This window comes from Sturnira hondurensis, unplaced genomic scaffold, assembly GCF_014824575.4.
Source record: "Sturnira hondurensis isolate 20B ecotype Veracruz unplaced genomic scaffold, ASM1482457v3 Scaffold0019216, whole genome shotgun sequence".
NCBI lineage: Eukaryota > Metazoa > Chordata > Mammalia > Chiroptera > Phyllostomidae > Sturnira > Sturnira hondurensis.
In genome coordinates, this window is record NW_028091847.1 from 1,889,832 (window position 1) to 2,020,449 (window position 130,618).

The 130,618-nt window shown below is 48.4% G+C and overlaps 7 protein-coding genes and 2 non-coding genes across 26 annotated transcripts in view; 2 read left to right on the plus strand and 7 right to left on the minus strand.

The window, feature by feature from the left end:
• Positions 1-53,260: 53,260 nt before the first annotated feature.
• CHRD (chordin) lies at positions 53,261-62,240 on the minus strand. 5 transcript variants are annotated; one of them, XM_037027613.1, is made up of 23 exons: positions 61,993-62,240; positions 61,645-61,748; positions 61,040-61,169; positions 60,755-60,883; positions 60,563-60,662; positions 60,348-60,438; positions 59,832-59,973; positions 59,578-59,718; positions 59,421-59,503; positions 59,197-59,344; positions 58,933-59,039; positions 58,689-58,808; positions 57,740-57,896; positions 57,183-57,403; positions 56,607-56,720; positions 56,007-56,279; positions 55,835-55,928; positions 55,665-55,721; positions 55,286-55,389; positions 54,721-54,823; positions 54,166-54,248; positions 53,907-54,006; positions 53,261-53,559 (listed from the first exon to the last, which is right to left on the minus strand). In XM_037027613.1, the coding sequence occupies exons 1-23, from the start codon at positions 62,144-62,146 to the stop codon at positions 53,504-53,506; spliced, it is 2,811 nt and encodes a 936-aa protein (XP_036883508.1). In that variant the 5' UTR covers positions 62,147-62,240; the 3' UTR covers positions 53,261-53,503. The 5 variants fall into 5 exon arrangements, 3 of the variants coding, with proteins under 3 accessions (XP_036883508.1, XP_036883506.1, XP_036883507.1); XM_037027611.1 differs by having other exon boundaries at positions 54,166-54,320; XM_037027612.1 differs by having other exon boundaries at positions 53,261-53,556; positions 54,166-54,320; positions 61,993-62,239.
• A 1,990-nt stretch (positions 62,241-64,230) lies between these two features.
• THPO (thrombopoietin) lies at positions 64,231-70,506 on the plus strand. Of its 3 annotated transcripts, none has more exons than XM_037027623.1 (6): positions 64,231-64,356; positions 65,956-66,124; positions 66,343-66,470; positions 66,884-66,970; positions 68,600-68,767; positions 68,987-69,709. In XM_037027623.1, the coding sequence occupies exons 2-6, from the start codon at positions 66,112-66,114 to the stop codon at positions 69,650-69,652; spliced, it is 1,062 nt and encodes a 353-aa protein (XP_036883518.1). In that variant the 5' UTR covers positions 64,231-64,356; positions 65,956-66,111; the 3' UTR covers positions 69,653-69,709. The 3 variants fall into 3 exon arrangements, with proteins under 3 accessions (XP_036883518.1, XP_036883517.1, XP_036883519.1); XM_037027622.1 differs by lacking the exon at positions 64,231-64,356 and having other exon boundaries at positions 66,020-66,124; positions 68,987-69,067; positions 69,184-70,505; XM_037027624.1 differs by lacking the exon at positions 64,231-64,356 and having other exon boundaries at positions 66,020-66,124; positions 69,004-70,506.
• A 2,334-nt stretch (positions 70,507-72,840) lies between these two features.
• POLR2H (RNA polymerase II, I and III subunit H) lies at positions 72,841-76,748 on the minus strand. Its single transcript, XM_037071033.1, has 5 exons — positions 76,510-76,748; positions 75,301-75,384; positions 75,127-75,220; positions 74,315-74,398; positions 72,841-73,205 (listed from the first exon to the last, which is right to left on the minus strand). Exons 1-5 carry the CDS (start codon positions 76,580-76,582, stop codon positions 73,088-73,090), a joined length of 453 nt encoding a protein of 150 aa, XP_036926928.1. The 5' UTR covers positions 76,583-76,748; the 3' UTR covers positions 72,841-73,087.
• A 366-nt stretch (positions 76,749-77,114) lies between these two features.
• On the plus strand, positions 77,115-92,434 carry CLCN2 (chloride voltage-gated channel 2). 3 transcript variants are annotated; one of them, XM_037071028.1, is made up of 24 exons: positions 77,115-78,755; positions 80,953-81,109; positions 81,255-81,386; positions 81,723-81,851; positions 81,944-82,077; positions 82,184-82,261; positions 82,344-82,422; positions 82,550-82,675; positions 82,773-82,857; positions 82,947-83,048; positions 83,836-83,920; positions 84,061-84,216; positions 84,594-84,663; positions 84,922-85,032; positions 85,258-85,471; positions 85,781-85,914; positions 86,164-86,336; positions 86,461-86,566; positions 86,779-86,852; positions 87,083-87,142; positions 87,280-87,318; positions 87,487-87,591; positions 91,760-91,846; positions 91,980-92,434. In XM_037071028.1, exons 1-24 carry the CDS (start codon positions 78,681-78,683, stop codon positions 92,172-92,174), a joined length of 2,706 nt encoding a protein of 901 aa, XP_036926923.1. In that variant the 5' UTR covers positions 77,115-78,680; the 3' UTR covers positions 92,175-92,434. The 3 variants fall into 3 exon arrangements, 2 of the variants coding, with proteins under 2 accessions (XP_036926923.1, XP_036926924.1); XM_037071029.1 differs by having other exon boundaries at positions 87,473-87,591; positions 91,980-92,071; XR_005070157.1 differs by lacking the exons at positions 87,487-87,591; positions 91,760-91,846; positions 91,980-92,434 and having other exon boundaries at positions 86,757-86,852; positions 87,280-87,311.
• A 96-nt stretch (positions 92,435-92,530) lies between these two features.
• Positions 92,531-101,846, minus strand: FAM131A (family with sequence similarity 131 member A). Of its 3 annotated transcripts, XM_037071030.1 has the most exons (9): positions 101,208-101,846; positions 100,427-100,713; positions 99,990-100,050; positions 99,642-99,734; positions 98,826-98,968; positions 96,329-96,422; positions 95,897-96,079; positions 95,602-95,718; positions 92,531-94,257 (listed from the first exon to the last, which is right to left on the minus strand). In XM_037071030.1, the coding sequence occupies exons 4-9, from the start codon at positions 99,727-99,729 to the stop codon at positions 93,785-93,787; spliced, it is 1,098 nt and encodes a 365-aa protein (XP_036926925.1). In that variant the 5' UTR covers positions 99,730-99,734; positions 99,990-100,050; positions 100,427-100,713; positions 101,208-101,846; the 3' UTR covers positions 92,531-93,784. The 3 variants fall into 3 exon arrangements, with proteins under 3 accessions (XP_036926925.1, XP_036926926.1, XP_036926927.1); XM_037071031.1 differs by lacking the exons at positions 98,826-98,968; positions 99,642-99,734; positions 99,990-100,050; positions 100,427-100,713; XM_037071032.1 differs by lacking the exons at positions 98,826-98,968; positions 99,642-99,734; positions 99,990-100,050; positions 100,427-100,713; positions 101,208-101,846 and adding an exon at positions 98,375-98,811.
• Positions 101,847-101,942: 96 nt separating this feature from the next.
• Positions 101,943-121,551, minus strand: EIF4G1 (eukaryotic translation initiation factor 4 gamma 1). 8 transcript variants are annotated; one of them, XM_037071025.1, is made up of 34 exons: positions 121,423-121,551; positions 120,541-120,597; positions 120,226-120,318; positions 119,842-119,928; positions 119,333-119,353; positions 118,629-118,739; positions 118,239-118,338; positions 117,118-117,230; positions 116,235-116,327; positions 115,964-116,030; positions 114,856-115,680; positions 114,473-114,561; positions 114,198-114,384; positions 113,973-114,106; positions 113,691-113,849; positions 113,351-113,533; positions 112,958-113,155; positions 112,607-112,753; positions 112,167-112,403; positions 111,883-111,987; positions 111,607-111,766; positions 111,291-111,391; positions 110,589-110,691; positions 110,246-110,348; positions 109,832-110,064; positions 109,578-109,696; positions 109,285-109,457; positions 108,855-108,980; positions 108,626-108,707; positions 106,537-106,635; positions 106,317-106,451; positions 106,117-106,198; positions 105,831-105,971; positions 101,943-102,555 (listed from the first exon to the last, which is right to left on the minus strand). In XM_037071025.1, exons 3-34 carry the CDS (start codon positions 120,283-120,285, stop codon positions 102,374-102,376), a joined length of 4,755 nt encoding a protein of 1,584 aa, XP_036926920.1. In that variant the 5' UTR covers positions 120,286-120,318; positions 120,541-120,597; positions 121,423-121,551; the 3' UTR covers positions 101,943-102,373. The 8 variants fall into 8 exon arrangements, with proteins under 8 accessions (XP_036926920.1, XP_036926919.1, XP_036926916.1 ...); XM_037071024.1 differs by having other exon boundaries at positions 118,239-118,305; positions 118,563-118,739; XM_037071021.1 differs by having other exon boundaries at positions 113,351-113,530; positions 118,563-118,739.
• Positions 111,482-111,557, minus strand: LOC118974300 (small nucleolar RNA SNORD66). The gene has a single exon (XR_005063863.1). It is a non-coding gene; the product is annotated as a small nucleolar RNA SNORD66 (small nucleolar RNA).
• LOC118974301 (small nucleolar RNA SNORD66) lies at positions 112,034-112,114 on the minus strand. The gene has a single exon (XR_005063864.1). It is a non-coding gene; the product is annotated as a small nucleolar RNA SNORD66 (small nucleolar RNA).
• A 3,770-nt stretch (positions 121,552-125,321) lies between the features above and the next one.
• The window catches only part of PSMD2 (proteasome 26S subunit ubiquitin receptor, non-ATPase 2), an 11,443-nt gene continuing 6,146 nt past the window's right edge, over positions 125,322-130,618 (minus strand). Inside the window, exons 13-21 of the mRNA XM_037027538.1 lie at positions 130,189-130,351; positions 129,958-130,059; positions 129,632-129,777; positions 129,319-129,402; positions 127,136-127,304; positions 126,950-127,044; positions 126,631-126,757; positions 125,810-125,928; positions 125,322-125,663 (exon numbers count right to left, since the gene is read on the minus strand). Coding sequence (XP_036883433.1) covers positions 125,481-125,663; positions 125,810-125,928; positions 126,631-126,757; positions 126,950-127,044; positions 127,136-127,304; positions 129,319-129,402; positions 129,632-129,777; positions 129,958-130,059; positions 130,189-130,351 — 1,188 coding nt within the window. The 3' untranslated portion in view covers positions 125,322-125,480. The remainder of the gene's footprint in view (positions 125,664-125,809; positions 125,929-126,630; positions 126,758-126,949; positions 127,045-127,135; positions 127,305-129,318; positions 129,403-129,631; positions 129,778-129,957; positions 130,060-130,188; positions 130,352-130,618) is intronic.

Genomic DNA, 130,618 nt, shown 5'->3' on the forward strand with positions numbered 1-130,618 from the left:
GAATGGAAGGGCAGATAAAGTGCTTCTCAGATAAGGTCAAGTTCAAGGAGTTCATCATCACCAAGCCCTTATTATATGAAATGTTAGAGGGACTTATCTAAGAAAAAGAAGAAACAAAATACAAACAGTGAAAGGACAGCAAACTCACAGTTATTTACAACCACATCTAAAACAAAAGCAAACTAAGGGGACAGCTAGATCAGGAGTGGAACTATAGAAATGGAGATCACATGGAGGTTAGCAACAGGGGAGTGGGAGGAGGAGAAGGGGGGAGAAGGTGCAGAGAATAAGTAGCATAGATGGTAGGTAGAAAATAGACAGGGAGAAGGACAAGAATAGTGTGGGAAATATAGAATCTAAAGAACTTGTGACACATGGACATGAACTAAAGGCAAGGAATGGGACGAGTAGGTGTTCAGGGTGGAGGAGAATGAAGGGGGGAAATGGGACAACTGTAATGGCATAATCAATAAAATATATTTAAAAACAGCATCAGTGAATAATATACAATTCTGTTTTACCAGATCTGTCAAAATATACAGAAATACCTCAAAAACAACTACAACAAATAAAAATATTAATATATTTGCATTCATTTTACAGGGAAAGAACATCAGTTAAATGGGCTTTTAAAAATTTTTTACTAAACTATAAAATTCTGTATATTGTCTACTTTTTAACTTTTCTCAAAATTTTAAACTATTCCGCAAATTTTACAGCAAATGAACTGGTAATTCAACATAGCATCAGATTATTGGGCTAATTACAAATTCTTCCTTGTCCAGGGAAGAGGCTTTAGTGATGTGTAAATTGTACCATACACAGACTTTACAAAAAAAATAAACAAACAATGGCATATTTCACAAATCTAGAATGACTATTCCAGAATTTATATGGAACCACAAAATACCTCAAATAGCGTAACAATGTTGAGAAAGAACAAACACTACCTGATATCAAACAATACTACAAGACCATAGTAATCAAAACATCATGGTATTGGCATAAGAATAGGCATGTAGACCAGTGGAACAGAACAGACAGCCCAGAAATTAACCCATGCCTTTATGGTCAATTAATATTTGACAAAGGGCTCAAAAATACATAATGGGGTAAAGACAGTCTCTTCAATAAATGGTGGTGGGAAAATTGTACAAATACATTTAGAAAATGAAACTAGACCACCTTCTTACACCATATACAAGAATAAACTCAAAATGGATAAAACACTTATATCTAAGACTCAAAACATAAAACTCCTGAAAGAAAACACAGGCAGTAAAATCTCACAGACATATCTCTTAGCAATATTTTTTCTGATTTATCTCCTCAGGCAAGGGAAATGAAGGAAAAAATAAACAAATAGGACTACATCAAACTGAAGATTTTGCACAGCAAAGGAGACCACCAACAAAATGAAAAGGGAACTCACTGAATGGGACTACATATTTGCCAATGAATATCTGGTAAAGGGATAATTTCCAAAATATATAAAGAGCTTACACAATTCAACACCAAGAAGATAAACCAATTAAAAATGGACAAGAACCTAGACACTTCTCTGAAGAGAACATACAGACAACCAATAAACATATGAAAAAATCCTTAACATCACTAATCATCAGAGAGATGCAAATTAAAGCCATAATGAGAAACCACCTCACACTCTCAGAATGACTATCATCAATAAATTAACAAATAAATGTTGGTGAAGATGTTGGTGAAGAAGAGGACATTAGTGCACTGTGGGTGGGAATGCAGACTGATGCAGCTACTGGGGAAACAGTATGGAGTTTCCTCAGAAAAATTAAAATGGGACTACCTTTTGACCTAGCGGTTCTACTTTTGGGAATATATCCAAAGAAATCCGAAACACTGTGTCAAATGTCCATTGCAGCATTATTTGTCACAATAGCCAAGATCAGGAAACAGCCCAGGTGCCCATCAGTAGATGAGTGGATAAAAAATTTGTGGTACATTTGCACAAGGTTATATATACTACTTGGCCATAAAAAGGAAGGAACTCTTACCTTTTGCAATGGCTTGGATAGCCCTGGTGCCAGGCAGGCCAGTGGCCTTTGACCTAAAGCCATCCCTGAGAAACAAAAACTCATAAATATACCCTCTGACTGCTGGTGCCTGGGTTTCTCCTGTTTATTACTCACCCAGGGGCCTGCAAATCATACTCTCAGAGGACACGTGCAGAATCCTAGAGCCCCTAAGCAGAGGCACAAAGCAGTTCTGACAGCCAAGTTGGGCATCAGTTCATCAGACCACAATCACTTATGAAGCACTCAGAGGGGTATGTCATTGCAGACTGTGGGTGGAATTCTCTGAGAAGCAGAGGCTGACACACAGCTGGGAGCACATAGGTTCACTGGCCAGTAATTCCATGAAAGGAAGGGGAGGGAAATGGAATGGAGAAGGACAGCTGTCATTATGTAGACACAACAGTTTCTGCTCGACTTGCAAGAGCTCTGGGACAAAGATGCCCAAGATTTGGTTTCCCATTAAGGGAGTCCCTCATTGGGCAGGAACACAGGCCCTACATATACACCATTGTCAAACTCAATCATTGTCTGGGGCCACTCCCGGAAGACCATGACCTCAGCTCAAAAGTGGAAGCTGACTTTGAATGGGGAAGGGGGAGGAGTTTGGCGTGGAGGGAATGGATAACCAAGTTTTTCCAGCTCCATTACACACTGATATATAGTAAGAAAAGCCTCCATTTCTCATTATTCTTAAAAAACAGGTTGCCTATTCTTGACCTGACCCAAAATTGGGGTTAAAGCTTTTAAAACTAAGTCAATATATAAACACAAAATTCAAGAAGATGAACTCCTCAGGGGTGGGCGGTGGTAGATAAAGGAGAGGGCTGAATAAAATGTGGTGGGACCACAGAGGTAGATGTAGCTTATTGGTGATGTTTTAGTTCTTAAAATTAGTGGTGGGTTCATAAGTATTTCAACAAGTAAATAAAATTAAAAACCAGTCATGGCCCAATGAGAGTGTCATGAACCAAAGTCATCACAAACCAGTCTGCAAGCTCGAGATTCCATTAAAACTGCAGGTGGGAGTAGGTGCAGAGTTGGGTCTCATGGGTGGGAGAGGTTGCATGCACTGTGCCTGAGACTGACCTGCTGAACTTGACAGGCAGAGAGACAGAGACTGTAATAGTAGCCGTCATCTGTCATTGTATGACTGTAAGGAATGCAGGTGCCTTCATTTTACTCTGTTCTTTTTTGTATTGTTTTTATTTTCTAGGTTAATTGTAGAAGGGCAGGTAACTCGTTTTTTTAAAAATTGGCTCTACCTACATCCTGCAGGGACAGGGGGACCAAGGCTCCTAGCAGAGGCCCAAGCCTTGGAAGAGAAGGAGTCTGAGTGGAGTTTCCAGCAGTCGGGCAGCTGAAGAATGATGGAATACGGTGGGAACACAGAGGTCGATGTTTGTCTTGTTTTTTTCAAGAAAGTCTCCTTCTGAAATTAATGTCTGGTGTGATTGATTCTGGGGAAAATAAAGAATGGGCCTGGATCTGGGTTGTTGGAGGCGGAAAGGAAAGAGTCACTGTGGAATGTGGGGTGCAAATGCTCTTCTTGAGGTTGAAGTTGCAGGGACTTGGAGCTGAGAGTGAAACTGAAATTTTCAGCCCCCTGGAGTTCACAGAAGTTTTCAGAAAGTCTTCAGACTTCTCTCAGAATGAGGAGAGAAGGTGCAAATAAACAAGGATGTGATCTGACACATTTTACAGATGAAATGAAATACGGCAAGATCTGTACATTATATGCATCCTTTGGTGCCATTGGGGAGCCACTGCTTCTTCCAGCATGAAGCTGCTCTGTGAGATGAATCAACCAACATTCAGAGGCCTGGAGAGGCAGAGAGAAGGGAGGAGATGCCTGTCACATAGAAGGGGGATCCCAAAGGATCCCAAAGGATCCCAAACTGAAATCCACAGTGGTGGAGCTGCTGGGATCCTACAGTGGATTATGTGATCAGAAATGCTGTTATCAGCCATCAAAAAGCTTCAAGAAGCATGGAGAGGTTTTCCACTGTGGGAGACAAGTCACGCTGTGGTTCGAAGATATCAGTGAACATCACCTAAAAAAGTAGTGCTCCTGGGCATAGAAAACAGTCCTTGGGGGCTGAAGGGCAAGTGGTTAAGTTAGAAAACGTTAACAAGGGAAAGAACGGGGAGTAGGAAGAGCCTGGCAGACTCATCCTGGAGTGACAGACTCCAAATGTTGGAGGGCGAAGATGCCTCATTCTTCAACAGCTAGAACTGGACCAGCCCCAGCTTGTCTTTCCTGGGGCGAGGCCCAGCCTGGAGGTCTAGTTCAGGCAGACTTTCAGGAACCCTGTTGGAGAGCACATCTCTGCACCTACGGACCAAAGACAAGAAGGTAAGAGAGCAGGAGAACAGATGGAGAGCACGAGCTTCCAGCTGGCCTTCTGGGAGGTGAATTTTCACAGGTTAGTCCTGTGTACTGTACCTTTGATGGCCCTGAGGACAGTGTGTGGCTTTCTCTGCACTTGAGTGCCCTCACCCAGTCCAGCAGGAATCTGACCACACAGATGTATGACTAACACAAACAGATTTCTCATGTGTCTTTGAGAGGTAAAAGAATGCTACCTTCGTTATAATAGGACTTCACTCTGAAACATTAAAATCGAGTTGTTATTCCATTGCCATTTCTGTGGAGGAAAAATAAATATTTATTCATTGTTTATGATTATAGAAGTAATATAATTCATTGGAAAATAGCTGAACACTCTAAAATGTATAAAGAAGGAAATTAATATCACTCATAAGCTGACCACTCACACCTACTGAGCTCAGACTTTTTCAGTGCCAGGTCTGCTCTGGGCTGTGGAGATGAACAGAACTGGCAGAGTCCTTGTTCTTGTGCTGCTTGCATGCTAGTGGTGCAGCAGACAAGAGACAAGTTAACAAGCACAAGATATGTCAGGTCATCACACTTAGCACAAAGAGGAATAAACAGGGCAAGGGAGACAGGGAGGCAGATGGGAAGAGCTTCTTTCTGCCCAGAAAGAAGCCCAGTGAATTTAGGGCCTTTAACCTTCCAATCTACCCAAGAGAAAAGGAAGCACCCACCCATACAGAGACTTGTACACAAATGTTTATGATAAATTTATTTATGAAAGTTAGAAACTGGAAATAACTCAAATGTGTCCATCAAGAGATGACAAGATAAACAAATTGTGATATATCCATATCCTGGAGTTCTATTCTGCAGTGAAAAGAAGTGAACACCATTACTTCTGTAATCACGAAAAAATGAATAAATATTCATTTTTCCTCTGGGGAAATGGCAATGAAATGTTGATACACACACATAACAGCATGCACAAAATTCAAAATAATAATGTTGAGTGAAATAAAATAGAAAAAAAGTACGTGCTGTATGAGTTCATATATGTAAAATTTTAGAAAATTCAAGACTCTGTGCAGTTCTAGAAAGCAAATCCATGATTGTCTAGGCACAGAGGGCAAGGGACAGAATATCTACAAAGTGACATAAGGAAATTTTGGGGACTAATGGGAACAAACACGCATTATCTTGATTATGACGCTATTGCAAGTGCCAAAATGTACCAAATCACTCACTTCAAAAAAAGTATATTAAATACCAATTATTATATCTTCTAATACAGGTATAAATAAGTACCTCAATAAAACTGTTTAGAAAAAAGAACTCCAAATGTCCACTATACATCTGCCCCTTTTCCTCTTGAGACCTCGTGTTCAGGGCCTTGTTTTATTTCCCTTTGTCTGCCCTCTCTGTCTCTCCTTCAGTTTCATAATCTGTGTAAATTAGGCAGGACTCTTCTCTCTGAACTGGGCAGTAATGTCATTCTTCCATAGCAATGAAATGAAAATATCAGGACTCAACTAATCAGAATCCAATTACAGAGCTAATACACCCCGTATTTCCTTTTATAGTGCCAAACACTACCCAGATGTTAACCCCACTGATTTGACTCTATACTGAACGTCCAGTTTCTTTGCTAGTCTGGGCAGTTGTGGATCTCAGAGCCGAGCTTGCTCTCCTGGTCACGGACTAAACAGAGAGGAGTCTTTCCTAGAGAGCATGGCCTCTGAGCAGCAGCCATATACCTGTCCCAAGGGCAGAAACTGGTATTACACATTTTTATTAGTTTCCCCAGGGCAAAAATCATGAAATCTAATTGTACATTTCTTGCATCATTCAATGACAAGGTGGGAAAATNAAATAAGTACCTCAATAAAACTGTTTAGAAAAAAGAACTCCAAATGTCCACTATACATCTGCCCCTTTTCCTCTTGAGACCTCGTGTTCAGGGCCTTGTTTTATTTCCCTTTGTCTGCCCTCTCTGTCTCTCCTTCAGTTTCATAATCTGTGTAAATTAGGCAGGACTCTTCTCTCTGAACTGGGCAGTAATGTCATTCTTCCATAGCAATGAAATGAAAATATCAGGACTCAACTAATCAGAATCCAGTTACAGAGCTAATACACCCCGTATTTCCTTTTATAGTGCCAAGCACTACCCAGATGTTAACCCCACTGATTTGACTCTATACTGAACGTCCAGTTTCTTTGCTAGTCTGGGCAGTTGTGGATCTCAGAGCCGAGCTTGCTCTCCTGGTCACAGACTAAACAGAGAGGAGTCTTTCCTAGAGAGCATGGCCTCTGAGCAGCAGCCATATACCTGTCCCAAGGGCAGAAACTGGTATTACACATTTTTATTAGTTTCCCCAGGGCAAAAATCATGAAATCTAATTGTACATTTCTTGCATCATTCAATGACAAGGTGGGAAAATGTCTCCTGTTCATAAAAAGAAAAATAAAAAACGAACAAAAAATGGTTTCAAAACAAAGATGGATTTATAACAGAATTACAAGTATTTACAACATACCTCTTGCAGCATACGTTATAAGTAGAAACAATAATCAAATATGCTAATTCCATCTGCTTCCTGCAAAGGGGAAAAATTCCTTACATGCAGATATCAGGAAGCCTCTAGTCAAGGGAGGGGATTTTTCTCCCCAGGGTCTATCAGAACCCCCTCCTGGCTGTGGTTTTGTTTTGTTTTGTTTTGTTTTGTTTTGTTTGCCTTCTTCAAGCCTCACTTCTTCCACTGTTGTGATGGAAAGCTGCTCACTGCCTGCCTCAGCTTTCTTCTCATCACCCTGACCTTAACTCATCTCCATTTGGCCTTGGCCCTACCCCCTCCAGTAAGGCAGCTCTCAGAGGCCACCAACAACCTCAGTGCTGCTTTCATAACCTGTTTCAGGGATGAACCTATCACCTCCCACACTCTTCACTCTTCCTCTCTCCTCTGCCCTTCTCCAAGTCTCCTGCTGCTGCTCCAACCACTTTTTCCACTGGTTCCTCATTTTTATCTCAACCTCTTAAGTGCAGGTAATTTCCTAAACCCTGTCCTTGGCTGGTTTTTCTGCTCTCTGTGCATAGGCTCTCCCTGAATATCTTTTACTATCCCCCATGCTTCAAGTTTCATTTCTTCAAGCTCTCTCTCTTTAAGCTTGAGATTCACAGACGGTAACTATAAATTAGATACATCTCTAACAAATAAAAGATATTTTTTAAATTTGCAACTCAAAATGATGAAGGGGTCCCTTGGTGGATCAGAAGCAATGTAGAAATTCTAAAGATGAAATGCTAATGAAATAATGGTGGGACTGGACTAGAGAAACAAAAAACAGTCCAAAATATGAATGGGAGCACACAATGTCTAGAAGAAGTACCTGGGACCTTAGGGACTAAGGAAACTCAAAGGAGAACCTCTGAGAGGAGCAGAATTTTGAATAAATCAGTACTATCGCATAAACTCGGTCATGTGATAACTGGAATAAGTTAAGTAGGATGCTCCTCACAAGCAACACAGTGGTTGGGGACTTGGCTCAGTCCCATGCTAAACTCAGACAAAGCAGTGTACCATGCATACCGGAAACTGGAGCTCCCACACCCACAAGACCAGCCTCTGCTATACTCTATTTCAACTACCCACTCCCACTCCACTCCTTCCCCAAGCAAATAGCACAAACAGGATCTAGGAGTCTAATGAGGCAAACCTCTCAACTACAACAATAAACACTGTCAACAATTGCAAACTTTTGAGTAAGGTCAACACCATAAAAGAAGTAGAGCAGACAATATAAAATAACTTACATGAGCAAAGTATAATCACAACAAGACATAAGCATAATCCAAGCCCTCAGAGGAATAAGTGAGGGCGTGACATTCAAGAAACAAGAATAGGCAACCTGTGATGAAAAGTACCAATGAGAACTCTTGAAAGTTAAAAAGAGCAATAATAGAAATAAGAAATTAAGGAGGTGGGTTATAACAAAATAATTATAGTTTATAAGAATTACCAAGTTGGAAAATTGAGCTGAGAGATTCTTTTGAAATGCAGTACAAGAGAAGGAAAATATGAATTAATGTTTTTAAGAAATGTGGAAAATGATTCCAAGATGGTAAGGAAGACTCCAACCTTACCTCCTCCCATGGACACACCAAAAATACATCTAGATAGAGAGAATTTCTCCTGAAGAACAACTGATGTCTGAGTGAACAGTTCTACACAACAAATGAGAGGAGGACCACGCACAGAAGGATAGGAGAGATGGAGAGATGATAACTGAGGAAACCCTACCCTGACAGGTGACCTCCAATAGGGAGGGACAATATTGGCCTTAAGTGACACTTTAGACCAGATGGAATTAATAGATATTTACAGAACATTTTCATCAAAAAGCTGCAGAAAACACATTCTTGTCAAGTACACAAGGAACATTCTCCAGGGTAGATCACATATTAGGCCATAAAATGAGTCTCAATAAATTCAGGAAGATTAAATCATATCAAGTATCTTTTTCAATCAGACCATATGAAAGTGGAAGCCAATTATACAAAGAAAACTGGAAAAAAACACAAGCATGGGGAGACTAAATAACATACTATTAAACAACCAATGGGTCAAAGAAAAAATCAAAGAGAAAAACAAAAACTTTCTTGAGACAAATAAAAATGAAAACAACTCTCCAGTATTTATGGGATGCAGCAAAACAGTCTAAAAAGGAAGTTCTTAGCAATACAGGACTATCTCAAGGAACAAGAAAAATCCCAAATAAACAATCTAGAAAAAGAATAAACAAAACCCACAGTTAGTAGAAGGAAGGAAATAATAATGATCAGAGGAGAAATAAACTAAATGGAGACCAAAAAACAATAGAAGAGATCAATAAAACTAAGAACTGGTTTTTTGAAATTATAAACAAAATTGGTAAACCTTCAGCCAGACTCATAAAGAAAAAAGAGGAGCTCAAATAAATAAAATTAGAAAGGAAAGAGGAGAAATTGCAACTGACACCACAAAAATACAAAGGATCATAAAAAAATACTATGAACAATTAATTATATGGCAATAATTTGAACAGCCTGAAAGAAATAGATAAATTTCTAACATACAACCTCCCAAGACTGAACCAGGAAGAAACAGAAAATCTGAACAGACTGATTACTGAAATTTAATCAGTAATCAGAAAACTCCCAACAAACAAAAAGTCCGGGACCAGATGGCTTCACAGGCAAATTCTACCAAACACTTAAAGAAGAATTAATAGCTATTCTTCTCAAAAGTATTCAAAAATTCAAGAGGACAAAATGCTTCCAGATTTATTGTATGAAGCCAGCATCATCCTGATATCAAAACCAGACAAAGACACTACAAAATAATTACAGGCCAGTATTCCTGATGAATGTAGATGCAAAAATTCTCAACAAAATATTAGCAGATCAATTTCAACAATACAGCAAAATGATTGTACACCATAATCAAGTGGGATTTATTCCAGGGATACAAGTATGATTCAATATCAGCAAATTAATTAATGATACACCACATTTACAAAAACAAGGATAAAAACCATATAATCATCTCAATAGATGCAGAAAAAGCACTTGACAAAATTCAACTTTTATTTATGATAAAAACTTTTAACAAAGTGGGTGTAAGGAGAACATACCTCAATATAATAAAGGCTATATATGACAAACCTATAGCTAACATCAGATTCAACAGTGAGAAATTGAAAGCTTTCCCGCTAAGATCAAGAACAAGACAAGGATGCCCACTCTCACCCTTTTTATTTATCATAGTATTTGAAGTCCTAGTTACAGCAATAAGATAAGAAAAAGAAATAAAAGATCCAAATTGGTAAGGAAGAAGCAAAACTGTCACTATTTGCAGATGACACACTGTATGTAAAAAACCCTAAAGATTCTACCCAAAACTATTAAAACTAATAAATAAATCCAGTAAGGCTGCAGAATACAAAATCAATATTCAACTATCTGTTGCATTTCTACACATTAATAATGATTTGTCAGTAAAAGAAATTGAGAAAACAAATATATTTACAATAACATCAAAAATAAAATCCTAAGAATAAACTTAACCAGGAGATTAAGGATCTGTACTCTGAACACTGTAAGACACTGCTGAAAGAAATTAAATATTACACAAATAAATGGAAGTATATGGAAGGACTAATACTGTTAAAATGTCCATACTACTTGAAGCAATATACAGATATAATACGATCCTTATCAAGATACTAATGGCATTTTTCACAGAACTAGACTAAAAATCCTAAAATGTATATAGAATTACAAAAGACCCCAAATTGCCAAAGCAATCTTAAGAAAGAAAAACAAAATTGGAGGGATTGTTGTTATCCCTGATCTAAAAGTATAATACGGGCCCTGGCTGGTGTAGCTCAGTGGATTGAGTGCAGGCCTGTGAACCAGATGATCGCGGCTCAATTTCCAGTCAGGGCACATACCTGGGTTGCAGGCCAGTTCCCAGCGAGAGATGCATGAGAGGCAACCATACACTGATGTTTCTCTCCTTCTCTCCTTCCCTTCCCCTCTAAAGATAAATAAATTAAATCTTTTTAAAAACTAGTAAATTTTTTTAATAAATAAAAGTATACTACAAAGCTGTAGTTATCAAACCAGTATGGTAATGGCACAGAAACAGGTACATAAATTAATGTAACAGAATAGAGAGTCCACAAATAAAACAACACTTACATGGTTTTATTGTAAAGGAGGCAAGGAGGCAAGCATATACAGCAGGCAAGCACATACAACAGGGAGTCTCTTCCGTAAATGGTGTTGGGAAAACTGGATAGATACATGCAAAAATAAATATGCACCATACACAAAAAATAAACTCAAACACTTAAATTTAAGACCTGAAACCAGGAAACTTCTAAAGGAAGATATAGGTAGTAAACTCTTTGACACCAATTTCAGCAACAAAAGCAAGAATAAACAAATGGGACTACATCAAACTAAAAAGCTTTTGCACAACAAAGGAAACCATCAACAAAATGAAAATACAACTTGCTAACTGGCAGAAGATATTTGTAAGTAACCTATTTAATAAGATGTTAATATCCAAATATATATTAAAAACACATACAACTCAGCATAATAAATCTGTTTAGAGCCTGGCTGGTGTAGCTCAGTGGATTGAGTGCGGGCCTGTGAACCACATGATCGTGGTTCAATTCCCAGTCAGGGCACATGCCTGGTTTGCAGGCCAGTCCCCTGCTGGGTTGCAGGCCAGTCCCCAGCAGGGGACTCATGAGAGGCAACCATACATTAATATTGCTCTCTTTCCCTTCCCCTCTAAAGATAAGTAAATAAAATATTTAAGAAAATAAATAAATCTGTTTAAAAATGAAGAGGACTTGAACAGAGGTTTTCCAAAGAAGGCTTACAGATGGCCAACAGACATATGAAAAGATGCTCAACATCACTAATCATCAGGGAAATGCAAATTAAAAACCACAATGAGATATGACCTCACACCTGTCAGAAAGGCTATAACCAGTAAATCAACAAGTAACAAGTGTTGGCAAGGATGTGAGGAAAAGGAACCCTCATGCACTGTTGATGGGAGTGTAAGTAGTACAGCCACTATGGAAACCAGTACTGAGTCTCCTCAAACAAAAATTGTAAATAGAACTACCATACAACCCAGCAATTCTATTTCTGGGCATTTATCTGAAGAAAATGAAAACACTAATTTGAAAAGCTATATGCACCCTGTGTTTATTGCAGCATTGGTTACAATAGCTAAAATACAAAAGTAATCTAAGTGTCCATTGATGGATAAAGGTGTAACGTGTGTATACAATGAAATATTATTCAGCCACTTAAAAGAATAAAATCTTACCATTTGCAACAATATGGATGGACCTAGAGGGTCTATTATGTTATACACCTGAAACTAATATAATGTTATATGTCAATCATTTAGCACTTAAAACAAAAAAGGATTCAAAGTGACAATTCACAGAAAAGGAATGTCAAATGACCAATAGATTATGAAAGGATGGTCAAATGCACTAGAAATAAGGGTCATACAACTAACTAAAAATTGTTATGAGGTACAATTTCTCACCCATCAGACTGGAAAAATAAAAAGTCTGAGCCCTGCCCAGTGTGGCCAGCTGGTAGGAGTATACCAAATGGTTGCAGGTTTGATTCCTGTCGAGGCCAATGTCTAGATGGCAGGTTTGGTCCCCTTTTGGGGCACAGACGAGGCAAATGAGCAATGTTTTTCTCTCACACTGATGTTTCTCTCCCTCCCTTCCCCCTCTCTAAAAATCAACAAGCATGTCCTTGGGTAAGGGGTTTTTTAATAAAAAAATCTGAAAATATTAAGTCTTGGTGTGGTTGAGGGAAAATGGAGACAGCCATATGCTGCTTGTTGGAATATAAAATGAAGGGCAGTTTCACAGAATCTAGAAAAATCAGAAATGTGCACATCTTATCACCCTACAATTCTACTTCTGGATGTACACTTGGAAAAAATCTTCATCCGTGTATATAGGGCACACATTATTACACGGCTTCAAGATGGTAAAAATTTAGAACTACTACACAAGTAAATAAAGTATTACATAAAACTGTGGTATAGTCAGTAATACAATGAAATATTCTACAGTGGTCCAGAGAAATTAACTGGCCCTTTCTCCATAAATGCAGAGAGAAATAAAACTTATACCATTGAGTGAAATGGCAAGTTGCAGAACACTAGGCACAGTATGTAATTACCTAAGTAAGACAAAACACCACATGCAAAAGCATCATATATGTTATATAATACACATTATTGGACTGGAGAGGTGTACTCCAGTTCATGGCAGTGGTTGCTGCCCTAAGGAAAAAGGAGAGGAAGGGCGATTGAGGTCAGAAAGACCATGCGCTTTATTTGTAATTTTACTTCTTTAAAAATCTTACTTAAAGCACATCTGGTGAAACATTATAAATTGTCACTACTAATTTGTGGAAATACAGTATTATATTATTTTCTGTTCTATTTTGTAGATTTAGCATTTCTTTTAAAATTTTCTCTCTTTTATTTTCTTCTTCTGGAACACCTATTAGAGGGAAATCAGGACTTTAGAATTTATTTTCCACATTGCTAGGTCTTGCTCTTTTTTTAGCTTAACTAACTTATTTTTCATTACGTATTGTTGACATACAATATTACATTAGTTGCAGGTCTACAACATAGTGATTGTACATTTGTATACCTTACAATGTGAGTACCACGTAGGTCTGGTAAACAACCTGTTATCCTACAAAGCTATTATGATACTATTGACTATATTCCCTGTGGTGCAGATTACACCATGTAACTTATTTATTTAATAACTGGGGGTTTGTATTCCCCTTCACTCTTTTCCACCCTTCCCCCATTCTCTTCCTTCCGGTAACCATCAGTTTGTTCTCTGTAACTGAGAGTCTGTTTATCTTTGGTTTTTGTTGTGTGTTTGCTCTGTTCTTTTAGATTCCACATGTAAGTTGTCATATGGTATTTGTCTTCCTGTCTGACTTATTTCACTTTGTTACTGGAAGTTTATACCTTTTGACCCCCTTCATCCATTTCACCCACCCACCCCCGAATTCTTTCTCAGTTGCATTTGTAGTGTCTCTTTTCATACAAAAGTTTTTAATTTTTTGTGTCATCAAGTTTATCAACCTGATGAGAGGTATATTTTTTAAAGAATGAATGAGTATTTCTCAAACCTGAAACACTTGAGGCCTCAGAATTGAGAAGATACACTGAGTGCTCAGCAGGAGGAATATAATAAATGCCCATTTACACGGTGTGGTGAAACTTCAGAATATGTTTGAGGGATTTAGGTGTTTGGGGTGTGGCCTTGCTGTTCTTGCTAGCTTTTGCAATGAGACCTGAAGAGAGTGGGGGTGCTCTCTGGGTACTGGGAGAAATTGGCAAGGAACTGAGGGGGTCTTGAGCATTCACTGGTCTCAGACTCTCAGCTGCGGCGGCTTCACAAATCACCAGCGACCTTGAAACCTTCCTGCAAACAGAATTCTGGAGACTCATTAGGAAACATAGATAGAAGAAGTTTGTTGTTACTGTTATTTGGTTTTGTTTAAAACAATATCTAACAGTTTAGAGTTCACAAAGCATTATTTATATATTAGGATGAGCCATCCAAAATTGCCATTTTTGTAGAGTAAAAAATGATTGAATGTTTATTGGCTATGTCTTAGGGTTCAATCTAAAACAAGATTTCAGCTCATTCTGTGAAATACAACTTATCATCATCAACTTCTTTCACAGATGAGCAACCAGGGTGGCAGGGAGCATGAGTCTGCCAATGGGGGCCTTATGACGGCACAATGGCAGAGGGTGGTTTGCCTGTTCCATCTCCCAGCCCGGCTCGTGGGGCAGCACTGCCCCCATCTGAGAAATGGGAAAAACACTTCTTGCTCTTCTCTTCCCCAGGAAGACTGTGCCTGACATGGAAGTCATCTGTCGTCTAGGGAGATTAGGCTCAAGATAATCAGTGCCAAGAAATGGCTTTTGCCAAGGGAACTTGGCCTGGACATTGGAACAGACGACATGCTTCAAGCATAACATATGAGTTGGAGAAAAGTATGTCAGGGCAAGAGCAGAAAGTAAACCAAAGAGGATCAGGTGAGTGAGGGAGAAATTTCTGTGCGTGTCCCAGCTGCTAACCATTATTCTCAGAGCCCTAAGTAACCGATGTGCTATTTCCTTGCACCAACAGTATTCCAGGAAGGAAACCTCCCCAGCCTGGGTGACAACTCCAGCAGGCCTGAGAGTTTTCTGCTCATTCTTAGAATAGTGTCTGTGGTCACTTTGGTTGCAAACGCAGTCTCAATCCAGAAATTCGAATGCTAATGCAAGGTATTCATCAAAAGTCTGAACTTTTTACCATAAATCCTGTTCTCTTTCCCCAACCTGGGCCTGCCCAGCTGGAAGCCCACAGTGGGGACAGTGTAGAGGGGCTGGCTTCTCTCATTTTCCACTCAACCTCCCCAGCCAGTTACCATGGCTACGACTACTGCTGCTCTGTGGGAGCAGTCGGGGGAAGGGGCAGCAACAGCTGTAAGTTGACTTTAGGCTTTCTTGCCAGGCAGATGTTAAATTCTACCTCTTTCTCGCCAAGCACTTTAATGCCCTCTTCACGAGTTCCACTCTCAGCTTCCTTCTCCCAAAATTCTCTCTAACCCGTGGATGGATCTCAAGTCCAATATCATTTTGGGTGGTTCACCTGAGACCCCTTCCTCAGCCTCTGGGCATCCAGCTCTCCAGCCTTTAGCTAGTGGGGAGCCCCCACATGGAGTCCTTGCAGGATCTGCTCTCTACTGGGAAGCCCACATCTGTCCAGAGGAAATTTGCATGTTTCCCTACTAACCCCAAATCTCAAAGTATAGGCTGGTCACAGCGTGGGTGGGCAGCAGCCCAACTAAAGCAGCTCGTGGGCCCTCCTCTTACTTTCCAAATTTCCCCAGTGGGACCAGAGCCCAGGCCTTCACATCCCAGCTACAGGGGTTACACATGATGCTCTCCGAGTGGCCCGATCTCCCACTCATCCTCAGTAGGTTTGAGGTTAGGGTGCAGGAATTCACTTGTCCCCAAGATGGGACTCATGGTACAGGTTTCTTTAAGAAAATGTGCCCTCACAAAATCCTCCTGTTTTCTCTGTTTTTATTTTTACAAAGTCTCAAAGTGGGCAAAGAGTTTTAAAGAGTCCTGGGACAGATTTAGGCATTTCATCAGAATATCTCCACAAGGTGACTTTGCATCTCAATTTGAATTTGCACATCTATGATATTTACTGATGTCTGGAGGAAATTTCAGTTTTAAAGCCCTGTTATATTTATATGCATTGACTCTTTATGTTCATAAGTACAGATAACTATTTTCCATTTTAAAGATGAGGAAAACTTATTTCTGAGGGCCCAAAGAGATAAGGCCAAGGTCATGCAGCCAGTCAGTGATGGAGCTGGGATTATAACCATGTCTGTCCATTGTCATCTGGAAGGTGCCTGCTCCCTGGCCCTGAGCCCAAGGAAAGAATTTAGAGACACAGAGGGAATTGCCTCCTTCATTTAGGGCCCGGGCTCTAAGTCACCGCAAGAGGCTATGGGCTACTATGGGGCTGAAGTAGATAAGCTCCTGTAGCTTGGTCCTGCCCACACTCTCACAGGATATATTCTGGAACCTATTTCCAGAGAGAGGACTGGTAGGACTTAGGTTGTGGGAGAGACCAATAATTCTACTGATCTGGCAATGACCCCATCTCAATGAGACTTTCAACTGGCAGGCAGATGCCAGGAAGGCTGACTCACCTCGTCTAACATCCAAGCCAAACACTGAGGAAAGGGCTCAGCTCAGCCAAGACTGTAACTGCAGGAGAATGGGGAGTCTGTGTTGGGATCCCAGCCATGCCTTTGCCCCAGTGTTTTCTCAGTGTGTTTGAGCCTCTTTTTCTCCGTGAATTTTGTGTGCTTGGGAACAAGGCATGCCTCAGCTTCAACAGACGGTCAAGAGCCACCACAGAAAGGTGTTGAGAGAGGAGAGACTTCAGGTCCTTATAGGAGGGAGGCAATAAGACACTGGCCAGCTCCCAAGATGGACTTAGTCTGGTCTCCAGTGAAGTCCAATCTGGTGGGTCTTTCCAACACAGGGAGCTAGTTAATAAGCCATGGCCCATCTACAATGGAGTGGCCACTAAAGAACATGGCATAGCATACTCAATTTTACAGAAAGATTATTAAGTGAAGAATGTGTAGAGCAACATCCTGTTTTTATCAAAGTAGTGCTCTAGCTTGAACAAATGCTTCTAGAGGACAGGCATAAAAGGAGCCATCTAACTGCCACACTCCCTTGATCACTGTGGGTCCTGGACTCACACCCTGTACATAAGTTCCTATTTACCCTCAGGCTTGCTAACCCAAAGGTAGAGTCAGGATAGGGTCCAACCCCTTCCATTTCCTCAGGTCAGAAGACCTCACCTCCACCTCTCCTAAATCCTCTCTCAGGGATCTGTTGGCTGGTCTTCTACACCCTTCAAATACAAAAGGAGTCATTATACCTCCTGACATTAGCCCCAGACAACTGGGCCCACTCACCAGGCACCCATCTGATGACACTCCCTTTGGTGACTGCAGGAAGCATTGCCCACCCCACCTCCAGTTCATTGCCAAGGCCAGGATGTGTTAGGGTACTTCTTCAGTGAAGAAGAGAAATGCACATGCACACACACACATGCTGTTGTTTAATCTAGGACAATCTACCTCAAAACAAAAACACAAATGCACATGTAAATATCATTATTTACAAATTATACAAGTACATGCAATTGGCTCACAACAAGTATATTGCTCTGCCACTAGGATTGAGCTAAATTCATGCTTAGGTCTGAAACATTTTTCCAAGGAAACAATGGGCAGAAATGCACCCCCCGCCGCCCCACTGCGAAAGTGGTCTTTCAGTACACTGTGCAAGACACCCAGGTCGCAGCGCCTCAGACATCTGTGCTCCAGAAGAGGCTCTTGCAGAACTCATAACTAAAGACATGGAGGGAGATTTCTCAGGGCAAAAACAGAGGTCAAACAACTATCTCCTCTATGCTGCTTGTAGCTCAAAAATTACAGGGTTTGGGCTCTGTTAGGTTTGTTTATTTTGACTCTTACTCTCTCCCTTAGGTGGACGGACTTCCCCATTACACATCTATGCCTATATAGGTATGCTTAGAGCAAATTCTGGAAATAAATACAACAAAATGTTCAAAGTAGTTATGGCAATGACTTGCAATTAAAATATTCTAATTTTTTATTCTTACCTGTGTTTTCTACAATAACTGTATTCCTTTTCTACTTTGCCAAAGAAATCAAATCCATTAAGCTGAACTGCCTGAATTCCTGTTGCCTTCTCTTCCCCCTTCCCCCAGGTCCTCACCCATCTCTGCAACCACATCCATCCTTCCCTCCTGCCCTCCAAAATTAGAGGCTGAGGCAAACTCTCCTTGCATAGCCTTATCACCTCTCCCTGTGTTCTTACTATAATCCTAGTGTGTAAAACTGATCCATGCACACATTACAGAGTTGTTGTCAGCAGTCATACTCCTGATAGAGCACAATAAATGACGATGATTATGTTTTGTCTCTCAGTACCTCAGTTTCCTCATCTGTAAACAGGGTGGTTATAGTACCTGCCTCATAGGATTGCTGTAAGGGTTAAATGAGTTAATTTTATGTTAAGGACTTAGAAGAACGCCTGGTATACAGTAGGTACTCTGTATTTACTAGTACTAGTATTACTAGTACTAATTCATGTTGCTTGTATTAGTATTAGGGCTTTCCCTCATTTCTGACAAAACTTTCATTTATCAATTATCTCCCTCTCTCTTCTGTATTTTAAACCTCTCTCTCTTCAGACTCCTTCTTTTAGTTTACTCATTGTCAACTGTCTTCAACCCTAAAACCACTCTTGATTTTACTGACCTATCTTTCTCCCCTTCAACTCCAGATATCTGAAAGAAGTGGGTTTCAAGATTCACTCTTCCACCTTTATTCACATTCACCTCTTCATCTCTCATGATATCATGCAATCTGCTGTCCCTTTCACACCTCCAGTGACATTCCTCCAGCAAAGACCACTAATGACCTCCTTTTGCCAAATTCTAACGACACTATCTAGTTCCTACCTTTCTGGAACTTTCTTCCTTACCTGACCCCGTTCTCTCCTGAAACATTTTCCCTCGCCTCTCCTGCTTTCCTTCTCCTCTGGACTTGTCACTGCCTCCCTGTCTGGGTTCTTTCTCACCGCTCAACCCTTAAGCAGTGATGCTCCCCAGCGTCTGTGTGCAGCCGCCTGCCCTCCTCATTCTGTCCTCTCTTCCTGGGGAAGCTTACGCACTGCCAGGCTACTTATCCTCATTCTCTTATAACAACCAAATCTACACCTCTGGCTCCGGCCTCTCTTGAGCTTTAGACCTATATACTCTAGTACAATCTGGGTATTTACACCTGGAGGTCTCACAGCCCGGTATAAACTTAAACTCACTCTCTCCTTAAATCCATGTGTCTGTCAGGGTTCCCTACCTAAACAGGCAAAATGTCAGGTGGTGGCTCCACCATCACCATCCCCTGAGAGTCTCAGGAAACATCTTAGACTTCTCCCTCTAGTCATGTCTCAAGTCCAGCGGAGTTCATTTCCCTAGATTTTCTCAATTCCACCCACTTCTCTCCATAAGAGGCCGTGTCAGATACAGGGAGTAAAAGCATCGTCTCAATCTCTCTATCCATCCTCCTCCAAATCTTCCTCCTTTTTCATTCCCCTCTTGTTCCATTTACTCATTCATTCCTTAAGTCAGACTGTCAGTCACTAAACACAGGTCGAACATCTACAATATGCTAGGCCCTAGCACTACAGAAAGGAAAAAGACGTGCCCCTGAGGGAGCTTGGAATTTGGGGGAAAGGCCGCCCAGAAGCCCAGTGTCATGAAATAGACACACACAGGGAGCTCAGGAGTCCTGCTGTCTGAACTGACAACTATGGACATCTGGGTTATGATTTTTACTATAATGTTTCAGGCAGACAAAGAAGACGCTAACAAATCTTACACCTAAACATTTAACACCCAGCTTTATGGAATTCTGATATTTATCTTCCCCCTGTATACTTTAAAATATATACATATATATAATATTCATGTTTTCAATCTTCATGTAAAGTATAATCACACTCTTTGTGTCGTTTTACAAAGTCATTTTTTCTCAACATTATGTTTCCGAGATATACCCATGTTTATATGTGGAGTACTTTCCCTGCTCTCTAAGATCCCATTTACTTATTCATTCTCCTGTTGATGGATATGTAGATAATTTCCAGTTCTTCCAATACAAGCAACACTATAATACATTTTATACGTGTCCTATATGTGTCTCCTTGTGCACATGTGAGAAATTCTGCAGAAGTCCATTACAGAGTCAAAGGTCATGCGCACCTGACATTTATTAAACATTGCCAAATTGCTCTTCAAAGTAATTGTACCAATTTATTCTCCCACCAGCAGCCTCCAAGAGTTTCTGTTTATCTACTTTACAGCCTCGTAAATATTCAGCAGTATCCCTTTTTCATTATTGCCAACACAATAGGTGTGAAGTGGTATCTTGCATAGTTTAAATTTTTATTTCCTTGATTATTAGTGAAGTTGTCCATCCAGTTTTCCTTTTAAGCAGCAAATACCTTCCCCTAGCCTGAGTCTTGTCTTCAAATTTATTTAAGATGTCCTTTTTGAACAGCTGTTCTGTAAATGTCATTCATCCCTTTTATGATTGATTTTGTGTCCTGTTTAAGAAATCATTACCTGCCCAAAGATTATAAAGATTTCTCCATATTTCTTCTAAAAGTTTTAAAAATTAGCGTTTTTGTTATTTATTTTAAAGTATGGAACTAAGAACCAAACTTGACATTTTTCCAAGTGGATAACAAATTTTCCAAGTATCACTTATTTTTAAAAGTGATTTCTTTCCCCTGCTGATTTGAAATGCCAACAGTTGTATAGCTTTCCCATATGTGCGTGGGTCTCTTCCTGGGCTCTCTGTTCTGTGCCATCACCCCACTCTCTAATTATCATTCCTTTATAATATCACTAAGACTTGTTATCTTGTAAGTTGTCTTCCTTCCAGCCCACCTCCTTGTGTTTTTTTTTTCTAAAATTATCTTTCATTTGAATTTTAAGATCAGTTTGTCAAGTTCCATAAAAAAATTCATTGGGATTTTTTATTGGAAATTTAATTGAATTTCTAGATTATTTGGGAGAAATTGGCATACATAAGATATTGAGTCTTCTGATTCATGAACATGTCTATTTATTTTCACATCTTCTTTTGTATTCTTCCCACAATGTTTTGCAATTTTCTTCAGAAAATTCTATTTTCTTAAGCCCGGTGTTGAAGGACAAATACCATATGATCTCACCTTTAACAGGAAGCTAAACAACAAAACAAACAAGCAAGCAAAATATAACCAAAGACACTGAAATAGAGAACAGGCTGACAGTGACAAGAGGGGAGAGGGGAGGGAATTTCAGGGGAAATAAGGGAGGGATTTAGAGGAACCTATATAAAGGATACATGGACAACAACTGAGAAGGGTGGAAATGGGAGGGAGGGGGGAGCATGGGGGGTGGGATGGGATGGGAGTAATAGACAGAAAACTGTACTTGAAAAATAATTAAATAAAAATATTGGAAAAACTGTACTTGAACAACAATTAAAATAAAAATAAATAAAATATATTAAAAAAAGAAAATTCTATTTTCTGTTAGATTAACCACTGGGCACCTCATACTTTACTGTGTCATTATGAATGAGATCTTTGTTTTTACTATTACTTTTTTTTAATCTTTTTTTTAAGATTTTATTTATTTATCTTTAGAGGGGAAGGAAAGGAGAGAGGGAGAGAAATATCAATATATGGTTGCCTCTTGTGCGTCCCCTGCTGGGAACTGGCCTGCAACCCAGGCATGTGCCCTGACTGGGAATCAAACCGCGATCATGTGGTTCACAGGCCCGCGCTCAATCCACTAAGCTATACCAGCCAGGGCTGTTTTTACTATTACTTGATGGCCATAATTGATGAGTAGGAAGAGTAATAATTTTTCTTTGTTGACCTTGTGTCTAGCAATATTGCAAAATTAATTTAATACTTCAGTAGTTTATCTGTACATTAGTTTGAATTATCTATGTAGACAATTACAGTCTGCAAAAGAAAATGTGTTTCTTCCTTTCCAATTTTTATAGCTCTTCTTTTCTTCTTTGAGTTGTTGCACAGGCTAGGTTCTCCAACGTGGAAAAGAAGTGATGATAGCATGCATCTTGTCTTACTTCAGAATGTAAAAGAAATGCTTTGGAAAAGAAGTGATGATAGCATGCATCTTGTCTTACTTCAGAATGTAAAAGAAATGCTTCAAAAATTGTGCCAGGAGAGTATGCTTGCTGTTGATTATTGCTGTTGATTATTGATTATTTCCTTCTATTTCCAATTTCATAAGTTTTATCATGACTGGATGTAAAACTTTATCAAGCATTTTCTCTGCATCTGTTAAGCTGATCATATATTTTCTCCTTTAACTATTTTAAGATGGTTAAATCATATTAATAAATTTTCCTAGGTTAAATATTTTCACGTTCTGGAATAAACTCTAAATATACACTGCTTAATTCATTTTGCAAGTGGAGGTAATATGGCCAAGGGATCTAAATTCATTTTGCTAGTATTTTATTAGTAACTTTTGCATCTAAGTTCTTAAATGAGGGTACCAGTTCTCCACGATAATAATAACAATTATCCCAAACTAGCTGATTAAAACTACAATAAACATTTATTAGCTCTTGGTTTCTATGGGTCAAGAATATGGGAGCTACTTAGCTGAATGGTTCTGTCTTGGGGCTTCTCCTGAGGTTTCAATCAAGACGTTGGCCAGCGCTACAGTCGTCTGAAGGCTTGACTATGACTGGAGGACCCACTTCTGAGATGACTCACTCTTGTGACTGATGAGGGAGTGTTGGCAAAAGTCTCGGTTCCTCGTCACATGGATCTCTCGATAGGAATGCTGGAGTGTCTCATCACATGGCAGCTGATTTCCTTCAGAGTGAGCTACCCAAGAGTAAGGCAGAGAAGGTGTAATGTCTTTTATGAACAAGCACCCAGAGTCATGCCCTGTCACTTCTACAGTATCCCACTGCACACACTAACGAGCTGTGACTTGTGGTGGGAGAGTACTACACAAGGATGTGAAGAGCAGATGAAGGTCATTGAGGGCCATCTTAGAGGCGGGCTACCAGTGAGAATCGGTTTATAATTTTCTTTTCCTGAACCTACCTGGTTGGGTTAACATCAAGAATACACTAGCCTCGAAAATTAATTTCCTCATTTCAATTCTCTGAGGCAGTTCTCTGAAGGTTCTTTAAAACCTTCCTGCAAAACTCATGTCTCTTGAAGGGGAAAATGTTTGGTTAATTATACAATTAGTATTAATTAATTCAAACATTCTATTTCTTCTTCAGTCAAGTAGATTACTCAGATTTTTTTAGAAAATCCATTTCTTATTTTCAATTTCATTGATGTGAAGTTGTTCTATTGTCCTCTATTTTTTTTAATTTCTACTCCATTTCTTTTTTTTTAAGTTTTTTTTTTATTTAAGATTTTATTTATTTATATTTTAGAGGGGAAAGGAAGGAGAGAGGGAGAGAAATATCAATGTATGGTTGCATCTTGTGCTAGTTCCCCTTCTGGGAACTAGCCTGCAACCCAGGCACGTGCCCTGACTCAGAGTTGAACCCCAATCCTTTGGTTCGAAGGCCTGCGCTCAATCCACTGAGCTACACCAGCAAGGGCTCTACTCCATTTCTACTTTTGCCTATTTTTTGTTTCTAATATTGTTTGTGACTTTTTCTTTGATAAGTCTTGCTACAAGCTTGCCTATTTTGTTAGTTTTCTCTTTCAATAAATCGTCATTATTTTTATTATTCTCCTTCCCCTTACTTTCTTTAGGTTGATTCTGTTATACTTTTTTAACTCCTTGTATTGAGTCCCTAATTAATCTTAAATTTGCCTTGTTTGCAATAAATGCCTTAAAATTATAATTATTTTTCCTTCATACTATAAGTTTTGTTGTACAATATTTTGTTTGTCATTTAGTTCTAAATATTTGGTAATTTTCATTGTGATATTTTTTTAATTTGCTTTGTTAGGAATGATTTTTTACAGTTCATATGTACGATTCACATGCTTTTACCCATTCTGATCATCTCCGCATTTAATCGGTCAACTTTATTTATATAAATAGTTATTACTTAAATATTCTAATGTATTGATATCATTTTGTTTGTTTAATAACCTTTTCTCTTTTTCCCTTTCAAAATATCTTCTCTGTTTTCTTCTGGATTGATAAAGTATTTTTAAGTATATTTTATTGATTGTGCTATTACAGTTGTCCCATTCTTTTTTCTCCCCTTTATCCCCCTCTGCCTGGCACCCCCATTCCCCCCAGCATTTCCTCCCCTTAGTTTATGTCCATGGGTCATATGTATCAGTCTTTGACTTCTCCACTTCCTATACTATTCTTAATATCCCCTGTCTATTTTGTACCTACAATTTATGCTTCTTATTCCCTGTACCTTTTTCCCCTTTCTCCCCTTCCCCCTCCCCACTGATAAGCCTCCATGTGACCTTCATTTCTGTGATTCTGTTCCTGTTCTCCTTGTTTGCTTGTTAGTTTTTGTCTTTTAGATTCAGTTGTTGATAGTTGTGAGTTTGTTGTCATTTTACTGTTCATAGTTTTGATTTTCTTTTTCTTAAATAAGTCCCTTTAACATTTCATACAATAAGGGCTTGGTGATGATGAACTCCTTTAGCTTTACCTTGTCTGGGAAGCACTTTATCTACCCTTCCATTCTAAGTGATAGCTTTGCTGGATAGAGGAATCTTGGATGTAGGTCCTTGCCTTTCATGATTTTGAATACTTCTTTCCAGCCCCTTCTTGCCTGTAAGGTTTCTTTTGAGAAATAGCTGGTAGTCTTATGAGAACTCCGTTATAGGTAACACTCTCCTTTTCTCTTGCTGCTTTTAAGATTCTCACCTTATCTTTAATCTTTGGCAATTTAATTGTGATGTGTCTTGGTGTGTGTCTCCTTGGGTCCAACTTGTCTGGGACTCTCTGAGCGTCCTGTACATCCTGGAAGTCTGTTTCCTTCACCAGATTGGTGAAATCTATTTCCTTCACCAGATTGTTCCATTTTCTCCTTCATTACTTTTTCAAATAAGTTCTCAATTTCTTGCTCTTCCTTTTCTCCTTCTGGACCCCCTCTGATTTAGATGTTGGAACATTTAAATTTGTCCCAAAGTTTCCTAAGCTTCTCCTCGTTTTTTTTTTTAAATTCTTGTTTTTCATTCTGTTCCAATTGAATGTTTATTTCTTTCTTCTGTTCCAAATTGTTGATCTGAGTCCCAATTTCCTTCCCTTCACTCTTGGTTCCCCGTCTATTTTTCTTTATTTCACTTTGTATAGTCTCCATTTCTTCCTTTATTTTGCTGCCATACTTAATCATTTCTCTGAGCATCCTGATTACCAGTGTTTTGAACTCTGCATCTGATAGTTTGTCTATCTCCTTGTTGCTTAGGTCTTTTTCTGGAGTTTTGATCTGTTCTTTTATTTGGGCCATATTTGTTTGTCTTGGTGAACCTGTTACATCATAAGAGGCAAGCCTTAGGTATTCACCAGGGTGGGAAAAACCACTTCGCCACATTGTAGCACTGTATGTAGGAGAAGGTCGGAGAGGCCACAGTGCTGCTTTGATAGGCTCTTGGCTGCTTCCAAGAGACCTGAAGTTTCTCCCATTGCCATTACCCCAACAGGTTTTTACAGCCAGAGGTTCTGAGGCTTTCTTTTCCCCACATTGGAACCCTGGGTTGCACAGTCTATCTTGCTGCCAGTTCTTCCTCCCAATTTATCTGCATGCAAATGCGGGACTGCCAGGTCTGCCAGCCACTGCCTCACCTGCCCTGGCCGCCAGTTGCCACCTCTCCACATGTCCTCTCTTCCTTGGCTGCCCATCTCTGCCCCTCCTACCAGTCTGGATGAATGTTTCTTCTTAAACTCCTTTGTTGTCAGACTTCCATACAGTTCAATTTTCTGGGAGTTCTGGTTGTTTTTTGTTTTTAAATTGGTTGTCCCTTTTCTTTAGTTGTGTGAGGAGGTGACACATATCTACCTATGCCTCCATCTTGTACTGAACCAATAAACCTTTTATATTCTCTTATTTTTATTCTGCTGGTTTTGAAGCTATACATTGTATTTTAATTCTTCATTGTATTTTAATTCTTCACCTTATCCTTAATTCTTCACTTTTATATCTAATCCTAATTTATTCTAACAACTCTAAAGTTGTTCCATTTTCTTCTTCGTATACATCAAGGACATCATCACACTTTACTGATCATTAAACAAATCCTCAATCTTTTGTCATCTAGAGTAATGCTATCCTGTAGGAAAAAAATAATAATCCATGTGTGTAACTTTATATTTTGATTTTTTTAATTTTTTAAGGATTTAAGGAAGTCTAAAATTTTTCCAGGAGAGAAAAAAGTCCAAGATAAAGAATCTAGAATCAAAATAACAATGGCTTTCTGAACAGTAACACCAGGAGCTAAAAGATAATGGAACAGTGTCTCCGAATTCTGAGAGAAAATTGTTTTTGACCCAGAATTACACACATAGCCTAGTCATCATTCAAGTATGATGGTAAAGTGGACATTTTCAGAGAGGAAAGCTCTTGAAAAATGTGCCCAGGTCTTATGCCACCTTGCTCAAGGAGCCACCAGAGAATATACTCTATCAAAGTGAAGGAGTAAACCAAGAAAGAGGAAGACATGAGATCCAGTTGGTAAGCAAAGGGAATCCCCAGGCTGATCAGAGGGCAGATGTCCCAGGAATACAGCTATATGGCAGGCCTAGAGTGTGGCCAGCCTGGACAGAAACAAGAGGACAGGGGGTTTCCCCCCCAAAAGATGAAACTGGTAAATTTGCTGACATGTTCAGACAAATTGAGAGGAGATGAGTTACTTACAAGAATAGGAATCTAAACGACCATTGTCACCAAGGAAAACAAAAACTTATACTAGAAAGGAAATGTAATTGTATTACAAACAGTAGTGATGTGGTATTACTAATGTGAGCACTGAATAATTTAAAAGTATAACATATGAACCTCTAAAGGGAAGGAGTGGAGAATCTGAGAGGGAGGAAAATAGAATCATCTTCCAAAATAGAAAATCAATGCATAATATCTAAAATGGAAGAAATAAGAAAAATATAAACAAAGTATAAACAAACATGGAGGCAAATAACAAAAACAACAAAATACTAGCTACAGGGAGATGAAAATGTTTGCCTTTAAGGGTTCAGAACTAGGGTGGGGTCAGATGGAACGGGGAGCTGCAATTTTTCATTGTGTTATATTAATTATTGTTGTATAATGAATCACCCCAAACTAATCAGATTAAAATAACAATAAACATTGTTTTAATCTCACATAGTTTCTGTGGGTCAGAAATTCAGTTTAACTAAGAGGTTCTGGCTCTGAACCTCTCCTGAGATTGCTGTCACATTCCTGCCAGGGCTGTGATCACCTGAAGGCCTGGCTGAGGCCCGAGGACCCTCTTCCAAGATGGCCCATTGACATACATGGCAGCTAATGCTGGTTGCTAGCATGAGGCCTAAGTTCCTTGCCAAACGGACCCCTCCTTGGGGCTGCTTCAGTTTCCTCACCATGGGGTAGTTGCCTTCCCCCAGAGCAAGTACATCCAGAGAAAACCAGGTGGAAGCTGCCATGCTTCTCGTCATCTAACCTCAGACACCACACGCCATTGCATCCTGCAGACCCTGCTGGTTACACAGGGCAGCCCCCACGTTCAGTGGGAGGGTATGAGGCGGTGTCATCGCCAGGAGACAAGGGTCATCGGAGGCCCTCCATAGAGTCTTAGAGAGTTAAGTGACTTTTTAAAATATGTATCTGTATATCTTTAATAAAATGATAGTTTTTTAAGAGATTTTATTTACTTACTTTTAGAGGAAGAAGGAAAGTGAGGGAGAGAAAAATCAGCATGAGAGGGAAATGTCCATTGGTTGCCTCTTGCCCATGCCCTGACCGGAAATTAAACCACTGACCTTGTGCTTTGTGGGATGATGCCCAACCCACTGAGCCACACTGGTCAAGGCAAAACTGATAGTTTTTTTAAATTTTTGTTTCTAGTCAATGATCCTATAGGTTTATCAACATAACTTTATTAATTTCTGGGCTTAACATTATTTATTGTACATTTTCCTTTCTTTCTTGGTTCATTTTTCTTCTCCAAGCACATTGTATAATAATTCTTTCTATGGGAGTCTTTATTTTATCTGTATGGAAATATCCTTTTTTACCTTTAATTTCAACTCTTAGTTAACTGGATCTAAAAGTCCAATTGGCACTTTGAAAATCCTGCTCCATCAACTCTGGCCTCGGTTTTTGTTGAGACCACAAGTTCTTTAGTAGAAACCAGTCTTTTTCTCAGGCCTATTATCAGGTCTTTTTCTCTTTGCCTTTGATGTTCTGCAATCTCCCCAACACAATTTTTCTGCTATTATTTCCTCACATATCACTTTACTGTGATTCCATTCAGTTTTCTTCTCCCCATACACTTATTGAACAACATTGTCCCTTATTTATGCCATCCTTCCTGTCTCGTAAGTGCTTTTATATTTTTAATCTTTGTGTCTGTTTACTGTGTTAGTGTTAATTTCTAAGTAATACCTTCTAACTCACTAATTCTCTCTTGTAACTAGTCTACAGTTTATTCTGCCTACTGTGTTTTTTTAATGACCAAAGTTTTAATTTTCAGGATTTCTAATTGATTCTTTTTATATCTACTTGTTCTCATTTAATTTCTATCTACTCCTATTCATTTCTTGTTAATTTTCAATAAATATTAAAATCTAATTTACTTTTTTAGGCATACTAAACATTACTTTTAATTCTTTATAAGACTTTGATAAAATTAATTTAATCAATCTGGAATGAATTCATATTTCAAGTGTTCAATCTGTTGACTGTTTCTATTACCATCGTGTATTTTTTCATTTATTTTGGTCTACAATCTCATAGTGAGTTGAGGAACTTTTGCATTTTGTTTTCACATCTATTTTTCACTCCGTCTCTAAGTGTCCTGAACTGGGGCCACAGGCCCAGCGGACAGCCAGGTGTCACCACAGCGCTCCAGTGCACCTGCTCTGCCGTGGTACGAGGACATCACAGATCCGGGCACGCAGCCGGGGGGCAGCTGGGCCTGCTCGTAGTCAAGAGTCTGTCTTCATCTTCCCACATTTCAAGCCCCATGTTGTATATGGACAGCTAGCTTTTTGTTTCTTGCCTCTCTTCATAACAGAGGGACCCTCACCCAACCCAGGCTTTGAAGAACCAGGTTGCTGTTTCCCGTCTCACACGGAGCACTGTAGCGCGTCACCAGGAGCTATGCCTCTGGCAGCTCCTGCTGCTTCTGGGTCCCGAGGCCACCCTGCCTTCAACCCTACCTTTCTGAGCTGCTTCTGGTGCACAGAGATTTCCGTCTTGGGTTGGGGTGGAACTATGCTCTTTTGTTTATAATTTTAAAATTTTTATTTGCTATTGCTACATGTTTGGAAGAGAGGAAGAAGGCCACAGCATGAACTCACTATGCCATCTTGGTTGGAAACTGAGAATTAAGTTGTGTGGTTTCCATACCTATAGAGAAATCCCATGCCTTCTTTTATTAAACGTAAAAGAAAATATTTCATTTTACAGAAATTCTGTAGGCTTTTTTAAACACATGGGCTTTGTTCTGTACTATTTGAGGGCCGGTGGTTCTGATGGAACATGTTTCTTTCTCAGAATAAAAGAGGCAAGGGTCCATGGGTTCCTCAGTCACTCATACACACGCGCGCGCGCACACACACACACACACACACACAGTTGTTATTTGAAAGGGAAGACCACAGGATGCAAAGGCCTTGTGCATTGAAGGTGGACCTCCCCCTAGTGGCCACAAGAGGAAGCTGCGGTGCACACAGCCAAGGAAATACCTACAGGAGGTAAGGTTTTCCACACCCACCTAGTCCTGGCGGACCTCCCACCAGTGGAGAAGGCACAAAGAGCCCAAAAGCCTCTCACACTCACAGGCCCCAGGTGGAATTCTCTCTACTGTCTCCCCTGCGGTTCCAGAATGTGGCCCACCCTAGGTGGGCCTGTTCTGTGAAGACTGCCAATTCCTGTCTTGCCCTCGAAGCATCGGAACCTTGACTCTAGGGGACACTGATCCAGAGGGCTCTTTGAGTGGTTCCTTAACTCAGCTGTCCAGACCGCCCCATGAAAGCTACAAAGAGCACTGTGGGAAGTCGGTCTGCAGAACCCAGAACACGGCTTTGGGGGTTAGACAGACCTGGTCTGCCTCCCACCTGTCACTCATTAGCTGTGTGTCTCTGGGCAAGTTACTTAACCTCATTGGAAGAATAGAACCAGATAATCAGGTAACTCCCTGTCTCCCCTATATGTGACCCCTGTTTTGACAGTGCCTAGGTTCTTATAGCCCCTTCCTATCCCATTCCTGAGACCTGAAGTCTCCATTCAGCCTCCTCTGGGCCTTGGGTAGCAAGGACCAGGGAATTGTTTTAGGAGAAGCCAAACCCAGGTAGAGTCCACGCTGCAGAGGCCCCACATGAAGGCCAAAGTCCTCCTGCCTGAAGCTGTCTCTGAATATCTCAAACTCACAGACATACCTCTGACTGCCAGGGCCTGGGTGGCTCCTGTTTAACTAATTCCCACCTGTGGCCTGCAGACAGTACTCTCAGAGGACACATGCAGGATTCTGGAGCCCAAGCCAGAGGCATGATTCAAGCACAGCCAAGCTGGGCACTCAGTTGGTCAGTCAGTCAGTATTAGGTGCCTGGGTTCTAAGGGAAAGGAGGTGAACCCTGCCCTGGACGCACTTGGAGCAGGGTGGAGAGACTGACAGGAAGACCCTCAGGGCATGACTCAAGTAACTGTTTTAAACAGAGTTGCTGTTACAGCACAGGGTCAGTCTGGGATAACCAGGAACAGCTTCCCAGGAGAGGGACCTCTGGCTGCACACTTGAATGTGGGTAAGAATTGGCCGAGGACAGATTTCATCAATTTGTTAACACATTTGTGTTCAATACCCACTGCCCTCTCCAGTTTCTAGTCTACACACTAAGGATTCAATAGTGATAAAGAGAAGGCAAGCCCTAGCATTTGGGCCTGACATCCACAGCCAAGCTGCGGCATTCTCCTGTGGAATATAAACAATTTCACAGAACATCAACATCAGACAAGGCCACTCTGTGACCATGATGGATCTAGACCAAAGCAAGCCCAACCCTGTAAGTTCTTTCTGACACCCCCATACTGAGAAGCCCACACTTCCCACTATGGGCGTTCTCCTTCACAGCAACAAGCAATGAACCCAACTCACTACCCTGCAGAGGGCACCCCAGCAGTCCTTAGGTGGAGGGCATTGGTGGTGGCAACGAAGAAGTAGGATTGGAGCGGAGACAATGAAATGAGAAGCAAGACCGTGGGGAAGAACATTGCAGGCAGAGAGAACAGCCAGTACAAAGGCTCGGAGGTGAGACTATGAATGGCATGTTTGAAATCTAGTTTCCAGGCAGAGGGAACAGATTGCACAAAATTTCATGTCCAAGAAAATAAGCCATTGCCTGGCAAGTATGAATAGTTCCCTGTGGTTGAACTAGGAAGTTGATGTGTTTTATTTGGGGGGAGAGGAACAAATAACAGGTAAGTCACAATGAAGAACCCTCATTGTCTTTTTTGAGAGATTCTTAGCAAAATCACCCTGGGTCCTAACGCTCTGTTGGAGCCACTTAGGATGGCATTTTTCTATTAGTTGGTAATGGAGTAAATAGACCATTCATTTCCTTCTTGAGCAAGGTCTCCCAAATGCAACTTCACTTTTCAGAACAGCTCCTTCGCATTATCATTAAGGGAAAAGAGCAAATCGATGCCGATCCCCCTTTGAGTGATCCTGCGAGCTCAGCCTGTGGATGCGTCTCCCTCATCCATCTGGGGAAAAGCCTGTCCCTTTAGTGCTGGTCTAACAGGACCTCCCAGGCCAAACGTTTGCGTGACCCAATGTGATTTTGCAACGAGGGCGACTGAACGAGTTTTATCCCCAGCTGTAATTTACACGCCAGAAAGAAGACAAGAAAAGAACCTGCCTCCTCACTGCTGGCAAAACAAACCAGAAGTTCCAGCAGCAGCTCAGGCACGGCCGCAGGTGTGAACACACACACATCCCTCCATTGCACCCCAACCCCAACCAGCTCAGGGCTCAGGGCTTCTCAGCAATTAAAGTTTCCCAGAGAAAGGGGGACAAAAGTGTTGCAGGTGAGGGCCCAGCACTTTTTCAGCACTTGGATTGAATAGAGAACAAAAGTGAGCTTTTGACTCTTTCTGTCTCTAGGTATGCTGATGTCCTGAGATTCCTGTCTCATTAAAATGAATAGAATCCAGTGCAATCTGGTCCATGAAAGTGGTAAACTCTGATGAAGGACAAAGCTTTAAAAATGCCAGGCCCAGATTTCTGGTTTTTTACCTTTCTGCCAATGGGGAACCATGGTAGTATTTTGAACAGAAGGGAGATGCAATGAGATTCAAACATTAGGAAGATCTCTCTGGGGGTTCCACAGTGGAAGATTCATCCCCTCTGCTTCCTGAAATCTTTTTTTTTCAGGATTAAAAATCTATGAAGAAAAAGAGAATAAGAGAGGTGTCAGTAGCAACATTTTGGAAGCTGGAAAGCAACTAGACAAATAGTTACCAATGTGGCAAACTGAGAAAGCTCGATCCTGAGCTGCAGAACAAGTTTTTAAAAATCCGATTAAAACCCTGAATTGCCACATGGTGCAGGAATTGTTGGCATTAGGTCCTTCTGAATGTGTGACCTGGGGAGGGATGCTGGTGAAGGAGCCAAAAGCAGGAGGATTGAGGATCCCACCCAGCCCATTCCACCCTCATCCCAACTGACACTGGAGGTGCATTTGTTCTGAACCCCATGGCAGGCAGGGTGAGGCCAGGGCCCCCACACAAAAAATGGGTTGTAGGCTGAATGCTGAGATGTGCCCCCCCACAGCCTCCTTCTCCTCCTCTACCTACTCCCCAAACTGGCAGTCGGGTTCCTAGCACCCAGGCCCCTGGAAGGCCATCTCCACAAATCTGACCAGCCCAAGAAGAAGTCCCTGAAGATTCTAATAGCCACACTCCTACAGAGCAGCCCCACCCAGCCCAGCCCATCCTGCCTCTATGCTTAAGGCAAATTGGCTAGACCTGGCAACCCGTGGCCTGTGCAGATGGAGGGGTGGAGAAGGGTCATGGAGAGAAAGAGAACATACAGTGCCCTAGCTTCTGTTCACCTGGTCCCAAAGCAGGTGACTTCCCCCATGCCTTCTCACCAATCTCCTCCTCCTGACTGGTGACCTTTTCCTCCCCACTCCAGGTCTCTCACGTCATTGCATATCTCTCATGCCTGTGTGCACCAGGTGCATAAGCCCAGGCAGGCACACAGGCACAGGATGCAGCCCTCAGGTCCCAGGGGAGGGCAGAGTGGGTGGAGCTGCCCACAGAGGTGAGGGGTAGGTTCCTGTGGTCTCTCAATCACTGCCCAAGGTATGCAGGCTCTTATGGAGCCCCTGTCAATAAAAATAATTTGATTTTATAACATATTATCAAAATTCAGCCCAGAGCCTTGAATTTGTCCTGTGTCCTGAGTGACTCAAAGCCATATGACCCCACATGAGCTATACTGACCCCACATACGACCCCACATGAACTATACGTGAGCTATACCTGCACCATCTCATTCTGTCCAGTCCAGGAACCACCTCTTCATGTTGTGTATGGTCAAAGTTGTTCCCGGCTAGCTTCGTGAATCTCACTGTGAGGAAAGAGTAGCAAGGCTGTTCCTGCTCCCAGCGCCGTGGCTCTTCAGAACCTGTTTATGAGAAAACAACATAGACCTCCATGCCTCTGCAGTTCCCTAACCCTGTTTACTCAGCGCCAGTTCCATCAGTACTCATGCCCCAGCCATCATCCATAGCACAGCCCTGAGTGCTGGCTTCCTGTGATGCTCTCAAAGGCTTCGATGGCGCTGTCTTGTTAATGATCCCAAATGCAAGTCTTCTTAGAGTATGCCAAAAATACGTGCAATTATTTATTTCCAGATCATGTGAAATTTACCCTTGAGAACTTTATAGCATAAACACAGACCACACATCTCCCCACCATAACCCCTCTAGGGCTCTTCAGGCCATAGTCGCTGAATTTCTAGAATGTGATCTCTTTCCCTGTTGACCACACTCTTGCCTTCCACAGACCACAGGGAGGAAAGGTGAGGGGACCCACGGCCAAAGTGAAAAAGGGCCGCATGAATGTCGTGCTCACCAGAACCATCACAGCAAGGAAGACATCCATGGGAAAAACCCCTTGTTACTGAGCTGGTGTTGAAAGACCTTGGAAGAGATGGGTGATACCCAGAAGGCTTCCTGGGGTGACCATCCTAGCACCATTGGTAATATGGGGAGGGTGAACAGGAAGCCCTTGTTGCCAACCCCACCACCCTTGGGTGCTGTCTGCTCAAGGCAGCACCACGGCTGGATTCCCGTCACACAGTCAAGCCCAAGAGTTGGCAGTTGACCATCATTAGCCCAGAGCCTTGAATTTGTCCTGTATCCTGAGTGACTCAGTTATGTGGTCCCACAAGAAAACACTGTGCTGGCTAGAGGGGCAATCCACTTACCAGTTTGCCCTCCTGGAAGTGGGGACCATGCAGGGACCCCAGGATGACACCTTTAGCATGAGTTCCAGAGCCCCTCAAGGTGTCTGGGTCACCTGCACTGGGGACAGAAGGCCAGAGATACCAGAGGAGAGTAAGGGCCCAGGGCCCATGTGGGTCCTGGTCCTGGCCCAGGGACTCTGCTAGGAGGGCAGCTCTGAACTGTCATACTGGGACTTCAAAATTTTGCAGCACATGCTCCTGGAGACAATGATCCACACAGGCCCGAGGCAGGCTCCAGGTCCCTAGTCCAGCTAGTGCTGCCAGTCCAGCCCCGACACCCAAGGGAGCGGGGAGAGTAGAACATTTTGAGGAAGGTACCCAAAAGAGCTTGGTCATCTGAGGCCCAGCCTAGAACGGAGACCTGCTTGCCCACCTCTAAGGACAGTATTAACCCAAGGAGACAGTTTACCTCCAAGCTGTTCTCTCAGCCCTGAGCTTTGGGAGTCCTGGGTTCTTCTGGTGCAGATATGTATAATATTCAAGGTCCTCTTGCCCAGGCTTCCTGGCCTGTCTGTCCAACCTCATCCTCCCATCTCCTATTTCTTTTTTTTTTAGATTTTATTTATTTATCTTAGAGGTGATGAGAAGGAGAGAGAGAGAGGGAGAGAGAGAAACATCAATGTATGGTTGCCTCTCGTGAGTCCCCAGCTGGGAACTGGCCTGCAACCCAGGCATGTGCTCTGACTGGGAATCGAACCAAGATCGTGTGGTTCGCAGGCCCGCGCTCAATCCACTGAGCTACACCGGCCAGGGCTTCCTATTTCTTCTCTAACCCCACTGAATCTATACTTTCCCCTTGTGATTTCTCACCCCAGGGTGCTGAGGCCTTTCCTCCACTTGCAATGTCTAAAGCTTAGGGATCCTCTGAGTTTCAGCTCAAATGCCACCTCCTCTGTGAGATCTTCTCTATTGCCCCAGCTGGGAGTGTGTCTGTCCCCATATCTCTGTGAGCCTCACAGAGCCTCACCTGTTGTCCTCATCACTCCCTGCTCAGTGTCATGGGGACTTTATGCACATGTCAAGTCTTTCTAACTAGGTGATAAGCACCCAGAAGGTCAGGTCTCTATGGGGGAGAGTCGTGGTTAGAGTGGATGGTGAAAGTTGGAGCCCAGGAAAGGAACAAAAGGGCCCAGAGAAAGAGATAGGAGGAGGAGACCTATAGTGAAAGGCCAGTCCTAGCATCCATAGGACAAAAGAAACTAAGTTATCAGTGGCACCAGGACCCTGCTGCCCACACAAAAATGTACCCATCGCACAAGGACACTTCAGCTCCTAGGAAACACCTTGAGTGTGCCTGCCTTGCTCATAGTGGTCCTCTCTGTCTAGGAATTCCTCTGCACACCTACCTACTCACACCCCACAAAGGGGGTTCCCAGCAGTCACATTTTCCTTTGTGACTCGATTCTCTGGACAGATTCTCTCTCCAGGGATTTGGGGTTCAAACACAGCCAGGGAGTCTCTGAGCATGGCTAGGACTGTCTCTATAAGCCCCAGGCTGTGGGTACCCAACCCTGCCCTTAGAAAAGTAGCAAAGACCTGTATCCGAAAAAGGCAACTGAGAAGATGAGCCAAGATCAGTGGTATTGGCCAGGTCTCGTTTAGAAACAAATGATGGATACGCAGATCAAAGCAGATGGAGCAAAAAGAGACAGCTCTGGCTCACCAACTGCTGAGCAAAATACTACTGTGCTTCAGAGCCAGCTGTGTCCATGAGGCAGAGCTTTGTCCCCCTCTCCACAGCATGACTCTACTTGGATCCAGACCTTCCTGTCATAGGTATAAAGGCCTTTTGAAGTGCCAGGGAAATGAGAATTCTTCCCCTCAAGTTCATGACTCTGCCCATGAAGACTAGCTGACACTGCTTGGACCACATGCCAGCCTCAAGCCAAAAACATGCTGATGGATACCGACCACGGGCATGCCTGCCTATATCTAGGGCTGGAGGTAGGCTGGGGGAGGTGTCCCCAAAGGCACTAGGAGAAGCAGTCAGGCTGAGCAAGCATGGTAAGCACCCCAGCATCCACTGACCTCAGTCCTGGTCTAAACAGAGAGCAATGGCTGGCCCCTCGCAGCCTCGCAAGGACAAGCACCAGTGTTCTGAGGATCCCTTCCATGCTCCAGGTACGGTTTTTTCTTTCTGGTTAATCTTATTGGAGATGGTGTCTGTTATACGTGACTAGAAGAGCAAGGCAACTGCAATTGTGTGTATCTACAACAGCCCAGGCAAAAGGCTAGATGGTTATACAAGAGTCCTTTCTTTTAATTTTTTACTGTATTTTTTCCATTACCATTTAGCCTCCTTATACTGCCCTCCCCACTTACAGCCAAAAATCTTAATCATAGTTACTTCTGAATATTGAGATTATAAGTGATTTTGGTTTTCTTCTTTATATGCTTTTTGAAGTTTTTTCAGATTACATCTTATTTATTTATAATACAAGCACTAAATATTTAATATGGCAAGAATTATAAAGAAAACAAGAGATGAGCAAAAATTCTTTCAGCAAGAATCCAAATACTTGCGGATCATGACTAATTGACGTTTGGCTTCTAATCTTACACACACACACACACACACACACACACACACACACATTGTGGACTGCAGAGGGGAGTGACACCACCCTGTAGGTACCTTTGTGCCAGCTAAGCTGTCACAAAGCATTGGGAAACATTAAAAGAAGTGTTTTGCACCCCATTTCAGGAAAATAACCTGAACTGTAATCATATTTGAGATTCACATGTGTACAGAGAACCATAGGCATGTCTGGGTGGGTGGTACAGAGACCCACAACATAAGCAGCAACTAGAGCCCCAGGAAAGAAATCACCATGAGGTAGGAAGTGGGCGGGACTCAACACCACAGTGGAAAGGTCAGGGGCAGCAGTGAGATCTAGGTGCCTGGGACTGCTCCTGGTCACTCCAAACTGAACTCTGCCTGGAATGCAAAGATATGAGGTTAAGTGGGAAGGGGGAGGGAGACCTATATCATGGGCAACATACTCAGCTATGTTACTTTGGAAAATTACTTCTGTATACTTTTTTTTCCTTATCTGCAAAATGAGAATGGGAAGATCATAATAATAACCACCTCATGATTGTTTGAAGGACCACACGTATGCTAACTCATCATAGTGCTTTCAGTTCATGGTAAATATTCAGTAAACAGTCGTGCTGGTGATGATGAAGGAGAATCAAGCAAGCCTCATCCCAGAAGGCGCAGAGTAAAACCGGGGCAAGGGTGGTGGGGGGAAGAAGCACCATTAGGAACTCAAGCATGGGCACACACATACACTTCCTCCCTTAAAAAATAAACTGAAACAGGAGGACTGTGAGCCCCAGAAATTTGGGAATAGGTGACAAGACACTTTTAGGTACAGGCGAAAGAGTGAGCATTGTCCCAAGACCAAGGACAACGGGTGAGGGTGTGTCCTCATCTCTGCATGGGCAGCCAGCCCCAGGGGAGAGGCGCAGGAGGAGCCAGAGGCTGGTGTTTGGAGATGACTGGCAAACAGCAGGGACGGAGCCCATGGCAGGGAGTGGGAAGACAGTGGGCAACAGAGCAGGGAGATGGTGAAAGAGCTTTAGGACCTGCTCTAACTTAAATGAGACACCCCACACACACCCTATTCCTGTTTCCATTCTCATCTTTGACCCCAGGACACCTGGAGAAATACAATAAAGGGAAAGTCTATGGCTCTATGTTTTGGAAGGTGATGGCAATTGACCCAGCACACTCTGGAGACAAACTAGTAACCTTACCCAGAACCCACAAGTGTGTGGGGTTTCAGAGACTGCTATGGGGCAGCCCTGAGCCCTCTGCCACTGCCCCAGAGCAATCTTCTCATGGGCATAGATGACATTATTGTCATCGCTCTTGACTACAGTATACCAGAGTTGCCGCTCTGAGGGACACCTCTGCACTGACAAAGAGCTAGTTGTATCTCCTGTCCTCGTCTCTAAGGCTTGCCTTTGTTCTCATCTCTCACCTGCATCAGCATCCCATGGGGAGCTCGATCAACTGTTGCTGTCAAGCTCCCACCCCCAGAGACTCTGGTTTAGGAACCAAGCATAGTTGTAAATGCTCCCAGGTCAAACCTCTACATAACCTATGCTTCTTCTACATAATCTGTACCTTGCAAACCTCTTAAAGTCCTGCAATGAAACAGATACAACTTGCTTGAGAAGCCTTCCTCAAGGGGACCCAGATCCTGCACACTGAGTCTGGAAATTCTTGGACAGCCTGTCCCCTCCCTTAAAACTGAAATGATCCCTTGAATTCATGTTCTGTGAATCAGATCTTCACTTGAGCCCTTGCTCAACTGCTTATTAATAGTATGTCATTGTACGCCTTGCCTAATCTCCTAAGTGTCAGTTTCCTCATTATAAAGTTGGAGTAATGGTACCTGCACCAGGGCATTGTGAGTGCAATTAAGAATTCATTGGTCCTGGTCATGTGGCTCAGTTGGTTGGAGGGTTATACTGTATGCCAAAAGGTTGCACAGTTATTAACGAAGCTTCCATAAACATTCATGTGCAGGGTTTTGTGAAAACATAGTTTCCTCTTCACTAAGTAAATATCTAGGCATGGAATTGCTCAATTGTAAGGTATATATGTGTTTAACTTAATGAGGCCAAACTGTTTTCCAAAGCAACTGTACCATTTTTTCATTCCCGTCAGCAGTGAATGAGTGTTCTCGTTGCTCCACATCCTCACCAGCATTTGTCTAAAATATCTTTTTCATTCTTTTCTCTCTTCGTCCACAGACTGTCATCACTCCCTGGGCATCGTCTATACAAAGCCCAGAGATGAGCATAGGGTTCTCTTTTCTCACCCTTTATTTTTCCCTTCTGATCAGAAAGTGGATCTCCCCCAGCCCCATCTGGTGAGCTACAAAAGCTCTGAGGAGCCAGAAGCTTTGTCTCAGAGCCCTGGGCCAGATCAGGTCCTGAGGGGTGCTTGGGTGGGAGAGGGGACACACTCTCCAGAAAACCTGAAGAAGGAGCCCTACATCCCCTGACCGTTACTTCCTGACCCTACTCCTTCTCCGTGAATTGCAGCTCCAAGAACTCTAATCCTAGAGAGCCCAGATACCTGGGTGGTTCATTCTCAGAGTAGATTTGTGTTTAAGTACAATTTGTGCCTCTTGATATGACCCAATGGGAAGTGCAGAGCACTCCTAGGAAATATTCCTGTGGACACTCAAACCAGAATCCAATGAAGACTCTATACTTACCTTTCAGTTAACAGTAGTATAGGGCATGCAGGAACAAAGTATACGGCACTACAAGAAGGCAATAAATAAATCTAGGATGTGGATCATTCTGTAAAGACAAATAATCTAGTTTTGCCAACAAATCACTAGCATGAAATGAAGGGCAGGGTAAACATCACTATAGCAGGATGAAAAGATTTAAGAAACATAATAAGAACAAAAGATGCAAATCCAAAGGCACTTTAGGAGGAATTCCAAAGTTAAACATAGAATTGCCATACGAGCCAGCCATTCCACTTCTGGGTGTACACCCAGAGAACTGAAAGCAGGGACTGGGATACTTGTGCACCAGTATTCATAGCAGCATTGTTCAAAACAGCCAAAAGTGGAAACAACCCAAACATTCATCAACAGGTGAAGGGATAAACAAAATGGGAAATATACATACAATGGACTATTATTCAGTCTTAAAAACATATGAAATTCTGATACATGCAACTACATGTATAAACCTTGAAAATATTATGAGAAGTTAAAAAAGTCCAATGCAGAAGGCAAATATTTTATGATTTCACTTCTACAAGGTGCCTAAAATAGGCAAATTCAAAGAGACTGAAAGTATAATAAAAGTTTCCAGGGGCTGAGGGGGAATGAAGAGTTATTTACTTTTTAGTGAGTTCAAAGTTTCTGTTTGGGATGATGTACTTTCCCTGTAGTACAGGGAAAGATGGCTAGAGACACAGGCAACCTCTTAAAAGGCCAATGCACAAAATTTGTTTGCAGCCGCTTACCCTGGGCTCCAGCAGAGGGAAGGAAGAGTAGACTAGAACCATGTGAGGAGAATCTGGAGTTGGTGGCTCTGGGGACAGAGTTGAAGGGTCAGCCACTAGGATCCCTGTGCTCAGTCATTCCCCATACTGCAAAAGCCAACTTTCTTAAGCAGAGCATTCCCTCATTGTGGCATCAGCCTTGGGGGGCAGTAGCCCCACCCACAGGAATCCATCTTGCCACACCCTGTTGAGTTTAAGCCCTACTGAGGAGTACAGCCAAAGGCTCTTTCAGTGACTAAGCCTAACAGGAAGCCTGAAGGCAGAGCCAGATCCCTGGGTGCTTTGAGACTTTAGCTGACCCTCCCCTGTGCCCAGTGCAAATAAAAGCCAGACTTGGTGCACAGCTTGGTCCTTTCAGCATGCACCCAAGCCCAGCAGAGAAAGCCACACGTTGTTGATTGCTTATAGGTCCAAAAAGGTGGCCCAGGGCCAGACACAGGCAGCATCAGACATAGGACTGCACCAGAGTCTTTGCTGATTTACCTAACACATAGAAACAAATACAAAGAAGCAGCCAGAGGGGGGAGCAAAGAAACACACCTCAAACAAAAGAACAAGAGCATTTTCCAGAAGAGTTCAATGAAATAGAGGCAACCAATTAATCACATGTAGAGTTCAAAATAATGATTATAAGGATGCCCATCAGTATGGTAAAAGACATAGAAACCATAAAAAAGATGAATCATAAATAAATAATGCAATATCTGAAATAAATAATGTACTGAAGGAATAAATATTAGGTTAGATGAAGCAGAGGATCAAATCAGTGATTTGGAAACAAAGGTAGGAAAAAAACCCCAATCAGAACAGCAAAAAGAAAAAAAAATTTAAGTGAAGATAGTTTAGGGGACATTTGGGGCAACGTGAAGCATACCAATATCTACATCATAGGTACACCAGAAGGAGAAGAGAGAGCACAGGGTTTCAAGAACCTATTTGAAAAAATAATGACTCAAAATTTCCCTAACCTGATGAAAGAAATGTTCCCCTTAAGATCAGAAACAAGAGAGGGATGTCTGCTTTCACCACTCTTACTCAACATAGTACTGGAAGTCCTAGCCACATCAATCAGATAGAAAAAAGAAATAAAAGGCATACAGCCCTGGCTGGTGTGGTTCAGTGGATTGAGTGCCACCCCGCAGACCAGAAGGTTTCCAGTTCAACCCCTAGTCAGGGCCCTTGCCTGGGTTTCCGGCCAGGTCCCCAGTTGAGGGCATGAGACAGACAACCAATCTCTGTTTCTCTCAGACATCATGTTTCTCTACCTCTCTTTCTCCTTCTTTTCTCCTCTATCCCAAAAATAAATAAATAAAATCTTTTTTTTAAGTTTAAGAAAGAAATAAAAGGCATCTAAATTAGAAAGGAAAAAATAAAACTGTTGTTATTTGCAGACGACATGATACTGTATATAGAGAATCCTAAAGATTCCACCAAAAACTACCAAAACTGATAAGTGAATTCAGTAAAGTAGCAGGATACAAAATTAATATCCAGAAATCAGTTACATTTTTATACATCAATAATAAACTTATCAGACAAGGGAAATCAGGGAAACAATCCCATTCACAATCACTTAAAAAAATAAAATAACTAGGAATAAATTTAACCAAGAATGTAAAATATCTGTACTCAGATAACTGTAAGACACTGAAGAAGATACAAATAAGTGGAAGTATATACTGTGTTCATGAATAGGAAGAATTAACACCATTAAAATCTCCATACTACCCAAAGTAATCTATAGATTCAACACAATTCCTATCAAGATACCAAGATGTATTTCACAAAAGAACAAATATTCCAAAAATGTATATGGAACCACAAAAGACACCAAATAGCAACAGCAATCTTGAGAAAGAAGAACAAAGTTGAAGGAATCATGCTACCTGATATCAAACAATACTATAAGTCCATAGTTATCAAAACAGCATGGTACCATCACAAAAATGGACATATAGATCAATGGAACAGAATAGAAAGACCAGAAATAAACCCACACCTTTATAGTCAATAATACTTGACAGAGGAGATAAAAACATACACTGTGCTAAAGATAGTTTATTCAATAAGTGGTATTGTGAAAACTGGACACGCACATGCAGAAAAATGAAACTAAAACACTTTCTTATGCCACATACAAGAATAAATTCAAAATGAAGTAAATACTTAAATGTTACACTTGGAACCATAAAAATCCTAGAAGAAAACATAGGCAATAAAATCTCAGACACTGCTTGTGGCAATAGTTTTTATGATATATCTCCTCAAGCACAAGAAACAAAATTAAAAAATAAACAGATGAAATTACATCAAACTAAAAATTTGTTGCACAGCAAAGGAAACTCAACAAAATCAAAAAGCAGCTCACTGAATGGGAGAACACATTCACTAATACATCTGGTAAAGGGTTAATATCCAAAATTTATAAAGAACTTCTAAAATTCAATACCAAAAAAGCAAGTGATCCAAATAAAAAATAGGGAAAGGACCTGAATAGACACTTCTCCAAAAAGGACAGGCAGATGGCCAATAAACATATGAAAATATGTTCAACATCTCTAACCACCAGAGAAATGAAAATTAAAATCACAATGAGATATCACCTCACACCTGTCAGAATGGTCATCATCAATAAATCAACAAACAACAAGTGCTGGCGAGGATGTGGAGAAAGGGGAACCTTTCTGCACTGTTGGTGGGAATTCAGACTGGTGCAGCCTCTGTGGAAAGCAGCACAGAGTTGCCTCAAAAAATTAAAAATTGAATTGCCATATGACCTAGCAATTCCACTTTCAGGAATGTATCCAAAGAAACCCGAAACACTAATTCAAAAGAATAAGGTCTGTCCAGAAAGTATTCATCCATGTAGTAAAAACAAAGACATTTATTGAAGAAGACACAAGAAACAATAAACACTGTATGCAGAATAATGATGTCTCAGTCCCCTTCAAAGTAGGCATCTTAGGACATCACACAGTTCCAGTTGCCATCAGCTGCCTTGTCATACTTTCCTGAATCTCATCAAGGGTCTCAAATCTCTTTCCTTTCAAAAGTGATTTTAGTTTTGGGAAAAGCCACAAGTTTCAGGGCACCAAATCTGGGCTATAAGGAGGCTGAGTCACCTAGGTGATATGTTTCACAAAAAAATTCTGCACAAGACATGATGTATGAGTGGGCGTGTTGTAGTGATGCAGCTGCCAATCACCAGTTGCCCATAGCTGCAGCCCTCTGAATCATCTGAATAGCTTCCACAGAGAAACGTTCAAGTTTAATGCAAAATGTGATGCAGATTCATTTTTCTGCTTCATCAGTCATTTTTAATGCAATGACCATACAGTACCCATGCTTACTCAACAGGCATCTAACACCCCCACTAACTAGTACAGTGAAGTTGTCATTGTTCACACATGCTCATTGTAGTCCACTCTCCTTGGCTGCCAGGTTATATCAATGCTGCATTATATTAACAACAGTTGGACTTTTTCCAGAGAGACATATGCACCCCTATATTCATTGCAGCATTATTTATAATTGCCAAGATTTGGAAGCAGCCCAAATGTCCATTAGTAAATGAGTGGACAAAATAGCTGTGGTACATTTATACCATGGAACACTACTCTGCTGTAAAAAGGAAGAAAATTTTACCCTTTGTGACAGCATAGATGGACCTGGAGAACATTATGCTAAGTGAAATAAGCCAGCCAGATAAAGATAATTCCATATGATTTAATTCATATGTGGAATCTAATGAATAAACTGAACTAACAAACCAAATAGAGACAGACTCATAGAGAGCAAGCTGACAACTCTGGGGAGGGGGACGGGAGTTGGAGAATGGAGGGATTAAGTTGGAAAGAAGAACTCATGGGCACAGACAACAGTGCGGTGTTTGAAGATGGAAATTGTTGGTGTTGGAAGTGGGTAAAAAGAGGTTAAATGGTAATGGGAAAAATACAATAAAAATTAACTATTTAAAAAAGAAAGAAAGAGCCCTGGCTGGTGTGGCTCAGTGGATTGAGCTCAGGCCTGCGAACCAAAGGGTCGCCAGTTTGATTCCTAGTCAGAGCACATGCCTGGGTTGCAGGCCAGGTCCCCAGTGGGGTCTGTGTGAGAGGCAACCACACATTGATGTTTCTCTCCCTCTCTTTCTCCTTCCCTTCTCCTCTCTCTAAAAATAAATGAATAAATAAAATATTTTTTAAAAAAGAAATTTTTAAAAAAACAAAACCATATGATTTCACTCATATGTGAAATATAAAACAGAAAAGAAACAAATGAACAAACAAAACAAAACAAATTCATAGATAAAAAGATTGGTGGTTACCAGAGGGGAAGACGACGTGGGAGAGAGTAAACTGGGAAAAAGCAATCAAATGTTCAGTGACCGACGGAAACTGGACTTTAGGTAGTGAGCATACTACCCTGAATACAGATACATTATAATGTTGTACACCTGAAACTTACATAATGTTATTAACCAATGTTTTCTCATTAAAAAAAGAAAAAGAAGTCTCAGGTCCTAGATTCCAACCACTATACTAAACTGCTGCTAATTGAAGACGTGCCATGCTTCTGGGAAGTTTTCACAAGTAAACTGAGGCAAGGAGGTCAAGTGATCAAAAGGGTCTCTGGCAGAGCAGTCTTTTCTTGCTCCTCAGGTCCATCACCACCATCATCCCCAACAACTGCCTCTTTCTTCTCACAAAATGTTATCTACTGAGCCCAAATCCACTCAGCTGAGTCTTTCTGGCAACCAAAATGAACGCACACGTTGCAAACTATTAAGGTAACCACAGCTATGTGGAGAGAACTCATCCAAGCTTTGGAGCAGCTTTTGCTTGATCTCAGGGGGAGCAGCCCCTCCTCCCCTGGCGGCACATCTGTGGCTCCCTCTAACTGCCACTTTCCAGCTCCTTCACGGCTCCTCGCTGCTTCGGACTATGGTTCATCTATGAGTTAGGTGCCCAAACTCACTCCTTTATCCCAGGCGCTGTCGCCAAGTATCTGCCCTGCTCTGGTCCCACTGGACCGAGGGCCAAGTTTGTCCCCTACCGGAACTCAGGCTGCAGGGTCGCAGCTTGTCCCTCAGCCTCTGCGTCTGGCTTCACCCAGATGTGGAAAAGGAGTCTCTTAAAACCCCAATAATCTCTGGCAAAAACTCATGAGATATGTGGTAGGGTTAAGCAAAGAAAAGAGAGATATAAAACTATAAACACAGGTTAAACTCAACCAAACACACAGAAGGGAGAAAATATCTCAAAACACTTTGTATCCTCTACAAAAAAAAAAAAATCTAGGTTTTTTTTTTCCTTTAACCGAATTTTCTACTTCATATAAACAGTACTTCTATAATTTAAAAAGATAGTTCAATAGAAATAACCATCTAAAATGGTCACATAAATCATAGTATATTAATGTTTAGAAAAAGATTAGGGGGAAAAATCAAAGGTAAACGAGGATAATTTCTGAGGTAGTGTTTTAATTTTACTAGGCAACTAACATTAAATTTCTCTGCTTTCTCCTGTTCTGTTTGCCAAAACTTTTTCAATGAAATATTACATTTTTTATCACACAAAAATAAAACCCTACTTCTTTCACCTTTGTCAAGAAGTTCCCTCACTCATCTATCTCTGGAGGACGAGAGGGAAAATTAACTACTCGTGAAGGTCTTCCCTCCAAAGGTCAGTTCCAGTGATATCTCCGTTGGAATCTAAGTGATACCTCCGTTGAAACCTGTAAGAAAAAAATTTCCTTCATAATGACGTCAGCCTTTCTTTTTTAAAAAAGACTCTAAAAGTCAGGAAAAACATAGTTGATGTGAATCATATGTCTGAGTGGCCGAGTGCCCACTGCTGGGAGAGCGCACAGATGTGCGGGACAGAAATTCCGTCTCGCGCAGCAACTCTTCCGCGCGGAGCACTGGAAGGTAGTCGGCCCAGGCACGGTCAGCGTCCCTGCCTGCAAGGCTGTCTGCGACTCCCCGTTGCCCACCTCCTCACTCTTCAGTCCCTCCTGCGCTACGTTTTTTTCTGACTCTCCTTTGTCGAAAAGGAACAGAATCTGACAATAATCATTTGCATTTGTTGACCGACAGGTTGTATTTTAACAGATGACCTAATATCTTAACCTGTTGTTTGCATTTTAAAGCTCCCATCTTCCAGCTGTGGAAGGAAAAAAAACTCTTCTAAAGGAATGTCAGGCATCAGCCAGCAGGTGCAGTTATGTTTGTGTCAAGGGAAGAGGGGCATGAGTCCGGACTTAGATGTCAGGGGCCCTGGGGGGAGCGGGGTCAGAAGGGGATGTGGGGGGGCCACTCCCCAGGTGGGCTCGTGGCTCCGCTGGGAAGACACCTGGGGCTCGTGTGCTTCCCGCAGCAGGAGCTGCTGGAAAAGGGGTGAGAGTGAGAAGAATAAGGCATCTATTGCCCTCCCTCATCCGAAGTCTGCCTTTCCAGGATGAGTTCACCAGGTACCTGCCCGATCACCTTTCCGAGCCCCACTTCTTTCAGGTGGACCCCTTTCCTGAGCGTCTTCAGAAGCCTGTTTGTGTTTTCTGCGTGGTACTTCTTTAGGAGGCCTTCAGTGAGATTTTCAAACTGCAGCCCCACTAGCCAACCTCCGCTGCCCACGTGAGGGCCAGACAACCTCCAGGCCCACCTGCCCAACACCCATCAGCTAAGGAGCTGGAAACCCACTGGTGGACTCTAATCAATGTGATGAAAATCAAATCATCAAACACCAATCCACCAACTTCTCTGAGTTGGTGAGTTTTTTCAAAATTGTTGGTGTTTTGCCTCCTCTGCCAATTTAAATGCAAGGGTCCAATTTCCCTTAATTGCAATCTCCTGCTTTCCTTATTTGTGCAGACTTACATGTGCTCCAGCTGTAAATGTTATCATACAAATACACTCAGCTGGGTCAAGGACAGACGTCACAGCCCCTTCACAAGTGCAGAGAGAGGTGCTGCAGGGGCAGGCCCCAGGGTGGGGGCGGGCCTGGGGTTGGGCAAACTAAAACCTAGAAAAATACTCAGTGAGTTATTAATAGCCCTTATGCATGGGGTTGGAATTCTATCTTTCTAACAGGTGAATTTTCCTTTCTCTCTCACACATTTGTATATTACTAAAATTATTCACAATGATTTAGGACTTTTTTAAAATTCTTACCTGCAACCTAGGAATGTGCCCTGACTAGGGACTGAACCTCAAACCTTTTGGCTATAGGACAACTTTCCAACCAACTGACTCACAGGACCAGGGCTGATTTACTTTTGTAATGACCGAAAATAACCCTGGCAGCCCCCTTTGTCCATGAAAACATACATTTAAGCCAAACAATGTAAAGGGTGGCTTTGCTCTCAGAACCCTGTAATCATAGTCACAAAAAAATTCCTCCCCTTTTGTCATCTTTAACAATATATTTCCAGTATCCCATACGTATTCTGTTTTTCCTTCAAATATCATCCGTGACTACCCTAAAACCTGATGAGTGAAAATATGTCTTTTCCCAGTGTACCTGCTGAACTCACTCCTTGTCCCAGTCCTATTACTTTATGAGACCTCCCCCCACCCCGTCATTTTCATTGTGTTAGAAGTGTCACACTTTCGTGTTTCTGTTTCCCATTGTTCTCATAAAGGCTAAGGGTGAGATGCAATAAAACTTCCAGCTGACATGAAAGTTGAGTTGGGGTGCCTAGACTCCCCACTCCCAAAAAGGACCACGATCCCCATTTTTCCTAGAGGCACATCCACAAGTCTGAGGCAAGATTTGAAAATCACCATTCTTAAGTCATTGTTGTAGATTATTCAAATACTTACACAGACACTTCTCTGCTTGACTTGGCCCCAAGGGAGGTGGCAGCTGCCAGCTGCCAACAGTGCCACTATGTCATAGCCCACGGTAGCTGTCCCTCACCAGACACCTAAATTTGGATGTGGCAAATAAAAGATGTCAAAGGGGCCCTGGCTGGTGTAACTCAGGGGACTGAGCTCTGGCCTGTGACCTGAAAGGTCGCCAGTTTGATTCCCAGTCTGGATACATGCTTGGGTTGTGGGTCCCAGTTAGGGACATGCAAGAGGCAACTGATCCATAAATCTCTCACACATTGCTGTATCTCTCCCTCTCTTTCTCCCTTGTTTTCCCTCTCTCTGAAAGTAAATAAACCTTTAAAAAAAAAAGTGCCCTGGCTGGTGTAGCTCAGTGGATTGAGCACAGACCTGTGAAGCAAAGGGTCGCCAGTTCAATTTCCAGTCAGAACATATGCCTGAGTTGCAGGCCAGGTCCCCAGTAGGGGACACATGAGAGGCAACCACACATTGATGTTTCTCTCCCACTCTTTCTCCTTCCTGTCCCCTCTCTCTAAAAATGAATAAATAAAATATTTTTTAAAAAGATGGCAAAGGGGTGTTACCAGAAAATGCACAAAAGGTATTCACAAGTGAAAGCACAAAGTGGAGGACCATATGTGAAGGAGTTTTCCATTTCACTGACTTCTGGTCAAGATGGAGGAGTAGGTAAACACACTTCACCTCCTTGCACAACCACAGAAAAAAATTACAACTAGACCTCAAAACAAATAATACCCAGAACCATCAGAAAATCAAACTGTATGGAAGTCTGAGAACCAAAGATTTGAAGTCTGACAACCAAGGATTTAAAGAAGCCACATTCATCCAGATGGGTAGATAGGGAGGAGACGCAGAGATGAGCGGTAAGTGTGTCTCTGTGTCACCACAGAGACACACCACCTGTGGTGCAATGTGGCGCAGAAAGGTGTGGTGGCAAAACAGGCTGTCACACATTCACATGTGGTGGATAAAAACCAGAGGGGATACCTTAGGAACCAGCTCTCCCAGCCCCAGGCCAGACCACAAAGCCCAGGTTTCCAGCTCCAAGAAGATGAATCCCCATAACTTCTGTCTGTAAAAACCAGTGGGGGCTGGGGCAGTGGAAGAAACTGACGGATTTTCAGGAGATCCTGCTTAAAGGGCCTGCTCAGACTTAAAACATACCCAGGCCTGCCCACTCTGGGATTCAGCACCAGGGCAATAGCCGGAAGGGTGTCAGGAGCATGGGGTGAGTACAGGGCGAAACTCCAGAAGGCAGGCAGCAGCGCTGTCCCCTCTTGGAGCCATCCCCCCACACAGGGCCACAGAGAAGCAGTGCAGCAGGTTGCTCCACCCTGGCAATTACTTCAGGCTCCATCCCACACAATTTATAGGTGCCTTTTCTTCAATAGGACATGCTACTAATTCACAGAATTAGCAGCTCTGCCTAATTCACAGAAACAAACACAGGGAGGTTGCAAGATTAAGGAGACAAAGAAATAGGGCCCAAATGAAAGAACAGAACAAAATCCCCCAAAAGAACTAAACAAAATGGAGATAACCAACCTATCAGATGCAGAGTTCAAAATACTGGTGATCGGGATGTTCAAAACACTCATTGAGTAAGGCAACAAAACAAAAAGACCCAGGAAGAAGTGACAGTTACACTAAGTGAAATAAAAAAAAAAAATCTACAGGGAACCAACAGTGGAGGGGATGAAGCTGGGATTCAAATCAATGATATGGAACATAAGGAAGAAATAAGCATTCAACCAGAATAGCGAGAAGAGAAAAGAATTAAAAAAAAAAAAAAACAAGGATAGTCTAAGGTGCATCTGGGCCATCTCCAAACATACCAACATCCAAATCATTGGAATGCCAGAAGGAGAAAAGGAAGAGCAAGAAATTGAAAAAGAACTTATTTGAAAAAAACAATGAAAGAAAACTTCCCTAATTTGGTGAAGGAAATAGACATACCAGACCAGGAAGCACACAGAGTCTCAAACAAGTTGGATTCAAAGAGGACCTACCAACACACGTCATGATTAAAATGCCAAAGATAAAAGATAACGAGAGAATGTTAAAAGCAGCAAGAGAAAAGCAGAGTAACCTATGAAGGAATGCCCATAAGACTGTCAGCTGATTTCTCAAAAGAAACCTTACAGGCAAGAAGGGACTGGCAAGAAGTATTCAAAATATTGAAAAGCAAGGGCCTACAACCAAGATTACTCTATCCAGCAAAGCTATCATTTAGAATGGAAAGGCAGATAAAGTGCTTCCCAGACAAAGTAGAGCTAAAGGAGTTCATCATCACCAAGCCATTATTACATGAAATGTTAAAGGGACTTATTTAAGAAAAAGAAGATCAAAACTATGAACATTAAAATGGCAACAAATTTGCAACTATCAACAATTGAATCTAAAAAAAACAAACTAAGCAAACAAACAGAATTGGAACAGAATCATAGATATGGAGATCATTTGGAGGGTTATCAGCTGAGAGGGGGAAGGGAGAGAACAGGGGAAAAGATATAGGGATTAAGCAGCATAATTGGTTCTTAATACAAATTAAGAAGCAAAATAGACAAGGGAATGTTAAGAATAGCATAGGAAATGGAGAAGCCAAAGATCTTGTATGCATGACCCATGGGACATGAACTAAGAGAGGGATTGCTGGAGGGAATGGGGGTACCGGGCAGAGGAGGGCAAAGTTGGTGCTAAACATCTAAAGCAGCCAAGAATTGTTAGCTTTTAAAATAGCTGCTTCGCCCTGGCTGGTGTCACTCAGTGGATTGAGTGCCGGCCTGTGAACCAAAGAGTTGCCAGTTTGATTTCCAGTCAGGGCACATACCTGGGTTGCAGGCCAGGTTCCCAGTCGGGGATATGTAAGAGGCAATCACACACTGATGTTTCTCTTTTCTCTTTCTCCCTCCCTTCCCCTCTTTAAAAATAAATAAATAAAATTGCCCTGGCTGGTGTAGCTCAGTGGATTGGGCCTGCGAACCACACGATCGCGGTTCGATTCCCAGTCAGGGCACATGCCTGGGTTGCAGGCCAGTTCCCAGCAGGGGACTCACAAGAGGCAACCATACATTGATATTTCTCTCCTTCCCTTCCTCTCTAAAGATAAATAAATAAAATATTTTAAAAAAATAAAAAATAAATAAAAGTAAATAAAATCTTTAAAAAAAGAAAAAGATATACTTATAAAACTATACAAAAAACAGTATAAAAAAGGAAAGTAACAGTACAATGAAATTGCAAGGTTTTTCTAAAAAGTAAATATATATATATGATAAAAATAATAAAATATATGTCATCAAAAAAATCTAAGGCTCTGAATTTCCCTCCCAACCCCTCTTTCCACCAAACTCCCTCACCAGGGAGGACAGTACTGTCAGCTCATCTGTTTCTGGGCCAAGCCCTCCATCGCAGCACACCTGAATCTGTACTTGGTTCCCAGGCCGATCCTGCTGCTTTTTCTCCCCTCTCTGAGCTTCTCAATACCCCTACTGACAGCCAGAACTCTGGGCCAAGTCCAGTCACTCCCATCCTCACCACCTCCTCACCCCCAGCCTGGCCTCTGCACTCCCCAGGGGCAGTCAGCAGAAGATCAAACCAAGTAAAATTGAAACCCATTGCCGCTCTCCCCACAGCTGTCTCCCTGCCTCCTTTCAAACCAGCTCCAGGAATCCTACAGGCACTGAGCTGTGTGATTCACGGGCTCTGATTGGATCCTGTGAGGGAGATATCACAGAAGGGAAACAGGGACTCAGGGAGGTTAAATCACTCAGCTGATGCTCTTGTTTCCCATGAACCTGTGAGGGCTGTGGGAAAGTCCAGTTGCTGGTGGCAGGAAAGGGGAGAAGGGGACAAGGGGTCTTATTCTGCACATCACTTAGTCCCAAGGTGAGCTCGGCCAAGAACTGGACTAGAGCTGATTTCAATCCACTCTGATCCAGATTTTCCCCAGAACTTGTCCAGAACACAATTAGTTTCCAGGAAAGAAGAATAACAGGAAGTGTTTGCTTCATTTTAGATGAAGAAAATAGAGACTGGTTACACTTTTCTCTCTCTGGAGCAACTTCAAACATGGGGTTAGCTAAAATGCCAACCATGGGTATGCCAGTAGAAACTAAACTTGCATCTAAATCCTGCTTCAGGTTGCCTGCGTTTGAGGCTTTAGTTCCTCTCAGAGACAGTCCCAAGCTTCTCTGCAGATCCAGGCATGCCAGCCAGTTGCCATGCTGTCCTGCTTCCTCTCCAGGCCTCTTCCCACTCGCCAAGGGTCAGCACAAAGCCTCTGGAGCCGGAGTTCATCTCTCTTCCCTCCTACTCTCAAACCCTTCTCCACTGGGGCCCACTCAAGTCCCTGGCCACAAAGAAACAAACCTTAGCCGAAAGACTGGGAAAAATGTTTTAATAAATACAAAAATCTTCAATAATGACTCTGCTCAGCTCAGGGGCAGCAGGAGTGGAGTGGGGGGACCCTTGGTGCTGAGTGAGGATAAATTAAAAATCCCAACAAGCCAGTGACATTATGTACAGAAGGAAAGGGGTTGGGCTCCCAAGGCAGAAGCCAGAGGGTGACACGGCAGGAATTGAAGTGGACATGGCCTTCGCCTGCCCTGGTTGCCCCCCCCCTTGTGGAGTTGTGGTTCCCAGAGGTAGTGGGGAAGGGAGAAGAGGCAGAAAAGAGGAGCCAAAGGCACTGAGTTTCCTGCAGGAAAACGTAGGGTCCTCAGCATTCCTTCCCCCATCCTCTTGGTCGAGCTGCCTTCCAGCTGCTCCTTAGGAGTCCTCAGCTTCTTTCTCCAACTCTGGAACTGTCCTGTTCTCTGCAGCTGCTGGAGACAGAGGGGAGTTGGAGGAGGAGGAAGGAAGAGGGAAGTGACACGGAGAACCCAGCCGAGTATCTCTGTTCTGGTCCCAGAAAGTTCAGTGTTTTCTAAGCAAGTCAGTATACACCAGCAGTATAACCTTAGTCTAGTAGCCTAATTCCTCTGGTTTCAGAAATCTCACTTGTAAAGAAGAGACTACCAATAACAAGTCCACAAGGTTACTGTGAGGACAGAAAAGAATGGCAGTTGTGAGGCAGAGGCCACTGTTCCTGGCACACACAGCAGGCGCTCCCTTCCCTCCTCAGCACCCCACAGTCAGCCCATGGCTGCTGCCCCCTGAGCCCCTCACTTACACTGTTGGGGTGTGCAGCGGGAGCAGCAGTGACTCTCCTTCCCTGGGCCGCAGGACAATGGCAGCGAACAGTTATCCCGCTCACAGTGCGGCACCCCTCCCTGGTGCAGGACAGAGCAGATCCTAAGGGGCCCCAGAAGCATGGGCGGCACAGTAGCCTTCAGCCTCTTCAGGGAAGCCTGCCCTCCCCGGGAAGGTCCCTCTACTCCAGGTTAGGCCTCCAATGCCCACCTCTCACGGGCCCCCAACTCCCTGCTTACCCCACATCTACAGGTGATGCAGTGCATCTCCCCAAAGGGGGGCACTAAGGGGTGCCAGCTCTGGCTCTCTGGAAACCACCGCCCTGAAAAACGGCAGCCCCGGGGCCCATCGGCCTGCATGGGGTCCCCCAATTGGGGGTAGGCCCCAGCCACCACTGTTGGAAGAAAGACAGGGAGGGAAGGAGGAAGAAGTAAGCAGATATGTGCTCTGCAAGGGCCACCCAATTTTTATTTTTGAATCTCCAGCACCTAGAAGTTTCTGGTACTTAGTAGATGATAAATTTGGACAGATGGATGGGTGGATGGGCAGATGAGTGGGCAGATGCACAGACGGATGCATGGGGCAGGAACTGGAATCCGTCATAGCCCATTAATACATGCACATCTTTCCACTTGTTTTTGGAAGCCTGGCTCTAGACTGGGCACAGAGTAGTGCCCAATAAATGCTGCATTGGCTTAGAGGTCCCTTCCATCCACCCTCACTGTGTGTCCCCTAACCCAGGACAAGGCAGTGATGCACCTGTTTGCCCAAGAGGCCTCAGTGCCCCGCCTCACCTGGACACTGTTTGCAGCAGTCAGTGGGGTTGACGCGGACAGGGTGGGCACAGGCCAGTCGGGGACACTGCACCTTCTCACAGTGCACTTCTCCAGTGTCCCCCTATAGGGATCCATTGTGTGAGGGGTGTCAGGAAGGAGGGGGCACACAGAAGCCTCCTGCTTCCTCCCTCTCCTTCTGCATACCTCAAATAATATATCCAGGGCCTCTCACTCGGAGGCCCTGGGATGGTGCTTTAGATGCCTGAACTAAAAGCTCATTAGAGCCCCGCAAGGTAGGTGCTATCACATCTGCTCATAGGAAAGGAAGGTGTGGCTCAGGAAGGAACAGGAAGGGCCTGGGGTTACATGGAGCTAGTCAGCTGGCAGAGCCAGAATTCACACCAGGTCAGCCCCTGCCCTTCTCCTCCAGGAAGCCAACTCCCAAAGCCAAAGGACTTTTCTCATATTATTTCGATCTTTGAGCCCTCCTCACCTAAGCTGGGCTTTCCTCTCCTGGCAGCCCCCTCCCCATCTCTGCAGACCCAGCTGGGTTATTCTACTAGAGAAGATTAAGCAGCCATACCTTGCAGGTGCAGACAGCACACTTAATTAAGCCAAAAGGGGGCACCACAGGATGCCACCGGGTACCCGCTGCCCGCCAGCTCCGGTCACCATCAAAATAGCAGCCTGGTAGGAGACAGTGCCCAGCTCCCATCAGTACTGAGCTCATTGGCTGAATCCAAAACCAAAACTTGAGTCTCAAGTCAACTCCACACCCTCTAACCCCAGAGCCTATTCATGGGCTAGTAACTCTAATGAAGCCTACTAGGTGTCTCTGGAACCTGTGTCCCTCAACCTCCAACCCCACCCATATATCCCTCACCCTCTGGTCCCCCTCCTGGTCTCACTCAACAGCTCCTCTTCATTCTCCCCTCCCCCCATCTCATACACTGCCAGCTCACCCTCTCCAGGGTCCCTGCTTCTTGGCAGCCCTGTCAGGTCTCTGACATCTTCTTTCTCTGTGGAACCAAAGAAACAGTGAAGGCAGAAGGCAATCCCCTCTTCCCTCCCTAGAAGCCTCACCCCCCATGGGAGGACCCTTCATGACCCTGCCCCTCTGCATAGCACTCACCAGGGCACACTGGGCAGCACTGGCCCGGCACCCGCACCGAGCTCAGGCAACTGAGTGGCGGGCACACCACAGGGTCACAAATCACAGTACCTTTCTGCAGGGAGACATGGGAGGTTAACTGGAACCCTTGCCCCAGAATCCAGGCCCCATTGAGCCCTTCTGAGCCTCCTACCTGGCAGGTGCAGACTGAGCAGAGCGGGTCATAGTTAGGTGCCCAGCGAGACCCATGGGGGCGCTGCTGCCCCTCAAAGGAGCAGGTGTTGGGTTCTGGAGCTTTCCAGGGGCCACTGGGTTTGACAGACGCAGGGGTGTCAGGGCTGAACACAGTAGGCAATGGGGGCAGTGCAGGTACCACTGCATGAGAAAGCCCAGGCTTCCGAGCCTCCTGGAACCCAGCCTCAGACAGGCGCAGACCGCCTGCCTCACATTGGTTGGCGATGTGCACCTAGGAGGAGAGGTGGACTGCTGGTGGAGATGCCCGGGTTTCCCCTTGCATCTCCACAAGCAGGAGCCAGCCCACCAGGCAGAGACATGTCACCCCCTGAGTGCCCCTGTGCCCCCCAGGAGGATGCTGTTAGCCACAACAATCATTCTGGCTGCCAGGGACAGGGTTGTGTGCTGCTAGCCTTACGTATGTACCTCGGATAGCTTTATCCTCCCAAGCAGCAAAGAAGTGTGACACACTTCCACCCCAAGGGCTTAGAGACAGCAAGTGACACAGAGACACACAGCCTAGCTAACCCATCCCCACAGGCCCACACTGCCTGTCTACCTGCCCTTGAAGCTCCCCTTGGGGGTTCCCCTTGGTGGCGATCAGCAGGGAAGCAGTGCCCTGCGCCAGATGCCGCAGCAGCTCAGGCTCCAGGTCCTTCACCACGCCCTGGGTCTGTGAGTAAACAGGATAAGGGATGGAAACAAGGAACTCTGGGGCTGAGCCTTCCATTCCCAATTTGCCAATGAGGAAACTGAGATCCAGAGAGGTTAAATGAAGTCCCAGGGTAGCAAAGCCCATTAGCAGTGGTAGGGAGCTCAGAAGCCCAGTGCCTCTGACAGCAAGTCCATGGCAACCCACTCCACTGCAGGGAAGTTGGCCATCCCTTCTACTCCTCTGGAGGCCCAGGATATTATACACCATCCAAGGGGTCCCAACAGAGGAGAACGCAGGAAAGAGAATGAATAACAATCAAAGACTGGGGCAGAGTCACAGCCAGGGCTGTCTGACTCCTGAGCACATGCCAGCTCTGCCACACCCAGCAGCCTGCTCTCTGCACACATACACAGACCCACACAGCCCTTTATGCTAAAAAGAAAACATTTTTCTGGCTTCCTCTCACCAGCAGGTCCTTACCTCTGGGCCATAGAATCCCTTCAGCAGCCGCCGGGGCCCTGGCATTCCAGGGGGACCAAGGAGGTAGGCAGTAACAGTGCCCTGTTCTGAGCCACCAAGCCCAGCCAGCAGCACTTCATAATGCAGGTGACAGTGGGTATCCAGGGAGAGCCAGGCATGCCCTGCTGCACGACTCTGCACAGGGGGCAACACCAGGGCGCCTGCCAGGGGCACGGGCAGTGCTGGATCCAGACAGAGGAGACGTGACAGATGAGAAAGTGGCCTAGAGCAGCCACTCAATCCCAGCATTGCCCATGACTCCCAGCATAGGCTTCAGGAGCTGGCAGACATTGTCTAGAGCTGGAGGAGCAGCATGTTTTAGGCCTCTGCACCATGGCAACAGGGAGGGTCTTCTGGTAGGGCCACCCTTTACATCCCACCTATACATCTCCAGGTGCAAACCTAGAGCTCAGGCAAAGAAAGACACCCCAGGCTCTGGCCCTCTGGCACCATCCCTCACATGCTTGAGTCACTGATTAGAGGACAGCAAAAGGCAGGCAGACTCCTGGGGCACTCACTGGTACAACGGGCTCTGTGCCCATTGTAGGGCAGGGCAGCCACATGCCCTCGCAACTCTCCATCTGGGAAGTCCTTGGTGGCCACGTTCAGGAACAGCTCGTTCTGCAGCAGCATATGAGCCCCTCGGGCACCCAGCCTCAGGCATACACCCACGGCCTAGGGGACAGTGCAAGGTGAGCCCTAGCTACAGCCTGCCAAATCCCAGATGAACGCCTCCTCAGCTTTCACACAAGGCCAAGATTCCAAAGCCTTTCCATATTTTGTGCTCCCACTACACCGCACACCAGTAATAAGTGAACAAGAACTTTGCAGTCCTGGCTGGTATGGTTCAGTGGATTGAGCGCCAGCCTATGAACCAAAAGGTCACAGGCACATAGCAGGTCAGGGCACATACATGGCCAGATCCCCAGTTGGGGGCATGTCTAATGTTTCTCTCTTTCTTCCCCCCTTTAAATCAAATTTTAAAAAAAAGAACCTTGCGGGCCCAGGTTCAAGTCCTTCCTCCACCACTTTCTACCTATGTAACAACGCCGAGGAGTTAACCTCTCTCATCCTTCACTTCATCAACTCTAAAATGAGTACTATGAGGACCAAAAATAATGTAAGTAAGGCGACCAGTATAGAAGGTGGCACACAGACAGGCTCAGTAAGTGGCAGCCATTGCTGTCACAATGGTATGATCTTCTGCACTGGTCTCCCTGTCTAACTCCTCTCAACTGACATGAGCTTGCTGAGGACAGGAGCCATATCTGATTCCTTTGTACTCTATCTAGGTGCTGGCCTGAGTCTCACTAAAAATGTGTCCAGTGAATCAGTGCATCAATGAGAGAGCCTGGAAGTGAGTGCATGATGCTATACATCTCTGCTCACCCATCCCAGCTTCCCACAACCCCCGCACTGATAGCCAGTACATGGGTCCTGTGGTCCAGCTCTGTCCACAGCACTCACCATGTGTTCTCCTGGCTGGAGTCCAGCCATGTGGCACAGGACGGTGCGCTGGTCTCTCCGCTGAGGCTTGGTCTCCAGTGTCATGGCCACCACCTCACTGCCTGTACTTACCACTTGCACCTGGTGGGCAAGGTTGAGAAGGGCAAACTGGAGTGACAGAGAAAGCCTGGAACCTGAACCACCGCAGGCTAAAGATCCACCCCACCCTACTGCTCTCCCACCTCCTACAGCCCCTGACTCTTACCTGGTACATTAGGGAGCCATTTCCTAGCAGTGTAAGTCTGGCTGAGCCAGCCGCACCCGTCTGAACTGGGTTCAGGGCATCCGCCCCGCAAAGGACACTTTGCAGGACTGCAGAGGGCAAGACAAGTGGAGGCAGGCTGGCCCCATGGCCATTCATACCCCCAGCCCCCAGGATTCCCCCCATAACCACCCCGGCCATGCTCTGGCACTTATCTGTGCCTCTCAGTGTTGTGTGCCCAGGATGCCAGGCTCTACCCTGCCTCACCATCACAGCTCCGCCTGGTAGCAATGTGTCCACTGATACGCGGCCCTGGCCCACCTGCCCTCTCCAGGACTATCTGCAGTTCCCCTAGCACCAGCCAGTCCATCTCCTGGGCTGTCAGGTTAGGCAGCACCTCAGCAAAACCTGTTTCCTAGGGACAGAGCAGGGTATGGTAGGCACAGCAAGAGCCCATAGCAGGTAGCAGCAGAAGCCAGACCTTTACTCACCTGGGCTGAGGCATTGGCCTGGAGCTCTCGTAATAGCTGTCCCTGGTGTAGAATCTGGAGCCGCAAGGGAACCTGGGCTGGTCCTGTAATGATGGTACATGTGGACACCTCTGAGAGCTAGGGGCCTCCTCACATACCCTCCTCATAGCCCACTTACCCCTGCTCCTGGATTCCAGCAGCCCCCGGAAGAGCAGCAAAAAATGCAAGGAATCCTCTGTGTCACTGAGTGTGAGTAGGGTGATGCCCCCTATGCCCTGCTGTGGGTTCCCTTCCAGGGTCAGGATGGCACTGAAGGTCTCTGGGGGAGAAAGGACCATGAGAGCCCATCAGAAAGTCCCCTGCTTACCCCACTGCACTCCTGGAGATAGAGAAGACAGAACTGTACTCCCAGCAGCTGTTTGCCCCCTTCACCTGCAGCCAGGGCCCGGTGCCGGATGAGAGGCCCCCAAACCTCCCCTGAAGGATGAGCGGGTGTTACAAGTCCCACATAGAGCTGTTCTGCCCGAAGGAGCCGCAGAGACAACCGAGGCACTGCTCGCCACACCCCACAGACCTGGAGCAGAGAGACAAGACAACCCTACTCAGGCAATATATAGGACAGGCCTGCTAAGAGGCCCTGCTCTAGTGAAGAAGGAATGTGGAAAGGAGCCCCCAGACCCTCCTAGGAAGTTTAATAAAGAATCCTGGATCCAGATGCTAGTGTCGGAGTCCTGGCTCCACCGAGTACTAGCTGTGTGACCTTAAGCAAATCACAGTCGGTTACTGGGCCTCAATTCCCTCAATTCCCTCATCTGTAAAATGGGCATATGACGTCAGTGTCTTCCTCCTACTGGACTTCGGTGAGGACTAAAGCAGGCGATGTGGACAGAGCACACTCTCAGCACAGTACCCAAACTGGATAAACACTCATAAATGACGTCATCTCACCAGGCCATCTTGGTTAGGGACCGCAGGGTGTTCAAACAGGACGCCACCAGTGGAGTTTGAGAAGCGAATTCGGGTTGGGCGACGGTCGAGCCTGGGAATGAGGGTGAGGGTGAGCGCCGACTGGGAGCCTGGGCCAGAAGCCGCCCCTCCAGGCTCTCCCTAATCTTCCGCCCCAGCGCCCAGCCCAGCCCTCCTCCCTCCTTCCCCTTTCTCACCGCTGGTAGGAGATGGAGAAGCGCAGGCTAGAGCGCAGCAGTATCACTCGGGCCCGCGCCACGGCCTGCGACCTCGGCCCTGTCAGCAGCGCCACAAAGTCTGCGAGGGGAGGAAGATGTTCCTAGTATCGTCACCCGCTGTGGCAGCCAGGCCAAAACCACGACCCCAGTCCCAGCCCGGTCGCTGCCTACCCGTGTAGCTATCTCCCCTCGCCCGGCCCTCAGCTCCCTGCTCCCAGCGGTCGCTGTAGCTGCGGTGCTCTGGGTCACGCGGGTACTCGGAGGCCAGGCCCGAGGGCTGCGTCTCGGGAACGCTGCGCTCTGTGTCAGTGGCGGGGGACAACGGTTTCAGCTGGACACTGGGAGGGCCGATTGGCCTCTCCACCCGCTGTATCTGCTCCTTCTGCCCCATACGCGGGGCTCAGGACCAAGTACCACTGTCCAGCCGCCCTCCCCTCAACGCGCAGCAGGCCTTACCCCCGGGGCAGGTCTGGCAGCAGTGTCCCGGCAGCAGGCGCGGCTCTCTGCAGGACAGGGCTGGGCACTCGGGTTTAACGCTCTTGCAGCTGATCTTGCCCGGTCCCTTCGAGTGGGAACCCCACTGAGGCTGCTCTCGGAAAAGACGGGAAAACTGAGTACAAGCCGCCAATCCGTAAGACCCAACGAGCGGGAGTGTTGGGGAGGGTGGGAGAGCCGGAGACCAAGGCAAGGTGGTCCCACGGAAGCAGACCACTCTGCTACTTACAAGCTGCGAGACCCCAGACGAGTTACCTAAGCTCTCTGGGCCTCGGGGACCCTATCTGAAAAATGGGGATAATAACAGTATCTATCTAGGAGGGTTGTACCAGGAATTACTACTAAGTGAGAGAGAGATGAAATAGAGCTGGCAAGGAGCGCGACACATAGTGAGTGATCAGTAACAGTCAATACCTGAGACTTGAAGGGGGAGCTTCCTTCCCGAGTCCTCCGCCAAGAAAATACCGTAAGTATCTGCAGGCTCTCGTCTTTCTCAGCAGCTAGAGTCCGGTCCGACGTCCCAGGACCCCAGAGCTCCCCCACCCTCCCGGGCCGCGGTCACTCACCGTCTCGCAGGCGCACAGCATGCAGTTCATCACCCCGAAGGGCTCCCCCAGGTCTGGGTGCCACGTCTCGTTGAAGGCATAGACCTTCTTGCCGAAGATGCAGCCTGCGGGGACGGACTTGGCTGGCAGCTGCTGTCCCGCTCCGCTCCTGCCGTGTGCCCGCCCTGGGCGCAGCCGGCGGCCCCGGGTTCCTGGGCACCGCGGGCACCGCGAGCCCCGCGACCCCCGCGCACCCCTAGGCCGCCCGCAGCGCCAAACCACCTGTGCCGGCGCCCGCGCCCGTCTGGGAGGGCAAGGACTTGCCCCAAGCCGACTTTCCTCTGGCATCTCCCCGGGGCTCCCACCTACCTGTCGCTCCCGGAACGGGCAGCGGCTCCTCCTCGGGACGAATGGGCAGCGCGGGGGGCTCCGGGCTGGTGCCGCGGGCCGGCCGGGGGCCGGGGCCGAGCAGCAGCAGCCCGAGGAGCAGCAGCGGGGCCAGCGAGGACAGGAGGCTCCGCATGACGCGAACGGGACAGCTGGGGAGGCGGGAGGGAGGAGGGAGCCGGGGAAGGAGGAGGGAGCTGGGGAAGGAGGAGGGAGGCGGAGGAGGGCCGGGCCGGGGGGCGGTGCGGCAGGAGGGGGCCGGGACCAGGGCCCGGGCAGAGCGAGGGGCTCGTCGGACGGCCGAGGAGTGGGCGTGGGGCCAGCGGGAGGAGCAGCCGGGAGGAGCCCGGGCGGGCGGGCGCTGACCGGGGGCGTACGAGGCTCTAGTGCCCTGGGCGCCGGCTCTGGCCGGCTTTATGCCCCGCGCTCCGCACCCCGGCCGGGGGCCTCCTCCTCAGCAAACCGGGAGGCGGCAGCGGTGGCTCGGCGAGGGGCCGGGCTGAGCCCCGGGGGTCCGGCCCAGCAGCCGCGGCCCGGATCGCGAGTGGGGGAGGGGAAGGAGGGGCTGGGACCGGGCAGGGAAGGAGGGAGGGGCTGGAGTGGAAGGGGGAGCGGAGGGGGTAGGGGGAGAGGAAGGACCAGGGGGCGCGAAGAGGGGAGGAGAGGCAGGTCTGGAGCACCCACCCCATCGGCCCCCACGTCGCGGTGGCTGGTCTAGGCAGAAGGTGCGTGTCCGGCTCCGGATGAGAGCCCCAGGCCAGGGAGTGGCAAAGGCTAGGCCTGAGGCCTGGGCCAGCCACCAACCTGGCTAGGATTCGGTTCCTGCGGGAAGGATGAAGATTTTTCTTTGAGGATGACACCGGGGAGCGGGGGCCAGTCAACTGATTTGCCCCTGACTCTGAGCTCAGAGCAGCTCTCAAACCCCACATCAGCCACTTCCACTGCCTAGCACGCATCCCCACCTCTCCTGTGAGGTCTATCCTCATTTTACTGTTCCCCAGACAGAGACGATGTCCTTTCCGGCTGGCGACAGTGTTTCCCTCCCAACTGTGTAACCTGTCCTCAAACCCAACCAGCCATCGTCATCCCCAGCCTGATACGCTTTCTCTGTGTCTTCCTTCACCCGGGGACCCTCACCGCTCCACAGGACCTCAGCCTCCTCTCTCCCGGTTTCCCGGTCATGACTGCCACTCTCTCCGCTCCCACCCCAAACAGCATCCCAACTATCCCAGCACCCTCTTTCCTAATCTTGGGAGGCGTCTCATCTGGCTGAAATGGAGAATTCCAGGATCTAGGCCGTACTCCTTAGTGGACAGCCCCGTCCTGGGGAAGAGGAGGAGAGCCTGATGAAGACCTAGCAGGGCAGGTTGGGGGCGGGAGTGGGGGAGGTGGAAACAATGTCAAGCCAGGAGGCCCTGAGGACAGAGGTTGTGGGGAGCCTGGGACTGAGGGAAAAGCAAAAGAACTAGAGCCAGGGCCAAAGGAAGAGGGAACCAAGCTGGCAGGGGGTATTTTAGGGGGAGGAAGGGGGAGGTTCAGCAGCTGTCTATCCTAAGAAGCATCACATGAGCCTTCCTCCTGTCACATGTGGAAGGTAGAAGATGGAAGAGGGAGAAAGACGGGCAAACAAAGGGGGACACAGGCAGAGAGATAAGTGGGCTTAGCTATCTGAGCCGATGGGCCCCAGCAGAGGAGCCCCTGAGCCCAACACACACGCCCACACAGAACGGTCCTTTCACACTGTCCAAACCTTTCCCGGTAACAGTGACCCCTGACAGAGTCATTCTCTAATACAAGCAATACCCATGCTCCCACTCAGAAAGGGGTTATAAGGCATGACTCCCTAGGGTTTATAGGAGAGAAAAGCAGGAAAGCAAGAGTCTTATTGGAGTTCAGCAACAGGTGTGGTATCCAGGGAGAAGAAATTTAGCCAGCCAGGAGCTGGAAACAAAAATGTCCTGCTAGATTCCTCCTAGAAAAAAAAAAAAACACTCCCCTCCCATCTCCTCTCCAGCCAGGTTTAAGATTGCCCACTTCCTACAAGAGAAAAAAAAAAAGATCATCCAGGTGGTGTGTGCAGGTGGAGGAGCTGGGCTACACTAGTAGACCATGGTCCAGGCAGGGACTCCAGGTCCAGCGAGGGTGGGAAGAGAAGGCGTCACTTCCGGGGCCCTCGCCAGTGTCTGGTGGCTCCCTGCTCTCTGATTGGGCAGAAGTAGCCCCAGGCAGGCGTGTGTCCCCACTGCCGTGGAGGGGCTATACCCCAACGCCACATGCTTTCCTACCTATCTGCTCCCCAGAGTGCTGCCTGCTCTGCACCTGGGGCCTGGAGCCCTTCTCCGCCCGGTGAGTGGCAAGCAGGGTTTGGAGTGAAATGGGGGTAGGAAGGACAGGAAAGAGGAATTGGGCTCTCAGCTGGGGGAGGGGTAAGCAAACTGGAACCTACAGACACTGACCTTTGTCAGGAAGAGTGTGGCCTTCCCAGAATGGGAGGAGTAGGGCAGAGCAGGGATAGGGGGTGGGGTGCTGGGTTCTGAGGGACTGATCACAGATTTAGGGACTGAACACAGCACAGTCCTGGTTGGCACCAAAGAAAGGGAACATGGGCTCAGGGAGAAAATGAGGAAGGAGGTGTATTAGAATTTAGGGAACACAGCAGCAAAATGGGCACAGCTGCAATCCACATTCTTTCCCACTCATTCCTAGTTAGCTTGAGGTTCTGAATCCAGGAGCTGGAGAGCTGGGTCAGGCAAGCCAGGGCACAAGGAAAGGGTGATGGGAGGAGGGCTCATGCATGTTGACAGACCTACAGGAAATCCCAATATTGAATCAGGTGCAGGCCTCTTTGTACAACTTGTGAAAGAAGGAGGAAGCCATGTGGGGGGTCCTGGGAAGGAACCGGAAGGGTCTGAAGAGGAGGCGGGGAGGAAGGTGTGGGCTATGAGACAGACGTGGTGGGCAGCCAAGGTGAGGTACACCATGTAAGGTGGGCATCATCTCACTCAGTAGGTATTCATTGCTGGCCAATTTGCCAAAGAAAGGAAGTCTCAAGAATATTAGCCTATCTCTTTTGCTGGGAAAACCCAGTATTTCAGAATTTGGAGTGCAAAGAAAAACTGCAAGAGGCTTTATGTGTAAATAGGGAAAGAATGAGGGATTAATTTCTCTTGTACCATCTTCTCTTAATTTTTTTCCTAAAGATTCTATTTATTTCTTTTTAGAGAGAGGGGAAGGGAAGGAGAAAGAGGGAAAGAAAACTCAATGTGCTAGAGATACATCAATCAGTTGCCTCCCACACGCCCTCAACTGGCGACCTGACCCACAACCCAGGCATGTGCCCTGGGACTGGGAATCAAACCCGCAACCTTTTGGTTCACAGGTTGGCACTCAATCCACTGAGCCACACCAGCCAGGGCACTTCTCTTAATCTTTTAATCACCGACCTCTAGTAGTCCAGTTTGGGTTTGTTTGGTTTTTTCCCTAATTCCACTCCTCAGCCTCACTGCCCCAGTTTCCCCTCAATATATTGTACCTGTTTGCTAGTTCCCTATCCTGGCCCTACACCCATTTCCCCCCTCTCTTCTCCAGGGTTGTGCCAAAGTATTTCATTCTCTAACCCCATTCCAGATTTTCTCCATCCAAACAACCAAGGCGGCTCAGAATTTGAGGCCCATTGAGATGTGCATATGTGCACATATACTCCCAACCCCAACCCCCTGCTGCTCTGGGCAGGGGGCAGGGCAACAAACTCCTATCAGATCCACTGAGACATCCTGGCAAAAAGGATAGACCATATGCTCTCATCACAAGAAAATGTGGGTGCACTCCGAACGCTAGCAGTTTTAGGCTGGTCAGCATCACAAGCCCTCCCTGAATCTATAACCCTAGCCAGACAGTCTCTTCCTTAAAACTTGGGTAAGTGTTCATTATTCCTGTTGCTTGCAGGACAGGGTCCAGCCCCTATTCCTTGGCCCACCTGTGCCGTGCCCCACCCCACTCTGCCCAGAAGTGCAAAAGCCCAAGCCGCCTCCATGGCCTCAGGAAGGATTCAGGGGAGAGGCCCCATACAGGGAGCCGCTCCAACAAGACAGCCTGGCCAGAATGGAGCTGACTGGTAAGAACACACTTAAGGGGCTGAGGGCCAAATCTAAATGTGGTAGAGGAGGGGAAAGGAGTTGCGCTGCAGTGGGCCGGGGGAACCTAATTTCCGAGGAATAAGGCATCAGAGTGCTAGGTTTCAGGTCTGAATCCTAAATGGATATTCTTAGACCACCAACCAACAATGATCTCTTCCTTATCCACCCTTTTCAACCTTACCTCTCCTCACCTAAGAACTGGTCCTCGTGGTCATGCTTCTCCTAACTGCAAGACTAACTCAGTCCAGCCCAGCTCCTCCTGCCTGTGACCCACGACTCCTAAATAAACTGCTACGTGACTCCCATGTCCTTCACGGCAGACTGGTGAGAATCCCCAAGCGTTGTCCCCTAGATCCATTTAACTGGCAAGATACCCTCACTCTCACCACTTCCTCTTGCTCCCGGATCCAATCACTATTCTTCCAAGTCTTCAGGAAGACCACCACCTCCTGATCACCATTCCTGACAAGGATTGACTTGCAATCAAGCTCTCCTTTATTTATTTATTTTTTAAAAGATTTTTTAAATTTATTTTTAGAGAGAAGGGAAGGGAGGGAGAAAGAGGAGAGAAACATCAGTGTGTGGTTGTCTCTCATGTGTCTTCCTCTGGGGACCTGGCCTGCAACTCAAGCTCTCCTTTAAAAGTTCATGGAAGCCCCTCCTGGTCACTGGGTCACCATAACCCACCCCCATTTCAGCTCCTTTCTCTCCCCCTCCCCACCAATCTTTTTCAACAGAGTCAGTGCCCAGACACTAACCCTTTGCCCACACCTGTGCTGCTGCCTGCTGTGGACTTCAGCTTGGGAGAATGGAAAACCCAGACGGTAAGAAAGCCATCCCTTCCCTTAGTTTTTCTAAGTCCTGTCTTCATCAGTTTCCTGCTGTTTCCATTGGGTTCTTCAAAATTCCTGAGCTCACTGAAAATATCTCACCTTCAGCTTGGCCACTCTAACCCAATCTACATTCTACTATGATAACATCCTTTGGATAAGGTGATCACTGGCAGTTCCAGCATGGTAAATATATTCAAAGCTGAATACCATGAAAAGCTGGAGAGAATTCTCTCATGGGCCATGCCTTTGACTTATTCCCATTCAAGATTCTTAAATTGGCACGAAGAAGTGAGATTGATCTGTCATCCACAGATGACGCAAAGCTGGGAACCACAGCAAAACAACAAAAGACACAATCAAGATTCAAAGCCCTGAAAGGCAAGGTTCAAACATGGTAAAATTTGACAGAGATTTGTAAAAAATTCCACACGTGTAAAGTAATTGGGTAAAGTCCTATTCCAGCTTTCGGGTCACAATGCCCCTTCTTCCCTCATAAAATTTTAGCTCTAGAATTGTCTCTCTTTCTTAAGATTTTACTTATTTATTTTTAGAGAAAGGGGAAGGGAGGGAGAGAGGGAGAGAAACATCAGTGTGACGTTGCCTCTTGTGCACCCCCTACTGGGGACCTGGCCCACAACCCAGGCACGTGCCCTGACTGGGAATCAAACGTGCGACCCTTTGGTCTGCAGGCTGGCACTCAATCCACTGAGCCACACCAGCCAGGGCAGAGCAACTATTTTAAAAGCTAGCAAGCAAGTCTAAGCTGCTTTAGATGTTTAGCACCAACAATGTGAAAATATTCCTGTAAAATTCTGAGTGGACTGCACTTAAAAATACTGGCCTGAGTATTAGACAGCCTCCTCTAGACACAGGCTAATTTATTCAGAGGGATCCATTAAACTAGCGTGTGTCCAGGAGGAAGCAACACAAACAGTAAGAGGTTAGAAAACATAGGAGGAATAATTTTTTTAAGAAGAAGCCTGTCTGATTAGCTTGTAGGAAGTGGCAGTCTTGTGAGACAGAATGAAGTGCTTCAGTCTGACGCTCAGAAAGACTACTGAGAGGGAGCACCCCTTGGTAGGTCAGCTCCTCTGCCCTCGAGATCCCAGGAATCCCATTCTTCCCTCAGATCTAGGGGGACCGGACTAGGGGAGGGCAGTTCCCAACGAGCCCCTGCAGTTCAGCTCTGCCATGTATCAGCAAACCTTCTCTTCATCTTCATCCTCTGTATGATGGTCTCATCTCTACACTGAGCTAAAAGAGAACCATACAACCCTAAGATTTTACAGCAGAGATTTGCAACATTAGAACCAAGAGGTAAAAGCTATAAAAGGACAGATTTCAGTATAATGGAAGAAGAAGAGAGAAAAAAAGAAGAGCTTTTCTGACTGAAATTAAGTGTAAGACCAGGCTGGTTTACCGGACACTGGAGTTATTCAGGCAGAGGCTGATGACCAATTGTCGGGAGACTGTGAAAGAATTCCTGTGCTGGGTGGGACCTTGGTCCTGTCCAATTCTCAGCTCCTATGATTCATTCTGCTGGCTACTCCTACAGGCTCCCCACCCGCTATTAGCAGGCCCTTTGAAGCAGTGCACTTCTCTCTCCCATCTCTCTCCCAGGAACAGACCAAGGCACAGGACATTCTGGGAGCGACAGCCCTTCTGCTGGAGGGAGTGATGGCAGCACGGGGACAACTGGGACCCACTTGCCTCTCATCCCTACTGGGACAGCTTTCTGGACGGGTCCGCCTTCTCCTTGGGGCCCTACAGGGCCTCCTGGGAGCCCAGGTAAATCCCCAGTCAAGGGAACTAGAGCAATTGTCCCTCTTTTCTGACTCAGTCTCCTTAGAAGACCTGAGGGAAGAGGAATTCTAGGAATCTTGAGGTAAAAGAGATGACCTACTAAGAATGTTCCCTCCCAGACCAGCCATAAAGCCTGGGACATAGACAAGGGAGGCATGGCATCTGGCCCAGGTCTCTGGCCTCAGGCCCATCCTCTGCCCTCAGCTTCCTCTACAGGGCAGGACCGCAGCTCACAGAGATCCCAACGCCATCTTCCTGAGCTTCCAGCAACTGCTCCGCGGAAAGGTGCGTTTCCTGCTACACGCAGTAGGGCCCGCCCTCTGTGCCGAGCAGGCCCCGCCCACCACAGCTGCCCCACACAGTGCCTCTCTGTTGCTCACACTGAACAAGCTTCCAAACAGGACTTCTGGACTGTCGGAGACAAACTCCAGTGTCTCAGCCAAAACTACTGGCTCTGGACTTCCCAAGAGGCTGCAGGGATTCAGAGCCAAGGTTCCTGGTCTGCTGAACCAAACCTCCAGGTCCCTAGACCAAATCCCGGGACACCTGAACGGGACACATGGACCTTTGAATGGAACTCGTGGGCTCTTTCCAGGACCCCCACCCAGGGCCCTAGGAACCCTGAACATTCCTCCAGGAGCTTCGGACACAAACTCCCTGCCACCCAACCCCCAGCCTGGATATTCTCTTTCCCTAACCCACCCTCCCCATGGACAACAAACAGTCTTCTCCCCTCTACCCACTTTACCCAACCCCATGGTCAAGCTCCAGCTCCCTCTTCCCGGCCCCTCTGCTGTCAAGCCGAACCCCACCAGTCCTCTTCTAATCGCAGCGCACCCTCACTTCCAGGATCTGTCTCAGGAACAGTAAGGTTCTTAGGCACTGCCCCCCCTCCCCTGTGTAGTTCTCTCACCCGGAGGAGGGCCCTGGGAGCCCACTGCGGCCCTGCCAGAGGTCCTGCTTTCACCTGAAACGCCCAGCCCTGGTAAAGGTGAATACACAGGACGGAAACTGGGATCACTTTTCACTGTTTAAAACACCAGAAGCTATTTTTTTAAGCTATCAATAATATTCAGCAGAGCAGCTAGTTATCTTCAGTCTATTTTCTACACAAATGTCAAAAATATGAATTCTCCATGTTTTTTTATACAATAATTTCTCAAAGGTCTGGGCCCGCCTGGCCACTGAACAGAGGTAGAGACTAATCTTATATGAGAAAAACAGAAAAACAAGCTTTGGTTTTTCTAGTCAAAACTAAGGTTAGTCTCTTTACCCCCCTTTTACCATCATTCTCAATAGGACTCTGATCTCCTTTTCTTAGGAGATTTTTACTCTTGAGAAATGAATGAGAAGTTGTCTCCCAGAAAGACTGTCCCTGCATAACAGATAAAACTGAGCCTGGACAAATAAAGAATGAATGAGAGTACCCAAAAGCTAACTGAAAAGAAAGAGCAAGATGTTCATCTCAGGGGGCAATAGTTCTGTGCCTCCCTAAAAAAGGCAGGGGGGAAAGCTAACAGGAAGTCTAGGAGAGCCTCACACCTCAGGTAAGCCTGTGCAGACAGTTCAGTCAAGAGGAGACCTGCCTGTGACAGCTGAGCAAACAGCCAGAGCTTCCCCAGCTCAGTGGGAAGCTTTGCCAGGCTTGGGTTCCTGCCTCCCTCCTGTGGAGGTCAGGGGGAAGTGCAGGAAGTGCCATGAGTCGGTCTCCTGGGGCTCACACAGCAGGAGAGACAAGTACAACTCAAGTACAAGCTGAAGGCTCATTTCCCAGTTCCCAGAAGTGAATGGTATCTAAAAAGCAACCTTGTGTGACTGCTATAAACTCTGGGAGGGAATACCTAGAAAAGAAGCCAGGGTTATGGGGCTTTGCCAATAAATGCCATCTTGGTGCTTAGGAAGTTTATATGGCCCAAAACAAAAACTCCACTGCAAAGGTCACCGCCACATCCAGAGGCTCCTGTAGGGAACACTAATGGAAGTTTTACCCCTCCCTCCCTACCAAAAGGAGAGGAAAGGCTGCCATGTAGATGTAGGTAGAGGAGCCAGGAAGCCAGAGTTCCAGACACTGCCACAAATACCACAGGTTCACCGGAGACATTCTAAAACAATGAAAGTCAGCGTGCCAGGAACCTTAAGTATATTACATTTTCTAAGGCTTACATGAACTAAGGCAGTTAGTATCATCTCTATTTTATGGATGAGGAAACCAACCGAGGCTCAGAGAAGCCAGGCAAGTTCCCAAAGTTTTCACAGCCTGTGAGCAGGAAAGGAAGAAACACTCAAGGCTGACAGTCTGGAGCCCACACTGTCCCCAGTGTAGTGCGCCGTCCCATATATTATTCGGTGACTTAAAAGTATTGTCTAGATCTCAGATGGTGTCAGTTTCTTCGTGAGAAAGAATCAGTTCATCCACACTACAAATTCCAAGAGGAGGTCCAGGGATTTGGTAAGTGGGAATTTCAATTTACTGCAGTCCTTAGATGAAATCGAATAATCAAATGAAACCCATTATGGTACATGAAATAGGCAGCCCCCAGGACCAGATATGCCAAAGGGACCAAAGACAAAGAATTAGGGGCTCTCAACACAGTCAGATGAGGCAAAGGCAGCAAAACTGCAAAAGGGGTGCAGCCAAAATTTCGGGCTTCCAGTATCGGCATCTGACTTACTCCAGGGCAAATGCAAATAACCGATGGGCTTCTCCAGTGTGAATCAATCTGCACCTACGGAAGATCTACCCTAGTCCCAAATTATTCTGTCTCTTCTTCCTTTTACACACCGCACGTACACACACACTGTTACAACCAGAGCACTCCTATCTCTATCCGCCTGTATGCCAATTCTTTTTTCTGCCACCCACAAACTGCTACTGGTGATTAATTAGATTCTCCCACTCAAACTAAATTCATTCTTCTCCATCCACACCTGCCCCCCAAAATTTGACTCCATAGAAAAGTTCTGGGATTCCATAAAAATTCACCCCAACCCCCATTACATTTCCAATACCCCTCTCCACCCTCCCTGCCCCATACTAGGGCAAAAGAAACACCTTTACCTGCCCCCTGCAGGGACCATTCATTTTCAACCCATTTCCCTAAATACTCTAACACCTCATGAAGGACCTGAAAATGATGGGGAAGGAGCTACCCCAGGCATCCCACCAGGGAACCAGCCCCCCTGGCAAAACGAGAGATCAAAAGAGACTACTACTTAATACACACAATCTTTCTGGATAGTTACCCTGAATTTCCCAGGGGACATCAGAGTCCCAGGTACTGTCTCAGAGACCTTGAACGCCAGGCTGAAGAACCAGCTCCTATGCTGGAGTCCTTGTAAGCATCACCATTTCCCCAACAGAGTTCTTCCCCCATTCTCAAGTTAGTGGCCGTGGTCAGGCTGCTGCATTGTCCCGGGCACTGGCACTGGACTGCCAACCTCATTGGTATTAGTGCCCTGTCCACTTCACTGGTCTGCGCAGCAGCTCTCTGTTCAGTGTCACTGGTAAGAAACACCACTTACCCTCCCTCCAGGTCACCACTAGAATACAGAGCAGTCAGCCTGCTTCTCCACCTGCTCCCGTAACCACCAAATGCACTCCTCCTATTCTCTTCATAGTCATGCCCCATGCTTATGTCCAAAAGCCTCTACTCGAAGCTTCCATAAAAATGATGAACACTTCCCAGCTACTCAAGTGACTCATTCAAGTCAACATCATTTGACTTCTAAGACTTAAAGTGTTGGAAGGACACCAGCAGAGCGCCTCGCCAACTCAAAACTCTAAGCCAAATAGGTGTTATCTTCTGGGCATGGGGTGGCCCCGGGAGCCAAAAGCACGACACATTCTCTCACACAAAAAATCACATTGCAGGATAAATGTTGGGGACAGTCAGCCAGGAGTCTGAGAAATCCTGAACCCAGATACCAAAAGACTGGGACAGATTCGTCACCTCCCATGTGACCATCAGGCTATGGGCCATAGATGTAATATACCACAGGCAAACTGGGGGAAATGATTTTAAAGTAAATGGGGAAAATAATTTCTAAGAGAAAAAAAATGTCTGAAAAAAGTAAAGTTTAATTTAAAAAATCATATACACAAAACAACTTCTGACCCATTTGAAACTCTCCCACAAGCAAGTCAGTTTTCCACTGAGTCCAGACCCCCGACAGATGCACCCGCATCTTTGGGTGGACAGAGAGCTGGCTCCTCCTGAGCAGGTGAACAACAGCAACTGCTGCTCAGGTTCGAACAAATGTCCACGACCTGAGTGACCAAGCAGCAAGGTTGGCTTCCCATGTGGTTCAGAAAGCCAGTTTCTTCATCAGCAGATAAACTCTGGAATCCACTTCAAATCCGTGCAGGTTGTTGGCATCACCCTGCAGCCGCATGAGCAGACCCCCATAGGACACATAGGCAGAGCTGAAACAGAAGGACCAGTCCCCTGAGTCTAAGCTTTGCAGCAGCTGCTACTCAGCAGCTCTCTAGCCCAGCCTAAGAAAACAAGGCACCTTCCTTTTTTTTAAATTTTACCTTATTTTTTTACAGATTTTTATTTATTTATTTATCTTTAGAGAGGAAGGGAAGGAGAGAAGGAGAGAAACATCAATGTATGGTTGCCTCTCGTGAGTCCCCAGCTGGGAACTGGCCTGCAACCCAGGCATGTGCCCTGACTGGGAATCGAACCGCAATCGTGTGGTTTGCAGGCCCGCGCTCAATCCACTGAGCTACACCAGCCAGGGCAGGCACCTTCCTAATGCTTTGTCATTAGGAACCAAAATTCAAAGATGAATGCACAGACATGTGCAAGGCATGCTCTTTATATCAGCAAAGGTGTGAAATACTACATGCCCAGAATACAGGAAATGATCAAGTTAATTAAGAATATACCCATTTACCTATGAAAATGCTTAGGAAAGCTCTCAACTGACATGAGGAAACATGTTCTATGTAACATTAGTAAGCAAAAGAGAAGAAAACATTGTAATAAACAACATGATCTCAAAGCAAAAAGCACACAGGAAAAAACTAAATTATTCAAAAATGTTTATGTAAAAGGTTCCCTCTGGGTATGGAATTATAGGTGACTTTTTTCCTTCTTGACATTACTTCTCTGCTTTTCATATTTCCCACAAAGGGCACATATTGTTTTAATAAGATTTTAAAGAAAAGAAAAAATAGCTGGGCAGGGAAACCAAAGAACTAGGGATTGGGTTGCAGAGTAGGAACATACACACACACGCCTAGCGGTTTAATTATTTAATGCTGCACTTATTTCCTGTGGAAGCAACCTTCCTTTGCATTGCACTCAGCAAGACTGTCAGTTTCTCATCTGCGCCACCAGAGCCGAGGCCCTGACAAAGGGCAGAGACAGCAGCCTACATTTCAGACTGAAACTGTTCCCACAGGTTTCTTTCTGGGTCCCACTTAGGTTGGAGGTGCTTGAGGAGAGGGACCCAACACAGGAAGCAGAAGCATGGCCCAAATTCTCAGAATAGGGTGGGATGAAAGGGTTCTCCCAAGGAACTTACAGACGTGTTGCTGCTTCGGTAGAAGTCTCATCTCCCTCAATCCTGTACACTTTCCCATACATTACATACTCAAATTGGTCAGCCCTGTAGAAAAATAGTGGCAGTTATTCTTAAAAATAGTTAACTATAATAGGAGATTCTTTAAAAGTGGTGACTGCTAATTAAATGCTAGCATTATAATAGGCCTTTTTTTTTCCTCAAATTTTAGTTGACTGATTTTAGGGGGGGGGTGTGGAGAGAAACATCAATTTGTTGTGCCACTTATTAATCATTCATTGGTTGGTTCTTATATGTGCCCTGACCGGGGATCAAATACACAATTTTGGAGTATCATTATGATGCTGTAACCAACTGGGCTACCCAGCCAGGGCACAATAGGCACTGTGCAAATACAATGTCTTTTAGTCCTCACCGCAAACCTGTGAGCTAGGTACGAACATTGGTCTTTTACTGATGAGGAAACTGAGGCTGAAAGAGGTTGAGGTTATTCAACAAATGACTGGTAGACTGAGACCTGAATTCAGTGGGGCTCCAAATTACCATCACACCAAACTCCCCAACAGGATCCAAGGCCCACACAGCCTAGGTCACCCAGCGATCATTTCCTCAGCCATCAAACAACTAAAACTCACAAGCATGCCATCACTGCTCTGGATAAATACCTGGTTGTTTAAATTCTTACTGCAGCAATTTCCTTAAAATTCTTCCAATTATAAACATTTATTCCATGAATTAAATAAGGGTTTTTCTATACTGTTTATCTATTTAGTCCTCGGGCGTAGTTCAAAGTACTCCCTTCTCCACTCGCTCACCTGGAAGGTCTATCATCTGTGGGGTTGTATTCACCATCATCTAGGGTACCATCTTCATACAAGGTACTAGCTATGACCAACCGGAACTTGTCACCTGAAAGTAACAGCAATATTTGAGGGTGAAGAACAGCTGAAATGGCAAGTCTCCTGCTATTGCTTGGGTTCAATACTCACCCAAGTCTACAGGGTAAATCTGAATGTTTACATCTAAGATAAGGTCCATCTTGAAAGATTCGCTCTCACAATGCAGTCGAGACACTGGAGAGAAATAAAGGAAGAGTGTCAAGGTTAAGTGCCTGAACCAGACCTACCCTTGCAGACCCCACTCTGGGGACCACATGCAACTGAAGAGTCAATGCAACCCAGAGGTCAGTATCCACTGGCCTCTCATCTGCCCTCACAGAAGTACAGGCTCAATCAGAACTAGATATGCAAGAACAAAAGGGGAGAAAGACAATGTTTAGTGAACACAATCCCCACAAAAAAATCCAAAGTCCTATGGCAACAAATAATATCCAGATTCTAAGCCTGCCTAGGTGATTAAGAAAAAACCTGACTTTGGACAAGTTGTTCATTCATCCAAAGGTTTTGTCTTTCTGTGCCAGGTGCTGTGCTGAGGAAATTATCAGGACATGGAAGAAGTGGCATTCGTCTTGAAGATATCTCCATCCAGGTAAAGGATGAGAAACCAGAGAGGAACAATTGTTGATCAGTGACAGAATAAAGAGCAACTCTTTATTATTTATTCCAAGTAGTCAACTCTCACTCAGAGAGTGCTTCACAAAGACCTAAAGATTCTAAGGATAAAGCAAGCATATAGGTGGAAAGAGACTTGACTTTGAGCGATGGGCACACGATGCAGTGTGTAGATGTTTTGTTGAGTTGTACACTTGAAACCTGTATGGTTTTATGAACCAATGTCACCCCAATAAACTCAATAAAAAATAAAAACAAACAAAAGAATATAGGTTCCAGTGTCCAATTACTGGCTGTGAAGCCTTGGGTGGATTACTTAACTACTCCGAGAAAAATGGGTAAGACACCACCTACCTCGAGGAGACTCTTGAAAGAAATAAGACAAAGCGTGTAACGTGCACAGTACGGTGCCTAGCACACAGCGGACAGCGATTAGAAAGATGCCCAGAACTTTACTAGCATCTGAATAAAAGGCCACCCAGGTCCCGGGGGCACAGCACGTGTGAACCCCAGGAGAGCTCCGAGTTTCCGTTCTCTCATCTATGAAACGTTTCCTGATGGAGGAGTTTCTACATCAGGACCTGCAGGAAGGGGCAGGCAACATGAACTGGGTGGACCAGGAGCCCAGGGGTGTGTCCCCAAGGACCAGATTAGCCCCTTACCCCAAACCGCCTCTATATACCTTACCTCGGTCAAACTTCTTGCCCTCCGGGTCAATGTCTTTCACATCAAAAATATCTTCAAACAGAATGCCCGCCATGGTGAAAGGGCCACGGGAGTAGACAGGGAGATGAGCACGCAACCACGACTGGGGTACGCGTAACCCACGGTGTGGAGAAAAGGACGGGAGAGAGGAAAATGCAGCGCCTGAAGAGCTGCAACAAGAAAACAGAAGAACGCACGCGCACAGATAGTCTGGCGGCCACTTCCGCCGCTTGGCTGTCGGGGCTTTCTAACTTCCGCTTCGAACGCCAGTTTCCGAAAGACTTCAGAAACTTGAGGGCGTGTCCAGATTCAGATAACCCCGCCCCAGGGCGGGATCACGATAGATGGGCCCCACCTCCGGTCGAGGTGGCGAGGTTTCTCACCCTCTGCTGAGGCTCTTCTGCGCCCTCTTCAGGTTTCCTGTCGGAAAAACCGGAATGCAGGGGGACCTTGATCCTTGGCCCAGAGAAGCCCGGCCCTAGCCCTCCCTTGCTGGTCTGCTCCCTCGACGAGGGCACAGTCCGCGCCGAGAAAAGGGCGGAGCAGAACACCGCCCACAGGGCGCTGGTTCCGCAGGGCGCAGTAACCAGCCCCTCCAGCTGGCACCAAGGCCCCTAAGGCCGGCCCCGGCCAGCTTGGCCCTGCGGGATGTCACCCGAGCTGGGTCCTTTCAGTTTGGGAATTTGCCATGATGTCACTATGGGGAAGAGGAAAGCCTGCACTGTCCCCTCCCTGGTACTGTACCCTCTCCACCACTGTCCTCTTCCCCTGAGCCCTGCTCTCTTCCCCCACAGTGCCCCACAGCCTGGCATTGACCCCATCACACTGCCCTCCTAAACACTGACCTTTCCTCCTCCACAGTTCTCTTCCTCTGAACACTGATCTCCTATGTGCCCCTTCGTCCTGGCCCTGTCCTCTCTCACGGATACTCTTCCCTTATATTGCATTGCCCCTTCCTCCTGAGTGCTGGCTCCTCACCCTGCCCCCTTCTTGGGCACTGTCCCCTCCTCCAGGGCACCACCTCTGCCTCCCACATGTCCCTTCATCCTGGTACCGCCTCCCCCGACACATTGCCTATTTCCTGGGCACTGGCCTCTCCCCCGACACTATCTCTGACACACACACAGCCCATCCACCCTGTGTTCACTCCACCCTCTGCTCTATCCTTCTCCGAACCTTGATAGAGAACCAAGAGCCCCATCAGGCCATTCCCCCTTAGTGGCGAGACGTCAGAAACTACTCGGGTTTCTCCTTGGGCCCTGCCAAGATGCGACCTCTGCACCCCGCCACCCCCCCAACGCCCTGCTCCCAGGAACGGCCCCTTCCGCACCTAGACCTCCCGTCCTTGGGGCCTCACTCTTTCCCTCAACGCCTCCACCCCGCCCCACTTCCCTCACACCCCGCAGTCCAGGTTGCTCCAGGTGCACTTCCTTGGGAGAGCCGCGGGGGACCGGGCTGGGGAGGAAGAAAGGAGGGGATGAGAAAGACCGAGGATAACAGCTCCGAACCTCGCCCCCCCACGCCGGACCTAGTGACCCCCTCCGAGTCCCCTCAGCTTTGCTTCTCACTCTCGATGGAGCAGCGGCGCATCCGAGCCGCTGGCCCCTCTGGAGAAGCAAGAGAGGGCACTATTCTATAGAGCGAAATTAGGGCCTGATGAGCTTGATTAAGACGGCTCTGCCGCCCTGGTCCCAGGCACCACCGAGCCTCGGTGTCTCCGTTCTCCCACCCGGGAGCCGGGAGTTTCAGACCCGGCCCAGCCCCTCCACGTGCCAGCGGACCCGCCCCCACTCTGGCACCCCGCGCCCCTCTCTGCCTCCAGGGGTCCCTCTCTGTCTCCAGCCTCCCGGCGGAGGGGTCCTGGGCTAGCGCGTTCCAAGCGCCCCCTACCGCCACTCCCAAGCCTGGGAGGCGTCCCCAAGGCAGACCCCGACCGGGCTGGGCCGGCCCCTGTGCATGGTCCGGCGGGCGGAGCGGCACCGAGGGCACCGCCCTCGGCCCGCCTGCCCAGGAGGGGACGCGAGCGGGAGGTTCTGCACTCGGCCACCCGGGCTGCGGGGACGGGACGGGTGCCGGCGCGGGCTCTGCGGGCGGGTAGCCGAATCCAGGCCAGAGCCCGACCGAAGTGGGAGGCCGGAGGGCTGTGCACGGAGATGGCGGCCGCAGCGGCCGCGGCGGCGGCGGAGGAAGGGATGGAGCCGCGGGCTCTGCAATACGAGCAGACCCTGGTAAGTGAAGCTGAGCCGAGCCCAAATGGGTGCGCTCAGGACTGCTGCTCCTGGTTACCTTTAGAAGTGCGAGGACGGCGGGGGCGGGGGAGGGGGAGGCTATCCTAATCTGCCCTAGCCTTGTGCTCTCGGGAAACTGAGGTTCGAGGGCCTGAGAGGCTGGAGGGCTAAGGGACAGGCTGCATGCAGGTTTCTGGGTGAGGCTGGGGACCTGCAGAGGACAAGATCAGGTGCCTGTCCCAGGTGTCCTTCCCTTTACCTCCTCCGCCACCACGTTTTCTTTGCTCCTCCCCCCGACCACCTGGGCCCAAGTCTCAGCACCCCACCACCCATCCCCAGCACCGCTCACACCCCTGGAACTTTCTCTCTCTACACTCCCAGCTCCACCATCCAGGACATATCCTCTCTGACCCCAAGTAAGTGAGTTTTCTGTGCTAGACACAGAAACATGAGTGTGCATAGGAAAATGGTCTGACCAAAACCCAGCCCCTACCCTTTCAGCCTGGAAACCCAGCACTGGCAGGAACCCCTCTGTCTAAATAGGTGTGTGGACTGGGACCTTTGTCCATGCTTACTCTGAATATCCAGCCCCCACGCACCCCAGGGGTGTCCCTTGACCTCATTATAAGCCAGGATCCTGGGTTCTGAGCTGACTCATGACCAGCCCCTTCTTGTGTCACTGGGGTGGGGGACTCAAACTCTAGGGAAGGGCTTCTTTTTAAACAGCTGGTCATGAAATTTGCCCAGGAAGGAGCCAGGGAGGGGATCTCCTCAGGAGGAGTGAGCCCCCGGGCTGTAATTGAGGCTGGGAGGTGCCCAGTTAAAAGAGGGAGTGACTGGATAAAACAGGATGACAGGGAGAGGTGGCAGGGGTGGAGTAGAGCAAGGGTGTTGGGGGAAGCCGTCCTGTAAAGTGGGAGGTGTCCAGCCATCTGCATAAGCCAAGAATGGGGCATTGGTCAAGGAAGCCAGGTACCTGGCCCTGAAATGTTGCACCAGTCCCATCCCTATCTCCTTTGCCTGGTCTTTATCTCTAGTATGAGTTCTCAGGGTCAGGCTCTCTCCCGGGCACTCTCTGCTCCAGTCTCCCCCTTCTCCTGATTCCTTTGTCTTTCCCTCACAGGCTCACCTCCCACTCTGACACTGTGTCCGCCTCTTCTCTCCCTTCCTCCTCCTTTTTTCTGCCTTCTCTTCTCTGCTCCTTCTCCAGGCCTCTCTTTTCCCCCTCTTTCTCCTCTCTCTAGTTCCCTCTCCTCCCTTTCCACGCTCTCTATCTCACTCTCTCTCTCTCTGTCTCTATCTTTCCCTTCCTCCTCCCGCCACCCCCCCCCCCCGCAGCCCCAACAGGAGCCCTTTGTGTCTCAAAGCTCTGCGGGTGGCAGCCGGAATATACTGCTCCCCACCCCCCAACACACGCCCAGCTTGGCAGGTCTAGCCAAGGCTCGGAAACTCTACCGTCCCATCACCCCAGCATCCCCAGTCACAGCCCAGCCATCAGTTTCTGCTGTCCCTCAAACCACTACCACTGGACACAGGGCAGCTGCAGAGTGGGCTGAGGCCACCAAGCACTCCCCAGCCACCCAGAGAGACTTTCCACTCCCAGCTGGACTGGCAGGCTGGTGTTTTTGTGTGTGTTGGGGGGTGCGTGGATGGAGAATAGGAACAAGGGGATTAGGGTGGGTGGAAGGGGTACAGCTGAGTAGGTCACAGGCCAGAGGCCCAGCAGAAACGTGATAAGGATTGAGGCCCTGCCTGCTCCTAGGCCTAACTCAGCTGCCCCCAGCTCCTTGAGGGCTTCATTGTTACTCGGATGCCCTTGACCATCCCTTAGTCTCTGACCTTCCATCTTCCCACTTTCAGACTGCCTTAGGTTTTTCCATCTCTCCTCCTCTGGGACATTCCCTTCCACTCCTCCTCACTGGCCCTGCCTCCCTCAGGCCTATGAGAAGAGGACTGATTATTCTGCCACCCCCAGAGCTGGGTCCCTGTACCTTGGCTGTCCCCATCACTGTGGCCAAGACAGTCCCCACAGTCTGCAATGTGCATTGTTCCCACACCCCAAGCCAAAATGGGACCTGTGGGTTCAAGAGGGCATATGTAACATGGGGGTTTGGAGAAGGGGAGACCCCAGGAGCCCTCCCTGAATCCCCTCTGAGCTCACATGCAGGGCTGATAACCCGTCTTTCCCATTGCTCAGATGTATGGCCGGTATACTCAGGACCTTGGAGCCTTTGCCAAAGAGGAGGCTGCTCGGATCCGCCTGGGAGGGCCTGAGCCCTGGAGGGGTCCACCTTCCCCTTCGGCCCTCCCAGAGTTCCTGGAATACGGACAGAGCCGTTGTGCCAGATGCCGCAGTGAGACTTGGGTTGGGGCAGGGGATCTGGCTGTGCTGTGCTGGGGGTGCAGCTGCTACTCACTACTGTTTCCCATTGGGGGTTGGGGGAGGCAGGGGTAGGAGCACTTTGGTGTCAACCTCCTCCTTCCCTTCCCTGCCCCCAGTCTGCTCGGTACGCTGTCATAAGTTCCTAGTGTCCAGGGTCGGTGAAGACTGGATCTTCCTGGTCCTGCTGGGCCTTGTCATGGCGCTGGTCAGCTGGGCCATGGACTATGCCATCGCTGCCTGTCTGCAGGGTAAGGGCAAGGGTTCGCAGGGGAGGGAGGGGAAGCACCAATCTGCTTCCTCCATGCCACACTTGTCCAAGTATGTTGGCTACTTGGCCAACCCGAGTGCCCATTTTTAGACATAATCACTGCCACTCCTACAGGCCATGACTTCTTGCCTCCCCTCCAGCTGACGCTCTTACCTACAGTGATCTCCATCCCACCGATGGCCCTCCCTCTCGGGCCTTTTGTACCCAGGCTCTGTGTGATACACCCTGGGACAGTGTGTCATAAACGTCTGTCCCAGTGGCCAGGCAGGGACTGGGTGTACACCGCAGGGTCCAGCATCATGTCCTCTCCCCACAGCTCAGCAGTGGATGTCTCGGGGCTTGAACACCAGCCTCCTGCTCCAGTACCTGGCCTGGGTCACCTATCCTGTAGTGCTCATCACTTTCTCAGCTGGATTCACACAGATCCTGGCCCCTCAGGCTGTCGGTACTGTAGAAGAGATGGGGAGGGCAGAGGCGGGAACTCCTGAAGCGGGCACATCAACTTTACTCTCCTGGGACTGCACACTCACTCTCCAGGGTCCGGCATCCCCGAGATGAAGACCATCTTGCGGGGTGTGGTGCTAAAGGAGTACCTCACCCTCAAGACCTTTGTAGCCAAGGTCATCGGGCTGACTTGTGCTCTGGGCAGCGGGATGCCCCTTGGCAAAGAGGTAACATCAGGTTGGGGGATGAAGGGTCCCACCCAGGGGGGTGAGGGGAAGAAGCCCAGGGTCAGTGTGCGCCCCTCCCCCGCTCATCACCTGCCCCGCCCCCCAGGGCCCTTTCGTGCACATCGCCAGCATGTGTGCTGCGCTGCTCAGCAAGTTCCTCTCCCTCTTTGGGGGCATCTACGAGGTAAGGGCGACCCTGGAGCAGGGCAGAGGAGAGGGATGGGCTGCTGCGCTCGGCCGACTCCCCTTTTCGCCACTCTCGCCAGAATGAATCCCGGAACACAGAGATGCTGGCCGCGGCCTGCGCCGTGGGAGTGGGCTGCTGCTTTGCCGCACCCATCGGAGGTAGGCGGCCAGGCCAGCCCCCAGGGCGCCATCGGCTTCGCCTCCCCCTTGCTCTCCTCATCGGGCCCTGAGTCCTGAGGCCCGCCCGGCCCTCACACGGTGCTCTCCCTGCTGCCCCCGCCCGCAGGCGTTCTGTTCAGCATCGAGGTCACCTCCACCTTCTTCGCGGTGCGGAACTACTGGCGGGGCTTCTTCGCCGCCACCTTCAGTGCCTTCATCTTCCGGGTCTTGGCGGTCTGGAACCGTGACGAAGGTAGAGGGGCCCCGGGGGTGCGGGGAGCCCCCGAGGGGCCCCGGCGGGGCCCTCGTCGCCACTCCTGCCTCCCTCTGCTGCTCTGCCTTCCCTTCAGAGACCATCACCGCCCTCTTCAAAACCCGGTTCCGGCTCGACTTTCCCTTCGACCTCCAGGAGCTGCCGGCCTTTGCTGTCATCGGGTGCGGAGCCGAGGGCGCTGGGCCCGCGGGCGGAGAGGAGGTCAGAGAGGGGAGACGCTGTTTCACGACGACGCTTCTTCCCTCCCCAGGATTGCCAGTGGCTTTGGGGGAGCGCTCTTTGTCTACCTGAACCGGAAGATTGTCCAGGTGATGCGGAAGCAGAAAACCATCAACCGCTTCCTCATGAGGAAGTGAGTCGGCCTTGGGCTCCTCTCTAGGCTGCTTTGGGTTGTGTCGGGGTCACACAACAGTGGGGGTCACACAGTGGGGCCGGCGGGCGGGTAACAGAGCCGCTGGCATGCAGTGGCCCGGTTAAAAACGGACACCCCATTGAGAAAACCAGCCAATGGTGTTTTCTAGGTGGCCCGAGCACTTGGGCTCTTACACGAATTACCTGAAAACTGGCACTTTGGAATTTTATCTCTGAAGTCTGGGACTGGGGAGGCCTGAGATGTGACTTTTGCTGGGACTAACGTCCTTCAGGGAAAGGGCAGTCAGCTGGACCTGCTCCCTCCCTCTGGCACCTTCGGCCAGCTTCATAAGTGACCTCAGCTTCCTTCCCTAACCCTGACCTTCGGTCCAAGTCACCACAGAGAAATAGAGGCAGGAACCTCTCCACTCACACAATGCGCCCTGCAGCTAGGGCTTCTGAGGGCCCGGGGAGGAGGCACAGCTTAGAGGTGTCTCAAAGAGGGTAGGGCAGGGGTGGCCTTTCTGCCACCGCTACCCACTCAGGGAGTCAGGAGCCAACAGAACGTTGCTTGGGCCCATGATAACCCCGGATGGCATCACCCTCGGGGCCATCATCTCATGAAAGCAAAGGGGACCTTCTCTCAGAACTGTGTGCTTTCGTATAAGAGCCAAGGCTGTGCTGTGACCTCAGCCCTAAGGTATGGGAGGGCACCCAGTCTCTCACCAGTCCTTGGTAAGTGGTAAGTGCACCACCCACATTTGATGCTGTGAAACGTACATCTCTAGACGCCTGCTCTTCCCGGCTCTGGTGACCCTGCTCATCTCCACTCTGACCTTCCCCCCTGGCTTGGGACAGTTCATGGCTGGACAGGTAACCCCAGGCAGAACAGGAGTGTATGTTTTTCCCTCGGGATGCCTCCCTTCTAAAGCCAACAGCCCCTGCTCTCTCCTGTGGGTCCCTTCCCTTCACCCTGTCTGTTCCCCAGCCTGAGGCACCCTTTTTACCTATAGCTCTCACAGAAAGAAACGCTGGTCACTCTGTTTGACAACCGGACGTGGGTCCGCCAGGGGCTGGTGGAAGAGTTAGAGCCGCCTGGAACCTCACAGGCCTGGAGCCCACCACGTGCCAATGTCTTCCTCACCCTCGTCATTTTCATTCTCATGAAGGTGGGCTCCTTACAGGTGTATAACTGTTGCTTCCATAGGCTTGTGAGGTGCCAGGCCCCAGTCCCAGCACTTTCCATGTATTAAACTTGTTCAAGCCTTAAAACAGTGCCATGGAGAGGTACTATTAGCACACCATGTTAGGGAAGTTGAGACATAAAGGGCTTGTAACTGGCCCAACATCACACAGCTGGTGGCAAAGTGAGAATTTGAACCCAAGCCATCTTGTTCTGGAATACCTCATCCCTTCACCTCTGGGCACTTCTGGGATAACTGGGAGGTTTATTACCAGACAAGCAATGAGGGCTCCTTGGGGTGGAGCTGGGGCTGCCTGGAGTCAGGTGGCACCTCTGCCTGTCTGAACTGCCTCCTGCCTGCAGTTCTGGATGTCTGCACTGGCCACCACCATCCCAGTGCCCTGTGGGGCCTTCATGCCTGTCTTTGTCATTGGTGAGTCCTCAGTTGCCTGTTCTCCCAGTCTGCACCCTTTCCACCCTCTGGCTCTCCCCTGGCCGTCCCTTCTCTGCCGGGGAGTGGGTTTCAGTCCAGCCCCAGCCCCAGCCCCAGCCCCAATGCCCACCCCCACAGGACTGTCCCCTACACTGAATGACCCGCTGGCCCCTCCCCCACCCTCTGACCCTCTCTTTTCCTAGTGCCCCCGCCCTCCCCCTCCACTGCCTGTTTCTCTTCCCAACCCCCTCCCTGAAGGAGCAGCATTTGGGCGTCTGGTGGGCGAAAGCATGGCCGCCTGGTTCCCAGATGGGATTCACACGGACAGCAGCACCTACAGGATTGTGCCTGGGGGTTATGCAGTGGTGGGTGAGTGCTCCAGGGCCCCATCTGTCCTGAAAGACCCTGGTGGGGCCACAGCGTCTGAGGCTCTGGCGCCCCCTGCTGACAGAAACCAGGCTTCCTTCAGATGCAGAACCCCAGTTCCCAGGACCAGTAGTGGGCATTCCTGAGGGCACCCACAGACTGTCCTCAGGTGGGGAGGATCATCTGGTCCCTGGGCACCCTGAGGAGACTAAAGGCTCCTCTCCCCAGGGGCAGCTGCGCTGGCAGGAGCAGTGACACACACAGTGTCCACGGCCGTGATCGTGTTTGAGCTCACAGGCCAGATCGCCCACATCCTGCCCGTCATGATTGCTGTCATCCTGGCCAACGCTGTCGCCCAGAGCCTACAGCCCTCACTCTACGACAGCATCATCCGAATCAAGAAACTGCCTTACCTGCCCGAACTGGGCTGGGGCCGCCACCAGTACGGAGGGCCGGGCAACAAAGGGGTTGTGGGTGAGGGGCAGAAGGTGTCCCGGGGCCCCTTCACACCCACCTCCAGCAAGGTCCTCAGTCAGTGAAGCTGGGAGACCAGCCACCATGCTCCCTCCTGGCCCGAGCTCTCCTTGGCCATACCCTGGGGGAACCCTGCCGGATCTGAATGAGGGCCAAGGAGTGCTCCCTGTACAGTGCTCATAGCCCTTGTCCCCATGAGTTCTGGGGCTTTCCTTATGGCCCTGGGATGGTAGTGCTCCATGCTGACCACAAATCAAGTGCCTCTCACTGCCCCCAGGCAGTACCGGGTCAGAGTGGAGGACATCATGGTGCGAGATGTTCCCCATGTGGCCCTCAACTGCACCTTCCGGGACCTGCGGCTGGCACTGCACAGAACCAAGGGCCGCATGTTGGCCCTAGTGGAGTCCTCTGGTGAGACCAGCAGGGGCCCCAGAGGCTGTGAACATCTCCCAGGGTCCTTGCTCTGGAAGGGGGAGGGAACAGGAGTGCAGGATCAGTCTCCTTGGTCCCAAAGGCAATATCCAGCCTTTGCCACTCAGGGCTTTCCCTCTGTGTCTGTTCGAGTATGTCCAAAACCCCGCCTCGAGTGTAGGAGAAGGCTGGAGGCTGGGGAAAGGGCCCTGCCACCAGCTCCTGAGGCCTCCTGCCTACTCTCCCCAGAGTCAATGATCCTCCTGGGCTCCATTGAGCGCTCACAGGTGGTGGCATTGCTGGGGGCCCAGCTGAGCCCAGCCCGCCGGAGGCAACACGTGCAGGAGCGTCGAGCTGCTCAGACCCCTCCACCGCCTGATCAGGAGAGTCTCACCAGCCCTGAGACCTCTGTCCGCTTCCAGGTGAGGGGAAAGCCCTATGCAGTCACACAAACTTCCTCCTAAATGTTGTCGTACAGACTGATCAGGAGGGTGACCTGCAGGCATCCTGGGGCCACAGACTCACTAGCCCCTTCTGCCTACACAGGTGAACACGGAAGACTCAGGCTTCCCTGCTGCCCGAGGGGAGACTCACAAGCCCCTGAAGCCTGCTCTCAAGAGGGTGTCCATAAGCCTCGGGGAGAGTTCCCCAGGTGAGCCCAGCACCCACTAGCACCTTCCTCCACCCTCCTCGACAGAGCCAGAGTCCAGCCTCTGAGATTGCACAAGGGCCCTTGCACCTCATTTGGCTGGGGCATGTCCCTGCTGAGAGGCTGCCTGGAGAACCAGAACACCTCCCCACTTTCCCTCCTCCTCTCCCCCACAAAAATGACATTGCCCTAGGGCCTTGTGTTTGGGAACACAGGGAATGTGGAGCAGGCTGGCATCGCCCTCAGGAGCCTCTTCTGTGGCGGTCCAACCCCTGAGGCTGCTTCGGAGGTGAGTGGCTGTAGCCTCTCTGTCTGGCTCTTCCTTTCCAGCTCTCTCTGCTACTGAGATGGCCTCTCCATTAGCTCTGTAGCACCTGCTTCCATTCTCCCTGCCCCTTTGACCTCTCGGATTGCCAGCTCTGTCTCTGCAGTGCACCCTTCTCCCGGCCCCCCACGCTTCTCACCTCCCTCCTCCCTGTAACATCGATTCCTCTTCTCTCCTGTTCGGCTCTAACAAAGTTGGAGAAGTCGGAATCATGCGACAAGCGCAAGCTGAAGCGGGTCCGAATCTCCGTGGCAGTAAGTGCCCACTTCTTTGTGCAGCTTAGGAGCATTAGACAGGGCAGGCCAGGGTCTAGGTGGTAAACCTCCCCCGATGGGGGAGACACACCCCCTTTCCCCAGCCCCCAGTGCCAGCCTCCCTCCCTCTTTCCTAGAGCAACCCAGACCTGGAAAGCGAAATGACCCCTGAGGAGGTAAGGTGTGACTGGACTCTGGACTCTGTTTCTTCTGGGATGTGTTCAGTCATCATCCTGACTTCTGTCCCCAAGGGAGGGACCATGGGGTAGGAAAAAAGGGCTTTCAGGGAAGTGGGGGTGGCTATCTGCACCTTCCCTCTAACTCCCCTAGTCACCTACCCTCAGATCCTGGAGTGGGAGGAGCAGCAACTGGATGAACCTGTCAACTTCAGTGACTGCAAAATTGATCCTGCCCCCTTCCAGCTGGTGGAGCGGACCTCTTTGCACAAGGTAAGGCCGGCAACCCAGCGCTGGCCTGGGTTCTCTGGAGCACTGGTGGGGACCTAGGTCCTCCCACCAGTTTGGACTCAAGCCAGTGGTGGGGGGTAGGGGAGGACAGCGGAGAATGGGCTCTGTGGTGATATGTTTTTCAAACACATTATTTCCAACGATGGGAGGCCAGGAGCCAGACCCCCCTCGGCCTCCTTGGACCTGTGGTGGAATCAGGCATCAGTTTTCCTCCTCTTGGGCTCGCCCCTCAGGGAGCTCTGGACCAAAGCAGCAACAAAGACAGGGCTCAAGAGGGGTGTAGGCCAGAAGGCCAGGCTAGGGTCAGAGCTGGGAGGAAGGCTGCCAGCTCCCCACAAGGCTTATACACCCATGCAGGAAAAAAATGGGTGAGAAAGAGGCAGGATAAGAAAATCTAACAAACAAGCTAACAAACAGCCAAGCAGGGGTCAGGGCACTGCAGAGAAGAGATAAACAAAGATGAGAAACGCCCAGTGGGGGGCTTGGAATGTCAGACCCCAGAAAGTCTCACTTAATGTAGGCCCAAGGAAAACTGGTAAGGACACGGGAAGGCAGTTCAGGGGAAGAGCAACACCAGCCGCAGAACAGGGGAGAGCACTTGATTGCAGTCAAACTGGCGGTGGGCAAGGCTGACATAAGAGGAGGGTGGGGCCTGCCCAAGACGGGGCAGTGGTGTCCCTGGACACCTTCAGGCTTCTAAGTGGAGGCAGGGAGCTCAGGCACACCAGCAGACTGCTGGAGCAGAAACCAAGGGGTGTTTTAGCTAACTTGTCACTTTGAATGTGCAAACCTCTGAGGCGTGGGGACAGGGCACTCCCAAGATCTGCAGCTGGGACCGCTAGCATAGATGAAAACTGTGCGGAAGAGCCAGCTTAGTGTGGATGAGCAGGGGCCTGGGCCGAAAGGACAGGAGACAAAAGAGCAATGTTTTTTTAAAAAAGCAAAAAGGAACTTAATAAAGGAACTTATAAACCTTTGGGTAAAGACCTACGATCAAAGTGAGTGGAGAATTGCAGTACAGTTGCAAGAAAAATAAAAAGATAGGCCCGAAAATAATACATTCGGCTTTCATTGAAAGCCCTTCTTCCTGCCCTGGCTGGTGTAGCTCAGTAGATTGAGCCCAGGCCGTGAACTAAAGGGTCACTCGTTCAATTCTCAATCAGGGCACGTGCCTGGTTTGCAGGCTGGGTCCCTAGTACATCAGAGGTAACCACACACTGGTGTTTCTCTCCTTTCCCCTTTCTCTAAAAATAGATAAACAAAATCTTAAAAAAAAAGAGAGAGAGAAAGCTTTTCTTCCTAAGACCTCTAAAGCTTTTCCATCATCTTCCTTAGCCCTCAAACACTGAATAAAGATGATGATGCTCCTGACATTTTTTAAGTGCCTACTATATTCCAGGCACTGAGCTAAGCTGTTCACATGTTTAATTTAATCCTCATGACTGCACTGTAAGAGGGACGGTGTGATATTCCAGTTCTTACAGATGAGGACATTGAGACTCAGAGAGGTTAAGCTAGTTGACCAAGGTCACACAGCTAGGATGTAGCAGAGCCAGGCCTGGAAGCCAAGATTGACCCCAAGCCTGTGGATTTAGCCATTTTAATACATGAGGAGACTGAGGCAATGAGCAGGTCACTTGCCCAAGTCAATATAGCAAAGTCAGGCCTAGAGCCCAGATTTCCTGGCCCCAGTGCCAGTGTTCTTTCAGAGGGCCACGCTGTCTCTCTCCCTGTCAGTTCCCTGTTCCCAAGCCCAAGAAACGCAGGCCCTCCAGTGAGCTCCCTGGTGTCTAATTAAATTAAAACAAAAAAGAACAAAGCATGCGTTTGTTAGAAACTTAAAAATCAGAGGAAGAGAAGGAGCCTTTGAGGAACCGACTAACAAAAGTACAAAGGACTAGAAGTGATAAGAACATTGAGGATTAGAATTCAAAATGTCCTTGCAGGCCCGAGGAGTCAATAAGTAGTAGCCCAATTAAGTTCAGGAAGGGAACAGAGGGTCAAGGGAATGCACTGGAGACTATTAGGAACCTGTGCAATGGGAGATCACCGTATCAGCCAAGCACCTCACTCAGCCGGAGGCCACCTACAGAGCCGCAGTGGGGGGAGGGGGGGAGGCTGCAGCGCCAGCACTGGGTCGGACGAGCCGAAGCCAAGTCCGCACTCTGCCGCGCGTCGGCCAGCTGCGTAACCTTGTCACATGTCTTGGCCTCTAGGTGTTTCACTGTCCTTATCTGTAAAATGGGGATCATAGCACCTACATCATAGGGTTTTCTGAGGGTTAAAGGAGTTGATATGCAGGAACCACTTAGAACAGTACCTGGCACATAGTAAGGATTTGACATATTTTATAAATTATTACTACTCCTCACTGGTATACTTAGATGTGAATAGGGGACTTTAAAAGATGGTGTGATGTGGTAAGTGTGCAAGAAATTGATGTTTTCTGATGAGGCAGGTGATTATGTGATGCTGTAAACTGGGGTGCCTGGTGGAATCGGACACTGGAGAGACAAGCTGGGGACGGCTTGGAAAGGGTCTTATGGACCATTCTGGGGAGTCCGGGCACTAACTCAAGTTTGAGAAAGCTGATAGGCTGGCAGAGCCAAAGTGGTTGAAAGGGAGGCAGGAAGCAGAACCCATCAAGGTGTTACAGCTCCATCCTGGTAAAGATGGTAAGGGAGTCAGGGGAATGGCCAGGATCGCAGGAAGCAGATCAGTAAGTTCAGTGACTGCCCAGGACAAGCGGTTTGCAGACCTAAAAGGCCTACAGCCTGCCAGAAGCTCACTCGGATTAGGCCTGTGGAGAATAGAAAATCCAGGGGAATGATTTAATAGGATCCTTGAGAGAAGATGAGATGGATTATTAAACATAAGAAGACAAGGCCTAGAGATTATTAAAACAGGAAATCTTATGATGCAGATATGTCTCCCTATGAAATCAGAGGAGGAAACTAAAGACAACTTGCAGCGTGTAGGATTCAAGGAACTTGCTAACCCAAGACAGTTAGGACACGGGCAGCAAAGGGGCACAGGAGGGCTTAGGCTGAAACTGGACTTCTGGCTCCTTTTGGAAGTACTGTCATGCATGCCTCGGCAGGAGAAAGTTAGGAAAGTTCTGTAAGTTCTTTCCTAAAGAATTCGGCAACTGTGTAAGAAAACACTTTTAAGTGTTGAGACAATCACAATGACTTCGGAATAACTGGTACTCAAGAAGCTGGGATATTAATGCCCATTTTGATTCGAGCATTAAGCCAAGAGGCTTACAAGTAGACTGAAAACAGTGTGATAAATGATAGGCCAGAAATTCCAGGAACTGCTGAGTCAGTATAGTGTTTTTCAAGACATCTGGCCCGAGAAAATCCACTTAGAGCACAAGGGGAACTAGCTGACAATTTCTGAACCCTTGGTGATTATAGTTGAAAGCTTGGGGGAGGGCCCAAAGCAGGAAAAACATGGGTGGGGGATGGGGGAGGCACATATCTCCTGGACTGTAAGCTGCATCTCACAAGGGCCTGGGCTGCTTTGGGCCACAGAAGAGGCAAATCGGACGGGAGGTAGAGGGCTGCTGGCCCGTGGGGGCGGTCAGCCAGGGCAAAGGGGCACCTTGGATGGCCAGACAGCTAGCTGAGGGCAGAGGGGAAGTGCGTGTCTGCCACTGAGGTGACAGGGGAAGAGCAGGGGCCACACCCCTGAGGGGGTGCGTGGGACTTTCCTCCTGGAGCGGGAGGAAAGGCGGCCAGAGTGGGAGGGCACCTTCTCACTGATGACCCTGAGCAATGGCACTTCACCGCTGAGCCCCGTGCTGCCTGTCCCGTAGAATGGGTGGCATACTGAGGAGAGTGCCGAAATTAAACGCCAGTGTGAGACTCAGCCAGGTGTCACGTCTGAACGGTTTTCTCCTCTGTTCTCCTAACACTCCTCTCTAACACGGGATGAAGAACCCTCCCTCCATCCATTTTCCCATCAACATAAAGATTCCTGCTGTCGAGTTTCTGAGGATTGGTTGTACATCCTCGTTATTCTTCTCCCTCTGGTTGTCTTTCCCCCCACCCGCACTGTCTGTGGCACCCCTTTTCTCCACCCGAACTCAACAGCTCATCTTGTGCCCTTGTGCATCAAGGCCAAAGTTTCTCCTCCCACCCTGCAGACTCACACCATCTTCTCACTGCTGGGAGTGGACCATGCTTATGTCACCAGTATTGGCAGACTCATTGGAATTGTCACTCTAAAGGAGGTAAGATGATAGTGGCCATCAAAGCCATTCCCACTTCTGAAAAGGCAAAGGCGGCTTCTGTCTAGCCTTCCTGGGGGAAGTGCTGGGGAGGGGTCTGAACAGGAAGCTCCATCTGACCCTCTCATCTCTCCAGCTCCGGAAGGCTATTGAGGGCTCTATCACAGCACAAGGCGTCAAAGTCCGGCCGCCCCTGGCCAGCTTCCGTGACAGTGTCACCAGCAGCAGCGACACAGAGACCACCGAAGTGCATGCACTCTGGGGGCCCCGCTCCCGCCATGGCCTACCCCGGGAGGGCAGCCCTTCTGACAGTGATGACAAGTGCCAGTGAATTCCTCAGTGGGCAGCCCGGGGTGTCGGTGGCCTTGGCTGTCCACCCAGCCCCAGCAGCTCTCCTATGCCTCCTACCTTGGGAAAGCAGGAGGCAGCTACAGCCAAAGGCTGGAGCCCCAGCCCCCCTTCCAGGCTGGGGGCACCAGCTCCTCCCAGTTCCTCCTACCTGGAATGGGACCCAGCTCCCCACCTGCGGCAATTGTCCCTTTCAAGGGCAGGAAGGTCAGCACTGCCCTGGTGGGATGGGGGTGGGGTCGTTTGACCCCTGCTGCCCCTTTGAGGAGAAAGGAGGCAGAACTAAGATGGATTTATACTGGAACCTCCAATGACCAGATGTATATAGAGATTTACAAAGATTTTTATATTAATTTAATAAAACAAATTCTCAAATAGAACCAAATAAACACCTAATGAGCCACTTATGTATAGAATGCCTGTGCCCATCAGCTCATGTTCTTACCTTGGGCCCTCTTACCTGCCAAAACGTACAAGGCCTGAAATCTGTAGCCACCCACATCCCGTGGCCATAAAACTCTAGCGCCTGCCTTCCATAGAATGCAGGATCTTCCGAGGCCTCCACCGCTTGGCTGTCGGCACCCTGGCTGCCCCCAGCGCCCTCGCTTTGGCCCTTCCTTCAGCCAACAAAGGCACTGCCCTCTTTCCTCCCCAAGGAGAGGCACTCCCTCATGACTGTCACCGGTTGGCACAATTCCTGCCCTGCTCAGGCATCAGCAGACCATTGTCTGGCCACCCCGGTGGCCCCCTGGTGGCCCTCCCTGGAAGAACACCGAAGTCACAGCTCTTAGCAACCTGAGCCATCCCCTCTTTAGGAACTGCACCCTAAAGAGAACTGGACGAATGCAGCAGCCTGGTGGGCTGGGAGCCACTGGGCCCCTTCCCACACATCTTACGAGGGACTGGGAAAGGGCCCGGACCCGTTTGGGGCGGCCAGGAAAAGGGTGGAAGGTACAGGCTTTCATCATTCCAATGCCTCCCAGAGAAGATCCGACTGAAAGAACAGACCAAAACCCCTCTTTTTCTTTAGAAAAAAGAAGATTTAGAGACAATGGAGAGGTGAAGCACAGCATGAGCCCAGCTGGGAGAAGGGCCCTGGGGGACGGCTCAATCTGTAGGCTCCCCGGGTGGGGGGGATTCTATCAAGCACTGCACGTGGACTTGGAGGTGAGGAGAGAAGCAGAGAGGAGAGAGGCAGAGGGAGGGGTGCGGGAGGCCAGGCTCCCTCCCACTCTGCCCCACACAGCCCAGTCATAACTGCCCCCTCAGAGGTTCACACCCTCAGAGGAGGAAATATGTGGCATTTTTTGATTTAAGAACATGACATCACTCTGCCACAGCTGTAGCCATGCCCCAGGGGCCCCGGGCAACCCCCGGCAAACCCCAGGAGTGGGGGCTGGACATGCGCCCCCAGCCTGGTCCCTGCCTCCTCTCTAGACACTTTCATGCAAAACACACAATGAGGAGTGAGTGCCCCAAGGAGCCCTCTAGGCTCTGGAGCTCTGCTGGAAGCCTCAAGCCCACACGGGGGCACAGAGGCTCTGCCCCCAGCAGCAGCCAGGGGACACATGCCACCACCAGGCATGATGTGCGTCACTGTTCCTCTTCCTCGTCTAAGGACACCACCCCAGAAGAAGCCATGTCAGAGGCTTGCTGCTGCTGCTGCTGTTCCCAGCTGCCCACCGGTGGTGGGCAGAGCGGCTGGCAGTCCTCACAGGGCGCTGGCTCCTCCTCCTCGGCAGGGGAAAGGCGGGACTCTGAGAGGGGTGAGTTGTAGAGCGAGTCCTGGGCCTCCAGTGGGCCCAGGCTGCGGAAGGCACTTTCCCGGCTGGGGGGCAGTTTGGCAAGGAGCAGCTCTTCGCCCAGCAGCTGGGAGGCCAGGCGGGCCGGGGAGCCCAGCAGCCCATCCTCCAGGCTGCACAGACTGGAGCACAGGGTGTCCGGGGACACGGTCTGTGAGCAGTCGCTCTCGGGCTCCACGGAGCCCTGGCGCAAAGGCCGAGAAAATCGGTGACCACTGAAGAGGTCCTGAAGGTGGGGTCCCAGGGGCAGCTGCCCAGCCATGTCTGTCAAGGGAGAGAAAAGAAGACAGCCCTGCTAGCCTCATCTCAGTCGGCCACCCTGGAAGCCACATTCTCCCCACTCTATCTTGACCCAGTGCTGAGGACAATGGGTAAGAGCCAGGGAACTTGAGGCAAGTCACTTAACCTTTGCTTCATTTCCTTAATGGTGAATTGGGGGTTCTAATATACCTACCTTATGGGGGTGCTGAGAGAACAGAACCTGGCACACAGTAAGAAAGCAATAAATGCAGGGATACCATGCATGGTCGTGCAGGTCGTTCCCTGCACAAGGGGAGCCTGTCCAAGCCAGTGGGTGGGGCTGAAAGTCAGCCCTCACCCTGCTCACCAAGCAGCAAGCCCTGGCATGGGGTTGTGTCCACCGGAGAAAAGAGTGCCTTTTTCAAATCTACAGAAAAAAATCCACATGGGCTAGTAGTGGCCTTGGGTAAATGTTAGTTATTATCACCAAATCAGGGGTTAAAACAGACCTGGAACTTAGTTAAACAAAAACACCGCAGCTCAGCAGCTCAGGTCCGTCTTGGTCTCAGGCATCCAAATCAGTGCCCTCCGGACCACAGCAGCAGTCTCCAATCTGCTCTGAAGTGCTGCCCACCTCGGAGAACTTGCTAATTAGCTAGAGGGGTGGGGGCGTGGGGAGGCAATTTTCAAAGCCAAAGGGGGGGGGGATGGTAGCCTGGGAGGATGGAGCCCAGAAGCCACAGAGAAAGTCGGCCACGTGGTTCTGAGAATGGAAGATGAAAGGAGGGCCTTGCGCAGCTGCACAGCCCCACAGGGTCCCCTCTGCAAGCAGTGGCAGAGAGGCCTGAGGCCTGAGGCCTGGAATGCAAGCAGGATGCTGAGCTGGAGCCAACAGCCCCGTGGGCGGCCCAGGCCCAGCAGGCTTCCTGTTTGCCCAAGGCCACAGCCCTGGGAGGTGCTGCTGTGCTGTTGCACTCGCTGCAGCCAGCCTGGGGACAAGACACAGCAGACCCTCCCAGAGATGGGGCTGCACAGAAGGTGCTGGTGAGGTCTCTGGGCATTTTTTTTTGAGGCCTGAAAGGCCCAACTGCACAGACAGGCAGAGAAGGCTCAGCACCAGTGAGAAACTCCACTCTCATCTGCTGACTGGCCCCCCACAGGGGTGGACAGCCCTCCTACCCATGGAAGGTCAAGGACTGCCTGGACAGAGTGGAGGGTCAAGGACTGCCTGGACAGAGTCTGCCTCTCGCTCTCCTTCCAAAGGCTGAGGACATCTGGATCTCCCCTTCCGAGGTTGAGCTCTGAATCAGAGGGCCTATCAGGCAGTTCCACCCCAGATGGCAGCACCAGCAAGACATGTCCCCTCACCTGAGTCAGTTCCCCCAACAAAGTCCTCATCATAGGATTCATCAGTAGAGTCCTCACCATCCACTGACGACCATGCCCGAAGCTTGGCTTCTGCAATGGCAAATTGCTCAGCCACTCCTGTTGGGGAGGACATGGAATTCATTTGCAGAGGGAGCTAAGATTAGGGCTCAGCTTGGAGACAGGAAAGGGAAGACACAGGGAGAAGGAAGGACTCCAACCCACACAGCAGGTCCAAGGAAATGAGAGAGTACATCCCTATGACAAAAGTGTGACTGATCCTCTTTCTGTCACTCACCTGCTGCAAAGCGAGCCTCTTGTTCACCCTCACTGAGATCCGAATAGGAGGAAAATGCTGATTCCAAGGCAGCAGGCGAGTCACTTGGCTTGCTCCAGCCCTTCCATTCAATGAGGTGAGCCACACGGCCCTGGGCCATGGCGGTAGGTTTGGTCACGTGGTCCTTTACCACCTGGGAAATACCTATAGGTGTGGCAGAGTCAGAAAACTTGGTAAGAGCATGGGTCAGAGAGCATTTGGGAAGGGAGTTGAAGGGTGATGGTAATGAAGGTCCACATGTGCCTTGTGGGGAAGGTAGGGGCTGGGATTCACCTGAGAAAGAGAAGAAAAGGGAGAGAGCAGCAGGAGCTCACAGGAAATAATCCCCAAGGACATGTGCAAAAGGGAGAAGAAAGGGTCAAATGGCCTGGGGCATGGGAGGGAGATGCATACCATGCAGGGAGGATCTGGCCAGTGCAGCAATCTCCTGGATAGTTAGGGCTCTCCGGGACTTGGGCAGCATCGCGACTGTGTCTCCAACATTCACCTTGGGTGACAGTATCAGAGGGTGAGTGCTCCTCTGACAGCAGAGTCCTCGCACTTGCCCAACCCCCACCCAAGGCATCAAGGGGATAAGGGAGCTGGGAAGAGATGCTGGGGCAACGCATGTGTCCCACTGGCTGCTGGGATATGTAAGAGGGTTAGAAGCCACGACCAGCAAACTATGTCCTCCCAGGGAGCAACGGAGACATGGGCAGGCCCAAAGGAACAGAACTACAGCTAACCCTCCACATTCCCAGCTCCTAGAGGGGAAGAAAGCAGGTCGGGAAGAACCATGGAGGGTCTTTGAGAAAAGAGGAAGGGAGGATATAGCATCCAGGTCCCCTTCCTTTTGCCCCTCTCCTCCTTTCAGTCTTCAGACCCACATACTATTTGTAGAGCCTACCAGGGCCACAAACTCAGCATGACCAAAACAAAGCCAACACCTTCTCCCCATGTCTGGCTCTGCATCCAGACCTCCCTGCTTTGCGTCACCCCACCATTCTCCCACTCAGCCTGGCTCTAAACCTCAGCATACCATCAGTTCTCCTGTGAGCCTTCTTTCTCTGTACCTGTTGTTAAGATATAATGATGACTCTCCAAACCGCCTCTGATACTATGCTCATCCTTTGCCACAGCCCTTCCTCAAGCCCTCAGTGCCCCCTGCTCAGATGAGCACACTGGTGGTCCCCCAAGCTCCTCTGACTCAGTGCTATTTGTCAGCCTAGTGTGCTGTGTAAGTGTTCCCCTTCCCCGTTCCCATGTCTGGCTGGCGCTTTCTCATCTTTTGGGTCTTGGCTGAAATATCACTCCCTCAGAGAAGCCTTCCTGGCCACCCTGCCAACTGTTGACCTTCCCTCTGTAGTCTGTAACAAGTTACACCCCTCTATCAACATACCCCATGTATGTGATTATGGTCTACTTTGTGTGTTTCCTTATTTCTTGTTCGTCTCCCTCACTGGTCTTAAGATCTTTCAGAAATTCAGTCTCTTTTGGTCACTGCTACACACCTTTGCTCTGTGTCTGGTACCCAGCGATCTCTCAAAATACATTGGCCAAATGAGCAAGGCAAGGTACAAATGTAAAAATTTTCCTGGAGTGTAGCTGGTCAGAACATGCCCTTATTTAAAATCTTTTCTAGCCCTGGCTTGTGTAGCTCAGTGGATTGAATATGGACCTGCGAACCGAAGGATCACAGTTCGATTCCCAGTCGGGCACATGCCTGGGTTGCAGGCCAGTTCCCAGCAGGGGACCCATGAGAGACAACCATACACTGATATTTCTCTCCCTCTCTCCTTCCCTTCCCCTCTAAAGATAAATAAATAAAATGTAAAAGAAATTTTTTTAATAAAATAAAATCTTTTCTGGGCTCTTCCACTGTCCAATGAAGTGCAAGCTCACAGCCAGGCCCTGAAGAACTCTGTGCTGCCCCGCCTCCTCCCAGGCCTGCTTACAATCCACTACTGACCTCCTTTGCCCAGTAAAACCCCACTTCTCCACTTTCCTTGTCAACAAGCAGCCCTCCTGCCTTCCTCTAGGCAAAGAAACCCTGCTTTCCCCTGCACTAAGAATGCCATCTTTGCCTGACAAAAAGGCCCCCTAACATTTAAGGCCTGACTCAAGTACTACCACCTCCTATTGTGTTTTCAGTCCAGTTTTCTCGGTATCTTCTTCAAACCCACCCAACCCCAGCATTACCCTTGCATCACTCCTGAAGGGTCTCGGGATAGCATGGCCCGGGTCTGTTTCATCTGGGTTCCTACCTTCACCCTGCACCTTGCTCTGTGCTCCTTGGCAAGCCCAGGCAAATGTATGCCTCAACGAATGAATTAAGTCAGAGGTCCAGGTGCCCTCCCCGGCATTACCTATCTCCACTCCATCAGTTCCCACCCTTCACAAGAGGGGCTCCACGTGCCTCTCGACCTCAGGCCCACTCCCTCTGTCTTTCCCCTTCGGTACCTGGTTGACAGGGCCCCCAGGGTGGCGCCAGTGGCTTCTGGCTGGGCGTGGAAGGAGGAGCACCTGCTGGGTGTTTCCTGGCTGGCTCTCCCTCCCTCCCCTCACTCCCCCTGGCCGCTGCCATCCGTGCCAGCACTCCGCGCAGCTGCGGCCCAGGCCCAGAGAAAAGGTGTATGTTTCCCTGGCAACCCATCACCATGCAACAGGGTCTCCCGGGATATGGCCCGGGATGCGCTGACGTCAGCGCCAAAGGCGCAAGCAGCCCTCCCGGCGCTGGCGATGCGCCGAGCAGAGCAGACCGGCGGGGGCGGCCTTACTGCCGGCCGGATAGCGCCTCCGCTCGCAGGCAAAGGGAGCCAGAAACAGGCTGGCAAGGAGGGGGTGGGGGATACAGATCCCCTTCATGTGGATGCGGTTCCCCCTTCCCCCTACCAACACCAGGGCCCAGCACCTCTGGCAAGTCCTGGCTGTCCACGGAGGAAGGGCGAGAGGACCGGCTCCAGCCTCGTAGGGTCCTAGCGGATCCCAAGGAAGACAGAGAGAGGCCCCGAGGAAGTTCGATCCACTCCACAGCCCACGCGGGGTCTGAGGCCACTGAGAGGTGGGGGAAAGGCTGTTCAGCTGGATTCCCACTTCTGCAAAGATCCCCCTCCTTCTTCATCCAGTGTTGCCATATCATTCCTCCTCAACCCCTCCCCCACCTCACAGAACATCAACAACCACCTGGTGCTCTCACAACTCTGAAAGCTTCCATCCCACTGCATCCCACTGCCCCTAACCTTTAGGCTCCTGGGGCCATTCTGTGGCAGCCACTGGCCACCTTCCTCTACTGAGTATATTTTGTCACCAATACCTTTGGGATGACACCTAAACTTTGATAAATTCCAAATTTTCTCCCATTTCTAGGCTTACCCATTCCTCTTGGAAAGCACACCTCATTCTTCCACCGCCATCACTGTCCCCATACCCACCACCATCTTGGACCCTTTGCAAGCCTGCTGCCTTCCTTCTCTCAGTTCTTTTTTCTTGCCAGACTCAGGCGGTATACAGCTCCTTACTCTTCTTCTCTGACAAACCCATGTTTTTTCTTTCACCCTAGTCCCCTAAGGCTGTTTCCTGATGTCCTCTGCCTGGCCCCGGCCTAATTGTCCTGTTCCAGCCTGATTCCCAATATCTAAGCCAAAGTAATTTTTCTCTTGCCACCTGAGCATCCTACTCCTCAGCTTCCCATCACCTCCCAGACTACATCTATGGTCCCTGGTCTCACCTCTGCGACTTGTCTGACAAGTCCATCGTCCTCCAGGCCCTTCACGCTGCCACAGGAACATTTTTCCCAGCACAGAAATCATAGGCATGCTGGCTGTGTTGATGCAGAGAACCAAAAGCCCAGAACTGCTCCAGGCTTAGCTCCCAGTTCTATTCCTATTTTGGTTCCGGATGCTGAGCCAGTCCCCTCCCCGCTTGGAACCTGTTCCTAGTCACATAAGGAGAATGCTCCTGCCTCATGGCTTTGTGGAGGTGGGAGTGCCAGGGGCCCAGCCAAGCTCTGTGGAGCTCAGCAAGCTGAGGCTTGTTCCCTAGACAGTGCCAACAGGCAATGTATATCACAACTGACCTTTAGCTGGAGCTGCCGTCTCTGTCCCTGAGCCTCAGCCTGCTGGTGGTCCCCAGAAATGCTACCAACCAGAAGGAAGACACAAGGTTACAGGCCATCCCTGGCCCCAGCTGGTACCTAATCAGGGTTCTTGATGCCAATCCTGAGGTCAGCCAAACTCTCTCCTGACTATAGGAGGGAATGACTTCCTGAACTCCAAGCCTTACAGGGCCAGAAGGATCAGAGCAGCCTGCTGCTTCTCAGCTTCAAAAGCCATGAGGTTAATTTAGAACTACAAATCCCAGAATTCCTCAGGGAACCCAAGGAAAATTGTAATCTCAGAGTCTTAGTTCCAAAGAACCTCAAGTACCAACCACACTAAGGCCTGTGTGACTGACCACCTGCCCTGAAGCCCAGGACCCATTTGAAACCTAGCCCTCTACATCATAAGTTCCTACCTGGCCTTAGGCTTGGAGAAATCCATGACACTGGAGTAAAGTAGGCTGGCCAACCTCAGATGCACAGGACTAAAACCAGGCCCCAGCATGCACCATCCATGGAAACCAAGGCCCAAGCAAGGGTCAGCAGTTGTAGGAAGACCTGATGGCCTGCCTCTCTCTGGGCTCCTGTTTCCCTCCACAGGGTAGGGTGATTTTTTGTTGAGAGTGGGGGAAGGGAACTAAGAGTGGTGAGAGGTAATCAGCTGCTCACAGGTGCCCAAAGTGAGGCCTGAGTCCATCTGTCGCTGAAGTGGGGAGTAAGATTTAATTAAAAACTCCTTGGTAGAGTACTTGGCCAGCATTTGCAGGCTTACACGGGTTGGGACACAGCTGGGGAAGGCAGATTCCCAGTCTAGAGACACCCCCAGCTCTTCGAGGAGAGGTGCAGGCAGAGCTGGGTGAGTGTATGTGGGTGGATAAGACCAGTCGCCTTGAGCTGGTGAGGGTCGATTAGCCCTTCCCCAGGCCAAGCGCCTCCTGTCACCCTCAGCAGTGGGAATGCAGGCGGGAAGACACGAGTCCACCCTGCAGAGCCCAGAAACAGGGAGGCCACAGGACGAAGCCCCAGTCAGTTTAGCCCCCTCCCCGTTCCAGTCAGCTCCCTCCTCTAGCCTGGCCCGCCTCCCTGGTGCAGGCTCCTCCCTTCTGACATCGGCCCCTTCCTCAAGGCCCCCACCCACCCGCAGCCAGCGCACCCGCAGCCCGACTTCCCAGCCCGTGCCCGGCCTCTGGATCTTACCCTGACCCGCCGGGCTCCGAGAGCCAACACAGCCCATGGCCGGGCACCCAGGCACGCTAGCCCGCGCTCGGGACCCGGGCCATCGGCTTACCGAGGGTCGAGCCGCGGCTGCCACCGGGGAGGGGAGAACCCGGGAGGGGAGGGGTGGGAGCCGCGTCCGCCGCCGCTCCCGAGAGAGGGAACCGGGCCGGTGACGCCAGCGCGGGGGCGTGGCCATCGCGTCACTACCCAAAGCAGGCGGGGCCGAGCAGGCGTTAGGGCCAAGCAGTGGCGGCCACAGGCAAAAGCTTGCCCTGTGTTCTCAGGCACAACTGCAGAACCACTTAAGGCGAATAGAAAGAAAGGGGAGGTGACAGGCGGGCACTCACTGCGCCCAGGTTGCCAATAACACCATATGGGGCAAAAGATTTCTTTGAATCCAACCCCATTTTATAGATGAGACCTTGTAACTGTAAAGGATTTCCCCGGCTGTCCCAGGACCTTCTCCATGAAATCGGGTTTCACTCACACTGATATGGGAAACCAAACACTGAAGTAGCCCACAGCTATTTGTCTCCCTGTCCCCTCCTAATCAACAGGACACCCAACCACCGTCTACTTTGAGGACCAAACCCTCCAAGTGACTCCCAGCTCCTGCAATCAACAGGGGATGCAAGAGAGGCACCAGCTCTGAATGAGGCTGCCCACTGATGTGCACCTTCTCCAGAGGCGGCCAGAGAGCAGAGAGACAATAAATTTAATTGAATTCATGTTTAATAATTACAGGCACCGTGCCCCCCCCTTCCCCCTGCCCAGGCAGCAGCAGGGGTGGTGCAGGGGCTGGGGCATATGCCCCCAGCAGCGAGGACGGCAGTCCCAAGAGTGATTTTTCGGAAAATAAAAAAAGACCCCAGGGGCAGGCAGTAGTGCCCCCCCCAAGACACACCAAATTTCAAGACTTTATATATAATATATCTCTGTGCCCCAGGGGGAGGAAGGGACACCTGGCAGCATCCTGGAGGGGGCCCAAGCCATCCTGCCTCTTCAGCCACTTTATTAGCTCTGACAATCGCACTACAGGCACCCACTGCCGCCACCGCTGCCGCCGCTGAACCCCCTGCAGTCCAGGCAGCTGGCTGGGCCATCCGAGTGTCCACGGGGTTCCGAGTCCCCGGCCCCACCCGCCCTCAGTTGTGGTCAGACTCCTCCTCCTCCTGGCGAAGCCACTTGAAGAAGCCTGTGACAGATTTAAGGGCCACACCCTTGCCCTGCTGCTCAGTGGGGTCCTTGCTACTCTCCCAGCTGTAGAAAGCGTCCTCCTTCACCACGTCCTCATCGTACAGCGCATCGAAGAACATCCCAAGCAGGTCTGCAAGCAGGCAGGACAGAGTTCAGAGGTGTGCTGCCCAAAGCCGCCCCATCCTACCCAATCCTGGGATCCCTCCTATACTGTCCTTTTAAAACAAGGCCCTTGACCCACCATCCAGACACCCTGTTTGACCATTTCAGGGTCACTAAGTCTTTGACAAGATGCTAATCTCACAACCTAAGAGACCGGTGGGCAGGAATGAGTCACTTGGCCCAACCATACAAACCAGCCTAGCCTTACTCACCTCAGCAACTTCCAGTTTCCTCACTGATGATATATTTCATGGGGAAAACTGTATATAAAACTGGTACTCCTCAATTTGGGGAGTCACACAAGTCAAGAGGATAACCTAGCACACCCACTGGCCCCCCACTAAGGATCCTGACAAATTCTCGATCCCAATTTCTTACTCTCCATCTATCTCCTCAACACACACAGCCTCTCTGGCCTTGACACTTTTAACTGTGCTAAAGCTTTTGCCAGGAACATCCTTTCTCTTGTCACCTTCCTAGTGGACTCCTTTCGACTCAAATCAAGCACCCTTGGCTCTGATCCTCTCACCCCGCCCCCCTTGGCCTCCCTAAGCACTTGTCCTCTAACCCTGAACACAACCTACTTCCTTCCCCACGCTGTGCTGCATTTACAAAGCAGACTTTACCATTCCAAAAAGCAAACGGAGGCTGAGTAGTGAATACGTTTCTCCTGAATAAAACAATGACTAAAGCACAAGATCTAGAGCCCTATCCATTTATGAAACTCTGAGCCACCTAGGAGAAGCCAGTATGTTCCTAGGGGCGCCCACCCCCAGTCTACAACCCCTTGCCTGTGGACAGCTTCCCAGCCCATCCCACAGCACAGGCAGCAGCACATCACCCATCCCAAACCTGTCCTCCAAACGCTAGGCACTCCCACTCTGGGGACCCTGCACAATCAACAATCCACTTTGCCCTGTATTTTCAAGCCCAAGTGTCTCCCATCTCAACACCAAAGGCCTCCTTTACAACCAGTATCTCCTGGTTTATTTGGCCCTGTCCAAACAAAAAATTGTCTTTTGACTGGAGATTTATTCAAAGATTTTTGTCTACATTTGCAGTTTTTTTTTTCTTTTTTGTTTCAGGCAAGTATTACTCCAGTTCTTTCTAATCAAGATCCTGGCTCCCTATCTACCAAATAATGTTTCTGCTAGGGTGGCCTCCATGTTTTTATACTGCAGAAGCCCTTAATTTTCAGGTCTCCTCCAATGGAGCTCTCGAGCAGCATCTAGCATTACTTAGACCACTTCCCGTTCCTAAAATTACTGTTCTTTGTTCAGAGCCCTGTCCTCCTTTAGTCCATACCTGCAGCACAGGTGGCAAACACAAGGCCCTTGGCCAAATCCGGCCTCCCACCTTGTTTCTACCCAGGGGCAGTGCCAAGCTCTTGCTTAACTGTTAGGTTAGGGAGTAGTTAAATTTACACAGTCCTAATATTACATTCGGCCCTTTGAAGGCAACCGCGAGGCTGATGCGGCCCTGGGTGGAAATAAGCCTGACATCCCTGCTGTAGGTCCTTCACCTCAAGGTTCTACTCAGACCCTCGTCACTCTCACTCAGGCAATTCCGTACCTCCTTGTGATTTGCACGTATTGTGGCCCTGTGCTAACAACACACAGGTGGACCCCAGCCCTCCAAATGACTTCACTCTCCAAATAAATTCAGATACCTATCAGTCTGCCAACATCTCTAATTAGGCCCACCCACAAATCACAAACTCAATACAACCAAATCCAACCTGGCCCGGTGGATGGCACCACACTATCACCTCACCTACTAAAAACCACACTGGGAGCCCTGGTTAGTGTAGCTCAGTGGATTGAGCACGAGCCTGCGAACCAGAGGATCACAGTTCGATTCCCAGTCAGGGCACATGCCTGGGTTGCAGGCCAGTTCCCAGCAGGGGACACACGAGAGGCAACCATACATTGATATTTCTCTCCCTCTCTCCTTCCCTTTCCCTCTAAAGATAAATGAATATTTTTTTTAAGATTTATTTACCTTTAGAGGGGAAGGGAAGGAGAGAGAAGCAGAGAAATATCAGTGTACAGTTGCCTCTCATGAGTCCCCTGCTGGGAACTGGCCTGCAACCCAGGCATGTGCCCTGACTGGGAATCGAACTGCGATCGTGTGGTTCGCAGGCCCGCGCTCAATCCACTGAGCTACATCAGCCAGGGCTGAATAAAATATTTTTTAAAAAACCCACAACATGCTGGGAATCACAGAACTTCAGATCTCTCCCCCCAAGCCTATGTCTTGCATCTGCCCATCCCCCTCCCATCTTCACTACTACCAGCCAGGCTGGGCCACTGTGGACACACTCCTGGTCAGCTGATTCTACCACATTCATCCCGACTCCAAACAAACCACTCTTCCCCTACTGGCCACTCTTCCCCTACTCCCCTAATGGTTTAAAAACTGAATTAGAATTTTTTAATTCCTTGTTTAAAATCCCACCAGAGCCTGTCCCTGTCCCTAGATTAAAGCCCAAAACCCATCCCATGGCTCACACAGCCCTGTGTGACCAGGCCCATGTCTCTCTCTCCAGCCCCATTTTGCCTCACATGACTGATTTCCATGCTTTCCCTCAATGGTCTTCCTTCAACAGTGCTTTTACCCTGTCCAGTTCTTTCTACCTCACAGCCTTCCTCTACACACAGCTCCTTTGTTCCAAGTCTCTCCCCCCCAATCTGTTACTTAGCTCCCATCTGTCAATTCCCACTCACGACCCCTTAGCCTAGGTGCACTCCCCCAATGACCACTCTGCAGGACCCATCTCCCCACACTCATCATTTGTGACAGACCCCAGGCAAGCGTGGGGTCTGTGCTTATCTTACTCTCTGCTAATATCCCAGGGCTCCAAGACACACCTTTTGGCAGAATGCATAACCTCAGGCATGTTAGCCCTCAGTCTCCCAAAATACAGAAGAGGATAACACCATCTATTCTAGATAATAGTTGTGAGGATTAAATGGGGCAAGAAAAGCATTCCTGCCCAGCACTGCTAGCATCTAACAGTTGGCTAAACCCAAAACAGGCGGCCAACCTTCAAGGCCGAGTCTAATTCCTCCCATATGTAGGCAAGGAAACAACACTGCAAGGGGGAAGGCATCAACCATCAGATCATTTGTTTTCCAACAACCACCCACCTTTCTTGCTTTGAGACCCTTTCCAAGACTGCCCCCCCCATCTGGAAGTTCTTCCACCCCACCCCCACCCCCACCCCTCCAGCCTGGCTCTTACGGGGGGGCTGTTCTAAGGTCACTACAAGGGCCTGGAGGGCATAGAGTGCCTGCAGCTCCTTCTGCTCGTCACATAGGTATTTCTGTAGCAGTTTTGCTCGTGCTTTCAGCACCTCAACATCCACTCGGAGGGGAGTCTCAACTACAGGAAGAAAGACAGAGATAAGTGGGATGATGCACTGTCATCCTGGTTCAGAACTAGGAGGCAACGACCAAAACCTCCCTCCCTCCCTCCATTTGTCTATTGGGCCCACCCTTGGCCCCACCACCTCCCTGGCTCCTCTTACAGATAATTGCAGAATAGCAGACACTTTTCATGAGGGCTCGAACTAATGTGTTGGATGCTACCTGTTGTTCAGACAGGTTGGCCTATGCAGGAGAAAGAGAAACACATGGCCCATAAACTCTGAGTTTTGTGCCCCACCCCCCACCACACCAAGGACGACATCTCCTTTATCCTGCTCTCCCAATATCAAGAGAAACATACCTCTATCCAGTCAAACACCTGCTGGTTATTGCTGCCCTCCTTGAGCAGCTTCTCCAGCTGCCTGCTCAGCTCCTCAGGGGATAGCAACCTCTGGCCAGGGGCTTCTAATTCCTCTACCAGGGTATACTCCACCTTCTGCAACCAAATTGGCCCACAGTCAAGAGGTAGGTAAATGCACCATGCCAGCCCCAAACGGAGTTATCCTAACCCCAGCACAAACCTGTTCAGTGACAAATGTACCAACATCCTGGCCTTCTGGTAGAAATTCTTTCCAACTGAGTCCAGACTCTCGCCACAGCACCCCCAACTTTTTGGGACCCTGGAACACACAAGACCAACTCAGCAACCCTGTCTCCCCAAGAATTTAACAACACTGCAAATGGCACCCATCAAATATTTACTGAAAGGCTACTAGGTGCCTGCTATAGGCTCAGGATGCTATAGAGGTACCAAACAAGCACAGTCCCTCCATGCTTACTGTCTCCTACTGGGCACAGACCTCAGTCACAGATACAAGAACTTGTCCACTGAGACTGAAGGTTGGGGGGCTGGCCTAAGAGCCTTCAGGAAAAATGTCAATTACCTTTCACAGAATTCTCAAAGAATTACTGGACCACAAAAAGTAAACAACCAAATCCAAATAAATAACTCACCCCAGCCTTCCACACTCATCTACATTTTCTCTAAAATATCTTAGTTTTTCATTACTCCAAGTAACAAATGCTTATGGGAGAGGACAATTGACAAGTATGTTTATTTGACTCCCAAGTCCAGAAAATTTTAGAAGCATACATACCCACCCACCCCCAATGCAAATCAGAATCTTCACACAAACAGCAGGATGAGCCCATTTTCTGTAAAAGGCAAGAGATTCTGAAGGCAAGACTTTTATAGTAAACAGGTATGTAAAATGATGACATCAACCCTTGTTGATGACATCAACCCTTGTTGATGACATCAACAAGATTACTGTGTAGTTCGGGGATTTCAAAGATGCCCATTTTAACACCACTAAAATGGAGTTGTCTCAGTTGATACACTGCATTTTAAAAACATGGCCATAAGTCTTTTTTTTTTAATATTTTATTTATTTATCTTTAGAGGGGAAGGGAAGGAGAGAGGGAGAGAAATATCAATGTATGGTTGCCTCTGCTGAGGAGACACAATGTATCATGTGTCCCCTGCCAGGAACTGGCCTGCAACCTAGGTATGTGCCCTGACTGGGAATCGAACCACGATCCTCTGGTTCGCAGGCCCGTGCTCAATCCACTGAGCTACACCAGCCAGGGCAAGTCTTTTTTTTTTCTTAGCAGAGCATAAATGTCCTATAACCTATAGCACCTTAGAGTCCGTGAAAATATGTAAGCAATTCAATACACTTTTTCTTTTTTTTTTCCAAACAAATCATCCTGGTACATATTTTTACCTAGAAGGATTAATATTTCCCCTGGCTGGTGTGGCTTAGTGGAATGAGCACTGATCTGTGAACCAAAAGGTTGCTGGTTTGATTCCTAGTCAGGGCACATCCCTGTGTTCCAGGCCAGGTCCCCAGTTGAGGGTGCGAGAGGCAACCAATCAATGTTGTTCTCACACCTTAATGTTTCTCTCCCACTTTCTCCCTCCCTTCCCCCTCTCTAAAAAGAAACAAATACAAATTTAAAAAATAAATAAATAAAAGGTTGAATATGAAGTCTCACTCCTCTGGGTTCCAAAACTGCACTTCCTAACTTCTCACTACCACTAAGCACCACATCCAGCTTGCCTTTCCCATTTTTCCACCTGCTAATCACCAATTAATTTTCACTGGGCAGTTTCAGCACCCTTCCAGGGAAGCACACTGTCACGAAATTATCAAACGGACACTCCACTGCAACCTCATCTTACTTAAAAACCCTCAAATTCAACCAGTTTATTTCACACTTTACTACTTCACTGTTGTTTGTGTTAAGCTGTCATTCTTATTTTTCCCTCGTTTCCTGTTTCACTCACTTGTAAGTAATTACCAATGCCTAGTATTTAGTAGATGTTTATTTGTTTTTTTTAAAGCATTAGTTGAATGAACAAACAAATCAACCATCAAACAAGGGTCAGGGTCCCAGAGTCCCATTTGCCAGCACTGGCCAGAACTCACCAGAGGACCTGGTCTGAGGGAGTGCCAGCCTCTCTCAGACCCAGCGCAGGCACTACCACCCATCCCCATTAACCCCACCCTGCCAAAGGACCATGAGGCTTGTGCAACCACAGGTAGTCAAAATGCACAGTGGAAAGCCAAATCCTGAACACATCACCCCCAAAGGGTTCTCACTCACCATGCTTTTGCACAGGAGCCTCAGGATCTCCAGCAACAGGGAAGCAGCTTTGCCCAGGGGCCTCAGAGGTTTTGTAATCTCCCTGTAAGAAAACTCCAGTGTTCACAGTCTCTCCAAAGCCCTTAACACACTACCCTACCCCTCCCTAAACCCAGGCATCTTAACCTGCCACCCCTCCCTCCTTTCTTCTTGTCTTCACCTCTCCTGAATTCTACCAAAGGGAGCTCACCTAAACAGCTCCCCCATGGGTACTCCACCATCCTGCAAAATGGGCGTTACTAGTTCTGCCAGGTAGAGCCACACGTGGGGGATGTCAATTTCCATGTCTTCAGCCAATTCTAGGATTTCATACAGCCTGCAAAAGGAATTCAAAGTCAGGGCATTCTAGGAAACAGGAGCCTCACCCTCCTGGGGCAACTAGGCATGACTAAAAGGATCAGCTGCAGAGCCCATCAGGAACATTTCCTCAACACGGGCAATTATCTCAAGCTAAAGACACCTTCTTATCCTTAGATGGCTCACCACCCCCATCCCTGCCAAAAATAATGTTGACCAGGATAGCTGAGGAGCCTACATTCTTCCCCGAGGTCCACGGGTCCTGCACAGAAAGGAAGGGTGCAGGTCTGTAAAAGCGGGAGGGTCGAAGAGGTCAGTCATACCCTTGGTAGTACTGCGCAGTGGAGAGGTGCCCGGCAGAGAGCAGCCTGTGCAGCAGCTGTCCCATGTGCTCTCGAGCAATGGCACTGCGCTCCAGTGTGGATTCGACACCGTGCCGCACAAAGATGAAGAGCAGGGATGGCGACGCCAGCTCCTGCACACACTGCACTGCCTCCTGCAGGAGGCCCAGGTACAGGAGGAGAGCAGTCAGTGTCAGAGGGCCCAGACCCTACACGACACAGCCACTGGCACAGCCCCGCCCTCCCTGCCATCACTCAGACTTCCTGCCACCAACCTTCATGTCATTGAGATGGAGGTATTCCTCAATGATGGCCTTGGATTTCTTCTCCAGCTCCTCCTCTGAGAGTGCAGCCTTCGGGGGACTCATGGGAGGCAGGGTGGCTTCCCGCTTCCCTGAGGGGGACGGAACAAATCATGAACTCTTCAGTCCCAGTCTCTCCAATGAACATCAGAGCTCTGAACGCTAAGGACTGGCTACTGCCAGACCAGGCCATGCTACTCCCTCCCGTTCCTCTCTCGGCCCCTTACCAGCATCCCGCCCACGGTCCCGATCCTCAGACAGGCTGGCTGCCTTGCGCAGCCCCTCAGGCTGGGAGGGCCGCTCTCTACTCCGCTCCTCCACTTCCTTGCTGAAGCTGCGCTTGGTGGCAGGTGTCCGAGATCGATCAAGCCGGTCACCACGATCACCTCCCCGTTCACTCCGCTCTAGGCGGTCTCCTCGGTCCCCAGCTTTTTCACCTCGTTCCCGGCTCAAGCTACTCCTAAAGGAAGACAGGCTCATAGTCTCTCACCTGTGCCACCCAGGCGCTCTCTTCCTTAGCTACGCAACATGCTGAGCAACCATTAGGCCTTGTTCTTGACATCAGGTATATGTCCCAATCTCAGCCAGGGCCTGAGCATTGCAGGTATTCGTGAGAAATGAAGACACCTGGGAAACCTCACCTCTGAGCCACACGTCTGTTTTCTGTGCTTTCTGTAGGTGCTGCTTGTTGAAGGGCTGAGAAGCGATTCAAGGTACTAGTAGCTGGACGAACAGCTTCTGATGCTGAGAAAGCAAAAAATGAGTATTAAAATCTGTGTTCTTACATACTACCACCTACTTGCCAGTTTAGGACACTTGGTCCTACACCCAACACTAAAGCAGTTCAGTCTCTAGTCCCACCAACTAACACATGGCTCCTGCATTACCTAACAATTCTGTGCTGAAAGTCTCCCACACAGACAAGGCTCTGCTTCCAATAGAGCCCACTAATAACCACGCAGCTCTTTATGGTGGCATCCATACCTGCATCAGAGGGCTTGGCTCCTGAGCCTCCACTGCTGCCCTTGCCCCAGCTCAATCGCCCTCCAGGTGCGAAGAGCTGGTTGTTAGAATCAATGGAGCCAGGCTGAGGAAGGAAAGGGAGTGGAGAGTCACGGGTCTGATCTGGCCAAAGCCCCCGGCCACACACAGCCACGAACAGCCTAGACCAGGGGCGAGGCACACTTTTCCTGTAAAGGGTCAGACAGTAAGTATTTTATTTAGGCTTTGCAGCCACAGTTTCTATCTATTTCAACTACTCAACACTGCCGCTCTCATACAAAAGCAGTCACAAAGGATAAAGGGAATGAGTGTAGTGGAGCTGCAATAAAACTATGGACACAAAAATTTAAACTTTATGTAATTTCACATCATATAATAGCATTTACTTTTTTCAACCACTAAAAAAATGTAGCTACCATTCTTAGCCCGGGGGATTACAAAACAGAGAATGGATCTAATTTTGTGTGCGTGTTGGTTTGCTGACCAGAATGGCCCATACCAATGGGATCATACACCCTAGGGCTGGTGGCCCTGTATCCAGTAATATAACCAGTTAATCTAAAAGGAAAATTTCAGCTGTCAGAGAATGAGGGGGCCAAGACCCAAACTGTGTTTAATGCCAACTCTGATCCCTCTTTACCCTCCTATTACTAACATTACCCCCTCTAATACACATACCCCTACCTTCGTGATCTTCGTGAGTCGTGAGGTGTCAATAGGGCGGCTGCCCTTGCTGATGGGGACTGTGTTCCAGCCACCATCATCTACAAGTGGGAGGCCACGGCCTGGGACAAAAAAAAAAAAAAAGAGAGAGCATATTAAAATAATGAGCAAAGCCTAACAGCCCTGTCCCCTTGGGCTGGCCCCGGCCTCGCTTCCTCAGGTCCTCAGTTCCATCACGGGGTCTCAGTGGCCCAGACACGTGGCACTAACAAGAAGTCATCAGTGGAAAGCACAATCCCTCATATTGCCCCCTCCTCAACCCTAGCCTCAAACTCACTGATAGGTGGACCTGGAGGGCCACCCCGACGTTTGTCGCTGCCCTTGGCCATTAGCTGCTGCACTTTTATGTGCTCTCGATGCTCCTCCAGCTCCGCCTCCTTGTGGATCTGGTCAATGGTTTTGGGACCCTGATCCCCTCGGCGTGGCACCCAATTGCTCTGTGGGTACATGAAGCCAGTCACAAAATAATTACATCAAAGAGGCCAGACAAAGCAATGTTGGGGACTGTGGACGCAGAGGCAACCGACTAGCAGGGGAAAGGGGTGACACACACCCGTCGCAGATCCAGCACATCTTGCAGCATAAAGCGGATTCGGGATGAAGTCTTCTTTTCCTTAATTATTTTTTCCATCTGGTTAAAATACTGATCCATTCGGGGCTAGGGAGAAGCAAAGGGATCAGGCCAGGAACTTCCAATGCCTCTCCTCCAGCTGTAAGCCCTCGACTCCAACACTGTGATTCAGTGGCCCAGACATGAGAGCCCAACAGGGATCTTGTCAGTGGAGAGCAGGCCCCATGTACTTCAGCCTGTCCCCCTCTACATCCCGGGACCCCTACCTTGGCTTTTTCAAAGTCCAGATCTTTGCCAATGGTGGTGAGCAGACGGCACAGGCACTCAAGGGACTCTTCATCATGATTCTTAAGTAGTTTAACTACACAATCGTGCATTATTGCCTCTGTTAACATCTTCAGCTTAAACAACTCCCCAATGAACTTGATATTCCCTAAAGAGCGCCGCCGGGCTATGTCTCGAGCCTCTTCCAGCTCTTCCTTCAAGCGTCCCCGTTCTTCTGCCTGGCAGTCATGGGATGGGGATTGCATCAAAAAGAAACCCAGTCCAAAGGCTAAAACCCTCTCCCTCCACTATCTGGATTTCTATACCCAGCAACAAGCACTCATGTCCTTAGGCGGAGAATCCCCCATCACCAATCCCCATGCCCAATTCTACAGCTAAGTAGCATCTGGATGAGCAGGAGAGCTGGTGGGTTTTCTCTCACCGTAGCAGCTTCATCCATCTCTTTTTGCTTCTTCTCAAAAACCTCATCATCATCTTTGTCTTTTTCAAACTCCTTCTGACATCGATTCAACAACAGTTTTCGAAAGTTTACAGTCACTGTTGGCTTCTCTGTAGTGGGCACTTTCAGCTGTGTATCAAAAGAGAATATCACAGTCGGATTATCCAGAGCAAGGAAGACCCCCACCCCGCCGCCCCAAGTCTTTAACTACCTAACCCAGGGAAGAGCTCCAACCCTGCTCTGCCTCCTCTTGTAGGAGAACCAGGAAGATGGACTTACGGAGTACAGGGTGGGAGGCCAGACCACAAGACTGAGAAAACAGTGGAAACTCACCGCCATGAGGCAGCGACACATGTTGGCATAGGCCACAGAAAAGTTGGGTTCTGAAATGGCCTTTTCAAAGATGAGGTCAATGACCCCTTTCAGGCGTTCCTCAGTGTCGATGGCCAGCTGCGTCACCTGCTTCATCAGCTGCTGGAACATCTGGGGTGTCAGCTTATTCAGAATGGCACGTACCCTGCGGAACAGGTCCTGGTGGGGAGAGAGAGCAGAGAAGACACAGGATCCAGTGAGGTTCTCAGAAGAAGAGGGGCCACAGAGAAGGATGAAGAGAGCAGGGAGGATGGAAGAGGCTACTGATGGGGATGGACGGAAGCAAAAAGGCACAGCCGGCTCAGCAGACCCTGAAGAGAAAGAATGGAAACCAAAAGCAGGGCCTGCCAGTACCTGGGTTTTGTTGCCATCAGCATCCTCTTCCCCCCGGTCCTTTTCTGTCCGCTTGCTGCTGGGTTTCCAGGCCTTCTCTGCTTTGTTCAGTTTTATATCTTCAGTCATTAACACTGTGGCAATGATCTTACGTGGCTCCTTTCGGAGGCCCTGCTGAGAGCGCCTGGGTCCCAGACCAGCCTGCTAAACAAGGGTTAAAGAGAAGAAAAGATACAGCTGTGAGCACAACCTGAGACACCAACACATATCTCCAGAGCAGACTTCTCACTTCCCATGAGACACAGAGGGTCACACACCCCACTCCCCTAGCCCATCTGCCCCTCCAGCAAGTCCCACTCACCGGCCCTCGGGGCAGCTCCCCACCTGGCCCACCCCTTGGGGGCCCACGGTTGCTAAGGGTTGGTCGGCCAAGGTTGGCAAAGGATGGCGTGAAGTCTGGGCCACAATTTATGCCCTGAAGTCTAGCAGGATCCAGTGGCCGAAGTGGTGTTTTATTGGCCTGTGAAGAGGACAGAAACAGTATCAGACACAGGCCAGGGCTACTGACTGCTCTTTCAGGACCTCAGGCTCCTCCCCAGCCGCCCATCAGTACAAACTCGGTCTCCCCCTCAGGCCCACCAACCTTATCCAACACCACATCACTGATATGGGGCAGTCCCTCTGGCTTCTGCATACTGGCAAAGATGAACTGAAAGCCAAGCAGGAACTCACGGTCATAACGTTTTTTCTCCTCAAGGTTTAGAGGTTTCCACTGATCTGTAAGGAAGACAGGGTGAACCGACCATACTATTGTCTCTTGGGACCCTGACCAGAGTGCTCAGCCCTCCCAACCCTCCCTCCTGCATACCTGACTTGTATTCATACTTCTGTTCCCCGGGTTGAATGTTCTCAGCATTGTGGATTTTGTCTTCCTTTGAGTCCCAAGTCTCATCTGCTTCCTCAGGTCGGGAGGGCACACTGCTGCCCTCAAGTACTGGGCCAGGGTTGTTGCCTACAGTAGACTGATTTTCCACCTCTGGTACTCCTGGGTTCACCTGTAACCACAGGGCATCCACTTTGTCGCACGCAGCTTAAACATCGGTCCACAATCAAACTCTGCCCTGTGCTACTAGATGCTCTTACCTCCTTGAAAGCATCTAGAAGGTCTCCTACAGCTTCCTTCTTATTGAGCTCCTTAATTTTCCGTCTCCTCTTTGGCACAGATACTGCCACTATTTCGGGAAAAAACAGAATGGGGATAACTTAAAAAGTGCCCCTAACCCCTGGGAAGAAAAGCAGGAACTGTGTACCACTTCCTCTTTCTTCATAGCCTCTCCAGACTTAAAATTCCTTACTCCAGCTCTTAAGATTTAGGAGTTTAATCTAGTTTACTTAATCTCTTAAATAAGCCATTACAGGGCTTCTGACCCAGACATTAGGGCACAAATGGGAGATCATCAATAAACAGTGAGAACCCCACCCTCCAGCCCAGCCCAACTCACCTCCACCATCCAGCCACACCTTACCTGGGGTGGCTGCTGCCACCTCCAAATTCTGGGACAGGTGGACTGGAACAGAGATGCTCTCTGGTGGGAGCAGTTCCTCTTCTCCCTTGACACCCTCAGCTTCTACAGCTTCTCCTTCTTCATCCTCCTCCTCTTCCTCCATTTCCTCCTCTGGAGCAGGGGAAGTCACTGGAAAAGCCACAGTTGGAGCGGCAGCGAGGACAATGGGAGGAGTCACTGGTGCTGTAACCTCTTCAGACTGCTCCTTTGGCTCACTGACTGGGCTTAGGTCCACAGCTGGTGGCGAGGGGGCTCCATTGAGCAGTTCCTCAGGTTGGGCAGTTGGAGCAATGGGCGTGGGGGAATCGGAGGGACAAACAGGGGGGAGAGGGGCAAGCTCTGGTTTCAACTCCAACTCTGGTTCTAGATCCTCAGGTGGGACCGTGCCATTAGGCTCAGGAAGAATTTCCACCTTGGGAGATGCCAGGGGGATAGAAACCTGGAGAGAACTGGAAGAGAACTCAGATTCTGGAATTGGTTTGCTAAGTGTCACTTCTACTTCCAGTATAGGTTCGGCAAGGGGAGTGGGTTCTGAAGAGATGCAATATGGCTCCCCAGTTTCACAGGGCAGAGGAGGTGATTCTTCTACAGACATTTCTATCATCCCTGTTGTCATAGTGTCCCCAGGAATAGAGAGGACTGCAAGACTAGGCTCAGATCCTGGTTCCAAGATTGGAGGTGGTGATGGGGTCGGAGAAGGTGAGGAAGGCTGGGATTCTGAAGGGCTATGCTCTGTGCCAGGCAGTCCCGGCCGGGCCCCAATGATTGCTCCCTGTGACCGGTCATCTGCACCACAGGAAGGAAGAGTAATTAGAGGCAAGTCCTTCACTGCTGTTGATCCTCCTCCTCCACCTCCCAGCCAAAGCATTCCCAACCTAACACCTGCACCCAATCTTCTCCCACCTAAGCCTTTTCCTTTTTCACTCAAAATCCAATCCACACTCAAAATCCCACTACCTTAAACCTAAGTCATTCTTCTCTGACATCCTCAAGTAACCCTACCTCCTTAGCATTTTAAATCACCACACTCCTTTTCCCTGTAAAAGCTCTGTCCCATGTGCTTGCATACCTGGCCGGACAACAACAGCAACCTGGGGAGTCTCCCCATTAGCTTGAGGCTCCAGACCGACTCCCGTCTGCAGGACACAAAGGGTTACCAACTTTGCCCTGAAGAGTCCCACAACCCTTCTTTACTAGAACCATTTCTACTTTAGCTCTGCCTAGAAATTCAGGAAAGCAGGGAAACAAATCCCTCAGTTGAAGGAAAAGACCAAAGAACTTGGGAGTCCAGGGCAGAATAGCCATCCCAGCCATGGCATTACTCAAAGAGCAGACAATACCTGGGGAGGAGTGGGTGTGGAGGCGGTCCGGGCCCCAGACATAATTTCCTCTGTGATATCCTTCCCTCCTTGGTTTGGATCTCGAATTCTGATCTGGGGAAAGAAAGCTACAGTTTGAGTGGAAAGCAGGAGGAGCCCACCTCTCCACCCTGCCCCACACCTAAAATTCCAGGCCAACTCTCCACCCCCAGACTGGGAAGCAGATGGGTGGGTATCAGAAACCCCATGAGTTCTACTGCCAACCCATCCGGCTGCCCTGGTCCCACCCCTAAGAGACCCTTGACTTCACAGAGCAGCTCTGTACATCACAATGCTCCTCCCTCTTTCCCTCATCCCTGCCCCACCAACAAGCCCAATTCTGTGGCTGCACACCCTGGAGCCCAGGACCCCCATCTAGCACCCATACAGCTTACTTTGTGGCTACTCGGCCTGATCTCTGGGGGCAGGGCCCAGATCCAGTAGGTGGAGCCAGGGTGACTCAGCGGCTTCCCCAGCCCTGGCACCCTATTCTGGGCACCACGCCCAGGGCTTGAGGATTGAGCAGAGGCGGAGGCCTCAAGAGCTTCCAGGACTTGGGGTTGGGGGTGGGGCCACAGAAAACTAACCATTTCTAAAGCAAGCCACCAGAAACCTAAAACCAAACACAGATCTTACAGACCCCTCCAGGTCTCAGGAATTTCCCCACTAGGCACTTCGGTCTTCCCAGGAGCTTTTTCTATACTGTAATGTTAGTACCTTACAAAGAACCTGAGCACTTCACAGATCCCCATTCTTTGCCCACTTCAACTGAAGATCTCCTTAACTTCCTGCTCCCTGACCCACAATGCACTTGACCTTGATTCTCCCTTTTCCAGATGTCCCAGAGCCCACTGTTGCTACTCACCGTTTTCCTCTCCCTCTTGGGAGCAATCTGGGGTGGCTGGTTCATCAAAACTGGGGTGGGGGCCACGCCAGTGGGAAACTGCTGCACACCCTGGGCTGGGTAGTAGGTGCCAGCTTGGGGGTGGGGGGTGGGGGGGAGACACACGGAAAGAAAAAATGGTGGCAGCGTCAGGGCCCAACCATGTACAAATGCCTGCTCAAGCACCTCCCTGCCCCAGAACCTCCCATCACCCACAGCCGGCCCCTTGCCCTGCTCCACCCTCCTCCCCAAGGGAATTAGGTGTCTATCAAAGCTGGGGAACCAGTCTGAACTGCGTTTACAAGAATTCCTGACACTGACACACACACCCCTTATAGGCAGACACTCATTTCCCATTGCACACCAATCACCAGAGTTCTGTCTGTTCCTCTTCTACCTCATAACCTGCTGTGTATGTACCCCGCCCCCTGGGCACCACATACGCCCATACTCTGAGGGAGCAGCAACTACTTAACCTGAAACAGAATCAGGTCTTTGGCTGAGAATGAGAAAGAGAGATTTGCCAACCCTATCTATCCACTTAGCCTGAGTCCAGGCTGAGTCCAGGCTAAGTCCAGTTCCAGTCTGCAGCCCTTCACTCAGGGTTAAGGAAAATAAAAACACTATGAACCAGACCCAGGACAAGAAAAAATTAATTCTTTAAAGCAAAGGTCTCCAAAATGGGATGCATTTCTTAATCTCATCCATAATCTCCACTTGTCTTTCATGAACTTGTTTAAATTCCACAAATGTATAAACAAACAAAAACATGTGTTGGAGGTACTCGCTCAAAATTTTGGAAACCACTGCCATAAAGAACAGACTAATCTTTTCCTAGAATATAAATAAAAAACAGCTACAAAAACCTTCCAAATCCATGTTACATTATTACTAACAGACCCTCAAACTGGTACCCAATCTTTCCTTGAGGAAGGACTCTACTCTCAGAGGCAAGATAAAATAGCCCACCACCCACACACATCTCTACTCCCTACTAACCCTATCATTTTATAACCAAGAGACAACACTGAAAAGGTCTTAGGAATGAGTGAGCTGAGATGCTCCCTGGGACTCACTCTCACCTGACTCCATCCCATGCTTACCGTAGGTCCCAAACTCTGTAGGGCTTGCACCCGGATAGAAGCTTGGGGCTCCTGGCTGCACAGGATACTGCTGTGTCGGAACAACATATGGGGAACGCCCCTGGTGGAGGGGGAGGAGGAAGGGAGAGAAGGAGTTGAAGAAGCTGAGTACCATATCAGACTACAAAGAGAATGTAGGGCAAGATAGGACAAGCCAACTCCAGGCAATGACCAGAAGAAAGTCCCACCTCTGGAGAAGAGATGGGACTGGAGGGTCAGGGTATGGGTGGTGAGGGTTGCGGCACAAGGTTCTGTGGCTTCCAGCCCCCAAGCCTCCAGCCTCACCTGTCCAGGGATATAGTAGGCCCCCTGGGAGGCTGAGTAGGAGATCTGGGAAGGGATCATCATTACTTGGGATCCAGCAGGGTAGACATGGGCAGCTGGGCCAGGGCGGGCGGGGGCTGCACTCTGCACTCGGGAAGCTGCACTGCTTGGGGGCTGGGCCCGGCTAGGGTAGAAGTGCTGTCAAGAGGGAGGAAGGTAGTTGATATTGGGAAGGGGAGGAAGTGGACAGCAAAATGGCCACTCTGCAATGTCTCTAGTCTGGAGAGAAGTACTGGGGGCTTTGGAGTACGGGGACCAGTCCTTTCAAGACCCACTTGACCAAATGATGGTTAAGAGGCCTCTTGTACTCACACACGCCCTCCACAGTGTGGTACACATGCTGCACCCTTATGTATTTACTCCCTCACAACCAAGCATATTCATGTCACCTCCACCAGGCTACCTACCCCTCCACAGAAGCTTCCTAATATCCAAAGGCATCATGCCTAAGTAAAAAGTAAAACCCTTTCTAGCAACATACTCCCCAGCATGCACTGCTCCACCCAAGGTCCAGAGGAACTAATTGCTCACATGCAATGGTTGCCCAGTTCCCAAGTACACGTTCTACAAAATTTAACCCCTAACATGCATCAGTCAACCACAGACTGAAGCCCCAGATGGCAACTAAGTCCCCACTCTAAAGCCTCCAGTCCCTAGGTCTAGCCCCTGACTAGGGCAGAGGGTAAAGAGTGAGGCCAGGAGAGGGTCCAGGATTAGCAAAGGAATATTACCTGCAGAGACCTGAATCCTCCCTGAGAGCACATGGGGACAGGAAAGAAAAGAATTATCCCCAAGGTGATGAGAGGAAGAAAAAATGAAGAAAGTAGGACAAGAATCCTCCCACTTAGGAAGAACTTAGGGAACAGAGAAAGGCAAGAACCAGCTGGAGTGTTTACCTCGCCATAGTCCAAAGTAAAAGAGGGGAAGGGGAATGAAGCAATGGCAGCCTCCCAATAAAAGGAGGAAATAGGAAAGCAGGAGTTGACAGCTAGGCCCAAAACACTGCTCCCAATTCTCATAGCACCAAGACCCCTAATAACACCATCCCCAACTACATACTCCCCAAGGGGCCATAAGTACTCAGCAACGCAAAGTGCAGAGTTGCATAAAAGAACACAGAGCAACTGTCAAGAAATTGGGCAGACACAGGACCTCCAGAGTTTCTAGTCTAGACCAAGGTGGCTTAAGCTTTCCACAGCTCCCACCCAGGCCCCCTACTCCCATCCCCACAGCCCCTCACCTGGCGGGGCTGAGAAGGCGTGTTCATTTGTGTCGCTTGTGGCGTACTGAACACCACCGGTGCTGTCTGCCCCGGGGGAAACGCTGGCTGAAGGGGGGAGACCAGAGTTCAGCAAGAGGGGAAACCCGGGTGGGGCAGAAACCCAAGCTGATGAAGTAAGGGGTACAGATCTGTGGCCACAGCCTCAGCAGTTCACATACCCCCTCCCCATGACAGCCCCCAGGGAAGAGCCAGCGGCCCTGTCTCAATTTGGCAGCAGGAAAATGCACTTTGCCCTGACACAGATGGGGGTGGGAAAATTCAGAGGGTTGGAACCTGTTCCAGCCCAGTTGCCTGGTCTCCCCCCACCCCCACCTCTGTCTCTTCTAATTCCTCTCTAATTACCTGTGGGAGTCCAGGGGATGGGGCGGGTGGGGGGCCTGTGGGCTGTGGAGCTTTGTTCATTTCATTTGGTCCACATCAGGGTCCCCCCAACACCTGTTGAGAAAGAGTGGCGCTCGGAAAAGGGAAGGGACCCAAACTTAAGGCAAATGGAGTAGAGGAGGGGTTGAGGCAAGGGCTATGTCCCACACCGAGCCCGGGAGGCGCCAAGAGGATGAAGGAGCAGAAAAGACACAGCTTATAGCCCCACCAACATGTTGCCAACCCGCATCACCACAAACCAACCCCCTGACCTGCTGAAACAGCCCCCTCACTCACCCCCTCGGTTAAGAATAAGTCCACGGTGCGGCCTACAGGTTCTGGGCATCCGAGGGCCTGGGGTTGGGAGGTGAGGGGTATCAACCTGGCTCCGCGGGGCCCAAGACCAACCAGACCGGAAATTCCAGGTCTCGCTGGCACCAGGCTCCCGGATCATAAACGGAGCTAGAAGCAGCTTCGGCCGCGGTGTCCCCACCCCCCACCTGGGGACACCGGGTTCCGGGCCTGGCCCAGGGGCACACAAGGCACGCCTGCCGCGGGTGGCCACCGGGGCACCCGCGCGGGGCCAGAGGCGAAACCTGCCGCCGCCCAGAAGTGGAGGCCAGGAAGGGCGGGAGTCGGGCCGTAAAAGGCCAGGCGGGCGGCAGCCGAAGAGAAGCCGGTTTCAAGTGAGGGTCGGCCGGGAGGGCGGGCGGGGCCGGGGGCTCCTCCCTGCCCACCGCCACCGCCACCGCCTCCCTCCCCTGCGCCCTCCCTGCGCAGAGCCGGCCAGTGCCAAAGAACAACGTGTCACTTCCCGGCGGCCGGGCCGCAAAGGGGGGAGGGGACGGCAGGCCGGGAGCCGCGGTGCCTGCGCCCGCCGGGCCTCCTCGGGTCAGACCGCTGTGGCACTTCGTGGCCGGTGAACGCTGCACTGTCCCAGGCCGCAGGGACCACATATTCTGGCCCCTCGCTTCCCCACCCCCACCCAGCAGCCAGGCCGGGCCAGGCCGGGCACACGTGGGCCGAGGATCGGGCCCTGGCGGGCGGGGGCCCGGGCTTGAGCCGCGGAGCCAGGGCGCCAGGGCGGTGGCACAGGGCGGCCGGTCCCGGCCCGGATGGCGGCGGATGCGGGGGGAGGGGGTGGGGGGGCCGGGTCGGGCCCGGACATGGCGGCTTTACCTTCAGTCTCCTTCAGTCCGCGCGGCCGAGCCCCACGCAGCCGCACAGACGTAGTCCACAACCATTTCCGGCTCCCCGCACAGATCCCGCTCGGCGGCCACCGCTTCTCCGCAGGCGCAGCCGGCGCCCCCACGTGACCGGCGCAGAAGGCGGAGCTGCGCCGAGCGCCGCAGAGCACATGGGATTTGCCCCGCCTCGTCATGTGACAGACATTACCCGCCCCCGTGTCCCCTCCCGAACTTTAGAACTCCCAGACACCCTCCCTAGCTGAGTGTGTTCAGCAGTTCTTTAGTTCATTCATGCTTTGAGCCAGCGTTTATTGAGCGTATACTAAGCTCTAGGCCAGGTGCTGGCTAGAGGCCGAGAATACTGAAATTAAAAACTCAGTTCTGTGTAAGTAAATCATGGTACAAATTATGGAATGAAATACGAATTTCATTCCATGAAATACATACAACCTTTGAAAATAATGTAAGTTAGATCACTGAAAGACCTATTAAACCGAATGTTACGCTAAAAGAATTGAAACATTCTAACTAGGAAATTTGTATGAGCGATTTGTCTTTAACAAAAGTTCAGCCACTCTCAGGGAGGGTCAAAAATCAATCATGTAAAATTCAGAATGCTGGAAGAAGTAATCTCATAACTGCTGCCCATTAGCCCAAAGATTAGCCCAAAGATTTGGTACCCCAGAAGGGACCGTACTAGAACCAAATCTACATACTAGGAGTCAGGTAGGCACCCTGAATCTACACTAATTCACATATTGCTCCTTACTCCTGGTGGTGTTACCTACTACCTACCTATTTAATACTGATTGTACAATAAAATGGTAAGATTTGAAACCAGGCAGTGTAGATCAAGTCTGAGCTTTTAACCATCATGATTTCTCTCACAATAACATTTGCTCTATTCGATTGTGAGGATTAAAGGAGTTGATTTATGTGAAAATGCTTAAAACAGTGCCTAGGTACCTAACAAAAAGTTCTCATTCTCTCCACCTTGCTTCTGTGTATACACATAATCTCGCAAGAAACTTTCTCAGCACCAATGATGAACTGGACACTTAGTATATATGACCTATGTGACCTCAATCCTCACAATTGCCTACAAAATACAGGTTCCTGCAAAAAGTAAGGCCTGTTTGAGTGTGGTTGGTAGGGTAATAATATGGGTGTAATAATTTATAGTTTTAATTTGAACATTTTGCCTATAATGCCATATGTTGTGCTAGAGTGAGATATTGTTATGTTACAGAGTAAATACTTACAACTTTGTAATAAAGTAGGGGGATGTTATTTGTGCCAGACCCTGTAAATTGTATTATCATTTCCACTATATATGAGGAACTGAAGCTCCAATGGTAGGAGAGCAAAATAGATACATAGAGGCGGAACTACGTTGAGAAAGAAAATGCAGATCTAGTATTCTGTGATCCTCTTCAAGTGCTGTGACTTTATCATGTTTGGCTCCCTTCTCTACTCTTCTCTTCTCTTCTCTTTTCTCTTTCTGCCTGAGCAAACTAAGAAATAAAAATCAATTACTACCTATATGCCAATCCATTCCTAACTCAGAAACCACTCTCTTGAACTCAAGTCAGAACAAGGTTCTACCTAAAAAATATTTTCATCATAATCACTCCACAGTCATCTCAAATTGTGTATGCTCAGATAGGAATTTGTCATCTTTCTCAATAGCGCACAGTGACCCCAAACATGTGGTTTCTATACTCTATTTCAATGAATACTGCCCAACCAGAAAATCTGAGATCCATCCTACATTCCTTCCTACATCTAATCAGACACCAGGTCCTATTGGTATTTGGATCAAAACCCAATCCTGTTGATTTCACTCCTAAGAAAAAAATTTTTTTTTCTTCTGCCCCTCCCCCTCTCCCCATTTCTACTGCCCTAGTTCTGGCATTCACTCTCCTTGCCTGGTCTCTGGGCCTCCATTTTGAACTTTCCCACCCAGATAGCTGATCATGTCACTTTCCTGCTCTTTTCAGTGATTGAAATACTGTCAGTTTCTTAGCACAACAAAGCTCTTCTAAACTTGAGGAGGTTTAGAACTGTATCTCCTGCCACACTTTCTGTGCCTCTGTACACTTAGCCAAACCAAACTATCCATGGTTTCAGAAAACAAATCGCTTTCCTACTTCTCTGCTTTTGCTACTTTCTTAGCTATATTGTACCCCTTTTCCCTCTGGACAAACTCATCTCCCTCTAGGTCTGTTTCCTCAAAATCCCCACACCTACCCAGGCACTTAAGCCCTATTTCAATGATACCAGGGTAACTTGTTCACACCCCAGTCCAGTATTGATCACAGTGTATCACAATTGTTTCCTTTTCCTTTATGTAAGCTTTTTGAGGATTTTTTCAATTTTTGCATCCCCACAAACTATAATAATGTCGAATGAGGAATAAGTCTCCATTGATATTTCTTGCTGAATGAATGACTGAATGTGAAAGATTAGGAGGCACCATAAAAATTTCTTACCCTAAAGCACAATCAGTGATTTGGGAGGGAATTATCCTTTTGTTTTTCAGTTTACAAGTTGCTTTCTAATTTATTTTAACATCACCACCATTGAAAATCAGGTAAAGCAAATATTATATCCCCCTTGTACAGATAACAGAGGCTCATCAGACACACTGATTTGCTCCACTACAACAGGTCCCATTAAAGGGTTTGGACAGGTCTGCTGTCTCCCAAGTTCAGTGCTTCAACCTTTCATGCAGGTTTTATAAAGTGAGAGCAGAGAAGACAATGGAGATACTCAATCCAAACTTGCTGCTGTCAAGTGAGAGCAGAGAAGACAATGGAGATACTCAATCCAAACTCGCTGCTTCTCCAGCCAGCCAAGACCTTGGACTACAGTGGGGTCCAAGGCCACAGAAACAGATTAATATAGTGAATTTAAGGTTATGGGTTTGGAGTCAAATGGACTTAGATTCCAATCCTGGCCCCACCACTCACTATGTGACCTTGCGTAAGTTATTAAACCTCTACAAACTTTACATTCCTCACCAAAGGAATGTAAAGACCTCTCAAAGTTGTTGTGAGGTCTCAGAAGTATGTAGAATTATTCTTTCAACATTTACAGAAGACCTATTAAGTGCCAGTCACTGTTCAGAGGTGAAACCCAGAGAAAGTGTTGGATAAAATGCTAGCAGTTATCGCCAGGGCCATTATGTTCTCTACTGTACCCGCAGGGGTCTAGGCCCCAAGAGTCAGTATAGCTGTAGTCATACCAGCACCACCAGGAAGCAGCACTGCAGATCAACAGTAATTACACTCCAGGGAGGAGGCCACCTCTTTCCTATCGCTACACCAAGGAAGGTCAGGGTCAAGTCTTCTCACAGCATTTCTGCAAGGACAGCCCAATGTATGTTAACGTGATTAAACCTCTCAAACAGTAGCCTCCCAAGAGTGACAGAGGGTCACAGGAGCCCAAGATGTCCCTTTTGCTCAGCAGCAAAAAGTCAAATGAGAAAGAGTAGGGCTAATTCTGCTGCCTCTTAGAGCAGAGATCTTTAGTCCAAAGGCAGAGAGTGATGGACTTGAGATGGGTGTGCATTGACAGGGTTGGGGCAGGAAGTGTATGAGTCCACAAGTTTATTTGTAAGTTTGTGAAAATTTGTGTGCATGCATCTCCTGGAAAGAAGGTCCATTAGTTTATCAGCTAATAAACCCCTCAAGGGTTTATGCCCTTAAAGATAAACCACCGTTTTAAAACGATTAGGAAAGAGAAGGAAAAAGGTTTAGTTCTTTCCATTCAGGGCAGCCTCCCTGCTAGCCTAGGCTCAGAGTTGCTACAAACAATGCAGTCTCACATCCACTCCCCACCAGTCTGGCCTCTAGCCACCATACCCCAAAGAACAGACAGAAAGGAACCTTGGGGATAAAGGTTTTTATTCAACAAAGTCATCTCACTCAGTAACAAAAGAACAGGAGGTAACAACTCCACCAAAGCTCTAGAGCAGTGTCCACCCCTGGTAGCAGAAAACATGGTCCACTGACATATCGGCTGCAGCTCAGAGCTTCTGGTGGCCACTCAGAGGTCATAGTTGGGGTTCTTCCGAAGGATAACAAAACCTTCCAGAATGGGGGTGACAGGAAGAAACTCCTCAGTGGCCAATTCTGCCCGCTCCCCATGGGCCAACAACACTGGGGTAGTGTGTGTCTGAAACCCTGTGATGGTCTTAGGTTTGCCAGCCTGGCCCACCACATCCACTGCCTGTAGGATGAGAAAATTGAGACAAAGGAACCCAGATGGGAACAGCAGCAACCCAGAACCTACACCAGTTTCAGAGAAGCAGATATGTGTGCATTCTCCAAGTTCTAGAACACAGTATGAACCCTCTCCTCTGCTTAACCCCTTACCTGGCCCACACGGACAGACACTGGCAACGGCCGCAGCTCCTCATCGAATGTCACCAGCATCCGGGGCTGCATAGCAGCCACCAGCCCATACAATACATAGTGAGATTTGCCAAGAATGACTGTGGGAAGAATACATAGCACAGTTAGAGGCATAGCAATAGGCCTGGCCTGAACCTAGGGCCCCCACTCCAGCCCTGACTCTTTAAAACCCTCACTCACATAGCTGAGCTCACACTACTCTCTTCCTATACTCTACTATGAATTAGGGATGCCTCTACCTTACTCTGCCCACAGCCCTTAAATTGGTAATCACTTTCCCCCAGTCACTAAGGAGCAGAAACTGGGCTCAGTTCTCCAAAGAAAACCTCTCTGGGCCAGATCAAAAGTGTGGGAGAACAAGAAGCTAAACAACAAAACAAACAAGCAAGCAAAATATAACCAAAGACATTGAAATAGAGAACAGGCGGACAGTGACCAGAGGGGAGAGGGCAGGGAATTTCAGGGGAAAAGGGGAAGGGGTTACAGGAACTAGTATAAAGGACACATGGACAACAACTAAGGGGGGTGGAAATGGGAGGGAGGTGGGGAGCACTGTGGGGTGGGCTGGGATGGGAGTAAAAGACAGAAAACTGTACTTGAACAACAATTAAATAAATTTTTAAAAAAAGTGTGGGAGACAGAAGCTTCACAAAGTCCACCATAGAACAGCCTCGGGAACAGAGCTAATTGAAAGCCCTGCTCCTAAGTGATCAAGGTGGCCCTATTAGGGGCAGAGACAGGGTGCCATGCACCACCATGTAAGATTCCTGATAGGAACTCACTGTTGCGGACATCCAGGAAAGAGACGAGCACAGTGAGAAGTCCAGCCACGGCCACTTGACTCATAAGCTGCCGGTCACTGTGGTAGGGGCAGAGGGTGAGTGTACCCTTCCCTAAATGTGTCAGGCCCTGAAAAATACAGAAAGAAATGGAGGTGGAGAGTCACATCTGAAAAAACACCAACCTGGCCACAGAGAAATCCAGTTCACACACATCCTCCCTCCAGACCAACACGAGATCCCCTTCATGTCACTGCATCTCCCTTCCGTCCCCACAGACATGTCCCTGCCACACTCTAAGGATAAGAGTTCTTTTCTTTACCTGTGCCAAGCGCACCATGAAGAGGTTGTTTGGGTCCTTGGCATGATACTGGGCTAACTGGCGCAGCATCGCAGCCAGACGGGCATTATTGGTACCTGGAAATGTCAAGTGTCACAGAGGATTGAAAAAAGGAGCCTCAAACCTTCCCCCCAAGCTGCTTATGATCTTTTCCTGGCCGATACTCACCACTGCCCACCATGCCCATGGCAAAAATGGAGTTATAGGAAACTTCTGGGTCAGCGTCATGGGAGAACTTGCTTAGGGTGTCCAGGATGTTGAGTCGTGGATTTGAAACAGAGATTAAGGCCAGTGCTAATGGCACAGCCCGGCGGAGTGTAGGCTCCCCATATCTCAGCTGGCAGTAAAAGGAAGTAATAGGGGCATCACAAAAAAACAGTAAACATGAGTTTTGTTACAGGAATAGACTGACAGGTAAAGGGGTTTTAGTCAACTTTTACAGAAAGGGCACAGAAAAAAACACTTCTCTACCATGGAAACCCATTAGGAAAGTCTCCTCTGGGGAACCCCATGCATCAAAATCAGTGTACGCCACCAAGATGGAGGCGTAGGTGGAAACACTGTGTCTTCTCCCACAACCAGTTTGAATACAACAAAGATTTAGTAAATAAAGACACAGCCAAAGAACAGAAAAATTGAACTATATGGAAGTCCAACAACAAACCATTCAACCGGGACCAGTAAGGGGGGCGGAGCCAGCAGCGGAACAGGGTGGGCAGGAAAGATCCCCCAACCTAGGCGCGCAGGTAGCCCGGACCTGGTGAAGGTGTGGGGCAGACTGACCACGGTCGCACATTCGCGCACAGTGAGACGGACCACACAGGCCCCAAGGGGCGAACACAGTGGTGGAGGGCTGACCCCGGTCGCACACTCGTGTGCAGTGGGACGGAACGCGCGGGCCCCCGTGACAGTGGCAGCTGCAGCGAAAGGCAGCAGACGAGACCGCCATTGCTCCTTTCTGACCCCGCCAACACGTACAGCGTCACAACCCAGCCACTGAGTTGCCCTGCTCTGGTGAAAACCTAGGGCTCCGCTCCTGATACATAACAGGCACGAACAGTCCAAAAGATGGCTCGAGAAGAACTCAAAGCCCCAGAGCCAATAACTCTAAGCGACCGAGAAATTGCCAGCCTCTCAGAAGCACAATTCAAGACACTATTTATCAGGATGCTCACAGAACTGGTAGATTATAGTCACAAATTAGAGGAATATAGTCACAAATTAGAGGAACATATGAAGGCTAAACTAATTGAAATGAAGGGAGATGCACAGGAAACCAATAGTGATGGAAAGGAAACTGGGACTCAAATCAATGGAATGGACCAGAAGGAAGAACAAAACATCCCACCAGAAAGGAATGAAGAAATGAGAATTCAAAAAAATGAGGAGAGGCTTAGGAACCTCCAGGACATCTTTAAACGTTCCAACATCCGGATTATAGGGGTACCAGAAGGGGGAAAGAAACAGCCACGAGTGGAAAACTTATTTGAACAAATAATAAAGGAGAACTTCCCCAGTCTGGCAAAGGAAATAGACTTCCAGGAAATCCAGGAAGCTCAGAGAGTCCCAAAGAAGTTGGACCCAAGAAGGAACACACCAAGGCACATCATAATTACATTAGCCAAGACTAAAATGAAGGAGAGAATCCTAGAAGCAGCAAGGGATAAGGGGACAGTCACCTACAAAGGAGTACCCATCAGACTGTCAGCGGATTTCTCAAAAGAGACCTTACAGGCAACAAGGGGCTGGAAAGAAGTATTCCAAGTCATGAAATCCAAAGACCTACAGCCAAGATTGCTTTATCCAGCAAAACTTTCATTTAGAATGGAAGGACAGATAAAGTGCTTCTCAGATAAGGGCAAGTTCAAGGAGTTCATCATCACCAAGCCCTTATTATATGAAATGCTAAAGGGACTTATCTAAGAAAAAGAAGAAAAAAAAATACAAACAGTGAAAGGACAGCAAACTCACAGTTATTAACAACCACACCTAAAACAAAAGCAAACCAAGAGGACAGCTAGACCAGGAGTGGAACCATAGAAATGAAGAACACATGGAGGGTTAGCAACAGGGGAGTGGGAGGAGGAGAAGGAGGGAGAAGGTACAGAAAATAGCATAGACAGTAGGTAGAAAATAGGGGGGAGGGCAAGAATAGTGTGGGAAATACAGAATCTAAAGAACTTGAGACATGTGGTCATAAACTAAGGGCGGGAGAATGGTGGGGTAGAGGGTGTGCAAGGTGGAGGGGAATGAAGGGGGGAATAGAACAACTGTAATGGTATAATCAATAAAATATATATATTAAAAAAAAAAAAATCAATGTATTTCCATCTACTCCATGCAATACTCACCAGGTGGCCAAAGGTTCGCAGTGCCATCTCCGCACCAATCTCCTCCCCCATTGCAATCAGGGCAATCCCCAGCACAGCCACTCCCTGCAATCGAAGAGGCAGCAGAACCCAGTAAGCTCAGGGAACAAAAAACACACCCTTACCCCTCATGTACAGAACCCAGTCTTGTGTGCTATTTCAATACATGTGCTATTTCAATACACAGCAATACCCAGAGGAGTTCAAAAACAAACCCAAACCATTTCCCCTGCTCCCTTGCAAGCGTATCCCCCCTTACAGCCTCTCTTAGAGAGTGCCCAACCACCCACAGAACCTGATGTGCTCCCATGTCAGCAGGGGCTTCCTTCTTGTCCTTGTCCTTCTTTTCCTTCTTGTCTTTGTCTTCCTCCTTTTCCTTGGAGTCAAAGTGTTCACTACAGATGTGGAGCAGCTGCTGCACCTTTAGTACATTCCCAGAGCCTGCAGCAGAATTGTAAGAGTGAGGAAGGCGAGCAATAAGAAGGCACCAAGGAAAAGCTTACACCAGGAATAGAAACTAAACAACCTAATGCAGATCAAAATGACTGAGCAAGAAGAAATAATCTGACAAAAAGGTGCAGAAAAGAAATGAGGAGTCACTGGGAAAACAAAGACACAGACCTGCATAGGCACAGACATCCACCAGAGTATTGGCAAAACTACGGAACGGCTCTGACACAACTTCCAGCGCAGCCAGAATTGCCTCGATGGCCTCTCCCTTTCCTATAGGATAGAACCGAGGGGTCAGAGGACACTTACTTCCACACAGCACAGCCTGACTTACACATACACCCTTCCTGTTGTATCTGATTCCTGTCAGTCTTTTGCCCAAACAGAGAGATATCCCCTCACCCAGGTGATTGAGGCCCAATCCAAGAGGAAGCCAACGGGCATAAGTGTCCTTGAGCTCAGTCTCTGACTTCTCCATGATGGTCTGAAGGATGGTGGAAGTGACATCTCCATTGCAGGATCCCACTGCTATCATTCCACAGGCTAGAGCAGTCACACCTGCCACCTAGAAACAGGAAAACCGGTGTCACACATGGTAAGTTGTCACAATAGTTGTTTATCTATCTTCACTCTAGATAGCCAATTCCTACAGCATGCTATAACCCCACTGGGTAAAAATCCCTTCCTGATGGTAGGTCAAAATAACAACAGTAGCTACAATTCACCGATTACTTACTGTGTCAGCCACTGTACCACCTGCTTTGCATACTATTAACATTTATAATCAGCCCTGGCTGGTGTAGTTCAGTGGACTGGGCGCAGGCTGCAGACC

Excerpts from the sequence above, each read along its gene's own strand:
- EIF4G1 (XM_037071020.1), bottom strand. The coding sequence starts at position 120,285 with ATGAACAAAGCTCCACAGCCCACAGGCCCCCCACCCGCCCCATCCCCT. Across the intron at positions 109,697-109,831 it reads GGACCGTGGGCGGGATGCTG|GGAAGCGGGAAGCCACCCTG; the intron begins GTAAGGGGCCGA and ends CGTCCCCCTCAG. Across the intron at positions 102,556-105,830 it reads GACCTTAGAACAGCCCCCCC|ACCTGCTTGGGATGTTCTTC; the intron begins GTAAGAGCCAGG and ends GCCTGCTTGCAG.
- THPO (XM_037027624.1), top strand. Across the intron at positions 66,971-68,599 it reads GAGAATGGAAAACCCAGACG|GAACAGACCAAGGCACAGGA; the intron begins GTAAGAAAGCCA and ends TCTCTCTCCCAG. Across the intron at positions 68,768-69,003 it reads AGGGCCTCCTGGGAGCCCAG|GACCGCAGCTCACAGAGATC; the intron begins GTAAATCCCCAG and ends TCTACAGGGCAG.
- CHRD (XM_037027611.1), bottom strand. The coding sequence starts at position 62,146 with ATGCGGAGCCTCCTGTCCTCGCTGGCCCCGCTGCTGCTCCTCGGGCTG. Across the intron at positions 56,280-56,606 it reads AAGGGGAGCTTCAAGGGCAG|GTGCACATCGCCAACCAATG; the intron begins GTAGACAGGCAG and ends CTCTCCTCCTAG. Across the intron at positions 55,929-56,006 it reads GCTCAGTCTGCACCTGCCAG|AAAGGTACTGTGATTTGTGA; the intron begins GTAGGAGGCTCA and ends GTCTCCCTGCAG.
- FAM131A (XM_037071030.1), bottom strand. The coding sequence starts at position 99,729 with ATGCCTATGATTTCTGTGCTGGGAAAAATGTTCCTGTGGCAGCGTGAA. Across the intron at positions 96,423-98,825 it reads ACAGCCAGGACTTGCCAGAG|GTGAATGTTGGAGACACAGT; the intron begins GTGCTGGGCCCT and ends CTGTCACCCAAG. Across the intron at positions 94,258-95,601 it reads TGTTGGGGGAACTGACTCAG|ACATGGCTGGGCAGCTGCCC; the intron begins GTGAGGGGACAT and ends CTCCCTTGACAG.
- POLR2H (XM_037071033.1), bottom strand. The coding sequence starts at position 76,582 with ATGGCGGGCATTCTGTTTGAAGATATTTTTGATGTGAAAGACATTGAC. Across the intron at positions 75,385-76,509 it reads GGGCAAGAAGTTTGACCGAG|TGTCTCGACTGCATTGTGAG; the intron begins GTAAGGTATATA and ends ATTTCTCTCCAG. Across the intron at positions 74,399-75,126 it reads ACAGATGATAGACCTTCCAG|GGCTGACCAATTTGAGTATG; the intron begins GTGAGCGAGTGG and ends ATTTTTCTACAG.
- CLCN2 (XM_037071028.1), top strand. The coding sequence starts at position 78,681 with ATGGCGGCCGCAGCGGCCGCGGCGGCGGCGGAGGAAGGGATGGAGCCG. Across the intron at positions 81,110-81,254 it reads CCGTTGTGCCAGATGCCGCA|TCTGCTCGGTACGCTGTCAT; the intron begins GTGAGACTTGGG and ends CCCTGCCCCCAG. Across the intron at positions 82,423-82,549 it reads CTTTGCCGCACCCATCGGAG|GCGTTCTGTTCAGCATCGAG; the intron begins GTAGGCGGCCAG and ends CCCCGCCCGCAG.